This window comes from Balaenoptera borealis, assembly GCF_965194805.1.
Source record: "Balaenoptera borealis genome assembly, chromosome: 15".
NCBI lineage: Eukaryota > Metazoa > Chordata > Mammalia > Artiodactyla > Balaenopteridae > Balaenoptera > Balaenoptera borealis.
In genome coordinates, this window is record NC_138871.1 from 84,476,759 (window position 1) to 84,615,891 (window position 139,133).

Here is a 139,133-nt window from a genome sequence, read left to right on the forward strand (position 1 = left end):
TAAAAAAATGATATTTTAATTAGCCTTGAGAGATTGTGACTTAAGGAAACCAGAGTGTCTGAAGGAAACTGCCAAGAACAGGCATCTAGTATAGCATGGCATCCATGTTCATTGTCTGTAGGAGGTGTTAAATTACTGTGCATTTTAATAATAAAAATCTGCAAAAAAAAAGTTATTTATTCAGTACAGTGAAAGCATGGGAGAATGAGAAAAATATTCAAAAGGTGAGTTTTGAGGAGATGGTGGCCTCTGGATATAAGGACAAGGGGAGGGCTTCAAATGAGCATCAGCCAAGATTCAAAAGCAGAGTAATGAAATGGATATCCATGAGGCAGATGGCAAATCTAGGGGTCAGTCAGCGGGAAATCGGATTGAATAAGGTAAAGTGAAATGGCCTAGGACTCTTTATTATCAAAGTGAGGAGTAGGCTATATCTATATATCTTATACCTAACACGTCACTTAATAAGTGACAGACATGCTTGTGGTTTACACTCAATGGGTCTTTACAATACATTCTTGAAAATAATAAAGGTAGGGACTTCCCTGGTGGTGCAGTGGTTAAGAATCCACCTGCCAGTGCAGGGGACACGGGTTCGAGCCCTGGTCCGGGAAGATCCCACATGTTGCGGAGCAACTAAGCCCCTGCACCACAACTACTGAGCCTGTGCTCTAGAGCCTGCGAGCCACAACTACTGAGCCCGAATGCCACAACTACTGAAGTCTGCACGCCTAGAGCCCGTGCTCCGCAACAAGAGAAGCCACCCAATGAGAAGCCCGGGAACCGCAACGAAGAGTAGCCCCCGCTCACCGCAACTAGAGAAAAGCCCGCGCGCAGCAACAAAGACCCAAGGCAGACAAAAATAAAAATAAATAAATAAAAATTTATTAAAAACAAATGATAAAGGTAGTATTTTTGTGTGTGTGAAAGTATTCAAAGTGTCTTGGAAATCATCCTGCATATTTTGGAAAATAAGAAGTTTCCATTTTTTTTTTAAAATTGAGGTATAGCTGAGTACAATATTAGTTTCAGGTGTACAACATAGTGATTCGATATTTTTATAATTATACTCCATTTAAAGTTATTATAAAATATTGGCTATATTCACTGTGCTGTACAATATATCCTTGTAGCTTGTTCATTTTATACACAGTAGTTTGTACCTCTGAATCCCCTACCCCTATCGTGTCCCTTCCCCCTTCCCTCTCTCCACCGGTAACCACTAGTTTGTTCTCTAGATCTGTCAGTCTGTTTCTGTTAACGTTTTCTATTTTTACAACTTGCTTAAAAGGCCTATTTTATTACCACTCTGAAGCCCATGATCTTTCTCTCCCTTGGGACACCACCTCCCCAAGGAGGATGGCAGTCCTGCATATTTTCTCAAAAAAAGTCTCAGGCGGAAGGCAGAATTTGGACTGGAACTTTAAGGCAGAATAAGGACAGTTACAATAGGAACAAAATTGTTAAGCTCAGAAGTCCTTACTCTGCCATGAACAATATAGCTTGTGCTCAAAGTGACCCACCTCAGTTACATGAAAGTGAAGTGAGTACTACTCTCCAGTTTCAAAAGGACCCTTTTGCACAGTTAACCGACACTTTCTGCTGAAGTTTCATCTAACCACTCCAAGAATTCTTAAGTCCTCAGATCTAGGCAACAGTCTCTAAGTAACTGGATGATCAACAGAGAAAGTTTGTGAACTTTCTGAAAACAATACTTAAGTGAGGGTCTGTTTGTCAATACTGTCACACACCCATCTCAAAAAACATCAGGTTCAAATCCATTTCTTCCCTGATCACCTCTTCTTTTACCTTTTTTCCCCTCTTCTTACTACGTTTTTTCTTTTCTTTCCTTATGTAGTGAGATTGCCAGGAAGGAAGAAAATTTTCTCTACCTTTCTAGGTTCTTTTGGCTGGTCTAAGAATTAAATTGACATCAGATTAATATGTGAAAATCAAACAAAAGTGTTATAACATGTATACATGGGAGAGACCCAGGAAAACTGAGTAAGGCACCAAAATGCTGGAAACCCTCATCTTAAATACCATCTTCAGCTAAAGACAAAAAAGATTGTTTGGGGCACTGGTTTGAGACTTCAAAGGCGAGGAAGGCAACTGACAAGGAGATTAAAAAGCAAATGTTTGGTAAACAAATGCTTGCTGGGTATCACAGAGACAATGGGACACAGAGAGGAATTTTAACAGACTTTGCTAGGTTCCTCCTTGTCTACCACACCCAGTTCACACTCTAGTTATCCATGGCGACAGTGCCCTTCCTAGAACAGGTCCTCTATCTACATTCTTCTAGACAGTGAAGGGGAAGGTCAAAGTTTCTTCCTGTGTCTTTTGGGCCTTGATTGGTTTCAGCTTGAAATAATACGCATGCCAAAGAGACACTTTGGGGTGGAAAATTTTGCTCCCCTGCAGGATAACTGTCAATTTCAGATGAAAATATTTTTTTAGTATCATTTTTAAAAAGCTTTTATTTCTAATGTAATATTGCAGAAACACTGGTGAGAAAAGAACTCACTTCCACTCTGAATTCGCTCCCAGGTCGCATTCTCTCCCTGGATTCCCTGACCGGACCCCCAAAGCCTCAGTCAGCCCAGACAGCCTCGCCCTCCCGGGTACCTCGACCCTTCGGCCTGAGCAGCGACCCTAAGAGCTTCCTGCTCCTCCCTGCTGAGAAAAGGGAAAGCAGTTCTTCGCCCTCCCCATATTAAGGTCGCTCCCAGCCCCGCCGCCTCCCAGACCTCACTAGTTACTCTTCCCTAACTCCGCCACTTTTCCACTTCCGGGACCGGCGCTTTTTTCCGGCGCCCGGAAGTGCGTCATCACCCAGCGCCGGCGCCCCGGCCCCACGCCGCCCAGGCGCCCCAGGAGGCCCTGAGATTCGGGTTCTTGCGCGTACTGCAGCCTCCTGGACTGGAACGGGGGTCGCTGCTCCTCGGCGCCGCGATGCAGGTCTCCAGCCTCAACGAAGTGAAGATTTACAGTCTCAGCTGCGGCAAGTCCCTTCCCGAGGTGAGTCACGTCGGGTCCTCCTCTTCGCGGGGCAGCCGCCCCTCTCCTCCTCCCTGTCCCTGGTAGTTTCCGCTGGGCCCGGGCCGGCCCCAGACGAGGGGAGGCCCAGAGCCCAGGGACGGTGCCTGGGGGAGCTGGTCGGTGCTGGGAGACGAGGACAGTGCTGTTACCGCGCCAGAACCTGGGCCGAGGGGTGATCGGGATTGATGGGTTGGCTTGAAGTTTTTTGGGGTAAAGTTCTCTAGAACAGAGGAACTGTCCCTTTGGGCTTGTATAATGTTCACAGCCGCTGCCACACCGAGGAGGAAAACGTGGACAAATTGGTTGACAGGTATTTCTCCCCCATTTTAATGCCCGCTCATCAGCTTTTCGTTGAATTCCTGTTATATGCCAAGTTCTAGAAATGCAGCGGTGAAGAGAAATGCAGACTTTGCGTCAGCAGCATTTATGATGTGGACGGCAGTATTTTTGAACCTTGCTGAACTTAACTTGATTTCGTTGAGTCTTAGGACATCAGAATTGGAAAGCGTTTGGAAAGTCAGCCATTCTCTTCCAATCTTTTCATGTTGAAAATATGCAAAAGATCCAGCGAGGGGAAGGGTGACTTGTCCAGAGCCATCCGCCTAGGCTCTGTAGCTTGGATGTTATTTCTCATAAGTGCTGGTCAGGCTGCTGTCGAAGCACTGCCAGTGAGAAGAAACTTTTGGCAGAAGCTCTTCCATTTTGAGACTGCTTGTTAGACAGTTGTTTTAAAACACGCCCCCTTTCTACATGGCTCTGTTGCTCCGAGCCCTGCCCTTGGAAATCAGAATAAGTGTAACTCTTCCTTGTGTCTGACCCTAAAAGGTTTGGAGCCAGTGATTAGATTCTTCTCAGAATTCAGGTTAAATAACTCCTCGTTCTCCAGCTGTTTGTCACATAGCATGATCCTTCTCATTTTGTTCTTTGGTTCTGCACATTTGCTGAGACGTGAGTACCTGCAGGCAGCCCTGTTCTAAGTGTTGGGATACGTGATGAACCGGTCAGATAAGGTTCCCTGTTGGGGAAAAGGATAATAAGTAAGCAAATAGGACAACTTCAGATACTGAAAAGTGCTTTGAGTGCTGAGTGTCTATAAGAGAGCACTTGTGGATGAATTGTTTAGAGAAAGTGGTTTGGACTCAAGCCCTCAGGGAAGGCCCCTCTACAAGGGGGTAACATTTGAACAGGAACTTGGATGATGAAAAGGATCGAGTCTTGTGAAGATGGGGGAAAGGAAGAGTTTTCCGTACTGAGGGAACAGAAAGTGTCAGTGACCCATAATGGAAGGCACTTGGCACGTTGGAGAAACAGGAGAAGCACAGGTTGTGGCTGTGGAATGCTGAGTGGGGCAAGAGGGTGGGGACAGCTGAGGCTGGAGAGGTGGGCCTTGTAGGCCAAGGCAGGAAGTTAGGGTTTTATTCTTAGTGCTGTTGGAAGCTGTTGCTGGGTTTCAGACTGGCTGCTCTCTGGTAAATTACTGCAGCTGGGGAGGGTGTGAGTGGGGATGAGTTAGGTGGTCCACCTGAGAGATGGGTGGCTCGGGCTAGGATGGTAGCAGAGGAGATGCTAAGACTGGGTGGGGTAAAGGAGGTGTTTTGGAGGTAGGCTAATGGGTTGGATAGTCGTAGGGAGTTGAGGCGAAGGAAAGAATCAAGAGAGAACTCTTAGGGTTTGGATCTGAATAACGGGGTACACGGTGTTGCTGATAACTGAAATGGAGAATTGAGCACATTGGGGGTCGGGGGACGGTAGTGAGCAAAAGGTATTAAAAGTTTTATTTTTGGCACTGAAGGTTGGATGTTCTAATAAACATCAGGTGGAAATGCTGAGTAAACAGGTGTGTGCATCCTGTTAGGGAATCTCTCTGAATCTTCTTTTAAAGTAATTCTGACTTATCAACAAATTGCCTATTTTGCTTTACCTACTTCAAATGTAAGATCAAGCAGGGTTTTTTTTTTTTTTCTTTTCTTTTCTTTTGTTTTTTTTCAACAATGGCGGCGTGCCTGTCCAGTGAGAGAATTAGGTCATCAGCATTCCCAGAGCTCTTTTGCTGGGTTTCTGGTTAAATTATTTGGCATTGGTAAAGTGACATTCTCTATCAGCTGTGATTTTATGGAGCACAAAGAGGATGCCTGATATCAGTGACAACTTTCAGTTCTTTGGTGAACTTCTAAAACTTAGACTGATTCATTCCTTCCCCGCGCTGACTCTGTCTTGTGTGCTCTCCTGTAGTGCTGTCAGTTTGTACAGAAACTCCAGAGTGAACTGTTTTTCAACTGTTTTCCATCATCACTGTTGTAAGGAATTTCTGGCTCTTTTAGGTCCCAGGCTCCCATTTAGGAGGCAATCTCAGTCCCCTCCTCTTTGCCCCAAGCTCATGATGTGTGAGACCAGCTATTGAATGAACTTCCCCTTTTTTTAGCATAACTCCCTGAGAAGAGGAAATCGAATCGCCTATTAAAGGAGAAGCCCTTTGTTTTGCTTCTATTAGGTTGATGTAGAAGAATGTATCGAGTGCCCAGAAATATAGTTTAACATCACCTTTTTTTTTTTTTAAAAGAAATTCACGTTCTTTTATTTATTTATTTATGGCTGTGTTGGGTCTTCGTTTCTGTGCGAGGGCTTTCTCTAGTTGGGGCAAGTGGGGGCCACTCTTCATCGCGGTGCGCGGGCCTCTCACCATCGCGGCCTCTCTTGTTGCGGAGCACAGGCTCCAGACGCGCAGGCTCAGTAATTGTGGCACATGGGCTTAGTTGCTCCGCGGCATGTGGGATCTTCCCAGACCAGGGCTCGAACCCGTGTCCCCTGCATTGGCAGGCAGATTCTCAACCACTGCGCCACCAGGGAAGCCCTAACATCACCTTTAATTGAAACATTTCTGCCTAAAATGAAATCAGAGCAGTGTAATCACGAAGTCTAGCACAGACCTGTAAATCAATGCCCTAAAGACAAAGGCAGGAGGAGAGCTCTGGCTCAGACTCAGGCCCTTCAAAGAGCGACACCTGTTCCAGTGTCGACACTGCCTCAGGCGTCACACTTAAGGTCTTCAGGAGTGGGACTACATGACCAGAGAGTCCTAAAGATTATAATGTCCTGTGTCTGACATGGGCTGTACGTTGGGTTTGTGCTTTTAGAAGTGACATCTGTTAATTTTTCTCTTGCTTTTCTTTGATTTCCTGAGGGTATGGCTTCTCAGCCTCGTCACTATTGACGTGTTGGGCTGGACAGCGCTTGCTGTACAGGCTGCCCTGTGCCTTGCGGGAGCTTTGGCAGCGTCGCTGACCTCTGCCCACTAGCTGCCAGGGGCGCCCACCCCTTCCCGTTGTGGCAGCCAGGTGCGCTTTAAGAATTGCCAGATGCCCTTTGGAGGCAAAATTGGCCCTGGTTGTGAACCACTGCTTTAAGGTAATCGTAGTGATTAGTGCTTCATCATTGGCACCTGTTCATGCAATGGACCTATGCTGCAAGCTAAAATAAGGTACAGGAATTACAGAACAAAATCTGGTGTCAGCGAATGGGACTTTTAAAAGTATCATTTCTTTATTATCAAGTGTCAGCTGTTTGGTCAGTTATTTATCTAGGTTGATGTTTTGTAAAAAATATATTTCTTTAAGAAACTTTCTCCATTTAATGTTTGCTTTGTACAATTTCACCTAAATGAAGTTCCATATGTTAGTTACAACCCATAACATTTGAGGCTCACTCCTTTCCCTTAGGCTGATTAGATGAGCTAGTTTTCTCTTGTGTAAAATATGGAAGTTCTAAAAATTTACTGTCTAGTTTATGTAAATATATAACAAAAAAATCCATGTAACAGGATGTTAACAGTAGGGTTACAGAGTATTTTCATTTTCATTTTCTATGTGACATATTCCTGTAAAGTTTCAATTTTTTAATATGAGCATGTATTATTTTTGTAAGCAGAGAAACAATTCAAGTAAATATGTTTTAAAATAAAGTCTCTTTTTTTCTTTAAGTGGCTTTCTGACAGGAAAAAGAGAGCACTTCAGAAGAAAGATGTCGGTGAGTATTATTTTTTTCATTTCAGTTACATTTGTGATCCACATTATAATGCTTTTCTCATTTATTGTTACCATATTTAAGTGAAGGTTTACAAAAACACAGTGGAATTCATGCAGTGGAAAATAAACTTCCTGCCCTTTTCCTTTTTTTTTTTTTTTTAATTTTTATTTATTTATTTATTTATTTATGGCTCTGTTGGGTTTTTTTGTTGCTGCGTGCGGGTTTTCTCTAGTTGCGGCGAGCGGGGGCTACTCTTCCTTGCGGTGCGCGGGCTTCTCATTGCGGTGGCTTCTCTTGTTGCAGAGCATGGGCTCTAGGCGTGCGGGCTTCAGCAGTTGTGGCACGCGGGCTCAGTAGTTGTGGCGCACGGGGTTAGTTGCTCCGCGGCAGGTGGGATCTTCCCGGACCAGGGCTTGAACCCGTGTCCCCTGCACTGGCAGGTGGATTCTTAACCACTGCGCCACCAGGGAAGCCCCCTTTTCCTTCTTAAGGAAACCTTTGTTGTGCTTGATACAGTCCCGTGGGTATGGGGTTTGATTTTACCTACTTAAGCACTAGTAAGTTAGCTTGTTACTGTTTCCTGGATGATAGCAGAAGACGTAAGACTCCTGGGTCAGAGACAAGGGCTCCATTACTCAGGCGGCACAGCAGATAGCATGAGCGCCAGCGTGCTTCTGTCACCCCCCTGCCCAAGTTCACAGGGGCAGGCGGCACAGCAGATAGCATGAGCACCAGCGTGCTTCTGTCACCCCCCTGCCCAAGTTCACAGGGGCAGGCGGCACAGCAGATAGCATGAGCGCCAGCGTGCTTCTGTCACCCCCCTGCCCAAGTTCACAGGGGCAGGCGGCACAGCAGATAGCATGAGCGCCAGCGTGCTTCTGTCACCCCCCTGCCCAAGTTCACAGGGGCAGGCGGCACAGCAGATAGCATGAGCGCCAGCGTGCTTCTGTCACCCCCCTGCCCAAGTTCACAGGGGCAGGCGGCACAGCAGATAGCATGAGCGCCAGCGTGCTTCTGTCACCCCCCTGCCCAAGTTCACAGGGGCAGGCGGCACAGCAGATAGCATGAGCGCCAGCGTGCTTCTGTCACCCCCCTGCCCAAGTTCACAGGGGCAGGCGGCACAGCAGATAGCATGAGCGCCAGCGTGCTTCTGTCACCCCCCTGCCCAAGTTCACAGGGGCAGGCGGCACAGCAGATAGCATGAGCGCCAGCGTGCTTCTGTCACCCCCCTGCCCAAGTTCACAGGGGCAGGCGGCACAGCAGATAGCATGAGCGCCAGCGTGCTTCTGTCACCCCCCTGCCCAAGTTCACAGGGGCAGGCGGCACAGCAGATAGCATGAGCGCCAGCGTGCTTCTGTCACCCCCCTGCCCAAGTTCACAGGGGCAGGCGGCACAGCAGATAGCATGAGCGCCAGCGTGCTTCTGTCACCCCCCTGCCCAAGTTCACAGGGGCAGGCGGCACAGCAGATAGCATGAGCGCCAGCGTGCTTCTGTCACCCCCCTGCCCAAGTTCACAGGGGCAGGCGGCACAGCAGATAGCATGAGCGCCAGCGTGCTTCTGTCACCCCCCTGCCCAAGTTCACAGGGGCAGGCGGCACAGCAGATAGCATGAGCACCAGCGTGCTTCTGTCACCCCCCTGCCAAGTTCACAGGGGCAGGCGGCACAGCAGATAGCATGAGCGCCAGCGTGCTTCTGTCACCCCCCTGCCAAGTTCACAGGGGCACTCACTGTGGCCCAGATGGGTGCACTGCATGCGGTGGCTTTGTGCCGCAGCTGAGGAGCACTGACCGTGAGAAGCCCACCGCCTTCACGGCAAGCAGTGAACAAGCCTGCCCTTTGTCTAGAGGACACTCACCTGTGGAGGTTCCCAGCTGCATAACCAATGCTGAGAAATGGCTCAGGTAAAGGAGTGGCCAGGGCCTCACAGTCTTGCCATACCCAGCAAGACCGATAGGATGCAAGCAGTGCTAGAAGGACTAGCTCTCCTAACACTTCCATGATCACTTTGTTTTCCTGTGTATTGTATCTTTTTCCATTTGTTAAATCCATTTGTCAGTTTTTGAGATACAGAGACAATGAACATTTTCTTTCTGAACAAAGTAATTTTACATACAGGACGTATGAACATGAACGTATGATCATTGTAGAAGATTTTGATTCTTTAAGTTATGACAGCAGGGAAGATAGGTTTGTAAGATCAGTTTTTAACTTAAATCATTTTGGACAAATTTTCATTAAATTTTTTCTGTTACAACTTGTCATAGTTGAAAGATGATTAACTTCCCACATATTTTGTTCAAGTTATTTTCTGAAAATCAAAGACCTAAGATATTGAAAAGGTTTCTGGATGTGAGATAAATACGTCAAAGCAAGCATCTTGGAAAAGTAGGCTTTATATAAAATTAGAAAATTACAACTTTAAATCAAAGGAAAAGAATAATTGCTGCTTTCGCAATGCTTACTGATGTTGATTTCTTCTGATTCTCTCATTACACTCCAGTGTTCTAGCGTGTAAGAAAACAGATTCAGATTACTTAGAGGAAAAAATTGTTCATTGACTCCTTTCCAGCCCATCTCAAAACTGTCATGTGTCTTCCAAATTGAGTGGGCCACTCCTGCTCAGTTGGTTGGTTTAGTGAACAAGGCAGTAATGTGCCAGAGAGTCATACACGGTCCTTACGGTGAGCACATTGTTACAATAGCAGCCAGCAAGAACCCACACTTTCTTGTTGCAGGAAACCAGTTTCTGTGAGAGTACGTTTAAGTGTTTTGACCCAGAAAGATTGCTCTAAGGCTTCCTCTAGCCTGGATCTTCTTGGCCGCAGATCAGTGCTGCCACAAAGAGGCAGAAGTCAGCTTGGTAGCAGCTTCTTATATAAACTTAAGATTTTAAAGGTTTAGACTTGTTATTATTTAGGAGAAAAAATGGTAAAGATTTTTGTCTTAGCCATGATCCATGATTGAATTACAATAGTGGTTTAATGTTTATTCTGTTCCCCCTTTATCCCGGGCTTGAAACTGGATGTTTGATGCACTATTATGGACATTTTTTTTCCAATTAACGATGACACTTTTTCCTTTTTGAAACATAAAAATAAAATACTTAGTTTAGAAAAATAAGGTATGAGCTAAGGGAAAAGCTTGCTGTGTCATGGGCGGGGCTGTGTCCGTGTGCCTTCCCGAGGCTGGGAAGCACTGGGGCGTTGCCGTTGGTAGTGACCACTCTGAATACTGTCTTCCTGGACACAGAGTAAGCACGTGGCGGTTAAACCAGTTATTTATCTTCTTTCTTTGTAGATGTCCGTAGGAGAATTGAACTTATTCAGGATTTTGAAATGCCTACTGTTTGTACCACTATTAAGGTATCAAAAGATGGACAGTATATTTTAGCAACCGGTAAGTATCTTTTTGGTTATGATTTACATATACTTCGTAGCAGGAAATGCTGTGGTGGGAAAGGTCACTTTTTAAAAATTACCCTGACATTTTATTATTAAAAAATTTCAAACATATAGAAATATTGAAAAAACTGTATAGTGAACAGCCTGTCACCTAGTTTCTTCAATAGTTTGCTGTATTTGCTTCATCACATATCTGTCTATCCATCTTTCTGCCATCCATCAATCCATCCTGTTTTTTGATGCATTTCAGAGTAAGTTGCAGGTATTAGTATACTTCACCCCTAAATACCTCAGTGTGTACATCATTAACTAGAGTTCAGTATTCGTTTATGGCTTTTTTTTTAAAGATAAATTTGTATAAGTACATTGATGAGTTTGGACAAATGCATACGCCTGTGTAGCCCAAACCCCTACCAAGATACAAAACATTCTTTCATCCAGAGCATTCCGTTATGCCCCTCACAGTCAATCCCTGCTCCCACCCATGTGTAGCCAGCTTCTGCTGTGATTTATTTTTTCACCATAGACAAGTGTAGCCTGTTTCAAATGGACTTCATGTAAGTGCAGTCATACACTATGTACTTTTTTTGTGTAAGACTTATTTCATCTAGGACTTCATATTTCAGATTCATTCATGTCATTATATGTGTCAGTAATGTGTTCTTTTTTTATTAGCACATGGTATTTCCTTATAGGAATATGCCACACTTTGTTAATTTATTCTTCCTTTGGTGGACACCTGGGCTATTTTCATTCTTCGACTGTTACTGGTAAAGCATTATGAACCATCTTGTACAAGTCTGTTCTGAGGACATTGCTGGGTCATAGGGTAGCTATATATTTAGTTTGATAAGAAACTGCCAGATGGTTTTCCAAAGTAGTCAGATCATTTTGTACTCCCACCAACAATGAATGATAGGAAAGGTCATTTTTATCATAATGATTTTCTCTATCATATACTAGTATTTTTTATGTCACTAAGATTTTATGTTAGCAGTATTCATCAGTATCAAAAAGTCATCAAATATAGGGAACTTTTAATGTATTATAAGTTAGAACAGCATTACCCAACCTGTTTTTGGTTGTGATTTTGCTGCATATATCCTGGGTATTGTCCACTTACATTTTTTTTGTTGGCTTAACAGTATCCATCTGTATCTCTTTTCCAACCACTTTCTTATTTGACAACTTTTATACATCCACGTGCTAGTCTCTTTTTTTCTGTGTCAATGGTTGTCTCATTACTAACACTATCCACATTTTTTAGCGTCCAGTTTTATGTTCAGAATCTAGATTATAATTATAGATTATATATAACATATATATTGTATATAGAGTATGTGTGTGTATATATACTATACTATATACTATTTTTAAATGAGATCTTGGGCTTTGATCCATGCCAGAAAACATAGGACTACTTCATTCCTTTCTTTTAAAAATATCCTTAGTGGTTTTAAAAGTCAGTCTTTTTCTTTTCATGATGAACTTATAAAAAATGCAAACATTATAGAAATACATAAGATAAAATGTGAAAGGCCCTAAGATGACACTAAAATATACAAAATATCACTGTGCTTATTCCTCCATCTTCTTTCTGTACAGAGTACTAACATTGTCATTGTTGAGTCTTACAAAAGCCAGATCACTGTATAAGCACCACTCTGCAGCCCTCACTGCACCTGCTCTACTCACTCTCCCTTTCACTTTGTAATATGTTTTGGCAGCTTTCCACGTCAGGAGTTACAGGTCTGCGTCATCCTCTTTATAACCTCTATAATGATTTACCATCATTTATTTAATCGTTTCCCTATCAGTGGACATTTAATTTGCTTTCAAGTTTTGGCCATCAGTAAATAATGCTGCAGTGAACATTCTTCATGTCTTTGGTACACTTATGGGTGTGTTTCTGTAGAATAAATTTGTATAAGTTGAAATACAGATATAAGGTGTATGAGCATCACATATTTTACAGATATTGCCAGATTGTCCTCCAGAGAATTTGTAACAATTTATGCTTATCACCAAAGTATGAGAGAACTTTTTTTGAACAGCAACCTCAATGCAGATACTAACCATTTTTTCATCTTTGCCACTTGATAGACAAAAACTAATTTTTTTTGAATTTGTTTTTTGAATTTTTGAATTTTATTTTATTTTTTTATACAGCAGGTTCTTATCATTTATCTATTTTATAAATATTGACAAAAACTAATTTTTTAAAAATCTACTTTGTTAGATTATTTGTGAAGTTGATTAGCTATTTGTATTTCATACACAGGTTTATACATTTTCTGTGTCTTGCTTGTTTATATCCTTTGTTCATTTTTCCCTTGGGATGTTGGAGAGGGCTGCTTTTTTTTTTTAATACCTTAATTGGCGTATAATTGCTTTACAGTGTTGTGTTAGTTTCTGCTGTACAACAAAGTGAATCAGCCATATGCATACATATGTCTCCATATCCCCTCCCTTTTGAGCCTCCCTCCCACCCTCCTTATCCCACGCCTCTAGATTGTCACAAAGCATCAAGCTGATCTCCCTGTGCTATGCACCAGCTTCCCACTAGCCATCCATTTTAGGAGAGGGCTGCTTTTAAGTTCTTTTTGTTTGATGTGCTTATAATGAATCTTACTTACCTCTAAACAAAAAGTGTACTCAACATATCTGCAGGATATTGATAATGAAAAGTATGTCCTTTAGGTTTTACATCACATTAAATTTTTTTATAGGAACATATAAACCTCGAGTTCGATGTTATGACACCTATCAATTATCCTTGAAGTTTGAAAGGTGTTTAGATTCAGAAGGTAAGAGGTTATATTTGAAATCACAAAAATAGTTTTTATATTTGGCTGCTTTTCTGCTTTTTAAAATGGGCATGGGTTGTGTATCAGTTTTCTGTGCTGTGTAACAAATTGCAATAAACGTGGCAGCTTAAAAAAGATTCATTTATTAGCTCATAGCTCTGTAGGTAAAGTCCATCCAGGCTTTCCTGTGTTCTGTGCTCAGGGCTGACCTCAAGGTGTCAGCCAGGTGGGACTCTTCCAGGGGCCCTGGGCAAGACCCCTTTTCAAACATACAGGATGTTGGCAGAATGCAGTTTGTTTTGGTTGTAGGGCTAGGGACCCCTTTGCTGCTGGCTGTCAGCCTGGGGCCGTGCTCAGCTTCTAGAGACCCCTGCATTCCTCCTCACCTGGTCCCCTCCTCCTTCAAGCCAGCAGCAGCTCATTGGATCCTTCTTGTGCTCTGAATCTCTCTGACCGTCCCTTCTGCCGCCAGCTGGAGAAAACTCTGCTTTGAAAGGGCTCGTGTGATTATAAATCTCTCCTTTGCCATAGAACGTGATGTAATCACAAGAGCGGTGTCTTCTTACGTTGACAGCGTCCACCCGCACTCTCCGGAGGAGGGGACTGTCCTAGGGGGCAGGTCAGTGGGGTCATTCTTAGAATTCTGCCTGGCACAGGGCGCAGGTTGAAATGGGAGAGTTCAGGTATTTTTGTCAGGTGGCCCCATGTTTGAGATTGAGGGAAAAGAAGTTAATGGGATATGTATTCTCTTAACTCGTTTCACTGTCTTCTTTTTAAAAAACAGGACAAACTCCATGTGCCGCTAATAATAACTGTTTTCATTCTTTATTTTCATTTAGCAGGTATACTGTGAATGAGTAAAAAGTTACTGTTACCTTTTTTAAAGCAAAAAGTTTTGAGTTTTTAATGTTTGTTGTTTTACTTTGAACATCTCAGAAAAACTGTGACAAAATTTAGAAGTCATTATGTTTTGTAAATTTATTATTTAATTTGCTTCAGTTCTGTAGAAAATCTAGCTGATCTGTATAAAGAAACTATAACGCTTTTAATTTTCCATTTGGTGTTTTGGGGGGCAATATAACATGGAAACTTTGTTCTTGTGTTAATGTAGGTGCAAAAAAAGGAAGAAAAACCCAGCATTTGTATATAGTATTTGTGTTGCATTAGAATCTTTGCATCAAGTTTGTATTTTTATTAAAAAAGTGGACTGATAATTGTATTTTTCCTACTATTTCTTATTTTTCAGTTGTCACCTTTGAAACTTTGTCTGATGACTATTCAAAGGTATGCTTTATAGCATTGGTTTTTACTGCCTGTCCTCAAGAAGTGAATGAGTGGGATTTGTTTTTACGATAAGTGTTTTTATGATGTTTCCATTTTTAAATTTAAAATGGCTGTATAGTAAAATAAAACCTATTGTTTTCTATTAATATATATTTAGTTTGTCACATGTATGTGACAACCAAGATAGAGATAGCCTTTGGCCAGTCTAATATCGAAATAAGTTTTCCATAGCATGTATGAATGAAACCTTTTCTGTATTTTTAAGAATTGATAGCAGTCATCTTTTTAGACCATCTTATGTTCTAGATGTGTGATTTTCATTATTGCATTTATTATTTTCATTTTCTTATTCATATGTGAAAAGTACAGTAGCAGTGTTGTACGTTTAATTCTCTTAACCCTGCAAATAAGTGGTTGTGCATATACTGAAACAGTTCAAGACACAGCTAATATATTTATGTTTCCTTTTCTTTCTTTTTTGGTGCCATTAGTGCATCTTTCAACTCTTGTAGTAATTTTCGACAGTTACAAGATTGTCAGTAAAAGTGCCTTATTCAGTTTAAAATGAAAAACTTTTACAGATGTCATCATGAAGGAAAATTGAATTTTCAGAGCTGACATGCTTTCTATGTTGTCTTCAGTTCTGGAAACCATGGAGTACAGTTTATCCTTTTGCCTGTGGTAGCCGTTTATCATGTTTTGGGACTTGTAATTTTATAGTATATTTTCTCTAGATATTGATAAATTTGCTTTTAAATACCATCTGCAGATTTTTAAGATACCTTTGTAATACGTTAAATTTATACAAGGAGTCTGTCAAACTCTGTGTGATAATAGTGAGATTATTAAAATGTGTTCTTAAGTAAAATAGGAAATGACTCACTGAGGTTACTGAGCAGTGCTCTTCATTACAAAGTGCTGGTGCCAGATAAATGAAGGGCATTTGTATTAAGTCTTTCAGTTAGAAGGTAAAGTTTGCCAAAAAACCTATCTAAGATGCAGGAAGGCATTAAGTAACTAATGGAGAGGTTTGATTCTTAAACACATTTCTTAACCATGATGGCGAGTTGTGTTTATACACATGGGTTTACAGAGAGCAAGAAGGAGGATGAGAGAGATCAGAGATTTTCTTGCTTTGCCGGTTTCAGTGATGATGATGAAATAAATACTTTAACCTAAGCAAACTAATTTTCTTGTTTCATTTTCAGATTGTTTTCTTGCATAATGATAGATACATCGAATTTCATTCACAATCAGGTTTCTACTACAAAACCAGAATACCAAAGTTTGGGAGAGATTTTTCTTACCATTATCCATCCTGTGACTTGTACTTTGTTGGCGCAAGGTATTGGGATCTAATCACCCTTTGTTTTCTCCTTTCCACCTCCCCAGGCAACTTCTGTTCTTAAAATTGAGGAGAGGGATTAAAAGAAGAATAAGACATTATCCCTGCCTTATAGTTGCTCAAAGAGTGTAGTTCCAAAGTGACTGGCTCATTTAGGAATTACATCCTTGACTTCTATTAGCATGGTGCTCTAAATCTAGAGAGACATGGGTGACCCAGTAGTGTAGCAGTGGTGTGAAGTCAGTATCTTAGCCCCATTGCATGCATTTTAAAACTTTTATTCTTAAATGCTGCCTTCTTTATGATTATAAAAATAATACATATCCATTTTAGAAAATTGGGAATATATAAAAAAGAATAAAGAAGAAAAAAAAATCACCCATAATTATGCCACTCAGAGGAAACCCTTATTAGTATTTTATTGTTATTTCATTGTAGTCTTATATACATACACTTATAGATACATTTTGGATCTTGTATTCTCTGTGTTATTTGTAAATAATATTCTACTTAATGACTTCATAATATTTCCTTGGCACTTGGGTAGTTTAAATCACTTTTATGCGTGAACAAACTTACAAGTAAGGTGGTTATCTTTTAGGTTTAGAATACATTTTTGTATCAGTTTTACAAAGGGAAGTGATGCTTTATGACAGATACATGTTTCTAAAAATTATATTTACTTGAAGAAACGTTCATTGTAGTTTACTGGATTTTTTACTTTATTCATTGTTTGGCAGCTCTGAAGTTTATAGATTAAACTTGGAACAAGGACGGTTCCTGAATCCTCTACAGACTGATGCTGCGTGAGTGTTTTGTTATAAGAATCCTGCTGTATTTATTTTGGCCTGGAGATGAAGCCAGACGCCCAATTTGTTGTCACATGACATGTTGTTGCATTTAAGCAGAGCTCTGGGCAACTTAGGTAAAAGAGTAACACTAAATTTTTTCTCACACAAAAAATTCACTAAAAGACCTAGTGATGTCGTAAAATTTAAAAAAAAATTTTTTTAATATATGTGAAGAGTTTTTAACTCACTCCAGAAATTCAGTTACTGTTTTTTGCTATGTTCTTTAAATTTTCATTCATGATTTAGTTTTGTGATATTTTCTTTTATAGAGAAATTTTGAAATAACTTGGAGTACTATTTTTTAATTTTATTTTTTTATGCTTTTGCTGGCAGACATTTAAGATTTTTTCACATTTTCTTTTCATCGTATGTTCTGGTCTGTACTTTTGTTTTATTCATAGAGAAATCCTTTAGGAATGAATCTGTCATAATAGGATTAATACTGAGTAATAGCAACAACAGCAGTAGTGAAAGCACTTACTATGTGCCAAGCATTATTCAGGATTTTATATATATTCACTCATTTGAAACTTATAACAAATTTTTACAGTATAGGTACTATGTTATCTCCATTTTACAGATAGGGCAGCTGAGACTCAGAGAGGGTAAGTAGCTTGTTTAAGTTCACACAGCTAGTATAGAGTGGAAGCTGGATTACTTCTCACCTATGTATATAATGAGCTTGTTGGATTTTCCTTATTGCTTTGAAAGGGATTTTTAAAGGTTGGAAGAACAGGTAGTGGTAAAAACCAGGTAAACTCTGGGTTTCTTTTTTTTTTTTTCCACCTTGATTTGAAATACTCTTTTTTTTTTTTTTTTTTTTTTATGGCTGTGTTGGGTCTTCATTTCTGTGCGAGGGCTTTCTCTAGTTGCGGCAAGTGGGGGCCACTCTTCATCGCGGTGCACGGGCCTCTCACTATCGCGGCTTCTCTTGTTGCGGAGCACAGGCTCCAGATGCGCAGGCTCAGCAATTGTGGCTCACGGGCCTAGTCACTCCGCGGCATGTGCGATCTTCCCAGACTAGGGCTCAAACCCGTGTCCCCTGCCTTGGCAGGCAGATTCTCAACCACTGCGCCACCAGGGAAGCCCCCTCTTATTTTCTTTAAAAAGAAACTATAGTAATGTCATGATGCATCCTTGAATAATAAAAAGTTATCTGCTCTTTAATAGCAGAATTTCCTGTTTATAATAACAAGTTTTATTTATTGAGTGTCTCGTAAACTCTAGATGCTGTGCTGAACATGTAGTTTTTTCATTTAATCCTCACAACAACCATATGAGGTTGGTGAATACCATTTTGCAGAAAAAGAAAATGAGCCTAGATCAGTGTACTCAACAAGCTGGTCAAGTCTCAGGATTGGTGTAGTAGTGATAGCCTGTGTTCTTTTTGCTTTGGGAGAAAATATATTGGGAAATGTGTTCTCGCGAAGGTGGAATAGTGTTTTTGAAGAATGCCCTTCCTTGTCTCGTCCCCTGGCAGATAGAGTGTCACCCTGGGGTCTGAAACTGCGGGGACTGTGTACAATGCACTGGCCTCTTTGATGCCTCGGTGCTTCGCATATGCAGATGAGCGAGAGAATCTGCTGCCACCTTCTGCACAGCATTGGGTTTACTGTTTGTTTACAAAGTTTACTGAGTGTCTGTCGTCCCCGCCCTCCGCAAAAGTAGATGCTAAAACTCTCTCCCTTATCGCTTTACTATTTTAGGGAGAATAATGTTTGTGACGTAAATTCAGTGCATGGCTTATTTGCCACAGGAACAATAGAGGTAAGCGTACGTTGACTTTATTTTTTAGAACATTTGCTCTGTATTTGATAACGAATGGAGTTTTATTTAAAGACAGCGTTGCTTGGTCCCTAAGAGCAGGGTGCTAATGAAGCCACAAGCCACTGGTTTGCTCATCGTATGGACCGTGGGTCACGTTCCACAGAGATACAGCTGTGCCGTTGCTGCAGACTGTGCCCCTTGTGCGTTGATTTGGTCTGCGAGGGCCGTCATCGTCGGGGGTGAGACTTGAAGTTGCTGCTGAATTGCCAGCTCCAGTGTGATTGCCACTCTTGTTCTTAACAGGAGGCAGTCCCAGCTCTCTGTTGCTTGTCAGTTTTATGACTGACTTGCCCTGAGGCTTGTTTTTCTCGTCAGTGAAATGGAGATGATAATACTTACTTTGGCAACTCTATAGAGGTGCTGTGCTGGTGAGAATCACATGAAAGAACCTATTTGAAAACATAAACTGGAAAGGTATATAGGGTTGTGATTTGGACATCCTCTATAGTAGCATTCAATAAATGCATAACATTTTCATTTTAAACTACAGCACCTTTGAATCAGTGTCCTTCATGATTACCAGAAGTTTTTCTAGACTTGCATTTTTAATTACAATATTGTTAAATACTCATAATTAAAAAAAAGGTAAAAATGTCAAAAACGTATTATTAAAAAAGTACCCTTCTGTGCCTTCCAGTTACCAAATCCTCGTACACCCGAGGTAATTCTTTAATGGCTTGCAGTATTCTCCTTTTTTTTTTTTGTTTTTCTATGTATGTGCGGGTATGCATATGTGTTAGTAACATGGTTTTAAAACTTTTTCACAAAATTGAAATTATACCATGGTTCTTCATTTGCTTTTTTTTTTTTTTAATGTAATGGTATATAATGTACGTCTTTATACTTTGGTACTTGTAATTACTTATAAAGCTAAAGTAATTTTTAAAAAATTAATTAATTTATTTTTGGCTGCGTTGGGTCTTTGTTGCTGCACGTGGGCTTTCTCTAGTTGCGGCGAGCAGGGGCTACTCTTCGTTGCGGTGCGTGGGCTTCTCATTGCAGTGGCTTCTCTTGTTATGAAACACGGGCTCTAGGCACATGGGCTTCAGTAGCTGTGGCTTGCAGGCTCTAGTGCGCAGGCTCAATAGTTGTGGTGCACGGGCTTAGTTGCTCCGCGGCATGTGGGATCTTCCCGGACCAGGGCTCGAACCTGAGTCTCCTGCATTGGCAGGTGGATTCTTAACCACTGCGCCACTAGGGAAGCCCCTAAAGTAATTTTTTTAAACTGATGGATAGGATTCCATTGTTTGAATGTACTGTAGTTTATTAAACCAATCCGTCTGGATGAAATTTAGGTTTCTTTACTCAAATTATTTTTATGTTAAAAGATTAAGATTCAAAATGGAACACATGAGGTTGATTTAATGGAAACATATAAAACTATGTTGACAGTGTTATAATACTATTAAGCCTAAGTCAGGCCAATGAAGCATTATCTTGCTAATTACTTTTCTTGAGATTACCAAGGGGAAGTTTTAAAATAATTTTCTTGAAAAAATTGTTTATTTGAATAGAGTCCTTACAGAGCAAGCTAGGCTAGAAATCAGGAAGCGTGCTCTATAAGAGAAGTTATGTATTAGAGCAGGCTGCTCTTTCACCAGCTGTCTTAAGACCAGCCCTGAGACTTGTTGAAGGGAGAGCAGAACCCCCCAGGCCAAGGGCTGGGTTCCTGAAATTCCTTGGGTACCTTGATTACTGGGGGCTTGAAATTTGATATGCATAGTCAGACCAGACTTTAAAATTCATTTTACATTAATTTTTTTAAAAAATAAATTTCTTTCTTTCTTTATTTTTGGCTGCTTTGGGTCTTTGTTGCTACACGCGGGCTTTCTCTAGCTGCAACGAGCGGGGGCTACTCTTCATTGCGGCGAGCAGGCTTCTCATTGCAGTGGCTTCTCTTTGTTGTGGAGCACAGGCTCTAGGCGCTTGGGCTTCAGTAGTTGTGGCATGTGGGTTCAGTAGTTGTGGCTCGCGGGCTCTAGAGCGCAGGCTCAGGAGTTGTGGCGCACGGGCTTAGTTGCTCCGTGGCATGTGGGATCTTCCCGGACCAGGGCTCGAACCCGTGTCCCCTGCGTTGGCAGGCGGATTCTTAATCACTGCGCCACCAGGGAAGTCCTGATTTTTATATTATATGTTGGATTTTGATTTCTTCTGTGATAGTTATTGTAGTACATATATTAAACATTTATCATTGATACAATAATATTTACAAATTTATATTTTCCCAGTTATACCAAAATGTCTTGCATAACTCCTCTCCCCTCAACCACACCAACCAAATCAAGGTCCATTCAAGGATCATGCATCACATTTTGCACTTGTTTTTCTTAACCATCCTTCTTTTCTTCTTTTAAATTATAAAATAAATGCAGCTAATGATAAAACATTTAACAGTACTAAAAAGGGTATAAGTAAAAAGTTTGAAAAAGTTAAATTCTTATTCCCCACGAGATAATCAGTGTTAATGAGGCTTTTTTTTTGGTATTTGTCTAAAAATTTTCTAGTATTTAAAATGACTGTGTTTTGTTTGTTTAGGGCCGAGTGGAGTGTTGGGACCCGAGGACGCGTGGCAGGGTTGGCCTGTTAGATTGCGCCTTAAGTAGCGTCACAGCTGATTCAGAGTAAGTGGGAGTGAAGTCGCAGTTTAAATACTCATCAGCTTCTGATTTAAACAAACGTATCAACACTAAATTAAAATCAGTTGCTAAAGGATGACACTCTTAAAACATGTTTATCTGAGGTTGTGGTTTTGTGATTGTTTTATGTAAAAATCCTTTCCTGTGAAAGCTCACTAAGTGGGGAAGCCAGATGGAATTCCTTGTTTATTTAGTTGCCGTGGAATTTTGTTAAAACAAATACACTGCAGGAATTTCTATTTCCCATTCTGTAGGATATGGTGGTGGAACCAGGAGTCCACCACTCCATTTAACAAACAAAAATATGTGCTTTGAATTCTAAGGTAGAGGGAAGCAATGTTTTTGATATTTTCTTGTTCCTGTTTGGCCATTCCTACACTTAAAATAATTGGAAAAGTAAATCACAGTTGGGGGATGAAAACCTCTAAAGCTTGAATTAAGTAATACCTATAAGCCCCCTGTCCTTTTCCCACTCACAAGAGTACTTACTGTTACACTGCTTGGTACATATGTTTTCAGACATTTTTTTCTTTTTTTGGCCTTGACTCATGGCTTGCGGGATCTTACTGCACCAATCAGGGATTGAACCCGGGCCCCCTGGCAGTGAAAGTTCCGAGTCCTAACCACTGGACCGCCAGGGAATTCCCTTCAGACATTTTTCTGTGCTCATATTAACACATGCAGATTATCACTGTCAGATCCTTGACATGGGATTAGTTGCTGTAATCAACTCGGGAACGCCCTTTCTCTGGGGTCTTGTTATTCATGGAAATGTCATTTTACCTTGTCTTTTCAGTTGGTCAGCCATTTATCTACAGTCATGTCACATGGGAGGTGGAGTGTTAGATGGGTGGGCTAAGAGAGACTAACTCTATAAATTTATTGTAGAATTTTGTGTGATTTGCATTTTTCTGGAGGAGAGAAGAAGAAATATAGTTCTTTCTTTTGAAAAAATCAGCTTTGTAAAGCATTCTTGACCTAGGAAAAAAAGCTAAGAATCACTGAATGGAAAGATGTCTGTTTCTAATGTATACATTTTTTCCTCTGTCATAAGTAAAGAAAAAATTTTTTCCATCTTTTAATTATGACATTGAAAGTGAGTATAGGAAATTTTTTTCCTGAGTATTGTTACTGAGTTTTATTAAAGTAATACTAATGAATAACTTCATTAGTCATGGTATGGAATATAGTATATTAAACAATCTAAAAATGGAAAACTCATTCTACATTTGATTTTTCATTTTGTTTTGGAATTACTTAGACATTTTTATTGTGAAATGTACACATACAGAAAAACTCATAAAACATTAATGTGAAGATTACTGAATTATGAGTCTCTACATTTGTTAATAGAGTAAAGCAACGGAAAATGCTTATTAGTATTCATCAAATAGGTATGAAAGAAAATGAATCAGAAACTTGTTTATTTTTAGAAAGTAGAAAATCAGGTTTAAGTGAAAGATATTTACTCACTCTCTAGGAAGCAAAGAGGTTAATTTTCTCTTACCCTTAAGCATTAACTTGTGTTTGAATTAGAATAAAGAGACTTGTGTACAAACTCTGTCATTAATTGTTTCATCTTGAAAAGTCATTTAAGAAAACAGGCCAGTAGGAGTTATTTGCAGTATGTCTTAAGGTTATTTCTACTTTAATGACTACAATAGAAGTACCATTATACAAAATTTAAGGAAGGGATGTTAAAAAATAATCTTAACTGTGGTCCCTAGAAACATGGGAGTATTTTTTCTTTTTTTAATAGAATATTGATTCACAAACATTTTTGGTGGCCTCTTTTGTCCTTAGGGGTGAGGCATTTTTTAGCTATCATGATGGAGGTTATTTTATTGATTAAAAATTTTTTTTTTATTTTGTAAAGATGATTTGTACTTAGTGTAAAAAGATACTAAGCAGTTTCAAAAATGCACAAAAGAAAGTAAAAATGACTTCTGCATATATACAGCCAGGTCTAATTTAAGTAACAGACCACTCTTCGTGCATGAAGGATGCTTATAGTTTTTCACTAGTACACATCTATTTACAGTTTTATGATTATTTCCTGAGGGAGAATATCAAGAGCTTGAACAGCATACATGTTCTTAAGGCTTTTGGTACCCATTGCTAAATTGCCTGACAGAAAAGGTAACATCAGTTTAAAGGTCTACCTACGTGTACAGAGTGCACATTCTCCCACCTTCCATAGCCCAAGGTGTTAATCCCGTTATAATAATACTAAGATGTCAGAAAGAGCCCGGGATATCGAATCAAAATACAGCTTGGTAGAAATAAGCGCTAACAGTACTTTCTATTTGCCAGGTAGTGTTCTAAGTTCTCTATGTATATTAACTTATTTAATAAAACAACAACAGTCTTTGATGCAGGTACTGTTTTGTATTTGTTTTACAGATGAGGAAGTGATAGCCTTTAAGAATTATGTGGCAGAAGCATATTTATTTCTAGGGAAAGATGTTCTAAATATGCTGTTAAGTGGAAAAGCAAATCATACAGTTCCCTACAGAGTTTTATCACATTTTCATAAGAAAAACAATGAACTTATGTGTACAGTCACAGGGACGAAATCTGGATATGTTACAAAGTGTTAAAAGTAGCTCTGCCTGCTGATTCAGCTTCAGGTGATTTTATTTATTAATTTTTTTATGCTTAGCTTTATTTTTTTCCTACACAAACATTATAAGCCGTCACTCTCTGTTATTTGACATAGGTAGAGTTCTGGAAGGTGGAGCCAACACAGTCAGAGAAAGAAATACGTGTTAAATTTTGGCTAGCGGAGGACAGGCTTTTGTTCTTTGCAGATGATGTGATTGTCTGCCTAAGAAACCCAGTAGAACTAACTGAAAAACTATAAGCACTAATATGAGAGTTAAGTAAATTGGTTACAAAATAAATGTACAAAATCAGTGGCTTTGATGTTTATCAGCAATATCCAGTTAGAAAGATACAGTGAAAAGCAGTTCTCATTTATAACAAAATAATTTATAACAAAAATTGTAAAATACTGAGGGATAAGCTTAATAAGTGACTATCTAAAGAAAGGGACAAAATTTTATTAAGAAACAAAAAAGTTTGAATAGGGCTTCCCTGGTGGCACAGTGGTTAAGAATCCGCCTGCCAATGCAGGGGACACGAGTTCGAGCCCTGGTCCAGGAAGATCCCACATGCCGCGGAGCAACTCAGCCCATGCACCACAACTACTGAGCCTGGGCTCTAGAGCCTGCGAGCCACAACTACTGAGCCCGTGAGCCACAACTACTGAAGCCCGCGCGCCTAGAGCCCGTGCTCCACAACAGGAGAAGCCACCGCAGTGAGAAGCCTGCGCACTGCAAAGAAGAGTAGCCCCAGCTCGCTGCAACTAGAGAAAGCCCGCGTGCAGCAACAAAGACCCAACACAGCCAAAAATAAATAAATAAAATAAATTAAAAAAAAAAAAAAAGAAATACAAAAAAAAAGAAGTTTGAATAAATGAGGAAAAATAATGTCACTGCACTGAGAAATGATTCCAGAGTTCATTTTTAAGAGTAAATGACTGAAAGTGATGCAGACGAGAGGCCTCCAGGTTTCCCTGGATGCTTCAGTGTAGTTGCAGGCTGAGGCTTTAGGTGGCATAAGAGACCTGAGGATGCCAAGAGTCAGCAGTCTGGACTGAAGGTCCTGGGCCAAGGTCATGGAGACAATAGGTATTGAAATCAGGACTGTGGCCCGCTTCTGACTCATCTTCTAGGACCCTTTCCCCCTCAGAGCATTATTCTTGGTTACTGAGTGATAAGCATACTCTAGATTCAGAGCCATAAACATCCATCATTTTGTTACGTTTACAGGTTCTGGGTCCCTGTTTGGGGACTAGTCTTTATTTTAGCTTGACATCACTAACTTTAAAAATGAAAATGGGTATACCCATGCCCGAATATAAAACTGTTTTCTCTTAAGCAAAAAAAAGGGCATGTTACTGTAAATATCCTGGCTTAATCAAAATGAAAGATATTGTCATACTGATCTTTTTCAATTGGTTTTATATTTTCAGAAACTTTTTTTGCTTGTAGCTACTTTGAAAATATTTCTTGCAGTTCTTAAAGAACATAATCTATAGATTTTTAAAGGTAGATTACATTTATAAGTAAAGGTTATTTTTCATTTTGATTAAGAAAGTTCGGATACAATTACCTTTTAAACAGAAGACTAAGAAATGTGATTGTCCCCATTAGAATTGAAGTGAAGATTAATAATGAATTTGTTATTTGGAAGGAGATTTGGCCATATATGCACGAAACACAAATGTTTTGCCTTTCAGGATAAACAGTTTACCAACGATCTCTGCTTTGAAATTTAATGGTGCCTTGACCATGGCAGTTGGAACATCCACAGGGCAGGTAAATATGTTTAAGTTGGAAACTTCACACTTAAGTTACTACTTCAGGGGCGTGTATGTATCATGGGAAACATCCACATGTCTGTTCACTGTGGGAACAGAAAATGAAGCATTATTGTTTTGGCCAGAGTGGAGAGGGTACTCAGAATGCTGTGTTCCTTCAGTACCTTGAGAAATTCTGGTTCTGGCCTGAATGGTTGGTGTGAGAGGCTCTCGAGCTGAAGCTGCAGTGGGGTATGCCTCAGCTGTCCTCCTGACTGTGGTTTAGAACAGCATTTTCTAGAGTGTGTGGAGTAGAGTTCTGTGGTCATACAAGTTTGGAATTCTCCAGATTTCTACTCTTTGAGGTTTATAGTGCATTTAAATATGTATTGAAGGCTCAGAGAATTCCTGTAGACAAAAAATGTGTTGAGTAAGTATTTCCAAAATGTATTTGCCCAAGGAACCTTTTTTTTCACCCAGCACTATCACCCATATCCCGTGCAGTGAGTGGTCAGTGGGACATACCTCAGCAAACGCTAGTCTGAGGAGTACAAATGAAATAGCTTCAGAGATTTAATTTCATCTTTTCTCTCTTTCCTTCAAGGCAGAGCCCCCACACTTGTAAGTCTGTTCTCACCTCAGCACAGGTGTGAGCCCTACTTCCTGTAGAGTTACTGCCTCTGTCATCTGTCACCTGGGGCTAAGATCCAGCTTCACCAGGTCCCTTGCCTATCAAGACAGGGCTCAGAAGAGACCCCCCCCTCCCCCCGAAAGTCATAACCCTGCCACCGCCATCTGTCTTGAATCTACCAGGACTGTCTTCATTATGCTTCTTGTTCTTGTTTCTGTCAGCTGCTGTGACAGTGCCTGGTACACAGTAGGCCCTCAGTGTATATATTTGTTGAATTCATAAATGACACAAATTCTTGTGGACTTTCCTTCTGGTTCCTTCCTTAATATAGCTAAGTAGTTCTCAATCTCAGTGTGCTTAAAAACTACTCTCAGGCTTGAATTCATAAAACCATATACTGGAAGGGTAATTTAAGAGATTTTTCTGGAGTACTTTTGCTGGCTGACTTTAGAATCTTTGTACCCTGAGTGAGGGGTGTTCATTGTGTTGATAAAAAAGGTAATGAAGTAAATGGCAGCCGTTATTCTAAGTTTTAAAAGTTTCAAGATAAAATATTTAGTTTGTTTAAACGGAAATAACTTTTTTTTTTTTTTTAGGTTTTATTGTATGATCTTCGGTCTGATAAGCCATTGCTAGTTAAGGATCACCAATATGGGCTGCCCATTAAATCAGTTCATTTCCAGGATTCATTAGATTTGATTTTGTCTGCTGACTCTCGAATTATCAAAATGTGGAATAAGAACTCAGTACGTATTTTTTGTTGTTAACATTACTTACTTATTTGCCTATTTTCCATTTAATGTTTCTTTTCTTTCTGTTGCCTTTTTTGAGCAGTGTCGGTTCTTGAGAAAGAAATATCAATACTAAGCATCCGTTTGGGCACTTCATTGGAAGTCAGTTACTTCGGGACAGATAATATTCATATTCAAAGTAGTCAAGATTGTTTTCTTCCTGTTAAGAAGTTTTCCTCATTTGCTGGAACGGGCATGCAATTTTACATGTTCAGTTAGGTAGAGAGTAAATCATTGTTTAAAAAAAAGATTGATCCATGAGAAACCCCCTAGATTCTGAGGCTGTCTTACAACCTTAGGAAGGTTTTTATGAGCTACTGCTAATCTTTCCGTATCAGTATTATTATACGTCTCAATTTCATACCCTTTCCCCATGTCAAACAATTGGATTTTAGATATGATACCTTTACAATAATTTCTTAGTGTTTTTCTTAAAAACAATATTTTCTTCAGAATATTTGATGTTCTCTGTCCTTCTGAGTGTCATTTAAAAGGTAACAAAACCCTGTGTTGCTGGTTTTATTCTGCTTTCTGCTTTTGCTTCTTCATTTTAAAACCTGAGTATTTTGAGAGAGTAGTAAAAGGTTAGCTCATCAACTGGGAAAAAATTCATTCAGTGTAGCAATTGCTTTTAAGAGTCTTTGCGTTTATTGATTTCAAACTTAGCATCTTTAGTCAAAAAGTGTTACTTTAAAAAAAAAAAATTTCATTTTTGAGATGAAGCGGGTGGAGGACCCAGCAGCCTCAGCATGAGTTGCCGGAGGGCAAGCGTCAGTCTTTCCTGTGAGGGCTGCGCGAGCTCAGGGCACAGGTGCTGCCAGCAGCTCCGTCACGGTTCAGCTACTTACTGGTCGGATTCCCTGCCTGCTCGGACCATTGCTTTTGTTTTCCATTTTCATTTTGTCAACTTTCAAAGTATTGACCTTACTTAGCTCCCTTTCTTTTTTTCTCTGGATCACCTGTGGAGGTTCGGAGTTATCCTTGGGGTGTGTCCTGTCTCTCAAGTCCTGTTACCTTTGCAGCTCCTGAGACTCTGTTAGGGAGAAGAGGAAGGGCTTCCGGCTTTTCTCAATTCCTGGAAGAATTACCCTGACGATTGCCCGGGAGCCGACTATGCTGCTTTGAGTTGGAGGGTTTTGAGGGCTTTCTTAGGAAGTTTCGTGGTGTCTTAGGCCGGAATTTTCTCTGCTCTTTTCTGATAATCCAAACTAGTTTACTTTGACACAGTATTTCTTTTTAATACTACAAATGCAGACATTTTATTTTTGAAAGGTCATAACATACTGGTACAGTAGACGTTTTCCTTGACCTGGCTTCCATCCTACCTCATGGTAAACTTACCAATTTGGATGTATCCTCCCAGGCCCTCTAACTGCTGCATAGTTTTCCCCAACATGGATTTCTATGAACTGTGGCCCCTTTTCTTTTTTGTTCCATGCTATTATTATTCCCATTTCACCTTCCTTTTTCCTTCCCTCTTTCCATTTTTTGTTTCAGTGGGCACTTGAGATGAAAGGGAGGTAGCTGTGTGAGTTCCATTGTCTGTCTTGAATTAGAACCTGGCTGCTGTCTTTCACTGAGTGCAAAATTAGTTTTTTAACTACTGCCCCCACTTTGCCGTGGAGCCTCTAATGATGGGTTAATAAATGCAAGAGCTGGCAGACATTTTCAACAGCAGTTCTTGAAATCACGTTGTAGTTGCTACAGTAAGTTTTATTTTGGCGTTGTTGCCAATGACTAAATACGCCCTCTTGACCAACACCCAAATTACTTGGTTCTGCTTGACTTGCTTTCCTTGTTTATCTTTCTCATCACCTTTTTCCACTCCTATATACTTACTTTCTGTCTCTTTTCTTTTACTTAACTTCTTTTAATTTTTAAAACTATAGTATATTTCCCCCCACATTAAAAAAAAATTTTTACCCTTTTCTATGTAATAACTAACACTTTATGTATTTATAGGATTTTGTTTTGTAAGTTATTTTATATTCATCATCTTACTTGATCCCCCTCAAGTCCTCGTGACGCAGCTATGGCAGATACCATCCTCTTTCTGCCATGTTGACCGTCTCTTCATCTTTGGTTTCTTTGAGGACAAGTTTACCTAGGGTGTGTTTTCCAGGTTATGAGAATTTTTTAAAGTTGATGTACAACTTTATTTTAGACTTTACCCTTTCCTGTTTAGCATTATCTTTAAAAGTTTGTGTTTATTTTCCCAAGAAAGTCACCTCTCCCCCCGAGCCTCAGTTTCTTCCTCTCTAAAATGAGAGGATTTGATAGATTGATAAAACAAATTCTCTAAGATTTTTTTGAACTTAAATTCTGTGATTTCAGTTAGGTGATTTTATTTTTTCACATCAGCAGAGTGTAGTGGAGTTATGTCTCCAGGTTATTTTCTATATATCACATTGCCAAAAGTTATCTTCCTTTAACTATCTTAATAATTCCTTTTTGCTTACTCTTTCAGGGAAAAATATTTACTTCCTTGGAGCCAGAACATGACATTAATGATGTTTGCCTCTATCCCAACTCAGGTATGCAGTATGTAGCAACGGGCCATTCTGCGAGATGAATCTAGGTTATGCTTTATAGGGTTTTAAACTCATTTTATTTCTTAAGACAGGGTTTGGCTTGGTTGGGACAATTCTTGGATATTGTATTTACTTGAAAAATTACGAGCAGGAAGTGGCGTGGATGATTGAGAAAATGACCCTCTCAGTGACTCAGTCCTCAGCCAGCCTAGCTATCAGTAGAAACTGGTAGCAGTCTGTAGGTCGGTGGCAGGTGAGGTGCTATTTTAGTGTGCACTTTAGCTGTTTTATGTGATTAGTAATCGTGTGTAGAAATTGAGGTTAGGGATTTGGAGGAGGCTGGAGCTCCCTGATGATGATACACAGTCTCATAAAGCCATGGGTTTGGTATATTCTGTGTTGCAGGCTGTTCAGTAAATAACCTGGCAGATTTCAAGATTTAACAACCCCTTCAAGGCAAATCTGTGAAGAATTCTGGAAAATGAGAACACTTCCCACTCTCAAGCAGGGTTGTATTCTGAGGACGGACGTACACAGATAATTTTGACGGGGGGATACAAGGCAAAGCAGGAAGAGTTCTGTTATGTATGTACAAATGGCAGGAGAGAGAGAGAGAGAGAGAGAGCACGCGCAGCTGAAGCAATGAGAGGAGAACGTAGAGGAGATCTTTGTTTGCATTGAGCCTGGGGTGCTGGGTGGAGTTGGGAGGTGAGGTGATCCCCATGAGGGGACAGTGTAAGAAGGGCAGGAAGGACGGGCGGGGGCACAGCACGGTGCACGGAGGGGCTCTGGGAGGAAGGGGGTGGGAAGCAGGTGGTGCCCAGGTGGTGTGGGCCCAGGAGTGACCTGCTGAGTGGCTGGGCGCTGTCCGTGGTCAGGACCTACGCAGGCCCTGCTTCCCGAGGTGGTTCTGTCCACCAGGTGAAAGGTAGATCAGTTTTGAACTAAGATGAGTAGGAAGTGATACTTGGAGCCGAGATTGGGAGCACAGGAGAGAGAGCAAATTTGGAGAGAAAGACTATGTTTTCTTCTTTGAGCCTTTGAATATGAGGAGGCAGGGGGACAGTGGCAGTGTCTGGCAGGGGGTCTCCAGCCTGGCCGCCCCCAGGATCGCCTGGGAGCATCTTAAAAGTACGGCCTGCTTGGCCCTACAAACATCAGGGGTACTGACTCGGCGTCTGGGGGAGAGCTCTGAAATGAGTTACTTTTCACATGCTTCCCAAGTGGTTGTGAAGCCCCACCCTGATCCGCAGCCTCACCCTGGGAGCCGCGTCCCACGCACAGTGAATAGTGTGGTCTCGAGGAAAGCAGGTCTGCAGACGCAAAATTCTTTATTTTTTTAATTGATTAATTAATTAATTTATTTTTGGCTGCGTTGGGTCTTCGTTGCTGCGTGTGGGCTTTCTCTAGTTACGGCGAGCTGGGGCTGCTCTTGGTTGCGGTGCGTGGGCTTCTCATTGCAGTGGCTTCTCTTGTTGCGGAGCACGGGCTCTAGGCACACAGGCTTCAGTAGTTGCAGCCCGTGGGCTCAGTAGTTGGGGCACGGGGGCACTAGAGCGCGCAGGCTTCAGTAGTTGCGGCGCATGGGCTCAGTAGTTGCAACATGCAAACTCTAGGGTGCGTGGGCTTAGTTGCTCTGCGGCATGTGGGATCTTCCCGGACCAGGGCTCGAACCCGTGTCCCCTGCATTGGCAGGCAGATTCTTAGCCACTGCGCCACCAGGGAAGTCCCAGGCTGTTAGATTCTGTATGGGTCTTTTCTAGTGTAGCTACACATAGCGTTCCCTGTAAGCATTTTGTTTTCTGTTAAGGTGTAAAGTTTAATTCAAACATTAGGAGTTACTTTGCTGTGCCATTTGATGGGAAATACTTTACCTTGGTTCTTTGATTCCTGATTAACAGAGAGAAACCTTTCTTCTTGACTTCCTTATTATTATTATAATAAATAGTGCATCAAAACTACGTTTTATCTATGTGTCTGAAGCTTAAAACTTTCCCCCTTAAAAATGATGGCAAACTTTGTATAGACCTGAGCACTTCATGGTGGGAACTGCTCAGTCACTTAGCTAGTACAGCCTGAGTGTTTTGCAGATGGGGAAGCTGGTCTTTCTGATACTTAAGGTGCCCCGTCTGGGATGGTCAGGGACCACAGGCCACAAGCTGACTCCGAGGGTGCCTGGCTGCCGGTCTGGCTCTTCTGCCATTCGCAGTGTTCTGAGCACCTCACGCATTTCACAACGGTAAACAAGTAGAAAAGGGAGCTTTTCTTTTCCCCATGTGTTTACATTTTTCATTGTGTTTATTTTTAGGAATGCTTCTTACTGCCAATGAAACCCCCAAGATGGGCATCTATTACATTCCGGTAAGTGATACAGAAAGGAGTTATGATAAAAATAGGACAAGAAAAGATGCTGTATTTTTAAGCTGGCTGTGTCGAGGGACTTGGGTCTGCATGTGGCTGTGTAAATTAGACACAGTGGCTCACTTGTCAATTCCCTGTGCTTCCTGGAACCGGTAAAATAATGCTTAACCACTGTTTATGGGAAACTACTTATAATATCCCATTAAAATAGTAGAAATTCGTCTTTATTCTTCAGATCTACATTTGTTTTTTGTTTAAAAGCGTTCCAGAATCTTAAACTTTCAGCTATTAGTGATCAGGAGATCTAATCCTCTAAAATAAAAGTCTAGTTCTCTTCCAGTCATCTCTTTGTAGTTTGTGTCTTTTAAAAATGAGTTTATATAAAAGAAACTATCTTAGATTGCCATGATCAGTGATGACATGCAGTTTGCAATCTTGTGCCATTTTTTCTTCCTTAAAGAATTCTTCTGTTACGTTTGCCAGAAGCTTCCCTCCCTTTACCTAAACAGAAAAGCATATAGTACAAAGTTGGCATTAGATTGTGGTTAGCAAACATCTCCTTTTCTGAGATTTGGGGAGGAGCATGAGGGGTGTTGAAGATCAGATCTTTAGGGCAGTGAGCTCTCTATAATCACTGTCAGCCTCCAGTTATGAAAGTTCTTTATACTGATGGTGGTTTTTTGAAATAGCTCAACCATGCGTGTATTTAAAAAAAAAAAAAAGTATTCTGTTGATGTTGACTTTCTGTGGTTTCAGGAACCTGATATGTTGTTGAAAGCACTTTGAGATGTTTCTTTTGATTGATAGTGAAATGAAGACTATTCAAACAGCAGCTTTTCCGTTTTCCTAAATTGTCATTTGTTCCTTTTCTCCCCGGAGTCTCACAGATACTGCTTCCATATTCCTGTTAGTTCATATATCTTTGTCTTCATCTGATCAATAAGTGATTGTATCAACTGTGTGGCAGGCACAGTGCTATAGGTTGGCAGTGTAACAGTGTATAGGGTACTGCCCCTTTCTTCAAGGAGTTCATTATTAGGGAATAAAACAAGAAAGTAGACAATTTCCAGTCAGTGTGATGAATGCTATAACAGAAGTAAGGAACCCAGCATGGGGCTGGAAACTGGTGGGAAGTGTGGAGGATACTCGGAGAAACCTTCCCAGAGGAATTGATATCCAGGGAGAGACCAGAAGGCTGGTTCTGTCTCCTGGATGAAGAGGGTGGGGTTCAGAATGGGGGAAGGATCTTGGAAGTGAAGGGAACATTGTGTGCTAAGATCAGGGAGAAGATAACACACGTGGCCAAGCATTAGCGCTTGAGACTTGGCGGTAGCTCAGGCCGAAAAGGTGCTCCGCAGGCAGGCTGTGATGGTCTTGTAGGCCAGGCGTGACGGTGCAGGGCAGGCACTCCTGGAAAAGTTGTAAGCGGGAGAGTGCTATGGTCAGATTTGCATTTTTGAAGGATTATTTTGGCTGCCATCAGGAGAATGGATTAGGTAGGATCCAGTCCGGAAGCAGCAAGAACAGGCTATAGGAATCTACAGGAGAGGTGATGGTCCCTGTGTTACCTTGGCCAGGCCTCGCTTTTTAGTAGTTGGCGCTTTGGGGGTCCTGGGGTAATTTGAAAGAAGTCTGATCTGGTGGGCAGTGATTTCAGAGGTTTGTTATCCACGAATAGCCAGGTGGTGTGTCCGGAGGTGTCCACTGATGAAGACTTGTGTCGATCACGAGAAGAGCCTTCCCTTGGTCCAGTGTTAATAGTCTTCTCACAGCGTCAGCCCCTCTGGGGACGTCAGGAGAGGCAGAATAAATCAGCTTGCCCCTCCCTTTACTTCTCCTCCTGGCCGAGGTCTCTTTCCGTCTTCCTCTCAGGAGCGCTTACTGTGTTTTGATCGTCAGCAGCTGCCTATAAGGCGTAGATGTCTTGAATGGACGAGCCCTTCCTCCCGTCAGAAGTGTATAGAATCCACCAGAATCTGAGATAGAGCGTGGAGGCCGCACTGGGGGGTCTGCTCAACTGGTGAGCAGCTGTGGGCTGAGAGGGGAGGGCAGTTCTGGGTACTTTTGTGGGAAGGCTGTCTTACCAGCTTGTGCTAAGATGGTGGCAGTGGGGACAGAATTGGAAAGATTGTCAAGGTTGTAAGACAGGCTTGGTCATTGATTGGATGTGAGGAGGAAAGGAGAGGAAAGAACCAAAGATGACAGCTGCTTTCTGCTTGGTAAACATGCAGACGAGGACGTCCCTCCCTGAATCCAGGAGGAGAAAGGGGATGATAGACTCTTAGAACGGGAGGAGACCCTTATTCCCTTCTGCTTCTCTGGGTCTGTTTCTCAGAGTGGGCTTTTTTGTTCCAAGTTCTGGGAACTTTAATTTGCACGTGTGAGAGGGGCTAGATGCTGGCCAGGTGGTGAGAAACGGCCTTCTTGACAAATGTTAGCTTATCTTATAAGGTCTTTTTAGTTTCACCTCTGTAGCTCAGATTTAACTTGAGCGCTGTGAGAAAGAATCCAGAGGCTGCTCCCAGGTGACTGTGCATGTGCGGACAGTGAGAGCAGAGTTGTTCTTGCCCAGCTAAGCATTGTGCTGCAGCTGGTACCTCAGTGTTCCTTCCTGACCTGCCTTTCTGCCCTGCTGCCTTGCACGGAGTGAGGTTTTAGAGTGCCGCTTGTCTTTACTTGGAACCTCTTCTTTGTGACACTCCTTCAAAGCAGAGAGAGCCCAGGGGTCTGAAAGCCTGCCATCTTTCATAAGATTTTATCAAACTCACCAAGCTGATATTTGGCACAAAGGTTTATTTGAGGCCTATAGAAACAGAGAAGTGTGTGTTTAATATATAATTCATGCCAAATATGGGAGGTTTGGACTGTGATTTGTATCAACATCTTATAAACCAGGTATGAAAACTCTTTTTCCCTGCTTTGGGGCTGTGCTAAAAATGAAGACAGCTTAATGTTCTTTTAGCTTATTAATTTTTGCCTTTCTACCTGATACCATCTTTCTTGAATACTTGAAGTCTTTTTAGATTAAATGCAATTACTGATTTATATACTCTCTGCTACTTACATATCCCAGCAGCCAACTAGTCTTTTATGACCAAATGGATTTTCTCCAGCCCTTTCCCTGTTTTCTCAGTACTCTTTTTTTCCCCTCTCAGAGACCAGGATCTGTTATTTTGTTTGTTTGTTTTTTAAATTCCAGGGCCTAATTCAACTGCAGCTTTCAGGACTAATGCCAGAAATAGTTTTTCAAGTTTGGTTTCCTCTGAAATGTAATTTAATCGTAGGTTAGTTCTTCATAATTAACACCTTTGGCAACTGTATAGACTCCAGAGGGAATCCACGTCTGTGGCACCCAGCCCAAAACCTGCCAGTGTGCTGAGTACTGTTTCTGTTGGAAATGCTCCTTGGGCTCCAAGCCCCCCGTGGGTCAGTGAGCTCCAGAGACCACTCATGACGGGATAGTTGATAGCTTGCATGTTTGATAATGTGTATGGATGCGTAAACTTGGGAAAAAGAGAATTATTATTTGTTTAGGAAGCTATTTGAATTAGAAGAATAAAAGTCAGTTGATTAAGGATGTATGGTTTGGTTTTTTTTTTTTTTTTCCTGAACATGTAAATTTAAGCCACTATAATGATTATATGCAATGTCACTGAACCCATCTTTCAGTATTGGCAGTTAGGTGTTTTATTTTAAAACATTTTCTTAGGGAAAAAAAATACTTGTTTTTATTGAGATGTTTTTATTCTTTATAATGAATCAAAAAACTGTATTAAATATTTTAACATTTACTATTTAATTTAAAATTATATTTTAAATTTGGAAAGTACTTTTGGAGCCAGAGTACCTGCAAATAGGGCAGAGTTAAAAACATAAAGGGTTATATTTAACTTGCACCAGTGCTTCTGTTTCTTTTAAGAAAATAGCACTTGAACTTATCCAGCATAATGCATGAAACCTCCGGAACTCTATCTTTGCAAAGAGAGATGACTACGTATTAAGAAGCATAAAATCTCAAGAACGCTTGCTTCACTTAGTTGTAACACACACGCACATATCCTCCCAAAGGCATGTAAAGCCAAAGGAAGTGCAAAAAAATTAGTGAAGTTTAGCCAAATTTTGTGAAATGTAATAAAAGATTCAGTCTAGTGAATGTCTTTATTAAGTCTCTTCACTTAAGTGAGTTATCACTCACCAACCCAAAAGGTCTTCAAAAGAGCCATGGCCTCCAGATACCATCGCTGGGTTCACTTGCTCCTGTTCAGAGGGGTTTAGTCTGATTTAGATCAAACACCTGTGCTTCAGCCCTCCAGGAGACAAGAGGTCAGTGAGTGCGGCCTGGTTTGGGGGTGGTCGGAGAGGTGCTTTTGAAATACATTTGTAGTGTTTGGAAGTCAGTTTTAGAGAAGTGGCATGAAAAATTTTGTAGTAGGTATATGGATATTTGCATTTGGGCAGATTTTGTTTTTGTTGCTCAGTAAAGAGTTAAAAATGGGTATCATAATCGTTTCACTGGTGTTTTTTTCTCTATGGGCTTTCGTGACTAAAACAAAAAAATTTAGATATGAACAATTTTGACTGTTCTGTCTGTGGTGAACTGAACTTGTTAGTCTACTTCTAAACTCAGCCACTATATTAGATTGTCCATTATCGAGGTATTTCTGTGGCCTCCCTCAGAGATGGCCTCTTTTTTCAAGGCCAGTATTTCAAATATTACTGCTTGGGTATGTTTTGGCATAATTTTCCAGAAGGCTTAAGAACATAGTTATATAGTGCTTTGTAACAATTATTCCTCACCTTCACCATAGATAACACATTTTTATCAGCTGTCCAAATTGTAAATATGTTATTTTAGCTTAACATTAGATTTGACAGTGTCTTACAGATATTTTATGTCTCCTTTTTATATAGCTATTATCTTCTCCATTTTAATTTTAAAGTTTAGGGTTAGAGACTTGGTCTTCTTTTTTTTTTAATGTTTATTTATTTAATTTATTTATTTTGGTTGCACAGGGTCTTAGTTGCAGCACACGAGATCGTTAGTTGTGGCATGTTGCCTTCTTAGTTGCAGCATGCGAACTCTTGGTTGTGGCACGCGTGCGGGATCTAGTTCCCCGACCAGGGATTGAACCCCGACCCCCTGCATTGGGAGTGTGGCGCCTTACCCACCGGACCACCAGGGAAGTCCCTTGGTCTTCTTTTTGTCTGGTGATCACATCACACACCTGGGGGCAAAATGGTGACTGGCAACGTTTGTCCCACAATCTCTAGAAACAATGCAAACAGCAGAGAGAATTTTGGCCAACGGAGAAGGTTCTGCTTTCCCTGGAGAGTTGGATGCGCTTTCTCCTTTGAAGTACATCTCGTATGCAGATCACTTAACTTTATCTCTAGCTAACGTTGGACACAGTTGACCAGGCTGTGCCTAGCTTCTAGAACACCACATTCTCTTGGTTCTCCTCCCGTCGCCCACTTGGCCCTTCCAGTTGACCTTCTTTGGTGGCTTGTCCTGCTGGCATGGCCCAGTGCTTGGGCCTCGCCTCTCTCCCCTTGACCCAGATGTTAGTGAGCCCTGGGGCTTAGTCCTTGCCTCTTTGTTTATTCTCCCCCAGGGAGCTCATCTGTCCCCAGGCTCTGTAAGGCACCTGCGTGCTGCTGACTTCCAGACTTCTGTCTCCAGCCTTTCCTTCCTCTCGGAGCTGCAGAGTTACATATCCACTGGGCTACTGGGCTTCTCCGCCTGGACGTCTACTTGGTGCACTGTATTAAGGTGCCCGCAGCAGAAGTCTTGATCCCAGCTCTCCACCCACCCCACCCGTGCCTGTCTCCCGTTGCAGCAGAGGCACCATTGTCTCCTCAGTTTCTAGGCCCAGAGCGCAGGCGCCACCGTGTTTCCTCCCCCTCTCTTCACGCCTCCTCGTCCAGTCCATCCGAATGTCACATCAACTCTTTTTCCAACATTGGTTCAAATCCAGCCATTTTTCAGTACTTCCGCTCCTACCACTCATCTGGGTTACCTTAGTGGCCTCTTAACTGATCTTTCTTCTTTCACTTTTGTCTCTCTTGCATTCTGTTTTCCATACAACAGCCAGGTTGATTTAAAATATAAAAATAAAAACAAAAATCAGAGTCTATCATTCTTCCTAAACCTTCCAAAGGCTTATCATTTTGCATAGCGTAGCATCTTAACTCCTATCGTAACTTAAAATGTCCCACCAACAGGAAAAGGCTAAAACACCAGAGTCTCCATTTTCTCTCACCCATTAGAGACTAGATCTCTGTAAACCATTTATCCATTTACAGAGATCACCAGATGGTTAGAGCATAAGACCAAATCCCCAGTCACTGCTGCCAGCAAGGGGGAATAACTTATAGGCCATAAATTAACCAAAACCCAAACACAAAATTAGTAGAGAGGAAAATTAAAGTTAGAAAAACAGAGTCACCGGAGTTCTGCTGCCCCTTTGGATTCATATGGAGCCAAGAAGAAAAGCTGTGCTTGGCTGTGCTTCTCTGGTGATGAAGTTTCCCTGACACTGTCAGGTGAATCCATTGTGCATCTTGGTGAGACCTCTAAAACCGTTAAAGGATAATTTTCAGAAAAATGTGAAGTCATGACTTTCACATAGATACCAAATGAATACGTGTTGAAAATTTCATTTAACTTACTAATTAAATAAGGGAATCAGGCACATGTCATCAAAGGTGAAGTCTAAAATAGCACAGATTTACGTGGAATAAAGTGATATTGAATTGGGAATGTGCAAATAAATGGATAGGCCTTTCTGAAGTTATGGAGGGTTATCTGTCCAGGACAGAATGCATTTGCATGACTGTAGACAATTATCTTGCATTGCTGTCAGTTACTTGCAATTTACAGAGTTGTAAAAATATACCCCATGGAATCAGAATCAGATAATCTCTAGACCAGGAGTTTGGCAAACTAAACACCTAAGCACCAGCTGCCTGTTTTTGTCAATAAAGTTTTGCTGGAACACAGTGCACGCATTCATTTATTACGTGTCGTCTATGGCAGCTTTCTGACTAAAAAGGCATAGTTGTGTAGTTACGACAGAAAGACCCTGTGGTCTGCAAGCCCTAAAATCTCTACCTGGTCGTTTAAGGAAAAGTTTGTGGCCCCCACTCTAGAGTATGCGTAGCTTTCCATTGAACACAAAATCTTCCTGTATTTATTTACTTATTTGTAAATTTATATAAATAATAAATATATGAATAAATTTATAAATAATAAATGTATATCTTTCCTCATTATAATGTAAAACATGGACACAGGGATATTGTTTTGCTCTTTTCTCTGTTATATTCCCAGCACCTAAAGCAGTGTCTACTACACTGTAGACATTCAATTAATATGTGCTGAAAATTAATAAAACAAATACATATGAGAGTAATCTGATGACCGTAATTTGAAGAATCTTGGATAATGTTTTGACAATGGCTGGTTTGCAATGATTTTTAGCTGTTATGATACCAAATTCGAATTTAACATCTGCCCTTTTCTCCTACCATTAGTGAAATTAAAAAGTGGAGAACATGACTCATAAGTGTTAGACATAATTTTTTTTTTTAAAGATGATTTCCTTAGAGAGTTTTGACTTTTTAAAAAAAATTAATTAATTAATTTATTATTATTATTTTTTTTATATTTATTTTTGGCTGTGTTGGGTCTTCGTTTCTGTGCGAGGGCTTTCTCTAGTTGCGGCAAGTGGGGTCCACTCTTCATCGCGGTGCGCGGGCCTCTCACTGTCGCGGCCTCTCTTGTTGCCGAGCACAGGCTCCAGACGTGCAGGCTCAGTAGTTGTGGCTCACGGGCCTAGTTGTTCCGCGGCATGTGGGATCCTCCCAGACCAGGGCTCAAACCCGTGTCCCCTGCGTTGGCAGGCAGATTCTCAACCACTGCGCCACCAGGGAAGCCCCTGGACATAATTTTTATACAGTAGGGTAAGGATCAGTTCCTTTGCTCTGACAGTATGTTCTAATCAGCAGAATCAGAGAATCTTGGGGCGATGCAGTCATTGTGTTTGGGAATGCTGACAGATTTCTAAAAGAAATGCCTTGTCCAAAAGATTTAATAGTGGTGCTGTTAAGATGAACTCTTTCCTAGAAAAACACAAAAGGAGAATGTGAAAGTAAGGGCATTTAGCTTTTGTTGTACCTTTTTTGAAATTTGTGGAAGAGTTGGCTTTGCATCTAGGATAGGGTGGACTTGCGTGTTTTACAGATCGGCAGCAATGCCGTTGTTTTCCTTCCTGTGCGTCAGCTGGAGCTGGTGGAGGCGCTGCGCGTGCTCCTCCCTAAGATGTGGCTTTGAATCTGGACCATTGATGCGTTTCGGTTGGAAGCCGAGGCCCAAGGCATTTATGTTTACTGATTTGATACCCCAGATGAGATTCCCCAGATGAGCTCTCTTCAGCCCACTAGTGTATGTTGAACTAGCCCTGAATATATTAGTGTCCATGTAGAGTCCTAAAAGTGATGGGTCACGTTTTCCTCTAAGATGCTTGTTTAAGCAGAGAGCTGTTAGATGTAGTGACAGAAGTAATTTTGTTAGAAATTCCTTTTTTGTTGTTGTTTTGGTTTTTTTAGTTTTTTTTAGATTTAGAAATTCCTATTTTCTAGTGCCAGTTGCAACATATTCTCTTGGTTTAGGGAGGCAGTACCAGATGCAAAGAAAACTGTCCTCGGGGGAGTTTGCCAACATACAAGGGATGTACAAAACAGAACATAAACTGGACAAATAATTGCTGAAATGGCTTTCCACACTAAAGGGTTTTCCAACGTGCTGCAAAGGAACAGGGGAAGCTTTTGAAGTACAGAACATTTGAGCAGGAAGGGAACTTTGAGGTCATCTAGTCTAGCCCCTTAATTTATAGGCGGAATCAAGTCATTTATTCAAGGTCAAATGACAAGTTGGTCACAGAGCTGAATCTAGAAGGCATTTCCTTTTTTTTTTTTTTTTTAAACATCTTTATTGGAGTATAGTTGCTTTACAATGGTGTGTTAGTTTCTGCTTTATAACAAAGTGAATCATAGAAGGCATTTCTTCATTCCATATTACTTATGGAACGAATTTCAAAATTAGTCTGACCTGAGTTTGAATACCAGCTTTGCTACTTGTAAATATGGTGACTTTGAATAAGTTACTTATCTTGTCTCAGCCTTGGTTTCTTGAGCTACAGAGGAAGAATGATGTTGTAAGGCAGCTATGTACAGTAGATACTTAGTCATTTATCATGGTGCTTGGTGCCTGATAGATGTTCAGCTGATTGTTACTGTTATACTTTTCTTGCAGTGAGTAAAATTTGATGGGTCCAGTGTGAAAGAGTATTTACATTTAGCATTATATGGACACGGGCTTTTATGTAGCTTTTAGGAGGAATGTGATACTGAGGAAAATAAAGATACACTGAAAAGGTCGTGACAGAATCATAGGTGTGAGTGAGGAAAATGACTTCAGAAATATGACTTGAGATTGTTCGGGCTGTTACAGATCATATAAAATAGAGGTTGAGAAAGAACTATTGAATGCCATTGGTTTTGCCGTTAGTTATTGAAACAGAAAGCAGTGATGAAATCTGGTTGCTCAAACTAAAAATCTGATTTTTAAAAGTGAAGTCCATTTCCCCACATTATATAAACAGAGCACACTCTTTATAGAAAACATCAAATAAAGACGAGTAGAAACGTCACTCTTCCATCATCCAAAGGCAAACACATTTTAACATTTGGCTCTATTTTTTCCATTGTTTTAAACTGAAACGTTGATATGGTTTAATATCTTGCCTTTTCCCACTTAATTAATGTTTCCCCAAATTATCATAAACTCTTGGAGATCATTAAAAAGTGGGTTTTGTGTGTGAATATAAAAATAATATATAGTTTTAAAAAAATGTTTAAATAGATGAAAAAACCAACTATAGTCTCACCGAGTCAGAGGCATTTTGCTGATACTTCTGTTACATTTTCTTTGCATTTGGGAACACCTTGGTGGCTACTGATTACATTTTCACCTAAACCCTATAATGACGCTCACTTAGCTTACGTAAATTTAAATAGAAGTCTTTCAAGGTGTGGGTGCTGGGGAGTGATGTGGCCCCGTCCAGCTCACGCTGCAGGCCTGTGTCTAGGACTGAATTTAAGGTGGAAGATCGTCTATCAGCTAACAGAAATCAGCCCTAATTCTCTAAAGCATCCACTGAATGTAGTCGGTCACCTTCTCATCTATGCATGTAGGTAGGTGCTAGTTACGTATCATTCTTGGGAGACTTGAGAAAACAGTCGTTTTCTGCGTTATGTGGTTGAGATGAGGACCGCCATTCAAAAAGGGCTGCTTGAATGTTTTCTTCAAAAGATTTTTGTTCCCAGTACCTCTCATAGCATTGCCACACTGAGTGTGATTCTGGTAATTTAAGGTAAGGGGTTTTTGGTTTGACAAGGCTCCTGGCTGTAGGTCGCTGTATCTGGTCCTGGTCCAACACCTGAGGCATAGGTGCTCTTTTAGACATACTGAAGGACATCCCAAAGGGATTTTTCAAGTTTGATTACACTTTATTTAGTCTTAGCTGCTTGACTTTAGAACCTGGTCTCTATGTAAGAGGTTAAACCAATGAAATTCAGAAATTTTAAATGCAATGGACAGAGTAGGAGAAAGGGAAAGATTTTAAAAATATAGTTAGCAAGTTCAGAATGAGTGAGATAGGGCTTAGCAGCAGCCATTTGTGAAAAAGGGATCCAGGGGTTTTGTTCACCTCTAAATTAAAGGAATAAGTTAAGCAGAATGTTGGCAGTGATTCCACATGTGAATGGGGGTGGGGAAGGATGAGGGGGTACAATGAAAGGGCCATCTTGGGGCTGTTAACGTGAATGTTCATTGAGAAATATTTCACAGATTGAGGATTAGAGAAAGCTCAGAAAAGAATTCAGGAATTGTGTTATCAGGCACCATCTAGAGAAGGCATGTTTTTAGGATTTAGGAAAAGAATAAGTTCATAAAAGAAAGTCACCCTTTGTGAGGTAAAAAAAAAAAAATGATGGGGCATTAGACTAAGGAAGAAAATTTTCATTATTGAGAGTGTGGGAAGAGCAATCAGGATACAGGAGGGACTGAAGGACTGACCTTTCAGAGCTTCTAAAAGGAAGAAAAAGACAAATTTGAATGAAAAACATCCATTTTAATTTGAGTTCAAAGATGTGTGTTTTTTAGATGTCTTGATTAATAATAATGCAGATGGGACATATGCTTTATTTTGTTCTCTAAAAAAAGCATTTAAAAGATAAAGCCAAGCCCATAAGAAAGATCTGGAGGGATAAGACATATCTTATGGAAGGTGATAGACCTACTTTTATGGAGAAAAAAATGTGAGGCACTTAAAGTCAGAACAGCAAGTTAGTGGAAAAGTTAAGATTCCAAACTCCATGTATTTTCATTACCTTCTTCTAATTAACAAAAAAAGGAGAGGGATGAAAAGCAGATGCATTTCTTTTTAGTGAGCTTCCTTTCTAACCCAGGCTCACAGCAGATCTACTGTAACTGAATTTTATCTCATGCATGAAATCGCTTTATAAGGTGTTGTGTTCTGTTTGTAATTTTTCAGTTATATATTCATAATTGTGAAATGGGAAGTAGGGCATAAATGTCAGGTGGCTAATAAAGTATTCTGATCTAATACAAACAAGTTGTTTGTGTCTTTACAAAGGGGAAATGTGGACTTCCTATTTTAATCTAAACACTTTCAGGCAGTAACATAGTATCTGTGGCATTTTTCTCAACAAAGGAAATCCTCTCCATTTCCCATCACATTTTATTGGGTCACAAGAATAGCAGACATACAGAAAGCGTTAATGTGTGACACTCAGGAAGTAATTTTCTGAGCATCCTGTCACATTTTCAAAAGTTAATTTCAGTTCCGGCAAGGTAAAAATGAATGTAATTTCCATATGGAAATATTTGACGCACGTATGCCATTTATCTTATTATGTTAATATGTTAGATGATATTTATTTTTGCTTAAATGGTTACACATCTGGCATGCCCGTTTTCTTGAAAGTAAATAACAACTTCCTATTCAGATGCTAGGTTTTCAGTTCTGAATCAAATATTGACCAAAGATCTTATCTCCCAGCCCTGGTGATTACATGCTTACCAGGTTGATCTCTTTACCATTCTTGTTTTGGACAAGATAGAGTTGGAAGTAAATCTAGTATTCTTTTGTCCTGTTGGCGTGGTCACCTCGGTGGTGGTGGTAGAATGTAGTGCTCACAACCAGGGATTGATTTTAGTTTCTGAGTTTGCCTGACTGCTTGAATCCTTTGGCACTTTCTTTGATTAATATGCCCATTACCTACTATGGTTTTTTTTTGTTGTGTTTTGGGTTTTTTTCCTTAAAAATAGAAGGCAAGTTATACAAATAGGCAAGAAGTTTGGGCTACGTTTTTTAAAAAGGCCCAGCTAATACAGAAAATAAGAAGAAAGTTCTAAGACTTAGACTTTCTTTACTTTGATTTAGTGTTCTCTCAAATCCCAGGCAAGTTTGTCTTCTAAATGCACATGTGCTCAGATGTAAGCACCCTGAGGGCAGGACTTTTGTGTGTTTTACTTTTTGCTGTGTCCCTGGTGCCCAGAACAGTGTCTGGTACTTTGTGGGCTCTTGCTGACTATGTGCCAATTTGAAGGAATGAATATTACTGACACTTCATTTAAAAAAGTTTATTCTGGAAATATTTCAAATATACGTAAAAGTAAAGAGAAATATAAAGAACCCCCATCTATGCATCTCCTTGCTTCAGTATCATGTTCTTTCCCCCCATGCTTTTTTGGGGGGGCGGTGGTGGGATTGACTCGTATTATTAGCAGTTTAAATTGCTGTAGAAAGAAGTTGTTGAAAATTGTTAAATGGAAATGAATAATTGATCTGCACATTGGCACAAATCTTTAGTTAGGTTGTGTATTTACCTTCTTGAGGAACAGAACATTATTCTTGGTTGGAAACAATGTGTAAATGATAATAGTGAGACATATTGAAAGGAAGTTTAGGTCTGTTTATGTTTCTTTCATATTTGCACATGGTTGTATCATTCATTCAGTCATTTATTTGTATGACTTTATTTTTTTTAAGAGCAGTTTTCAAAATGTTCACAGCAAAATCGTGTGGAAAGTACAGAGTTTCCACATACCCCCCCCCCCCCCCCCCCACACACACACACACACAGTGTACACCGCCTTCTCCACTATCAGTGTCCTGCACCAGAGGGTACATTTGTTGTAGTCGATGAACTGACATTGACACATCATTATCACCCAAAGTCATTAGGGCTCACCCTTGGTGTTGTCCATTCTGTGGGTTTTGACAAATGTATAATGACATGTATCCACCATTATATATCATACAGAATGGTTTCACTGCCCGAAAAATCCTCTGTGCTCCACCTATTAATCCCTCCCTCTTCCCCCAAGCCCCTGCCAACCACTGATCTTTTTACTATCTATGTGGTTTTGCCTTTTCCAGATGTCACATAGTTGGAATCATACGGTATTTAGCCTTTTTAGATTGGCTTCTTTCACTTAGTAATATGCCTTTAAGATCCCTCCATGTCTTTTTGTGGCCTGATAGGTCATTTCTTTTCATTGCTGAATACTCTTCCATTGTATGGATGTACCACAGTCTGTTTATTCATTTACCTGTTGAACTTGTTGCTTCAAGTTTTGGCAGTTATAAATAAAGCTGCCTTAAGCATTCATGTGCATGTTTTTGTGTGGACATAAGTTTTCAACTCTGTTGGGTAAATAGCAAGGAGTGTGATTGCTGCATTGTCTGATAAAAGTATGTTTAGTTTTGTAAGAAACTGCCAGACTGTTCCAAAGTGTCTGCACCACTCTGCATTCCCACCAGCACTGAATGAGCATTGCTGTTGCTCCAGATCCTTGTCAGCGTTTGGTGCTGTCGGTGTTTTGGATTTTAGCTATTCTAATGGTGTGTAGTGGTATCTCATTGTTTTAATTTGTAAGTACATTTATTTTTATATTGGTCACTGAAGGAAATCCAACCCTTTGTTTTTTGTCTTTGTGGGCTTGACTAGATAGTCTGTGTTGACTAGTTTCTAGTTTGAGTTTTTGGGGGAGTAAAGGTCATTGGACAAATCCTTAGTAGGCACGTTTCATGCACCTGCACTAAGGCCTGGGATATCAAAGACATTTTATTTGTTGCCTTGGAGCTTATAGTTTTGTAAAGGAACAAACATTACAGTTGTAGGAGCACACTAGGAAGCCATCTTCCCGTAGGTGGGAGAGTCAGAGGGAGTACAGACATTTGAATTGAATCTTGAAGGACATGTAGGAATTAACCAACAAAGAGGTAGAAAGAAAGGTGGTGGAATCAGGGAGATCTTTCTACACACGGGGAGTTGAAACTAGATGCTAGAGCCTCAGATCTGTTCTGTGTGCCTGGGAGGAGCTTAGGTTTTCCAGGGGCAGGGAGGGGCAAGAAATAAATAAAACTGGAGAGATGTAAGGGCCTTAAATCTAAACCTTTTGTACTATGTTAGAGTTTTTGCTTTTGATTTGAAGTGGAGCGGCATGCCTTTGAAGGGTTTTATTCAGGGGAGTGCGATGAGATGTGGGTGTAAGATTATTTGCCTATAGGGAGTGGGTGGCTTTGGAAGCAGGGGCTAGGACAGATTATAATTAACCGGGAAGAGTCCTGAGAGCGCCCTCTGAGGCAGTGGCAGTGGCTGGTGAAGGAAGAGACAGATAGAAGAGGCAGTAAGGAGGTAATACCTCCTTAGGGCTTGGTGATCATTGGGAGTGGAGACTAAGAGGGAGATGGGGAACTGAATGAATGATGGTACCATTCACAAAGATAAAAGCTACAGATGATGGAGTAGATGCTAAATTGAGTTTTGGAAGTGTTGAGATGACTTGACATTTTCTCTCCCAGGTGTATGATTTAAAACTCCGGAAGCTTCAGATAATGGCAAACTACTTCCTGGGAGCGAGTTTTGATCTTTTGGTTTTTTGGTTTATCTCTATGGAAAGGATCAAAAGTTGTGAGTGAGTTAAGTTCTTGAATTTTCTGGAGAGAAAAAGGATCTTTTGTCTTTCTTAAAGGTCTCTTCTCAGTCAATATCACAAATACCAATCCAGATGTTCACTGAGGGTCTCAATCCTGAATTATAGGCTCTGAAACAATTGATGTTACAGTTTGATGTTGTAGGGGGCTTGTTAATCATTCGGTAACTCTTGTCTGTGTCTGTGCATCTGTCCCTTTGGAGATGTTGTTTATTACTTTAGGAAAAATGCTCTATTTTTTTTAAAAAAAATCAAACATTGTAAAAATATGTAACCAAGGAAGAAAAAGTCCTTCATAACCGCCCCTCCCACTACCAGTCTTAACAAGACGGTGCATACTCTTTGCAGAGTCAAGTCCGTTCTCTCTCCCTCCATGCCCCCCCCAAACTCTCTCCCTCCATGCCTCCCCCCAAACCCCCCAAACACTAGCATGTGCATTTTAGCAGAATTGGGATCTCATGATGCATACAGTTTCGAAAGGGCTTTTTGTCACTTAACGATATGTTATTCTGATCGGATCAGATAAATATAAAGCAAACCCATTCTTTTTAATAGTTGTACAGTGTTTCATTATATAGATATGTCATAATTTATTTGTCTAGTTTCCTATTAATGGATATTCACCACTCATTTCTTTCCGTTCTCTAAACCAGTGCTGTTTAGTAGAACTTCTCTGATGGAAATGCTCTAAGATCTGCTCTGTCCAACATGGCAGCCACTAGCCATGTGTGATTATTAAGCACTTGAAATGTGCTTGGTGTGCCTAAGGAACTGCATTTTAAATTTTATTCCATCTTAGTTAATTTAGGTAGCCACATGTGGCTAGTGGCTACTGTGTTGGACAGCGCAGCTCTAAACTATGTTAGAGTCAAGTTAGGCCATCAAGGTGCTTGCTTGGATCACATTACTTGGGCCTTCATAAATTGCAGTTTAATGGTGTTTGTTTGATGTTTAACAGTCATATAAAGTTTCTCTTGTAAACCTCTTTTAAAGAAGTATTGTTCAGTGTTAGAGTTCCTTAGAGGGAGATCTATGAAATGCTTCTCGAGTTTAGTTCCAAAAGAGAGTTTCTCTTTCCAGACATATCAGTAGGCTTCCTTTATCAAGTAAGTGATCTCTTTCTACCTCATTTTGCATCTCTTTTGCCTTGGTAGCCATGGAGTCCAAAGTTCAATTTTTGGTTCTGCTACAGCAGGTAATCTTTTCCCTTTCATCACTCCCCCCACCAAACTATATAGCTTTCCTTTCATTCTGAGTTTAAAGATTTCATTATGTGTATGGTTTTCCTTGTAAAGCACTTCTCTTTTTGAAAATGATTAGATTTACATGAAGTTTTTGGAATCTATCCTAAGACTTCACTAAAAAAAGATAAATACAATATATACACTACTTCCCTTCCACAACCCTGCACACACATACATCATATATCTTAATAGGGCCATTAATATCGTCATGTGTATGAATCCTGTTTATCATCACAGTGGGAAATATATGTATTTAAAATCTGAAATAGACATTCTACTGGGGTTGTAGAAAATTACGTGCTTTATGGTTGGTTACATTTTATACAATTATGAGTCCAGATTGGGTTCTTTTACCTTCTTGTTTTGCCAGTATAATGCTCTACTTTGGCTTTCTTTGGGAATATATGGAAATCTTCTTTTGCTTGAATTTAAAGTGTATTCTTCAGGATTTCCTAGTTCCATGTGTGGCACCCTGTAGATAAACATTAACTGCTAAATGGTGGCAAAATATTTTTTGACCCTTCTAGAGTAGCACTGTTGAAGTGTATAACCTTCATTTAAAAACATTTTACTCTTCCTTTGTTTCTGCCAAGTTTCCATCCCTAGATATTTTTAAATATTAGGATACCCTTAGTTTTTACATAGACTTAAGAATTGGAAAGCGTAAGAATATGCCGAAAAATTATTAATAAATTCCTTTGCCTGTGAGGAAGTAGGATAGAACCAGGAAACTGCTGATGTGGTAACCAGGATAACACACTGAAACCATCTGTGTAACTCTTGGCAGGAATAAAATGACAAAACAAGATCTTGGAGAGTGCACATTACCAGGTGTGTGATCAAAAAGATAAATACATTCTCAAATGATAAAATTGGCCTAGTGCCTTTAGCACCCATGGGACTGTTGTGTGTACGCATATGTGTAGACATAGCTGTCAAGGTTGAGCATTTTTAGTGTAGTTAGGAAACTGGGACAGGAAAAGGCTGGAAGTAGAGGACTTTGACACTGCTTGGAGTCATTGGAATGGTAAACTCTGGATGTGAACTTGGGGAAACTGCATGGGATTTCAAGTGTGACATGATGATAAACATCCAGTGGTGATTTGCAGCAGAGATGCAGAGCCAGGTTCTTCAGGAAAGAATAAAGGGGAGACCTTAAAAGAAATATGTTTGTCCTATTTAACTAACAGTGGACTTTGAAAAAGATAAGGACCATATTAAGATATTTTTTTTCTTTTTTCTTGAGAATTGAAGGAAGATGGAAGCTGAGGACTTTTTCATGCTATTTAATGCACTGTTTGTAATTTTCAGGAAAAGCAGACGAATGTAAAGCTTTTCATCCTAACTCAAATTAGACTTACTTAGGTTAAGTATAATACAGCTTTGAATACTTACAAGAGAACTTTAAGAGATTTGGTTTATGAAGGAATTTCATGGTTTTGAACAAGATTTTTGCTCTGTTAAGTTGCAGTGGTTTGAGAGTATTTCTCTTTCCCCTTTTCCTCAATTTAGCAGGACTATTTGATGTACGCTTGCATGTTCTGAATGTTGCCAAGCTCACAGTCAGTAGATCTCCAGTGGATATATGTGTTTAGTTTTCAGTACATTGTTACTGTGGTTTCCCAGAAGCTTTCTTGGCATTACAATACCTCAAATTTAAAAGTTTAAAGAAGGAAAGGAGTGGTATGAATATCTGTTTTCAGATACATTTGTCTTTTCACAGTTTGACAATGATGTGTCTAGGTGTGGATCTCTTTGAATTTGTCCTACTTGGAGTTGAGCTTCTTGGATGTGCCGTTTAATAGTTTTTACCAAATTTGAGAAGTTTTTGGCCATTATTTCTTCAGATACTCTTTCTGCCCCTTTGTCTCTTTTCTTCTGGGACTCCCATTATGTGTATGTTGGTCTGTTTGACGTCCCACAGGTGTCTGAGGCTCTGTTCAGTTTTCTTTCTGCTTCTCAAACTGGATAATCTCAATTTACCTGTCTTCAAATTGGCTGATTCTTTCTTCTGCTGATTTATATCTGTTGAGCCCCTCTAGTGAATTTATTTCAATCATTGTATTATTCAACTCCAAGACTTTTATTTAGTTCTTTTCTATAATTTCCCTCTCCTTATTGATATTCTCTATTTCATGAGACATGTGTTCTCATACATTTCATTAGTTCTTTAGACACGGGTCTGTTTCTTTAGTTCTTTGTGCATATCTATAATAGCTGATTCAAAGTCTTTGTCTGGTAAGTCTAAAGTATGAGCTTCCTCAAAAGATAGGTTCTGTTGACTGCTTTTTATCCCCTGTGTATAGGCCGTGCTTTCTTTGCACGTCTTGTAATTTTTTGTTGAAAACTAGGTGTTTTAGATAATATAATTTGGGAGTTATGGAACTCAGATGACCCCCACCCTGAGTTCATTGTTGTTGCCGTTTTGTTTGTTTAGTGACTGCTGGATTAAGTCTGTAAAATCTGATAGCTTTGCTCTGTGTGGCCACCAAAGTCTCTGCTTAGTTGACTTAATTCAGCTAATGACAGAGCTTTCCTGGAACCAGTTAAGTCTCCCATCCTTTTTAAAGGGATCCTTGTAAACATAAGTCAGATCATGTCACACGTCTGCTCAGAACCCTCCAGTGACTTCCATCTCACTCAAGGAAAAGGTAAAGTCCTGCAGTGGCCTGCAAGACCCTACCTGATCTAGCCCTCTCCTGTCTCCCTCTGTTCAAACCATACTGGGTTGGTCTCTTTGCTGATCCCCAAACATGCCAAGCAGTTCTGATCTCAGGACCTTTGCATATGCCAGATATTCTCATGGTTTACTCTCTCCTCTCCTCTAGGTCTGTATTCAGTTGTCACTTCAACATGGGCTTCCCTGTCCACCCCTGCTCTCCCTCCCCTGTGTTCTCCATCACCCTTCACTGCTTGATTTTCTCCATAGCTCTTATCACTGTCTGTCATACTCTATACTGTCTTTCCTTTGTTTGTTTATTGTTTCCCTTTCCAGAATGAAAGCTCTTTAAAGGTAGAGATTCTTGATTGTTTTGTTCACTGCTGTATCTACAGTGAAGAGAAAAATGCTTGACAATAACTTTGTTGAATAAATGAATCTATTCTTATTTAAGAATGAGACACTAGGGACTTCCCTGTTGGCGCAGTGGTTAAGAATCTGCCTGCCAGTGCGGGGGACTCGGGTTTGATCCCTGGTCTGGGAAGATCCCTCATGCCGCAGAGCAGCTAAGCCTGTGTGCCACAACTACTGAGCCTGCGCTGTAGAGCCCGTGAGCCACAACTACTGAAGCCCACATGCCCTAGAGCCCGTGTGCAGCAACTACTGAAGCCTGTGTGCTCTAGGGCGCCCGCATGCCGCAACTCCTGAGCCCATGTGCCACAGCTACTGAAGCCCGTGCACCTAGAGCCCGTGCTCCACAACAAGAGAAGCCACTGCAATGAGAAGCCCGTGCACCGCAACGAAGAGTAGCCCCCGCTCACCACAACTAGAGAAAGCCCGTGTGCAGCAACAAAGACCCCACACAGCCAAAAAAAAGAAAAGAATGAAATACTAAATGCTGATTGGAAGCTTTTTGTATGCCGTGGTCTTGTCTTCTGGTAATTTTCATGCTAACTCTTCAGCTAATGACCAAAAGCATACCTTGGAGAAATTACAGGTTTGGCTCCAGACCACTACAATAAAGCAAATGTCACAATAAAGTTAGTCACATATTTTTTGGTTTCCCAGTGCATATAAAAGTTATGTTTTGGGCTTCCCTGGTGGCACAGTGGTTGAGAATCCGCCTGCCAATGCAGGGGACACGGGTTCGAGCCCTGGTCTGGGAAGATCCCACATGCCGCGGAGCAACTGGGCCCGTGAGCCACAATTACTGAGCCTGCGCGTCTGGAGCCTGTGCTCCTCAACAAGAGAGGCCGCGACAGTGAGAGGCCCGCGCACCGCGATGAAGAGTGGCCCCCACTCGCCGCAACTGGAGAAAGCCCTCACACAGAAACGAAGACCCAACACAGCAAAAAAAATAATAATAATAATAATAAAAAATAAATAATAAATAAAAAAATTTAAAAAAAAAGTTATGTTTACACTATACTGTAGTCTATTAAGTGTGCAATCGCATTATGTCTAAAAAACTATGTACATATCTTAATTTAAAAATACTTTATTGCTAAAAAATGCTAACCGTCATCCATCTGACCACACAGGGTTGCCACACACCTTCAATTTGTAAGGAACACAATATCTGCGAAGTGCAATAAAATGAGGTCTGTGCCTGTATTGGAGGATTCCCAGATATCAACATCTGGAAGTCTGTCTTTGGGGATATTACGTTTTCTATAGAGAATCCCCCAGTTTCTCACCAGGAGTGTTAGGGGTTTAGGCTGGCAGGAATGGAAGCACAGCAACATGTGTTTGGCTTCTGGCATTCTGGGAGCTGCGAAAGGAGCTGAGGGTCGCACACTGATACGGAGGCTGCCAGTTAGTTTGCTAATTTCAGCTCCCACAGCTCAAGTCACCTGTGCCAGGTATCTACTCACGTGGAGCAGCTTTCCTTCACTTTCTCCAAAAAATCATCCTCTGGTTTCCTAAGGGGTGGTGGGACTTTAGATATTCATCAACTCCATCATCTCCCCTCTGTTTGGGCCCATCTTCCCGGATACATGGAGCCTGGAAGTGCTGGGCCTCAAGGACTCTAAGGAAAGAATCTAGTCTCCTCTTCGATACTTACCTCTGGAAGCACCCAACATTTTTTTTTTTTTTTTTTTGGTTGCATTGGGTCTTCATTGCTGTGCACGGGCTTTCTCTAGTTGTGGCGAGCTGGGGCTACTCTTCATTGTGGTGCGTGGGCTTCTCATTGCGGTGGCTTCTCTTGTTGCAGAGCCACGGGCTCTAGGCACGCGGGCTTCAGTAGTTGTGGCACATGGGCTCAGTAGCTGTGGCTCACGGGCTTTAGCGTGCAGTCTCAGTAGTTGTGGCGCACGGGCTTAGTCGCTCTGCAGTATATGGGATCTTCCCGGACCAGGGCTCGAACCCGTGTCCCCTGCATTGGCAGGCGGATTCTTAACCACCGCACCACCACGGAAGCCCGTACCCAACATTTATACTGTGTTAAATCCTTTAACCACTATATTTTCTTCTTCTGTTCTTTTTGTCCTTGAAGGTAATACCTTTTATACTGGTTTACTATCATTTTAAGTAGGCTTGGGAGGGAAAGGAGATAAAAATATACAGTTAGTGCGCCATTTAATTGTTTGCTTGGGGTGTCCTATCTCCCCTAACCCTTGAGTATAGGTGCTCCATCTCATGCTTATTTGTACTCATAGGGCATTGCATAGATTAACTATTGGTTTGTCGGCTGATACAGATAGAATGGCATAGGTGATCTTTTTCTTTTTCACCTGGCCTTATTTTATTATCATTTTATTTCAGTGCCTACACTGCTTTTCAAAAAGTGAATTGAAAAAAAATTGAAATCATGGCAGATAATAATTTTTCTCCTTTTTAAAATAAATATTTTAAAATGTTGAAATTAAATTGCTCTTTTGCTGATCTGATTTTTAGGAATGAGAGAACAAAGCACTACAAGTAGAGTACCTTTAAATGACTCATAATTACTCACGCAAATACATGTAAACTTGGATACGCAATTAGGCAGCTCATTATGTTGCAAATGCAGTTACATGCTTAAATTCATGGCCACTCCCTTGGCTCACCCAGCTGTCTCTCCTCTCTTAGGCTTATTTATGACTGGTTATTAATAAGCCCCAGCTGTCAGAATTTGAAAATACATGCTGGTACTAGTGGTGCTGTTCAACTAATAACAGAGGGAAAGTTTGAAAAGGAAGTTTGCCTTTGAGTTTATGTATTGCAGAGTTGGTCATCTTAGTTGGCAAAATCCCGTTCTCCTTCTGGAGATGCAGGCTATACATGTAGAAAAATTATGATTAATCATAATAGTGGTTAATGATAGTCACATTATAGTATACCCCCATCATCTCTGATCTGCAATTCTGAAATCCAAAAAGCCCTGAATTTTTTTTTTTTATAACTGATCAGTGGCAAAACCTGAGTCGCTTCATTAGGACTCAAATCTGACATGCAATGATGAGGCTCTCTCTAGTCTGTTTATCCAGATCGCCGGTATGAAGATGTATAGATTTTGCCGCAGAGAACTATTAATGTGTTTGATTATGGATCACTGACCCAGACCCCACTGAAGATTTTACATAAAAGCAGTATACATATACTGTGTTACCTTTTGAAAATGCAGAAGATTCTAAGGTTTCAAATGCTTTTTGGCCCCAGTAGTTTCTTCTTCTTCTTTTTTTTTTTTTAATATTTATTTATTTATTTGGCTGCGTTGGGTCTTAGTTGCGGCACCATGGGCTCTTCATTGTGGCGTGCGGGATCTTTCGTTGCAGCGCATGGGCTTCTCTCTAGTTGTGGAGTGCCGGGTTGCAGCACGTGCGGGCTCAGTAGTTGCGGTGCTTAGGCTTAGTTGCCCCGCGGCATGTGGGATCTTAGTTCCCCGACCAGGGATCAAACCGCATCCCCTGCACTGGAAGGTGGATTCTTAACCACTGGACAACCGGGGAAGTCCCTGGCCCCGTTAATTTCTGATAAAGAGTTGTGGCCTTATAGTGAGAGTAACAGATTTCAGATTAGATGTGGGTTAAAATTCTAATGGGGAAACTTTAACTGATACATGTTAGAACACTTGGATATATTACATACAGTTAAAGTTTCCCATTTTTGTTCAAAGTTATTGTGAAAAAAGAAAAAAGTTATTTATTGTATGTTGATACAGTACTACCAAATGGAGTAATTAAGAATTTTCTTAGTTACTAAAGTTTTTAAAATTGTTTTTAAATCATTAGTTTAAAAGTGAAGGAACTTCCCTGGTGGCACGGTGGTTGAGAATCCGCTTGCCAATGCAGGGGACATGGGTTCGAGCCCTGGTCCGGGAAGATCCCTCAGGGCAACTAAGCCCGTGTGCCGCAACTACTGAGCCTGCACTGTAGTGCCCACGAGCCACAAGTACTGAGCCCATGTGCCACAACTACTGAAGCCCGTGCACCTAGAGCCCGTGCTCCGCAACAAGAGAAGCCACCGCTGAGAAGCCTGCGCACCACAACGAAGAGCAGCCCCCGCTCATCGCAACTAGAGAAAACCTGTGAGCAGCAACAAAGACCCAATGCAGCCAAAAATAAATAAATAAAAAATAAATAAATTTATTTTAAAAAGTCAAGATAACAATTTCATATTTAATTGCTGTGCTATATTATCAGTGATTTTCATATAAATAGGAAATACTAAGTAGCATTATAAGTAAATGGGAAAAATTATGGCATCTATATTGAATTAGTACAGTTTGGTTCTTTGTCTCTAATGATATTAATAATACTTTGTTGTTATTTTAATCACCCTTGATCTGTTAAAACCATCCATCCAGTAATCCTCAATCCTTATTTCTGCCTTAACCCAGCTTTAGGATGTGGCACAGTGGTTTTTCAAAAGAATGGGGGAAGGGGTACCCTTTTCTGTCAACTCCCTAAGAATCTTAATATTCATTGTCTTTCCTCCCCACTCTTAGTCATTTTTGTCCATTACCAGAATACATGAGAATTTTGAGGTTTTAAATTAAGCATATGTAATTAACATCTTAAAAGTAGATTGTAATCATACAGGCGGATGAGCTTGGGCACGTGGCATGTATTTTCATGTACCTTAAAATTGGTTCTTTTGCCCAAACGGATTAGAGCAAGTAGATACTCGGCTGCATTTCAGTCAAGGCCTTCCCAAAGCACACTGATAAAGATTCTTTCCTATTTTGGAGGACCAAGTATTTCTGTTTGAATTGATTGATGTGATTGTCATTAAAGTTGCTGAGGGACCCACGGAACCCTTTATAGCGGTTTGATGAGTCCGTTTCCAGTTCTCTACTTTTACTGACCTGTGACTTTAGGAAATTCTTATAAATAAACAGTGGAAAGTCATTAACAGATAAACTGAAGTTTAAAATAGAACAGTCTTCACCAAGTTTCTGAAACAAAACTCTTCTGGTGCATAAAAATGTAGATAATCAAGCAATAATCAGTTTTGACTGCAGTATAGAATATAGCAATATAATGACACTACGGAAAACCTAGAAACTTTTGACGTAGTAGTAATAGTACACCAGTTGTTAAAAAAGATGTTTTCTTCAAGTTGTAAAGCCTGAAATTTAAGAATAAATTAATATAGTTTTACGTATTAGTTGAAGGATTAACATATTTTATGAATAAAGACAGCGAGAATTTTTACACTTGAATTAATATTGTGGTCGTTATAGGTACATCAGAGCCGTGCACGTGCTTAAGCCCTCCTTATTAGTTAAGCCAACCACTGTTTTTGCAACTTAGTGGTAGACCTTTGAGGAAAGCTCTAATGTGGATAAAACCTTCAGTGAATACCAGTTAAATCAGTAATTTGAACTTTGTTATGGTTATTCTGATTTTTTTTCTGTGAGTAGGAAGTAGGGAAACGTGATTAATAATCAACCCATTAGACTTCGTTTTGTTTTTGATGGAAATATTTCCTCCTGTAAAATTTAATGGCCATGAATTTGATTGCAGAGATTATTTTCCATAACCAGAGCTGTCCCTGGAGAGGCAATTTGAAACAGTTTCATTAGAATCCAGATAACTATCAAAAAGAGTGTTCTGGAACATTATAAAAAAGGACCATGTGAAAGTAAGTTCAGATCTGGTCTGATATTTTAATATTCCTACCCCTCATCCCCCAAGAAAAGTCAGTAAACACAGTGTAATCTTTTCATTGTCTTTGAAGCCCATGTTTATGACTGAAACTACTTTATTATGAGGTCCTTTGGTACCAGTGCCCCCTCGCATAGGAGGCAAAATAAATCTGACTTTCACTAAAAAGTGTTCTTATATCCAGTAGTTTTATGGTGAGGTATTTGAATGTTTTTATCTGAGTAAGGACAACTAGACAATTTAAAAAATACTTTTGCCAAACTAGACCCTTTAAGTCTTCATGCCTTGTGGAGTGGAATTCATGAATGCATTCATACATGTTTTATGTGTGACTAGATTTATTTATGAAACACTTAACTGAACACCTACTACTTGGCAGGCAATGTTCTAGATACTGGAAATTAAGCACTTAAAACAGATGAAGTTTAAACCCTCCCATGAGAACAATTTCTTGAGGATCTTATATTCTAGAAAAGTGCTAAGAGTTAGTGTACTTTCTTCCTCTCTAAAAGAGGAGACGATTGCTGTCCTAGGTTGTACACCAGTACATGGTCGAGCTTTGCTTTTGCATATTTGTGACTGATGGGAAGCAGATACCCTGTAGTTGCAGGTGCCTAAACTCTCACTCTCAGAAGGTGCCCCGTGGTTTTCCTAGCTTGCTCACGTGTTCATTCTAACCGGAAGTCCTTTCAAATATACTTACTGAGTGTCCCAACCCGGCCTGTTTCATCTAGCCCTTGCCCGTCTTCCACGTGGATTCAGCACAATCTCAGTTCATTGCTTTAAACGGCTGAGTGTGTGCTCATGTGCACGTGTGTGCGTGCACAAACCATCTGCTGCAGTTAGGTTTCTAACTCCTTGGGGAATAAGAGCATAGTCGGGGACTTTGGTTTAGCACAGTGCTTTATATATAGTAGCAATTAATATCAATATTTGTTAACTTCAAGCTACTGTCCTAAAATTGCTTAAAACCACAGCAGTTTCTTTAAAATGGTCTACATTGAATTTTTTTTAAAAATACCTTTCATTTCTTGAAGGTTTGTCTTTTATGGTTAGTCAAACCACTTAGCGTATCAAGACCTTTACCTCTGTTTTTAAAAATTGTACAGATTATGCAAGTAAGAAAATACTCCATGGGACTTTTTAATGCTCATTAAGAGTTGTTTTTCATGTTCATGAGCCCCATAGCCTTTGGCAGGAGTGGTGGGATCACCCTCTCTAATCAGGCAAAATAATAGAATTAATTAGTATGGCTATATCTTACATTTACTTTTTTTTTTTTTTTAATGGTTGAAGAGGGTATTGGGGGCTGTCTTCCTTTGTTATAACTCTCTTCCTCCTACCTTCCCTTCTCCAAAAAGTTTAAGCTAGATTTAATAATTTCCATTATGAGTTTTGTTTTTTTTCCTCTGTATGATTGGTTACTGTCAAAATACACAGGCAAGAAGTCATTGGAAGTTTCATTTTGTAAGAGCCCAGAGTTCTCTCTTCTGAAAGCCTCCACCATGAGGGAGGGTTTCGGTAGCTTGGCTCTCCCGCTGAGTGTTATTTCCTTTGGGATAAGCGTTGATCTCAGTGCGTGAGACGTCTGCTGGGAAAGATTTGTACCAGGGGCAAAAGAGTAAGAAGCAATCACGGTATTTTATGGAAGTAATTGGGTTACAAATTGAAGTATTCATATTTTATTACTTGGTTATAAATTCTGTTCAATCCTTTGTTCCTCAGCCTTTTATTGGGACTGATTGTGGATCCTGGCAGCCCATTTTAGGTTAAATCTAAAGAATTCTGTATACAGAATTTTAATTTTTAATCAATTAAATGAAGTGGACCATACAAGATAGAATGTAATTATCAAGTAATTCGTTGAAAACCTTTAAAAAGGATAATTCACATTTTGGACTTTTGTCATGAGTGGCAAACAAAAAGTCTGGTATGCCAAGTATGCTTTTGTAGATTCTAGTACTGTTTTGAATGAAAGAGATAATAGAATTATAGATGGATGTTATTATTACTACCTGAATTATTATTTCTATTTTCATAGTTCTCACGTAAGGATATTCATTAATATTGTTGTGTCCCAGACTGAGATTTTTCCCTTACAGGTCTAAGTTCTCCCTACTTTGTTTTTTTCTCTTCCGTTATAGACTTGATTATGCATATTGCAGTTGTTTCTCAGTACTTATGATAGAATCAAGGATTTTTAAATTATATAAATATAATATGAAGTCTGGTTGTAAAACAACTCTTAGTTGACATGATTAGAATGCACATTTGCTAACCTTCTAATCAACGCCGGCAGGTTTTGGGTCCTGCTCCCAGGTGGTGTTCCTTCTTAGACAACTTGACAGAAGAATTGGAAGAGAATCCAGAAAGCACAGTTTATGATGATTACAAATTTGTCACCAAGAAAGACCTTGAAAATTTAGGTAAAAAAAATTATGATGAAATGTTTATAAGATTATTTCTACTTGTTTTTGTTTTGAGTTTTGAACATTAGAAGTGATGGAGTCACATTTATCTGATTTTCCAAATCTCGTTCTGACAAATCAGACATTAAACTTAGTATATATAATCTCTGCTTAGAAAAAGATTCAGATAAATTCAACCTACTGGAGCTTTTTTGTATCTTAAATGAGGAATAATTTTTTTAACCTACCACCTATGTATAGGAAAAATATCAGTCAAGGGAGCAGTGACTTTCAAGTACTATTTGAATATAATAAGATTTTGAGAAATCTCAGAGACTGCACGGAAACGATTTTTGTCCCCCTGTAGGTTTGCTTATTAAAAGACCTAATCCAAAACTTAGAACCCATAGATTGAATCCTCAAATATGTAGAACCTTAACAGTTACTTAGGTTTAAAGAATACAAACCAAGAAATGCTTCTTCATAATGGCCAACATTTAAAATAGGGCTTAGATGTGCCAGGCGGTATTCTGAATGTTTTATATACAACTCATTTAATCCTCACAGCTATGGAGTGGATACTATTATGATTTCATTTTATAGGTAAAGAAACTGAGGCACAGAAAGATTTTTTTTTTTTCCCAGAAAGATTAAAGCAACTTGCCAAAGGCTTCAGTGGTTGGTAAATGTGAGGGTTAGAGTTTAAACTTAAGAGTCCATGCTCTTAACCTCAGCCATACTGACCCCTCTGAAGAACATGTTTATCTTAGTTGACTAGTGCTGGTTTGTAGGATAACAAGAGTAGGTTTTGCTAATCTTGTTCTATTGTTGGGAAAAGGCTACATAACAAATTACTGAGAATGGGAAAACCTAGAGGGTCCATTCTCCACAAGCCTAGGCAGCTTAGTTGTCTAGAACAAATAGATGTACTATAGCAGTTAAATGCTAAAAGAAGATAGAATCGTATAACAAATAGATGAGAAGAGAGATTCTTAAACTCTATTTTGAAACTATATCTTTTAGCACAGTTAATCCAGGCAGAATTATTTTCTACTAGCTACCACCAAAATAATTCTTTAAATTTTAATGTGTTTAAAAAGAAAAGAGTTGTATTTAGCCTTTTAAAAATATGACTTATGGATGAAATAGGGTGAACTAAGTCTTCCTACTGAAGTGCCTCCTTAAATATCTCCAATGTAATTTTTACAGTATGCTTGTGTCATACTCACCTACCTTCTTAAATTGGAGACTAAAAAGTCATTGCTGTTTTGTGGATTTTAAAAAACTACTGTGTTTAGTATATTTTGGGTGTTTTTTCAGTCTCTTCACTGTGTTTATTTTGGGTGAGGAAGGCCGTGATAAAGGTTTAGATACGTTTTGTTAAAATGCATTCATACTGCCTATTTTTAAAACTATGGAAATAGATATAATATTCAACAAAATAAGTTATACTAGAAATCATCTTCATGTAAATTAGTAATATCTTTTAATATTAAATGAGCCATTGGTTATAATTTTTCAACAGATTTTACCATCATATATAAAACCTTTAAAATAATTTATGTTAAAGTAAAAATAAGGCCATGTCACTAACTTCCCTTATTTCTTAAGATTATAGCATTGAATACTTGCAAGTTCTGACATTTCCCAGTTATAGCCTTTAGCAGGTCCTATACCATGGTGTTTCCCAAAACGTGTTTCATGGGCCACTGTGTATGCAGTGCTGGATTTTGGCTGATATCATGGGCAATTAGAGATGGGCTGACATGGGCTCACATCCCACCGCTACCACGTAACAGCTCTATGACTTGGCCAATTTACTTAACCTCATTGTGCCTTGGTTTCCTCATCTATAAAATGGCAGTAGTAATGGTGCCTACCCGTAGGGTTGCTTGGAGAATGAATCAGATAATGCTTGAAAAGTACTCACCACAGTTTTGAAACATGATACATAAATGTTACCTATCATTTTAAGAGATTTGTGGCAAATAAGTTTGAGAAATGTTAGGTTAAGCCAAGATAAATCAGTTTCTCTACTTATGGACTTCTTTGAGCCTTTAATGCCATCATACACTGTAAATATCCAGGAGGGGGAGGAAAATATGAAACAGTTCCCAGACTTAACTTGATCGTAGAACCTCTTCTTCCTCAAAGATCTCTTGGGACTAGTGTTCTGTGGAGCTAACGATGGGAAAAGCTGCTGCTCCTGCCAGAGTCTCTGTGTAGAATTGTTTTAACATGAAAAGCTTTCTCCTGGAATGGGAATAATGCTGGGCCGTAAATGTAAATTTTATATACCTAATAGAGGAAACAAAAAATTACGAACCCACATGTGCAGGTACCTAAATGCAGATTGTTATGCACTGGACATTTCATTAAGGTTCAGCCCTCCCTCCCCCCGAACACCCCTACCACCTTTTAAGTTTCTACTGTGCAAATCCAAACCCTGTGGTTTTATTAACCTAATGAATTCTAGGAAAGTATTTTTCTGACCAAGTCTTATTACTTTATGAGATTATCCTAAATTTAATTTTGCCTTTTGATGTTGTTCTGTAATGTATACTGTTTTGTACATCTATGTGATTTTGCCTAGTAAGTGATTTTTAGGTCTGGAGGGATGTTAATTTCTAAAATTTGGAAATCAGGGTAATGTTTTCCTTGGAAACATAGTCACTTAGTATTATACCAACTAAAGCTGCCATTTATGTGAGTATATCATAGGTGGTCTTATTCTGAAGATAAATATTCTCATAACCTTTCTCTGTGTAAATATTTGCAATTAATAAATAATTTCTGTGACATAGGCAGAGCATCCTCTTCTGACCACCAGCACCACTGATTGTAAATGAAATCTAAATCTAGGAAACCCTGTGAAAGATACTGTTCAAAGCTTCCAAACACTGATTGGCATTGAACTTTTAATTCATCCATGATGAAGTATGTCTGTATATAATATATATGTTGGTATAAATTTGCCAAAAGCTGTTCTTTTGGGGGAAAAACATGCCCTTTCTACATTATTGTTGTGACAGTGTCCTTTGTTTTTGGAAATTATGGGCCATAACAGTGGTCTCCCCCCAACCCTGGCACTGTTCCTACTTGGCAGTTTGAAAGTTGACAACCTAGTGTTGATCTCAGCATTTTTTGTTTGTTTGGGCTTTTTTTTTGGCCGCGCTGCACGGCATGCGGGATCTTAGTTCCCCGATCAGGGATCGAACCTGTGCCCCCTGCGGTGGAAGCGTGGGGTCTTAAACAGTGGACCGCCAGGGAAGTGCCCTCAGTATTATTTTTAAAGTTAAACTAGCTCATGGAATCCAAAAATCTGAGAACCACTTGTATAGGGAACCCTTCTTTACTTACCTGTCATAGTTCATAAAGACCTTGCCATCATTTTTATGCTTAGTATTGCATTAAAAATAAGTAAGGATGATATTGCTGAAGCAGAGTAAAATTTTCTTTGCAATTATTGAAGAAGATCAGTAATTCTGATCCTTAAATTTTTACTCAAAAGTGAACTTATAATCAAATTGTCATGAAAAATCGTTGAATTTTAATCAAGATTTCATAAAAATCTGCCTTCTTCTGATTAACTTTCCCCAGGGCTCACCCATCTTATTGGATCACCTTTTCTCCGGGCATATATGCATGGATTTTTCATGGATATAAGACTCTACCACAAGGTAACTACAAAACTACAGTTATTTTAGGTGACTGATGAGCGCTCTGTAGCCATTTCTTCTCTACTTACTTGCATTTTTATAAAACATACTTAAGATTTGTAAGCAATCTGTCTGTTCTTTGGCATGATAGTCATGCTGTATATGAGACATGCTGCTAAATACAATTCTCTTATTTTTAATTTTTTTCCACTTTGAAAAGGTGAAATTGATGGTAAATCCATTTGCTTTTGAAGAATATAGGAAAGATAAGATCCGACAGAAGATAGAAGAAACACGAGCACAGAGAGTCCAATTAAAGGTAAATATTGTAGTCATCATTGAATGTACTAGAGAAGGGTACTTCACTTTTATTTATTACTCAAAGAAACCTGCCATCCATTTCTTAGTTTTTCCATCCTTAGTTTACATCTTTTACTGGTATTTTTGGTATATTTTATTTGTTGTGAGGGTGGACACTCTTTAGAGTTTTATCATTATAGACTCCATGGTAATGGTAGTGTGGAAGATCATGCCAGGCGAGCTGATAGTGTCCGTCCTACCAGGAAGATATGATGCTGTTTTCAAACAGGGATTTAGATTTTGGAGCGATGGCGCTTTGCTAATCCCCATTTCTTCCTGACATTTGGGAGTGTCTTAGGCTAGCTGCTTGGATCATGGGAAATGGTCATTAGACTATGCCAGGGCCCAGACAGGAATCAGGCCACACTAGTTCTATTAACAGAGGGAATTTAATGTAAAGAATTGTTACCCAGGTATTAGAGAACTGAAAAGGCAGAAATACTGAGGTATTGACAAGAGAGGCCGTGGCTTCAGGGAGCAGCTGACACTCCAGGGCTGGGCGGCAGGAGAGAGGCAGGCCTGAGAGCCGGGACTCAGACCTCCGTGGAGGGCTGACAGCTGGCCGTGGGGTCCTCGAGGTAGGGTGAGGCTGTTCCCGGGAGCGGGGGAGAACCACAGAGTGGCCTCCCCGCTCTGCTGGAGCCACCTGTTGTTGCCAGGACAAAGAAGCATTGGCGGGTGATGTCACGCCAGCGGCAAGCAGAGGGGAAGCGCAAACCCCATCTCCTTCTGCCTTCCCGTCCCGACTGAGATCAGCCACCAAGTGATGCAGTCACTTCCAACTGGACATTGTTTAAAGCACATGCACACACTTCCAGCGCAAAAGACTAGTGACAGGTCTTTCCTTTTTCCAGATTATTTGTTAAGTTTTTAAAAGCAGTGAGTGTGTGTGTATATTGGCCAGGTCAGGCTAGGACACGGAGTCCTCTGTCCCTGCTCTTCGCTTTAACCTTTAAAGCTAAATTGTAGGTATTTCAGTACAGCTTTTTTTTTTTCACCTCTACTAGAAATTGCCAAAAGTTAACAAAGAGCTGGCACTTAAATTAATTGAGGAAGAGGAGGAAAAGCAAAAATCTACATGGAAAAAGAAGGTTAAGGTAAGATTTTATAAGGCAGAGAAAATATTGATAAATTGTCTCTCCATTTTCTTGACAGTAACTTGTATCTTTTTTCTTTTTACTTTAAAAACGCATTTAGTTTTCTGTTTTCCCTGCTTTTAAGATAGTATGTGCTCAATATGGGAAGTTTGTAAAATAGAATATAAAGAAGAAAGTCACCCATATAATTCTATCCAGACAAAGGCATCATTAATATTTTAGTGAATTTCCTTCCTGTCTTATTTCTCTTAAAATTATAAACTATAATAGCAGGATACTATTGTATATATAAAATATTTATCCTGGTTCTATAAAATAACACACATAGCTTCCCATTTTTATTAAAAATTCTTTCATAAATATTTTTGAGAGCTGCATATTTTATCTTGTGATGTATTTTAAATAATCCTTTTATTGTTAAATATTGAGTTTGCTTATTGTTTTTCTCTGGACTAACTAGGTTTGTTTATAACTTCACAAGTAACCAGTTTTCATTTAGACTTGGCATCATTGGGACTGTGCACTCCTATGAATACTGCTCTCCACATTCCGTTCCTAATGTAAAAGAGAGAAAGATCGGTCATAAACTAAGTAAGGGTCAATGCTTCATTTAGCTGATGTTGTCAAGACAGGAGGAGGTTTTTCTAATTTTCCCGGATATGCGAAGCCTTCCTCGTTCCTCCCCAGTGCTGTTTTCTCACCTGTTTAGATCAGGCAGGCAGATGACCAAGCTGGGCTGTCCTCTGGAATGAGGTGTAAACATCTGATCTCTCCTGCAAGCCTGCAGGACCTGCCTGAGTAGATAGATGGCTGAACCTCGTATCTGGGCCGGCTGTGTTGAGCTCTCAGGAGGGGATTGTTTGCTTGTTTATTCTTTCTCGGTTCTCTCTCTAGTTTTTAGCCAGGTGAGTGAACGGGAGATAAGTGAGCTCTTCATGTGTTTATTTTTGTACCACTCTCTTCAGTGACGTCAGGGGACTGCAACTAAAGGGTCTTGTGTCTGGCCCCCTTGCTAACTAGTTGTGTCATCATGGGTGACCCTCAGCTTCACTGGGTCATAGCTTGTTCTTCTATAAGATGCAAGAGTAGGACCAGCGAGGGGCGTTCTTGGCGCTATGATTTCTAAATGGGTTCATTCTCACTGTTCCCTCTGTCGTCCTTGGCCTCCTCATCCTTTCTGCATCCTCTTATCCTGGTCTGTTAGCTTCTTTTAATATGCTGTTTTTTCCCTTTTTTTTCCAGTTCTTTTTAATTTATTTTTTATTGGGGTATAGTTGTTTTACAGTGTCGTGTTAGTTTCTGCTGTACATCGAAGTGGAGTTCCCTGTGTTATACAGCAGGTTCTCATTAGTTATCTATTTTATACATATTAGTGTATATGCATTGATCCCAATCTCCCAGTTCATCCCACCCCCCCACACACAAGTAAATACATAGATGGCTTTTACGTTTCTATTTTCATTACATGAATAGTATACCAATGTTGAAGCAATGACTTAAACTTGTTATTATATGAATTTATACATCTATATGCTATGGCTGTGCACCTTCCTAATTTACATCAGTGTACTAAGTATATATGTATATCTTAAAATGTTTAAAATGTAAGTGCTTCCTGCTACCTTGACTTTCTCCTCAGAGTATTCACATTGATTTATTTTCTTTCTTCCTTTCTTTCTTTAATAAATTTATTTATTTATATTTTTGGCTGTGTTGGATCTTTGTTGCTGTGTGCGGGCTTTCTCTAGTTGCGGCGAGCGGGGGCTACTCTTTGTTGCAGCGTGTGGGCTTCTCATTGTGGTGGCTTCTCTTGTTGCAGAGCACGGGCTCTAGGCGCGTGGGCTTCAGTAGTTGCGGCACACAAGCTCAGTAGTTGTGGCTTGTGGGCTCTAGAGCGCAGGCTCAGTAGTTGTGCTGCGTGGGCTTAGTTGCTCCGTGGTATGTGGGATCTTCCCGGACCAGGGATTGAACCCATGTCCTCTGTATTGGCAGGCAGATTCTTAACCACTGCGCCACCAGGGAAGTCCCCACATTGATTGTCTTGTTAGCCCAACCTGAGGATGGTTAGGGAGGTAACCTTTCAGCTTTATATGTCATTCTGCAAGCTTAATGGAAGTGATCTTTGGATTTACATGCCCTGAAGTTTCAGTAAGGAGGGAATGGAGCTAATTTAATTTTGATACTTTGTGCAGCACGGTATACACAGTTCCGGAGCCTTTTTAAAGGCCTTATGATTGTGGAGATGTGGGGGAAGCGTCCTTTTCTCACCATCCTCCCTCTGCTTCACAGACTTTTGTTGAGGTAGGGACGGCTGGAAGAGATGTAGAACACAGGCGGCCCTTGCTGTGCACGTTAGTGCAGGCTGGTAACAACGAGCCTGGGAGCTGAAAACATGCAAAGTGATCTGTAGAGTCAATGGGAAAATCATGGTTGTCTGTGCCTTTAAAACAGTTTTAGTCAAAACATTTATAGGGTTATCCTGTAAAGAGTCATCAGACTGTGTGCTATTTCTACTGCAGGTGCAAAGAGGAAGAACCTTGGAAATTCTTATCTTCTTCCATCAAACAGTTCCCCTTCAGCTGTTGGAAGCTGGAAGCACGGTGTTTGTAGCTGTGTGAACTATAGAATCCCGCTAGAAGGTGGTGTTTGTAAAACGTGCTCCTCATCTGCTCTTAGTGGCTTGCTGACCCAAGTCAGGCTCCGTTATCAGAGCTCAGTTTCTTTCCAGAAATACTTAAATATAGTCATCTAAAAATCTGAGACTGTCATTAGACAGTTTGTATGATTCGTTGTTTAACAGTTTTATCTAATTAAATGACCTGGGGAATTCTCTGGCGGTCCAGTGGTTAGGACTTGGCGCTTTCACTGCTAGGGCCTGGGTTCAACCCCCTGGTCGGGGAACTAAGATCCCACAGGCCGCGTGGTGTGATTCCCCCACCCCCGCCCCACAAAAAAAGACCTTAAAAACCGTTCCTGAATTAAGGAAAGACTCCTTCATTATAATTGTAAAGAATACTTGAAAGAATTGTGAAATCCATCAGCAGTTCATTAGTCTTGTCTGGTCTTTGAATTCAGCTCTTTAAGCCCTCAGGAGCTTTAATAGCTCTGGTAACTTCTGACGTGAAAGTCAGTGTGGTGCGGTTATGTTCTGCTTTGGCTCCAGCTGAAATTTCATGGAGGCTGACAGTGAAATACGTTCCCAGATATTGCTACCACTGATAACATAATTAAAGTCTAATAAGATGTTTACCTTTCAGTTGATGTTGCATCTGCAATGGCAAGTGACCCACCGCATAATGTCAAGAAACATTATCTGGACCTTATCCAAACTTAGAAATTTGGTTGTATTAATTGGTGGTATTTGGTATTAGAAATTTGGTATTAATTAATTTGGTGGTATTAATTCTAATTAAGAATTAATTCATTTGTTCTTTCAGCTTTATTCTTTCAATCCAGGAACTTAGGTTCTTCAGCACTTGGAAATTTTCTTAAAAAAAATTTTTAAGTAGTCTTTCCCTGCTGTGATTCATGGTCACTTGTTCAAATTTAAGAGTGAAAGATTTGAAAAGCTGAGGGGAGGCTCTGAGGTGGAGACAGGGCTCCTCAGTCCTGTGTGCTGACCTGGCCAAGCGGTTTATTTGGGGAGGCGCCAAATGGCAGGGTCTTCAGCCTTTCCCTCGGCTGCTCCGAGCCTCCTGACTGGAGGGCGGTGGCCTGGCTGCCAGCATTCTGAGGACTGAGAACTCCCATCAGGGGGGCTTGGGGCGGCCGGGTGGGGGGCATCTCAGCCCCTCGCCCGCACCCCCTGGTGCCAGGTGCTCCCCTGGCCTCCCCGCGCTGTGGGCCCGGCTGGCCACGCCCTCCCCTGCAGAGAAGCCTTCCTTCAGCTGGAGACCGCGGGGGCTAGACCTTCCTTTCTTGCTCCTGCAGCCTCGTTGCTCCTGTTTCCTTTCCTGTCCTTCTCAGCGTTAAGGGTCTGTGTCTTTTTAAAGCCCCTTTTCTGTTGTTTTAGTGGGGTTTTAGCAGAGATTAGAAGATGCTCATGTTCGAACCACCATCTTTACTCAGAAGTCTGCATCACCTTAATTTCATAGATACCATAGCATTGAAAGAATTAATCTGTTTTAAATGTTAAGTATTTCTCATATATGTCACTGTGTTGGGACAAAATATTGATAATAAGCATCCTACTCAGATCTACACATAATACACTTCTTTGAGGCAGGGCTGTGGTATAAACAATACTTTAAGATGTTTCCTAAATTCCAGTGGCAAGTGTTTGGCATATGCACATGTGTATTTGTAGGGCAGCTCGCTAGCCAGACGCTCGTGAACTACTACAGCACATCACTAACTACATCTCAAACTACTTTTTTTTTTTTTTTTAAGACAGCTGTGAAAACAAACAATTAGACTAGGAAACTCTCTGATGGAAATATTTTTACAGCTGGGTTAGGAGAGTTTTTATTTTATATTTGTTCTAAGGCATACTTGTCTTTAGGCAATGCAACTTATTTGTTTTAAATTAAGGGAAAAAAAGAATACTAGCCAACATATCCTTTTTTAACATGTTTCTCAGTTATTTGTTAAATGTGATTATTTAATAATACAGTAAGATGAAAAAGAAAAGATTTCCCTTGGGGTTTATATGTATATACATGAAACCTGAAAATGTATAACAGGCCAATAGCTATTCATGTGGTCTTTGGCAGTATTACGTATCCTGTGTTTACAGGTAACTCCAAAATTTATCTGGTTTATCCCCCTCTTCTCTCCTGAGTCCTGGTGCCTTGATTTTAGGCACCTAATGGTGTCCATCAGAATCCAGATGATGTTCTCCTTGAGCCATAGACTGAGTTAACCAGTCTTAAATGGAACATAATTTCTTTGTTTAACTTTTCTCATGCACTGGATTTTTTTTTAAGACAATTTTTACTTTAGAACAGTTTTACGTTCACAGCAAAATCAAGAGGAGGGTACAGAGATTTCCCATATACCCCTGCCCCGACACATGCGTAATCCCCCCTCCCCCCATTAATATCTCCCACCAGAGGGAACATTTGTTACAATCGATGGACCTACATTGATACATCATAATCACCCAGAAGCCCACAGTTTACATTAGGGTTTACCCTTGGTGGTGTTCATTCCACGGTTTTGGACAAATGTATAATGACATGTATCCACTATTAGAACATCAGAATATTTTCACATCCCCTCAAATCCTCTATGCTCTCTACCTATTCATCCCTTCCTACTGAGCCCTAGCAACCACTGATCTTTTTACTGTCTCCATTGTTTTACCTTTTCTACAGTGTCATATAGTTGGGATCGTAGCCTTTTCATATTGGCTTCTTTCTCCTTAATAATATGCATTTAGGGTCCCTCCATGTCTTTTTGTGGCTGAAAACCTTCTTTCTTTTTTTTTTTTTTTTTTTAGCATATAGTTGAGTTTTTTCCTTTTTTTTTTTTTTTAATTTATTTATTTATTTTTGGCTGTGTTGGGTCTTTGTTTCTGTGCGAGGGCTTTCTCTAGTTGCGGCAAGCGGGGGCCACTCTTCATCACGGTGCGCGGGCCTCTCACTGTCGCGGCTTCTCTTGTTGAGGAGCACAGGCTCCAGACGCGCAGGCTCAGTAGTTGTGGCTCACGGGCTTAGTTGCTCCGCGGCATGTGGGATCCTCCCAGACCAGGGCTCGAACCTGTGTCCCCTGCATTGGCAGGCAGAGTCTTAACCACTGCGCCACCAGGGAAGCCCCCTTCTTTCTTTTTAACGCTAAATGATACTCAGTTGTTTGAATGTAGCACGGTGTACTTACTATTTAGCTACTGGGGGATGTCGTGGTTTCCTGGTACATGATTTCTTGCCCTTTCCTCCATCCTCTGCCTCGCTTTCTGATCGTCTCCAGTGACGGATCCTGACTTGCTGTATCGCCAGCTTTCTAGTCGCTTAAGCTAGACACTTGAAATTTTTAACCCTCTTTTTCAGTCTTCCTCTTCCCATCTCATCTGTAGCTGTATCTATCAGTTCGAACTTGGAAGTGTATCTCACTATCATCCTTTCCTAAAACACCCTTAGATTCCAGTTGCCCTAACTCAGGCCCTGTCTCTTTTCCCAGTTTCCTCAAGAGGCCTCTTCGTCTTCCCCATGACTCTGGTTTCTCCCTCAACAGCCCATCATGTAGCACGCTGCTGCAGAATCGCAAAGCAGGCTTCTTTTTGTCATCTGAGTTTCTTTTTTTTTTTTTTAATTTATTTATTTAATTTATTTATTATTTTTGGCTGCGTTGGGTCTTCGTTGCTGCGCGCGGGCTTTCTCTAGTTGCGGCGAGCGGGGACTACTCTTTGTTGCGGTGCGTGGGCTTCTCATTGCGGTGGCTTCTCTTGTTGTGGAGCACGGGCTCTAGGCACCTGGGCTTCAGTTGTTGTGGCTCATGGGCTCTAGAGCACAGGCTCAGTAGTTGTGGCGCACGGGCTTAGTTGCTCTGCGGCATTTGGGACCTTCCCAGACCAGGGCTTGAACCCGCGTCCCCTGCATTGGCAGGCGGATTCTTAACCATTGCGCCACCAGGGAAGCCCTGTCATCTGAGATTCTTGACGCACTCTTCTGTCTGTATCTTTCTCCTCCTTATCCTCTTGTTCCCTAATAGTTTCCCCTTACCTGCAGAATAAGGTCACGGTATTTAAAATTCTTTACAATCTGGCCTGATCAAGAATTGCTTTTTCAAATTTTGCCATTATCCTTGCATTATCTATTGCATTAGACTGTTCACCACTCCTCGGTGGTCTGGAAATGTTCTTCCCAAATTTCTATCTGTTGAAAACTACCCATCTTTTAAGCTTCCTCCCCGATGCATATCCCCTGTGAACCCTTCTGAGGTGTACCTTGTTGGAATTACTTTTTACCTCTCTGCTCCTAGAGCACTTTCAACTCTGTTTAGCATCCTTTTTAAGGTGCCTTGTAGCATAGAGGTTTGTTTGCTTTTTGCTCATTAGGTTGTGAATGCCTTGGGATCAGGAGCTAGAACTTACCTATCTTTGTTTCTTCCTTGAATCTAAATCTGTCTTGGAAATGATACTTAGTCAGGGAAGACTTCGATATATCTCAAATATATATTCAGTATATCATAGAATTTTAGTAAGGGTTTGTCAGATTTTAGGTACATACAGGTAATAAACAACCCAAGTTCCTTAATGTCTCATGGTTTACCAATTTTTTGTGTAGCTCAGTTATACAACATTCTGAGCTCAACTACTTACAACCTTATTTACTCCCAGTAGTGGAGAAGCAGCCAGTAAAATAGTCTGTTAAGTAGAGCCATAGTTTACCACAAACAGGTTCATTTTTTCCAGCCTGTGCTTAGGCTGTTTACTTTACAAACCATGTTAAGTAGGTTAATGTATCTGGTTTCCAAGCCTATTGCAGATAAGGAACAATAGGAGAGCCCTGAGTGTATAAGATTATCATCTGTTTAAGTGAACAGATAAGTTTACAGTACATTCTAGAAAATGTTTCTGTTCAGAGTGGTATAAATAAAAGGGAATGCAGTGTCAGTCCTGAGCTATCCAAAATGGGTCTCAATAGTAAAGTTTTATTATGTCAAAATCGCAGTGTCACATTATATCCTTTGAGAACAATTAAATGGCCTAGGAGAAAAAGATCGACGAGGCTGTCCTGTGAGGGAAGGAAATATCCCTTAGGTTTCCGAATAACTCAGAGTCAGTAAACTTACACCACCAGCTCCCCACCTTGTTAATTCTTGACTTATTATTGATGCATACCTCCTCTCCCAGTTTTAGAATATGAAGTTGAAAGTCTCACTAATTTTCATTCAGTATAGTAGCTATGCTTAAAAAGCCATGTTTCAAAAACATGTATTTTCTTGAAAAATGTTTTTGCATCCAAAAATGTTAATTGAAGAAAATTCTTTCTAATGTATTAAGCATAAGGTTAGGCCAAAAGACTCAGTCTTAGCTCATTGTGTGCAACGGCCAACTAATACATATTTTCTGTGAAATAGGTGAATAGAATTTGATTGTGGGTAAGAGATAAGCAATTAGAAAGTTCTGGAAACTGATTCTTTTAGCAATTTCATAATAATTTAATAAGTTGTGCTTTATGTAGCTTATTAATTTATTATTGAGTAAAATGTTTTTAAGCCATCTTTCTGGTCAGATTTTATTCCAATATTAACTTAAAATTTTGACATTCTTTTTCTTATAGAGCCTTCCTAATATTCTCACCGATGATCGATTTAAAGTTATGTTTGAGAACCCTGACTTCCAAGTAGACGAAGAGAGTGAAGAATTTAGGCTTTTGAATCCACTTGTTTCCAAACTTTGTGAAAAAAGGAAGAAGAAACTAAGACTCTTCGAGCAACAGGAACTTCATGAAAAAGTAATGTACTCTTTATCATTTAGAATTTGCTCCTGTTTGTTTAAAATAAAGTTTTCTGTGTAAGTTGAAAGAGTCTTTGAACAAACTTGAGCTGTAATTTGTTTGACCTTCAGCTTAGGAATGTATCTTATTTAATTAAAGATGTTTTTTCCGATGCATGCGATGTCACGTACTCTGATGGGCTAATGCTGTTTAAGAGAAAATAGTGGGTCAGTGTTTTTGGTTGGGGGAGAGGAGCTGCTTCTTACTATTTTTATTTTCAGGAAGAGGAGGAAGAACCGGAAGGAAAACCAAGTGATGCAGAAAGTTCTGAGAGTTCGGATGATGAAAAAGCCTGGGTTGCAGAGGTCAGGAAACAGCGCCGACTTCTCCAACAGGAGGAAAAAGTGAAGCGGCAGGAACGGCTCAGGGAGGACCGGCAGACGGTCCTCAAGCCCCAGTTTTATGAGATCAAAGCAGGCGAAGAATTCAGAAGCTTCAGAGATTCTGCCACAAAGCAGAAGCTGATGAAGTGAGTAGCACAGCCTTCAGTGATGGTTCCTCGAGTTGTCCCAGCCTTGCTTTTCTCCTTGCCCTAAAGGCGGCATTTGGATCTTTGGAGTTAATGTGAGGGAAGCACCACAAGGCCTGAGGGGAAATACACTGGTCTTTACTGTGATTATTTTTAACAACTTTTTGAGGTATAGTTTACATACAATAAGGTGCAGGGTGTGGCCCCATGAGTATTGGTAAATATATACATTGGATCACTTTTATACTGCAGAAGCCACTCTCTTAAATTATGGTGGTAATTAAGAGGTAACAACTTCTTTAACAGAAAGTTATTTTTAAAAGTTAGAATTTCAGTTATGTTTACCATCATCGTAGTTTACCTGATTATTAAAAAGGTCACTTGGAAAATTTGCCAGGAATTTTAAGTCTCTTGTAGGCAAACTGAGAGATCAGAAAGAGTGGTATTCTAGAATAGTCGAACACATAGAGACAGAAAGTAGAATGGTGGTTGCCAGCGGTTGAGGGGTGGGGAGACATTGCTTAATGAGATACAGAGTTTCAATTTGGAATGATAAGAAAGTTCTAGAAATGGGCAGTGGTAATGGTTGCAGAATAGTGTGAATATCCACTGAACTGTTCACTGAAAAATGGTTAACATGGTGAGTTTTATGTTATATATATTTTATCACAATAAAAAAATCCACCTTAAAAGAAGTGGTATTATTTGAACAGTTTCAGTTGTCAGGTGTCTAAGTAAGGAACTAGCTGGGTACGTAAGCCCAAAGCGTGTATAAGCTCTAAGTCACCCAGGTCTCTGCTTTGAGAATTTCTAGGCTGAGTATTGATATACAGGATTTGGATGTGATAGCCAGTCAGAGTAGAGTACCTTGTAAGAAGAGCCTAAAGGTCTGGGGAGCCAAGGCAAGGGGAGGAGGAGGAGGACCCGAGCAAGACCGGCGAGGCATTAGGTCAGGGGCAATACCAGCGCTGTGCCCCGTGCTTTTCTAGCTCCCACCTTCCCGTTTTGAAAAATGTGGTTTTTCAGACAGAAGAAGGGGGAAAAGGTGGGGAGGATATTGATAGACAGGCTGACTTGTTTCTGGAATGGAGATATGCCTATTCATCTTTATTTCAGCAGTTTCTGGCAAATATCTGGGAAACCAAATGTTGAGCAAACCCTTCAGCTTAGATCCAGGAGCACCTAGAAATTCTGGTTCTGACTAACAAAAGAGACGTTGGTAGACAAAGAATCTAGTGATAGGCTTAATATCTTTTGAAGAAATTTTCTTTACCTGCCAACCTCACTTTTTTTTTTCATAACAACTTTCTTGAAATATAGTTTATATAACATAGAGGTCACGTACTTAAAGTGTGTAAGTCGATGGTTTTTAGCCTATTCACAGGGTTCTGCAACCACCACCGCAGTCAGTTTTAAAACATTTTCATCGCCCCCAAACAAAATTCCTTACCCCGTTGGTATTCACCCCCATTTACCCCACCCCATCCCCGGCATCCACTAATCTGTTCTCTACCTCTATAGATTTGCCTATTCTGACATTTCTTTTTTTCCTTAATGTTTATTTATTTATTATTTGGCTGTGTCTGGTCTTAGTTGGGGCACGCGGGCTTCTCTCCAGTTGAGGCGCATGGGCTCCAGAGCACGGGGGCTCAGTAGTTGCGGCGCACGGGCTTAGTTGCCCTGCGGCATGTGGGATCTTAGTTCCCCGACCAAGGATCGAACCCACGTCCCCTGCATTGGAAGGCAGATTCTTAACCACTGGACCACCAGGGAAGTCCCTGACATTTCATACAAATGGAATCATACAGTACATGGCGTTTTGTCCAACTGCTTCTACTTGGCATAATGTTTTACATGTTCATCCATGTTGTAGTATGTGTCAGTACTTCATTAGTTTTTATTGCCGAGTAATATTCCAGGGTAGGGATATACCACATTTTATTTATCCATTTATCAGTTGAAGGATATTTGTGTTGTTTCCAGTTTTTGCCTATCACAAATAATGCTACTATGAACATTTGTGTGTGTGTTTGCATAGGCATGTGTTTTCATTTCTCCTGGCTGCGTACCTAGGAGTGGGATTGTTGGTCCCATGGTAACGTTATGTCTAACCTTCTGAGAAACTGCCACACTGTTTTCCAAAGAGGCTTCTTCATTTTACGTTCCATCAGCAATATGTGCAACCTCGCTTTTTATGTAGCTGTCATTCTTAGATTTTTATTCGGAGTCCTACTCAGAAGCAGAGGGAAGACTGCTTGTTTTCAGTATTCTGATTCCGTGGAGTGAATTTCTTTGTTAGATTATCTGCTGTTTTTGTCTTGCATTATTTACCCCTAGCTCCTGGATCAGTACCTAGACCCGAGTAGGCACTTGATAAATCCTTGTGAGAGTGTGAATCTTCTATGCCTTGCCTACATGTCAGGCAACTCTGGAAGTTACCCTTTCAAGATCTGCTGAAAAAGAACTCATTTACCTGAAACCCAGGAAAATCTGGGAGCAGTTGTTTTCAGGGTAACCATGGTAACAGGAAGCCACGATTTCGGGGTGGGAGACATGACTAAACTCACTGACATTCTTGTTTTGCCTGTGGGTTGTAGTAGGATATTAATGTAAAAAACAAAAGGGATGAAAATTTAGTATTTAATGATAAATAATAGCTAAGTTAATGCACTGCAGTTACACGTTCTTACTAAGTTAAACGTCAATAAGTTAAACAATTTTTTTGAGAAGAGGAGCTATATGAGTGATAATACTTACACAAGCTTAAAAGCCAAATCCAGTTGCTTAAAGTAATAACCCTTTGGTATGAATAGCCTGCAGTTTGCTGGCATTTTGGCACATACTGCTTATTGAATTCTGGTCTTGACTGGATTATTCTGGCAAATTCTGAACTTGTAATATTTTAATGTTATTTAATGAAGCATTGAACCATTTATCCTTCAGAGAGCTATAGTGATTCCTTATGTTTATTCTGTGAGTTACCACAAGGCAATCAACAAAACACAACATCAGAAGCAAGTGTATTATGTTTAAAAGTTCACTTGGACTTGCCCAACCTTAAAAGCATTTCTATAAAGGGAAAAGTGAAGAGTGAATCCCGACTGGGTACTTGAGTGAGTCCTTTGCTTGACGTAGTAACAGGGCTTTAGATAAATGCATATGTCTGTCAGCACCTTTTCATATGCCTTCCAGTGTGCTGCGCTTTGTTTGTGTGTCTGTTCATCCACCTGTCAGCCTCTCCACCCACCCATTCATCAGTCAAGCATTCATCGGGTGCCTCATGTGAGCAAAGTGCTGTTCTAGGCCCGGGGGATGGAAAGGAAAAGCACAGCTCACATGCCCGTAGCATTCCCATTCTCGCTGACGCCGTGAGCTGTCCAGAGGCCTGGGGAACGTATACAAGGAAGAAAGAGGGTCAGTTTTTAGAGATTTGAGGACGTCTTTATTAGAGGTCCTATTAAAACTGGTCTCTTGACAGAAAAAGATGAGCACAGAAAGCAGGGTGGGAAAGCTGGCATTCTCGCCGAGGGCACGGCGTGGAGAGAGGACTGCTGCGTGGGAGTGAGGGAAGCGCGGAAGCGCCCTCGTTGTGCAGCGGGAGCGCAGAGCGAGTGGCAGGGGCCCAGCTGACGAGCCGGCCGGAGAGGCGTGTTGGGCCCCGACCCAGGTCCTGGCGGGCCAGGGAGGGGTTTGGGCTCAGAATAACGTGATCAGATCTGCTCAGCCCCTCCTCCCAACGATGGAAATACTTACACAGGAAAAGCAGTACATGTTTGTTGTAGAAAATAAACATAAAAACATAAGCGAAAAAGTCCCTATTTCCCAGAGACTGTTATGAAATACCGCAGTTTTAGAGAGAAAATGCAGGGAGAAACGGCCTGTGAGGTCAGCTCACAAACTGTACAGTAGTCTCAGTGGGAAGTGACGAAAGCCTGAAGTGTGGGGTGGAGAGGAGCATGAGTATTTGTAAGCATGTCTAAGAATAAGACACACGCTACAACATTGTTTGGTTACTAATTTAATATCAGAGGAGTCAGGGGTGATGTTGAAATGTCTAGCAATGTTGCCACCGAGATAAGGGATACAGAATGAAAAACAAATTTAAGGCTAAAGTATTGAGCTGGGTGTTCAGCACATTAAGTCCGCAAGACCCAAATGTCCTCTTGGTAACATCCAGCTGACAAATGGAAATGTAGGAGGTGGGCCAGAGACATTGGTATAAGAGATACCAGCTTCATTGTGGGACTGAAACTGTGGTATAAAAAAGACTTCCCACAATTATGTAGAGGGAGATGAGGGCTAAGAGTGGAGCCCTTGGGAACAGCAAGTATTTTTCTTGCGTCTGTGATGAAAACCGTACACCTCTCTGACAACATACAAGTGCAGGCAAAGTAACACATATGATTTTAGAGGTGTCGGGAATATATCGCTAGGCTGGGGCTGAGAATTCTGATTTAGAGGGCTGGTAAAGGAGAATATGGGCAGTAAACATTACTAAGGAGCTGCCCAAGAGGCGGGAGGAAAACGAAAGAGCCAAGCATGGGGAGAATTTCACCGAGAGGGGCGTGGCACAAATGTCAGGGGGAGCAGGGGAGTCCCCGGAATGGAGGTTGGAGAAAGGCCGTAGGAAGAGTGTCTTATTGCGATGAATTTCTCAGGATTGATGAATGAATGGGAGATAAAAGAATATTGTGAACAATTAGCATAGATGGTTCTTTCAAGACATTGGCAGTGAAAGGAAGGAATTCAGAGCCAGTAACTTGGTAAGAAAGGGTTTTTAGGCTTGAGAGATGTGACTTATCAGTACACAGAGGGGAAGGGGAGAGTGAAGAAATGAGAGACTGGACTGAACTGGCAGAGCCGAATTAGGTGAGCAGTCAGGAGTGAATGGGGCCAGGAGCACCAGTACATCTTCAGAGACAAGGGAGAGAAGTCAGGACGAGTGGAGATGATTGTGTTTCTAGGTAGAAAGATTGGGAGTTCACGCCGGCTGGCCTCCGTCAGGAATCTGGGCACATCAGCCTCTTCAGTTACCTGGGGCAGCCTTGGTCTGCGGCGCATGATGTAAATATTGGAAGTGTCTGTTGGTAAACCCCAGAGAAAGAGTCCTTGGGATAACTTTCTAAATTTCAGTAGTTGAGGATAGCCCCTCTTCTTGGGTAATAAGTACTACATGCTAGGTGGCCCTTTCAGCCCAATTCATGAGAGCATTCTTTGAAGCACCTACCCTGTGGTAGGTCCTGGAAATTCAAAGATTTTTAAGACATTTTTTGCCTTTGACGACCTCATCTTCTTCACCAGCTACTTCAGTAGCTCTTGGTGAGCTGCCTATCATGTCTGCAACCTTATCCACTTTAAATTAAATAACTATGGCCAGTTTTTACTCTTCAGCTAATTTTCTTCACTGATTGTGGATAAGAACTAAAAGAATGCAGTCTCATTTTTAATATAAACATTTTTGAAATCTAATTTTGAAAGCAGTTTAATTCCAAACTTTCACTTTAAAAAAAAGAGAATCTTTTATTATTCCAGTAATATGTGCTCCAGTAATACACGAGCATATTATCATTGTAATACTTAGGAGCACAGGATGAAAGGTGAAAGTCCCTTCTTCCCCACACTCCCTTCCTGAGGTCCTGCTCTGGGCGCCTTCTTAGATTTCAGTCACTCCCGTGTATGCACACACTCACGTGTACAGTTGTAGCTTTTCTGCCTTTGACATGAAAGGATCACACTAACCTTGTTGCTGTTTCACGTGCTCTTTTCATTGAACAATAAGTTTTGAAATTTTTTCATTGTAAATACATGGAGGTCTGCCTTATGGCTGCATAAATATTTCGTAAGATGGATGGGCCATGCTATCTAATTTTGGATGTTGAGGTTGTTTCTTGTTTTTCTCTTCCTTTTTCACAGTTATAAATATGTACACATGTGCAAGAATTTCTTTAGACTGCCTTACCTAGTGATGGAGTTTGCTGGACCAAAAGAGGTGTGCGATCAATTTGGCCAGATCGGCCTCCAGAAGGGCTTTGGGCCCTTTGCCCTCTTGCCAGGATGCCTGTTTCCCCACACTTGCAACAATAGTGGATATTAGGGATCTTCTAAAATTTTAACTGAGCTGCGAGTTGAGATAACCGATTTCATGGTTGCTTGAACTTACATCTGCTGAGATAGAGGCTTTGAAGCCACCGTATGCAAACTGAAAGCACTGAAATAGTTTCCAGTAACCTTTACAGTGTATGTAAATATTTGTCAAAGTTATATATTTAAAACGAAGTACTTAAATTTTAAATACTTCTGTTTCTCCATTCTCTTCTTACTCCCTTTGATGTAGACTGTGTGGGGTGATTCCTTTCTCTTAAGCTCATTTCACTCTTCTCAATGCTGTACTAAAGCAGGTGCCTTTAGGTACGTCTTCCACTCCCCTACCTCCCTTTCCTCACAGAGTGATTTAAAAACTCTGTGAAGGAGCATTATTTTTAATTAGTTTCAATTAAGGAAATAGATACTGGTGTGTGTGTGTTTTTAAAGCCTCAAAGAAGTAAATCATTTAGCTGTCCTGGGGCATCTAATAAATATATAATTTGATTTTTTTCCCCTCGTAGTTTATGCCCATTTTTCTTCATTCTTTTAACGCAGCCGTACTGATCATTTAGGTTCTTCCCCCCCCATACCCTCTCCATCCCATACTGAGTCATTCCTGTGCCTTTCCACCTTCTGCAGCCCATGGCTGTCTTCTTAGCAGTCCCCGCAGATGTGGGGGAGTTTTGATCATCTTGTGACCGGCAGGGGGGTACTTTTTCCCTAAACCTCTTAACTTTACCGTCAGTTACAAAGCAGCCGGAGGCCTGCGACCCAAAGCCTAGACAGGAAGAGGAGCAGGACGGGGAGGGCCGGCCAGTGCTGGGCGAACGTGAGGAGGACGGGCAGGGGGGTTTCTGCGTTTTCTTCTTCGGTTACAGTAGACAGTTTTCAGGGGCCTGACTGCGTCTTCAGTCACCTCTGAGCGAATTCACACTTCGGGAATTCAGGCTTCGGGACTGGTGGTTCACGGCCGCTTTCCGCGAGCCGACTTTAAAGGGGGGGAAGTGGGACCTGCTTTACTGCAGGAGCCTCTGCCCTCGGCCCCTGCGTCTGATCCTCTGCCACGGCTCCTCCTAAAGCTCAGGTCTCTCCAAGGAGCCGAGGCAGAACAAGTTGCTGCAGGTGCCCGGCCAGGTACACGGAGAGGAGACCAGAGCTTCTCTGCCCTATCTGCAGGAAATAGGTCATCCTGCAAAGAGTAGTAATTTCCCACAATTTACTTGAAAAGTCTTTTTCTTCCCAAATTAGTGTTCTCTGTGTACCACCTTGTCTCAGTGGCTCCATACTTATTCAGAATTCCTGTTACCTTTAAAATCTCAGCACTTGTAGCTCTGAAAGGAAAGAACAAAAGTGCAATGAAGGACTGGAGGAATTTGCAGAGCTGACATGAGTCACAGGCGCGCTGGAGTCAGTTTACACGTCACCTTTGAGTTCTGCTTAAGTGAAAAAAAGGCGAAACCAAACCTTAATTTCTCATTCAGTTTGTCATGTGGAAGCTTGTCATTTAGAATACTTAGTGGACACATTTCCTGAACAAACCTTTATAAATCAGGCATGGTCTGACACACGCCTGGAAACCAGAAATTCTTCAGGTGGAATCCTGGTTTTAGGCTTGAATCCGTCTGTGGCCTGGGGCAAGTCATAGAACATCTTGCCTCCCTTTGTGCCATCTATAGAGGATAAGCGCTTCTGTCTCAGGGATGTTGAAAGGATTAATTAGTTAGTCTGTTAAGAACTTTGAAGATGAAAAGTACTTTAAAAGTGCTTCTTAATAACATTATTGCTTAGAAAACAGTGCCACTTTTATGCTAACCACGTTTATGTCTCAAATCATGTAAAGAAGGTATATTTAGTACTAACTAGTAGTCATAAACTAGAGGTAGGGCTTTCAAAGATGTAAACATCAAACATTGGCTTCAGAATTTCAAAGGAGCATCACTTTGTCTAATGGATCATTTAGGAGTTGTGTTCTCCTCAGTAATTAGTTACGAAGATCATATTTCAGGAAAAAGAAGACCCTTTCATACAGTGCACACCCCCCCTTTTAAATTCAACCAAGTTTTTTCATATTAACTTTTAAAAAGGGTGCATTCAGTTTTAAGTTGGTGCAAGGAGGATTGGAAAGGGAAGTATATTTACTTTTTTTTTGAGGAAGGAACCGAATAGAAGAGAAAACCGTATTCTTGTTTTTTGTTCCCTCTCTTCTCCCCTCCTAGTTTCATCCCAGGGATATGAGGGTGTTGCTTTTTAGCCTTTTCTAGAAGGGCTAGAGCTAACTTTAAAACTTACTCAAAATGTCTATCTTTAGGCTTAATTCTGTTTTTTCCCCTCTAAACCAACTTAACAATGATCTGATTTTATAATAATACATTATTTTAAGAACATTCAATGAAGTGTTATATAACTGGTACAAAATTCAAATTTAACGTCTTGATTGTTGTAGATGGCAGTGAGTTGCCGGGCACAGCAAACCATAGCAGGGACAAAGATGATAAAAAGAGACCTTAGAAACATGATCAAGAGATGAAATGAAATTGAAATTTGGGCAAATTGTGTCAGAAAGGGTAATTCAGGTAAGAAATTGAAAGGAAAACACCTGGAGAAGTAGCAGTGAATAGGGCTGGATCAGATAGAATTTACCCTCAGTGTAACTGCTTTTGTTTTCTCTGTGTAATCAAACGAGTATTCATGTTTGAAGTTGCTCATACTGTGGGTGATGAGTGTGGTCCGTGAGCTAAGACCAAGTGAAGGAAAAATCAGAATTCTCATATCACGTCTCTGTGGCTTGACCTGGAGAGCTTCCTTTGCAGAAGGTGAATGAGTTGCTGAGATGCTCACATACCTAACTCATGCGTGGATTACATATAAAATGCTTTAGCAGCGTAAGTGCCGCTGACCATTACAGTAAATTACAGGCTTCAGAAATATTGCTCCTTTGCATTTTGGCTTCAGAAATGTGATTTAGTAAGATAAGTAGCAAGCATTGAAATATGTGGAACCACCACTTAAAATACTAAATTAGTGGGTGTTTGGGGCAGCCATTGTTTCTACTAGGGATCTGCTGAGTCTGGATAATGACGGTTTGAGTGCCTGCAATTCTCTCCATTGATAGTATTAAACGAATGCCATTTTCTGTCTTTACCAAATTTGTAAAAGATCATTCTTCGTGTGATCAATTACAATTAAAACTTGTTTCAAATGGTAAATCAAAACAAAATGCTAATTAATATGTCATTCTCTTAAATTTCCTGCAGTAAAACCCTTGAAGACCGGTTGAAACTCGAAGCGAAAAATGGGACATTGAGTGTATCGGACACCACGGTTGGCAGCAAACAATTGACATTTACGTTAAAGAAGGTAAGTTACTTTTTAATGTTCTTTTTTAATTTACAGAAGAAAAATAGGCCTCCAGTAGTGTTGTGCGTGTGTGACCTCAGAGCTGCCTTCCCAAGTTTTTCCCCTGTTGAGGAGCCGTGTTGTCTTCAGGCATTTTTCCTGCCGCCAGGACGCGTCCTGGGCTGCAAGCGCACTGCTTGGCCTCGGCACAGCTGGCGTTGTTTCTGGTGTCCTGAGGGAGACAGGGCCTCAGTGACCCCAGGCTTGGTGCTGTTGGTGAGGAGCTGCCGTGTGGTTTCTGGGTGGCTGGACCACGTGAGTGGGGCCTTCTAAAGCAGAAGTCGTGACCTCCTGCGGTATAGTGGACTGGTTCAGACTCACGTGGACTTAAAGGAGATCAAGAACTGGTGAGTTCCGATATGTTCGTGGCAGTAGGATCAGCTTGTCCAGCGTAGATAGTTTCTGTCAGTAGTAGGTTATTCTAAACTGACTTATAACAGTCAGTTCTTTAGCCGGCTTTGATGATGCCTGGCGCCCACTGAAGGAGGAATAAGCTGCTCTGAACACTTGCTGGTAACTCGTGAATGAGGCTGTTGCCGAGTCTTGGCTCCCCGCGCACCGATGCCGAGTACAAGTACAGAGACAGAGGTTCGGGAGATAAGAAGTAGCGAGGCTTTTTATTTTCTTTGCCAGGCAAAGGGAAGACACAATAGGCCAGCGCCTCAAGAACTGTGCCCCCGCTTCCTGGGGAGTTACAGGCATCCTTATAGGGGAGTTCGCAGTCCGAAGTGAGTGATAAGGATCAAAATGGTGAAGGTCTTACATTCTTCTTCTTCTTGCATTATTTCAAAACAGTCCCCACTGGAGTCAGGCAACCAGGTAATTGGGTCCGGCAGCCCGGTAATTGGGTCCGTTAGTCTCTGGGATATGGGTCTGTGACCTCCTTTCTGAAGTGCAAACAGCTACAAGGGGTGATTTGCTACAAGAGATTACAGGGGGAGCAAATACCAGGTGCAGAATGTAAATTACACAGGATTAGGGGTGACAGGTTAGCTTTGTGAAGGACAAATCTAACTACAGACACTACAGATTAGTAACAGTTAAAATGAAACTAGGATTGATTAACTCTTGCAGGCCAGGTTATGTTTCTTCTCTAGCCTGTTCACTGTTCCCTTTATTTTTCTTTGTTCTCAGGAGAGGGAAAACTTCTTTTCTATTTTTGCTACATGGTTTTGTTTTTCAAATTTTTTTTCTCATTTAGTCCATCTTCCTTAATATACATTGTCACCAAGAGGGAAAGAGTAAGAAAGACTCCGCCTCTGATTCTTTTTTAAAATTGAGTTATAATTCACATATCATAAAATTCATCCTTTTGAAGTGTACAGTTCAGAGGTTTTAGTATATTCACCAAGTTGGGTGTTCATTACCACTGTCTAAATCTGGACCATCCTCATCGCCCCAAAAGGAAACCCCTTGTACAGTCACCCCATACTCACATCTCCCCTGCCTATGGATTTGCCTGTTCTAGACACTGTATATAAATATAATCATACAGCATGTCTTCTTTTGCGACCAGCTTCTTTCACCTTAGCATGTTTTAAAGATTAATCCATGTTGTAGCATGTGTAAGAACTTTATTCCTTTTTATGACTGATATTTCATTGTGTGGATATACGACATTTTGCTTATCCTTTAATCTGTTGATGGACATTTGGGTTGGGTTTTTTGTTGTTGTTATTATGAATAATGCTGTTGTGAAAATTCAGGCATGTGTTTTTGCGTGGACTCGTGTTTTTGTTTCTCTTGGGTATCTACCTAGGAATGGAGTTGCTGAGCCACATGATAACTGTTTAACTTTTTGAGGAACGGCTAGACTGTTTTCCAAAGCGATGGCACCATTCTGCATTCCCACCAGCAGTGTATGAGGGTTCCATTTTGTCCCCATCCTTGCCAACGCTTGTTATTCTTCGTCTTTTTTATTGTAGTCATCCTAGTGGGTGTGAAGTGGTATCTCACTGTGGTTTTGATTTACATTTTCCTGGTGACTAATGAGGGTAGAGCATCTTTTCATGTGCTTATTGGCCATTTGTATATTTTCTTTGGAGAAATGTCTGTTCACACCCTCTCCCATTCATCTCTTATTCTTTGACAGTTCTCTTGGTGTCATCAGGAGGCTTGCCAAATGATAAGGACATTTTTTTTCTTAGTTACCATCCATTATCTCATATAGATACAATAAAAAGAAAAAGCAAAAAAGGAAGAAAAATTGTTTTTTCCTTGTGATGAGAACTCAGGATTTACTGTTTTAACAGCGTTCACGCATATAATACAGCAGTGTTAGCAGTAGTCATCACACTGTACGTTACATCCCTAGGACTCAGTTATCTTGTAACTGGAAGTTTGTATCTTTTGACCACCTTTCTCCAAGTCCCCCCTTCTCCCACCGCCCCTCAGAACATCTTTATTCTAAGTGTAAGAAGCTTTTCAGTTAAATCTGTCTCCATTTAGAGCAAATTTGCACTCTTACACTTCTCATTTAAATAAGCCAAAACTGGCTGTGTGTTCAGACGAGCTCATTGTGCCTATACCTGGTTTCTTAGAAATTCTCTGTGTACCATCAGACATTTCCCGATTCCCTCTGAAGTCCAGGAGGCCGAGGGGGCGTCAGGCGCATGGCAGCTGTGGGAGGACCTCAGGCTCGCGGCCGCCCCGGCCCTGCGCTCCCTCTGTGGCTCGGAGTGAGCTTCAGGGAGGAGGCGTGCACGCTCCTTTCCCGCTTTTTCCCCTTAATTGGAAGGTACTGAGTTGAATATCAGTTTGTAATTCATGGTAAAGTGAAAATAAGATGGCTCTGATTTTCTTGGGGTTTTTTTTTTCCCTGAAACCAAAAGAAGCACTAAGTAAAAAATACTTAAAACAGCCTCGTGGTTGAGTCTAGCAGAGGCTTGGAAACTATTTTTGGGAATGCGTCAATTGGTGTTTGGCTTATGCCTGTTTTATCATTCGACTAACAAAATTTGAACTATTAAGTCTTAGTTTGATTTAAGACTATTTAGGGAATTGTTTGTATATTTGTTTATACGTATCTTTTTATACTACGGGTACGATACAGTCAGGTAAGATCTCGAGTTTTCCCAGTTTTTTCATATGTGAATCAAATAGAGGAAGAAAACCTATGCTTTGATATTATTTAAAATTGTGAGGTGGCAAAACTGGGATTAGGTCCCAAATCGTGTTTCAGATGTCCTGCAGCTCAGTTCCTCAGGGGCCCTGGGCCGCTGCTAGTGCGAGGGTGTGGGTTTGTGCTCACCCTCCCCTGTCCCTGTGACCGGACTGCTGTGGATGTGGGGAAGGAGTCGGGACAGGAACAAGGAGGGGAGTGAGCTAGTTGGCTCTTCGGTCATAGCGCATCGGTCACATGATGGCGACGTCTTCCAAGTACAGCCGCCTTTCAGAAAGGGGCTGATGAGAGGTTTTTCTGGACAGGGGTTTGTCTGCAGGACGATCGCTCTTGCTTATGAGCTCCTGTGTAGGCTCCTGCCTTGTGGGGACCAGTGGGCAGGGCCTCGTGGAAAGGGGCTTTGCCACCAGACACATAAGGGAAATCTACGACTGATGTCTGTATTAGAGACGCATAACAGCACCTGACTTAAAAGCCCCACCCAGAACACCCTGTTCATCTTTATTTTATTTTCCCAAAGTTATTTGGACAAGAAGCACTTTTTTTAGGGATACTTTTTTTAAAAAATTAATTAATTTATTTATTTTTGGCTGCGTTGGGTCTTTGTTGCTGCGCGCGGGCTTTCCCTAGTTGCAGCGAGCAGGGGCTACTCTTTGTTGCAGTGCGTGGGCTTCTCATCGCGGTGGCTTCTCTTGTTGCAGAGCATGGGCTCTAGGCGCACAGGCTTCAGTAGTTGCGGCACGCAGGGTCACTAGTTGTGACTCGCGGGCTCTAGAGCTCAGGCTCAGTAGTCGTGGGGCACAGGCTTAGTTGCTCCGCGGCATGTGGGATCTTCCCGGACCAGGGCTCGAACCCGTGTCCCCTGCACTGGCAGGTGGATTCTTAACCACTGTGCCATCAGGGAAGCCCTAGGGATACTTTTTAACATGAAAAAACAAATTGACTGACTTTACAGGGGTCTTGATGACACCGTTATTTGGTCTGCTAGGGAGTATGCGGTTTCCCTCGGGGTTTCTGACTTTTCCGTTAATAAATGTGTATCAAATACCTGCTCTGTGCCACATGCTGGGGATACACAGAACAGGACAGACTTGGTCTTTGCCACCGCAGTCCTCAGGCTGTAGAGGGGGCTACACATACAGTCACGTCACTGTAACGTGGGACGTGCTCCCAGGGAGGCCCGGGGCTGTGAGTGTCAGGGGCCCGGCCTGGACCGTGGAGTGCGGGGCGGGTGAGTGAGGGACAGGCTGGGTCCTAGAGTCAGGTCAGAGCCTGGGTGGGGCAGGCAGGCTGCTCGGGGATCTGAAGGCGCCTACGCGTGTGAAACAGCCATCTTGGGGAGGGGAACTGTGGCTTCGGGTGTAACTGGAAAGACGTGTAGGGCTGTCCTGTGGGGCCTCGTGAGTAGGTCATGTTCAATTTTAACCTCAATCCTAAGAGCCGTGGAAAGTTATTGAAAAGTTCTAGTTAGCAGAAGACTACATACTGTTTTTATTTTTAAAAAGTCCTGTGGCTGGAGGCTCCTCCCCTGCAGTGAGGGGCCCGTGGGGTGCGGACAGCACCCCGGGCTGGGACGGGGCCAAGGTAGAGCCAAGGGGAGGAGTACACAGGGCAGGCTTTATTTTGAAAAGGCTTTGCAAAAATGGTAATAATCAGAAAAAGAACTTAAATAATTATTCGGAATCTCTAAGAGTCTCCTAGAATAGGGGCGATTCCTCTCTTTTTGGTCTTATAAGTTGCTTTCCTTTCTCACGATTCCCTCACCTTCCAACTCTTTAAAGTATTGAATGATACCAGCTGGAAGTGAACACAGAGACTTTCTCTTCAAGACTAAAATACAAATGAGTATTTTCAGGTGCATGGAAAATACAGGTCACAGGCAGGCAGGCTGCGTACGTAGGTGTCTATAAGGCAGTGTTTTTCAACCTTTAAAAATTTGTCCCTGCCACTGCTTTCACAGTTACCTTCTGTCAGTTCCACCGGCTAAGAATTTTTTTTTGAGCTTCACGGTTAGGAGTTTGTATTATCCAAACCACCAAAAGTGTTTTTAAAACTATGTAGCTCTTACCTTCATCGCGGATTCTGCGTTGAAACTCCTCTCTTTTAAGAATTTCTGCTAAACGTAGTGAAACTGTTAGGAGGAGGTCTGGCTCTCGCCTGAGTGTTGAGAACAGTGCCTTTCAGGCAGCCCGCCTAGAACCCACGCACCCACTCCAGCCATGAACTTGTGACTGACGTGTCTGCTGAGCTTTTATCAGCATTTAATGGTAGATCTCTGCCTTTCAAGGGGAGTGTGACTTTTTGGAAATAGCCAAAAACTCTTTGGAACCAGCTCTGGAGACTGAATGCTTAATCATGGGTGGGTTATTATACGCTTTCAGGACACAGAAGTACTTTTGTGTCTTTAAGACAGTGTGAGTAAACTAATGAATGGCTCTGGCTTGTAAACGAAAGACAGTTCTACACGAGAAGTCGTGGACATCTTGAAAGCAATGGCGTCTCTTAAAGTTGGGCTCTCCTGGGAGGGGCCGTGTTGTGTGGGGAGTTGGAAAGCCAGCCTCAGACTGTGTGGTTTAGACCCGTGTGTCAAGGCCGTTCTCTTACCCAGGGGTTTAGGATTTCAGGTTTCGCAGTGATGGTAAATGTTGGCTCTCGTCCTGCTGTGCCTGCCGGAGCATGGCAGTGACTGGTGGTTGTGCTGTTGGCGTTCTGAGGGTCACAAAAAAGGGGTGTTGGCCTTTCCTTTCTCTTTCTCTCTCCTCATTTAATTTTCTCTTTTAGTCGGAACAGCAGAAGCAGCAGCAGGAGGCTGAGAAACTGCACCGACAAGAGAGGAAGACCCTCCGCCGTTCGGCCGGTCACCTGAGGTCCAGGCCCCGGAGAGGACGGCCGTTCCACTGAGTCTGGAACTGATCCCACGTGTGAGTCGGAGGAGCTCGCCTCCCCTACTTGACCGTCGTTAGAGGGTGTTGTCTGCGCCGGGGACGCGCGCTCCCGAAGCCCCGCGGAAACCCTCGCTGCGTCTGCGGGGGTCAGCATCTGGCAGCGGGTCCCAGGCCTCTGGTCAGACCGCGGGGCTGGGCCCGCTGGCCGTGCGGTGCCCCCAGGGCGCTTCTGTGCCTTGTGGCTCCCCGAGAACATTGTCCCTTTCCCCTGGTTTTAATCAAGTAAACGAGGTGGTGGTTTTTGAATGTTGTGAAACGTGCACCGTGACATGAGAGGTTCTCTTGTGCTGAAAACCGGGACTGACGGTCTTCCAGAAACGTTCTTGCACTGCCTGCCGCCATCCATGAATCAGCCACCCCGAGATGCCATTCCTGTCTTGCCTGACTTGCGAGCGTCGGTCATGTTTATGTTTATAAGGATATGCTGGTAGCTGTGTTGCTTGTTTATGTGTTAGTTTGGGATTTTTTAAAACATATTTTTATACCAAGAGAATATAAAGTAATGGTAATAACAGTCTAAAACAAGAAGTGGAAGCTACTGGATATTCTTTTAACTTGGCACAAGATTAAATACAGATTTTTTTTTTTTATTCTGTTTCTTAAGTGTAATTAGAGACGTACTGGCTGGAGAAAATGTTTATAAAAATAAATGCTTTCATTTGAACAGCTTCTTGGAGAGAGACCCATTCCTTGAGTTAATTTGAAAAATAACTTTGGTTTCCTTAGTTTTTTTGTGTATGAATGTGATTTTGGAGGTGCGTTTCTTTATGTACAACTGGGAGAGTGACTCTTTGGATTGTAGATGATAGACTCGAACTTGAAATGCTGTGAGCAAAAAGGCAAAGGCGTTAATTAACACAGCCAGGCTGTAGAGCCTTACTGCCTCGGGACACCTGGATCCAGGCCTTCCAAACTCAGGCCGGTCGGCCCTCCTTTCTTGTCTCCCTCCTGTTTCAGCATTACTCCTGTCTCCTCAGGTCTCCCGTCTTCTCTTCCTACACCCCCTCCCCGCTGTAGCTCCGCTCCTGTGCAGACTGGCCTGCTCCCCCAGGCAGGGGACAGCGTGGGGCACACTGTTAGCTCTGTGGTCTGAGAGAGAGGGTACGTTTCCAGAAAAAAGGCGTGTGTGTGTGTGTGTGTGTGTGTGTGTGTGTGTGTGTGGACAGACACGGTCACCAGAAAGAGACTCTGGTTACGCGGGCAGCCAACCCAACTTGTGTTGTGATACCAGAGGGTCCCCCACCTGTTTGGTACTTTCCTTTCTCAGCTGGTCCCCTAAGCTATTCACGGGGCTTCAGCTTTCTGTGGCTTGCTTTTCTGTTTCCCACGCTGCTGTCTTCAGGAGCTGGGAGTTTGAGAAGAAGTTAGAGAAGGACACTGCCAGCTGGAGTTTTTCTCCAGGGGTTGAGGGTTGTTCTCCAGACCTGTTTCCTGGGGTCAGGCGCTTCCGTACATACGCCTGGCCTTCCCGGGCCCCCCTTTTCCTTCTTTCTTCGGGGTCCTCCGTGTGATGCGGGGAGCCGGTACACCTTGTGCCAGATTCCAGAAGCAGTGCTGCAGCTGGCAGAGGGGCCTCATTCGCCCTGTGAAGCTAGGGCTCGTCTGAGTCCGGAGCATTGCCAGGGCCAGGAGGATGGTGTGGGCCCATTCTGGACGCTTGGGACGCTGGCAACGGGGCCGGCCTGACCCAGGGTGGAGTCCCAGGCCTGTTGCTACCAGTTCTGTGCCCACTGACCGTAACTTCTCTGAGTCTCGTTTCCTCCTGTAAGTGGGCCTGATGCTTCATTTTGGTGCGGAGCGAACGCGGCCCGTACGTGCACGAGCACCTCGCACGGGTTCAGGAGCGCTCGACGAAGTGCTCGCTCAGCAGCCCCCCCCCCCCCCAGCACACGCGCCCCTCTGAACTCAACATACTCTTTTTTTTTTTTTAATATTTTATTTATTTATTTTTGGCTGTGTCGGGTCTTAGTTGTGGCATGCGGGCTTAGTTGCTCCGTGGCATGTGGGATCTTAGTTCCCTGGCCAGGGATTGAACCCGCATCCCCTGCATTGGAAGGTGGATTCTTAACCACTGGACCACCAGGGAAGTCCCTCAACATATTCTTTAATATCAAGATTTTCCTAGAGCGAGGTGCCCCTCAGCTTTTGTTCTGGGGGATTCCTGAAAGGGCAGATGGAGGGCCTGAGCTGAAGCTGTGAGGGACATTCGAGAAAAACTTGCTGGATAGATAGAAAGCTGCAGAGCACATCCTCCAGGCCCCGCTGTTCCCCTAGCGACCCCTTAAACAGCCCCGCCTCTTCAGGGTGGCGATTCCTGAAGCACCTGCTGCAATGCCCCCATTTCTTTGAAGTCTTCTGTTTTAAAAATGTTAAACATGAGTTTCGTGCTCCATAATTTCCCTGTGTTTCTGATAGCTTCCTCAGCAGCCCGATACTGTGGCGTGCTTCTCTAGGGCAGGGCGTTCCTGAGCCAGTAGGAGACGCCCAGCCTAAAGCTGGGGGCGTGGGTTTTACCTCAGGACCACCCTGCGGTTACTGAGTCATGACTTCTCTAAGCCTGCCTGTGCCAGATCCCCTTCGTTCTCTGATACCCTCAACCTGATGCCTAATATGGTTTTTTTTTGGCTCCGACTATTAACAGAAAGTTGTTTGCAGCAGCTGGGGCAGTGGTTACTTCTGGAGAGAGGGGAAAGTGGTTGAAGGGGGACGTGATGGGGCAGCTGGCACCTGGCTGGTCCTAGTCCTTCACCTGGGTGCTCAGCTACCCTCATGACTTGTACACTTTCCTGTGTCATGTGATACTTCAGTTAAAGTCATAAGAGACAGAATTATTTCATCAAAGTCACATGTACCCAGGATAACAAATTCCCCACTAATCCGTAACTACTAACAGTAGAAGGTATATCTTTCCAAATATTTTTCTGTTGTATGAACAACTGTATACTATTACCGTACCTACCACGATGCCAACGTGTCGTGCCATTTGTGATGTTCCTCACACTGTAACGTGCTGTTCAAGTACCATTCATGGACGTCTTACTACGCCTGCAACTGAAATGATTAAAGTTCCTAAGACAATTGTACGGGTTTCCACCTCATGAAAGACCTGCCTCACTTATCCTCCAGCTGCCGTGAGAAGAATGGGCAGAAGTGCCGAGGCCCTTGGGTGAGCCGGGGTGGGGGGGGGCCTGGACGGGGCGGAGGCGGTGGTGGGACCTGATTTGTTTTGAAGGTGCGTTGGCAGGATTTGGGCTGGGCTGGCGGCGCAGCTTGAGGGGCAGAGGAGGCTGCGGCCCCAGTGCTGGGCACCCCCCCGGCCCCGGCAAGGATGGAGCTGTCACTGACTCGCCCGGAGGACAGAGCCGGTGTGGGGCTGCGGGGGTGAGGACGGATTCCACTCGGACCACATCCGATCAGGTCCCTTCTCCTCTGAGAACCCTGCAGGGGCTACCCTCAGAGCAGACACCCAGATCCTCAGAGCCTCCACGGCATGGTGTGGTCAGGCCCTTCTGCGCCCCCTTCAGTTACTCCTCGTCGCCATGTGATGCTGTTTCTGGAACACGCAGAGTGTCTCTTAAGCCGGGGCCTCCACAGCTGCCATTTCCTCTGCCTGGAGCGCTCTCTCGTCGGCCCACGGCATGTCTGTCTCACCTTTCAGGTCACGACCACCCTGTGTAGAATTGTCCCACCCCTGCTCCCAGCACCGATACCCACCTCAATGTGCTTTAAGAGAAGAAAAACAGACAAACTTATTACTATGGAAAATTTCAAACACAAACCAAAGTCGAGAACAGTTTAATGAGCTTCCGTGTACGCATTCATCATCCAGCTTCAGTAATTAACCACAGAAGCTCATCCTGTTTCCTCTTTACTCCTGGCCACTGGCCCTTTGTTTTGAAGTGTTTTGATCCCAGACATCGTATCATTTTACAAGAAATATTCGTAGCACTTTACTTGTTTATTGTTTATCCCATCCTCCACCCCACACCAGAATGTGACTTCCATAAGGATAGGGAGATAGTTTTTTCTTTTCTCTTCTGGTCTGTTTTGTTTACTGCTGTATATCTAGCACCTAGTACAATGCCTCGTTACATAGTAGCTACTTAATAAGTATTTATCAAATGAATAGTTGAGTCAAGTTAGATGAGGACGAAATAAGTATTTATCAAATGAATAGTTGTGTCAAGTTAGATGAGGACGGCAGATTTTGGATTGAATAGCAGAGGGGTGATTCTCACTTGACAAAAGCTTTTACAGAGCTGAAGGGCCTAATTGAATAGTTCAGGAAAGAAGAGGAAAAAAGGAATCAGAAGAAGTGACTATAGACAGCAGTTGGCAGGAGTTTGGGAATACAGGAGAACAGAAAATGTGAGATCAAGAGAGAGTTTTCTTTAAAACGGGAGAAATCCAGCATGACTGCACACCACTGGAAATAAGCCAGGAAAAGGAAACAGTGACGTCAGAGAGACAGGGGACAGTTATTGGAGTGATATCCATTAGCAGGTATAGCAGTTGCTATTGCCGTGTAATTGCCCCAAAACATAGTGGCTTAAAGTAACGGTTATCCAACAGCCTCAGTGGACCAGGAATTCAGGAGCAGCTTTGCTGGGTGGTTCTGACTCCTGGTCTCTCGTGAAGATACAATCAAGACGTCAGCCAAGGCCACAGTCGTCTAAAGTCTTGACTGGGCCCAGAGGATCCCTCTTCCAAGCTCAGACACATGGCTGTCGGCAGGAGGCCTCAGTTCCGTGCCCCATGGGCCTCTCCATAGGGCTGCTCGAGTGTCCTCCCTCCCCAAGAGCAAGGGATCCCAGACAGCAAGAGAGACCAAGACAGAAGCCACTGTGCTTTTTATGACCTGGTGTCAGGGGTGGCACGTCATCACTTACCCTTTCTTTGATTTGTTACAAGTGAGTCACTAAGTACAGCCCACTCACAGTGGGAGAGGAATTGGGTACCATCTTTTGAGTGGAGGGAGTATCCTGTAGGGTTGCCAGATAAAATACAGGGCACCCAATTACATTTAAATTTCAGATAAACATAACTTATTAGTACAGCTATGTCCCAAATATTGCATGGGGCATACTTATATTAAAAAAAATCATACATCTGAAAATCAAATGTGATGGATGATCTGTATTTTTATTTGCTAGATTTGGCAACCCTAGAAAGAATCTGTAGACAAATTTTAGCACCCACACACTAGCCTGAGAGGGAATGGGATAGAGTGCACAGAGACACCGACCTCACACAGACACACAGGCAGAGGCCACTGGGGTTCAGATAGGCAACAGAGAGGCAGGTGGACGTTCTCTTCTAATAGCTTCTGTTTTCTCATTGGGCCAAGGTGAGCTTCTTCCCCCGCTCACCGTGTCTTGAACTTCTGTGCTTACACACCAAGCTCACCCTTGATTCAGAACCCTTTGTTCTGGCTGAATCTCTTAATCCCCAGGAACTGTCCATCCCGTTCCTTTCTCTCCTTCCTGCCCCTCCACCCACCGTGAGCATCTTTGTAGAACACCAATTGCTTCCTCAGAGTAATAAAACACAGGACATAAGAGTTGAGAAGTCTGGGTTCTGCTTTTGCTTTTCCTCGGATTTTATTGCCTCTCTGAGTTTCCAGAATCTTACCTCAGTGTTTTTCAAATTTTTTTTTTTTTTACCGTGTCCCACAGTAAGAAATACATTTGACACTGTGACCCAGAACACGTGTATCAAAAGTGTTACAAACTGTACCTCCCAGTATATAAAGCAGGCTGGCATTTTTCTGTTCTGTCCTATTACATTTCCTTTACCCCACCATCCTCCCCCAAATAAGTTCACACCTATTAAATTGATTACATGACCCAGTAATGATGGCTCCAGCCCCGAGTTGGAAATTGCCACCTACCCTGACAGATGGATTTGTCTTCATGCTCCAGGAGCATGTTGGCAAAACCCCCTAAAATTTGTCCCGCAAACCTGTAATTGTTGCTATAACTTCTAATAGTGATAAATTGTGTAGTGAGACATTTTTTTTTTTTAAGATTTATTTTTATTGATTGATTGCTATGTTGGGTCTTCGTTTCTGCGCTAGGGCTTTCTCTAGTTGCGGCAAGTGGGGGCCACTCTTCATCGCGGTGCGCGGGCCTCTCACTACCGCGGCCTCTCCCGTTGCGGAGCACAGGCTCCAGACGCGCAGGCTCAGTAGTTGTGGCTCACAGGCCTAGTTGCTCCGCGGCATGTGGGATCTTCCCAGACCAGGGCGCGAACTCGTGTCCCCTGCATTAGCAGGCAGATTCTCAACCACTGCCCCACCAGGGAAGCCCTGTAGTGAGACATTTTGCTGGAGCTTCCATGAGAATTTTTTTTTTGACTGAATGCACAAGATGAGTATTTCAGTGACTTTTCTTTTTTTCAAAGCTCTATCTTCAGCACAAATTAAATGCAAAATAGATTTTATAGAAGAACAGTTTGGGTGGTTTTATAAGAAAATTTAAAAGATTTTATGGTTGTTAAGTAAACTTTCGATGCATTAAAAATCTGATTGTTTTTTGATTGATTTTGGTTTTGAAATGATTTTTAAACCTCACATTACCTATGTAGCCATGAAGTTGAAACAAAATCCTGGAGTTTATGCCGTCATTGTTTTTAAGCAAATGTAGATGATGGTAGTTACATAACCATTTTACTCTTTGTAAAAGACCTGCCTCCATATTTCTTACCTGATAGAAAACTCATCTCTCATTTGCACTGAGAATACTAAAAGTAATGTATTTTAATCCAAGAAAAGTCCAAAGTAAATTAACATGTTGGGTCTTGAAGTGACTGAATTCTACTCAAAACTTTGAAAGAGGACAGCAAAGTATTAGAAAAAGTATATGTATAAATAAATACTATAAGTAGATACTTGATTATTTCCTCGACATCCCTGTGCAAGTTGGCATAAATTATTTTCTTCTCTTTGGGAAAATATGGAGTTGCCTTATATTTGGAGTGTCCTTATATTTAGGCCTATATAAGTGGCTTGATTTAGGATACCACACACCTTTTTGAAGTAGGGGAAATTCCAGTCCTAATAATTTTTATTCCTGAAATTCATGTTTTATCCACATGTAAATTTTCCAAAATTAGTGCAATAAAAAGTCTGTGACATTTGAATGAATTCTCTTGGGAATTAGGGTGCCACCTCCTACTCAAGGCATGTAACCTTGATCATGAACACATCCTGGGTGAATGGAAATGTATTAGAAGATGCTCTGTCCTTGCCCTTAAAGATAGGATGGGCCTGGAGCCAGGTTTCAGGAAGGACACAGCTCAGGGTGTTTGTGGGGCGTCCTGCTGCCCAGCTGTCCTGCAGGGGCTGGAAATCACCCATACACTCCCAGTCTTCCTGTCTACGCACGCGCGCACACACACACACACACACACATCTTAATTGAGGAGGAAGTTGTTATTCTCTGACGGTGCTGGGTTCCAGACTCTGAGACTATTTTGTAAACCCAGATGGAACTTCAAAGTTATAGGGCCACAAGCTTTCCTGTTGGGTGGGAGGGAGGCCAACTGTATTTTTCTAGTAGCCTTGGGTTTCTTTCAGACTCAGGACAGTCATGAATCCTAGACTCTCGGGATTTGACGGGACCGACCTTCCAGTTCAGCTGGCCACACACCTGCCCGATTGGATTTCCCCTGTCCTGTCCCTTTGAACTCACCATCCAGTCTCTGCTGACATACCCAGCTGACAAATGGCCTTCTTCCTGGTTCAGATGCTCCAACTGTGAGTTAAAACTGGGGGAGTTGAAACCTCCCTCCCCCCACCCTTCCTCCCGTCCCTGCTGGGTCTGCCTCCTAGGTCTCTGCAGGGCAAGTTGAATGTCTCCGGGCGGCCCCGCCCAGCCCTCCTGCCCTCCCCCCATTCCTGTACTGAAGCCCTGCAGATGGGGAGGCTCATCTCCTGCGTTTGCCAGATCTGAGACCCGCTTCTCCCGCCCTGCTTGGCTCCTTTGCGCGTTGGGCGCTGTCTGGTCCGTGGCTGATCCTCGTGCACTGCACAGGTGCGGACGTGCCCCGGGATTTCCTCCTCCTCTCACAAGACCACCCCTTGCACCTTTCATCTGTGTGCCCTCTGATGCCTCGGGTCACCTCGCCCGAAACACCCAGCATCGACCCCTTGCCCCCACCAACCCTCAGCCCAAGTACTTCTTCCTCTGCCTCGTTGCTCATCCAGTCACCTGAGTCAAAAATCATGGTTCGTATCAGTATCGATGGATTACACCGTGCAAGTGACCAAGCAAAGGGCCGTGTTCTCGTGGGGCTTCCATTTTCACGGGGGGACAGCCACTGTCTCACAAACGTCGTGAGGGTGAAGAGGGCCACGAGGGCTGGGTCAGCGGCAGGTGGGACAGGGGACAGAGCCCGACTCTGAGCCAACTAGGCTGGGTCAGGATAGGCCTTGTTGAGAAGGTGAGATCTGAGAAAAGGCTTGAAGGAGGGGAGGAAGGGTGGCCAAGCTGCTGGGGGAGGAACATTTTAGGCAGAGATACTGAAAAGCCCCCAGAAATCTTGAGAAACAGAGTTTCTGATTCAGCGGGTCTGAGACGGGGCCAGAAACTTCGGGTTTCTAACACAGCAGCTGCCGCTGCTGCTGAGCTGGGTCCCCTTTGAGAGCCACCGAGCAGAGGCCCCAGGGCAGGCTTCTGCCTGGAGGTTGAAGGAAGAGCCTGTTGGCCAGTGTAGTGTCAGACTCTTGGCATGGAGGCAGGAGCGGCTTGGTGTCAGCTGTGTGCCCCTGCCGCCCCACCAGCCCTGGGAACATCTGGCCAAGTGTGCGGGATGATGCGGGCTCTGCAGGCTGTGAGCCCAGGCGGCGCGATGCTGGAGGAACAGCACCTCTGGACCCCAGACCCCTGACGGGCCGGCCTCCTCTCTCCCCTCCCCGCACCCCTAAGTCCCCTGGCTGGGCAGCCTTTTCTGCACAAGGATGGCAGCAGAATCTGGGGTCCCCCAGCCACACTGTGGGAAACTCTGAGCCTTTCATGATGAAGGGCTTCAAAACCCAGAATGGAGCCTGATGAGTAGAGAAAACAGACGGAAACAAGAGGAGACCTGGGTCTGGCCCAGACTTGCTCGTGGTTAAGCGGCGAAGTCACTTAACCCGTCCGTGCCTTGGTGTCTGCTTCTATAAAATGGGTTTAATAGTATCTGTCCCCTAAAGACTTCAGAGGGTGGAGCTTAATGAATGAGGTCCATTAAACTCCTCAGAAGAAAGGTGTAACTAAATATAAAGCACTATTGTAATTAGCTCTGGTTCTTTAACTAGGTCACATCTTGTTTTAAGAGGGTTACCATGACAACAGATTTGTTTGAAAAACACACATAAAAAAGGCGTGGCTGTAAATCTCACAATAATAAGTGAACTTTATTTTGCTGGTTTCTACTGCAGTTAAGAACTATATAGCTCCCTACCTATGGTCTTCCGTGGACGGTCAGCCATCGCGGCGACTGCTGGCTCCTGTGTCTGTGGCCAGGACTGCGTGACTATTTCTCCTGTGCACACAGCAGGCGCTTAATAAATGATTCTGAGCTGATGAAGTCCACAGGCTCTGACTGCTTGTTGGCTGCATAAAATGGAGATATCGTCACGCTATAACAACACTGACTGTATTAGTCAGGGTTCCCCAGAGAAGAGAACAAATAGGAGTAAAGATATAAAGAGATATAAATCTCTTTTTTAAAATTTATTTAATTTATTTATTTTTGGCTGCGCTGGGTCTTTGTTGCTGTGTGCGGGCTTTTCTCTAGTTGCGGCGAGCGGGGGCTGCTCTTCGTTGCAGTGCGTGGGCCTCTCATTGCGATGGCTTCTCTTGTCGTGGAGCATGGGCTCTAGGCATGCGGGCTTCAGTAGTTGTGGCTCACGGGCTCACTAGTTGTGGCTCGCGGGCTCTAGAGCACAGGTTCAGTAGTTGTGGTGCACGGGCTTAGTTGCTCAGCGGCATGTGGGATCTTCCCAGACCAGGGCTCGAACCCGTGTCCCCTGTATTGGCAGGAGGATTCTCAACCACTGCACCACCAGGGAATCTCTCTATAAAGAGATTTACTCTAAGCAATTGGCCCACGTGATTATGGAGGCTGACATGTCCCAAGATGTGCAGCCAGCAAGCTGGAGACCCAAGAGGAGCTAATTTTTTTAGTCTGAGTCCAAAGGCCAGGAAAGACCGATGTCCTCACTCGGTCAGGCAGGAGGGGTTCCCTCTAGCTTTGACTTCCTGTTCTATTGAGGCCTTCAGCTGCCCGGATGAGGCCCACGCACCCTGGGGAGGGCCACCTTCTTCGCTCGGCCTACACATTCGAGCGCTCATCTCACCGAGACACCCTCACAGGCACACCCAGGGTAACGTTTGACTGAATGTCAGCGCACCGCGGCCCAGCCAAGTTGGCACATGAAATTAACCATCCCACTGATATTTGCCACCCGCTTACTATGTGCCAGCCTTGGAACCCCACACACACCGAGTTGTTGGCCCAGACTTGTTGAATGAATCAAGAATCAGTGAACAGAAAGGACGCGGGAAGCTCGCTGGATTCAACTGAATTCGGCACAGATACTGGGTATCATTTCAGGGCAACAGCAAATGTTGAGGACCAGCCAGGAGGCTTGGAGCAGACATTAATAACATACTAACAATTCAGATTGGAAGATGAGGCTGAAAAGGTCAAGGAGGATGGCAGAAATCACGCCTCAATTCATGAACAATGAGGAACGTGTTGAGGTTTGGGTCTGAGGTGAGCAGAGGGCCAGGGCACGTCCCAGCTCTAAGAATCGGGTTCAGTGCCGGCTGGGTTTTCCTTCTCTCCTTGAACAAGAAATGTGCCGTCTGTCCATGAACTTCAAGTGAGAAAGCAGATAATCCCCTCCAAGCCCAGAAGGCCTCCTTGCAACTCAGCAGGTCCCCGAGCTTCTGGAACTGCGATCCCAGGACTGTTCAGTGGGCCTGACCCATGTTCGCTGCTCCTGCACCCGGCCCTCTGAGGCGAGGGGCTGCGGGCCCCGCCGCAGGGCCATCAGGAGCTCGGGCGGGGCGGGGGGCTTGGAGCCTGGTGTGCGTGGCCACTTAACCTCCCCACCCCCTGCCCCATCCATCCCGCCGGAAGAGGGGATCCGGAATCCCTGGCAGAACTTGGAGTTACAGACCCATGATGAGGGCAAAGACTTTACACCCACACTTCAGGTAAACTGCCTGGAAAAATGCAAGCTCGTAGGGACACACCACGAATGGTCAGAAAGGAATGGACTGGGGAGAATCAGGCTTTGAAAGAGAAAATAATGAAGCTGACAGAGGAACACGGAGGAAAGACAGGAGGGGATAACACAGGTGGGGGACTCAGGTGGGCTGGGTGCTGAGCTCGAATCCGGCTGTGCTGGGAAGTTGCCTTACGGAGCCCTGACACCAAGCAGCCTGTGAGGGCGGCTGTAGTAGGAAAACTGAGGGTCCAGCGGGGACAGAACACTGGCTGGTAAGTGGCAGAGCCAGGGCTGGAAGGACCTGAGGCTAACGGCCCAGCCCTTGCCGAGGTTGGACTGAAGACTTGGCCCCGGAGCTGGGACAGGCGGGCTGGACTGAACAGGAGGGGGAAGGCGGACAGAACTGACTGTAGCCAGCGGAAACCCAGGAGGGCTTCCCAGCAGAGGCTCCGTGCCGATAAGATGCAGCAACAAGATGCTATGAGAGGGCTCAATTGACAAATGGAGGAGGGTGTGAATGGGAGGCGGACAAGCGGAAGGAGTTCCCCTCCCTAATTAGAGTTCCTGGTTGGCGGGGCCGGGTGGACAGGGCAGCTCTCGGTAATGGTAGGTGGCTCCAGACCTGTGGACCTCTCTTCAGCCACTGGGGGCTTTCCTCCTGCCAGAGGGGGGATGGAGCATGGATCTTTGAAGAGTCATTTAAGGAACGTCTGCTGGAAAAGAATTACTTTCCCTCGGGTTTTGGCCCAGCAAGCGTGGGCCATCGCCTTTCATGTAGTTGAGTGCAGCCACACGTGACGGAACACCAGCGTGTTGTTCATCGCGGAGAGCTGAGTGGCAGGCACGACGTGAAAAGCTCAGGACTGGGGGCTAAGGCCCGCCAGCTCACCCTTAGCCTGGGGAGCCCCAAGGGGCCGCACCGTCTAAGGGTGCTATCCACGTCTCCTCACTCTCTGTTCGTCCTCATCTCTTATTACTACTTTCTAAAGGTTCGCTATTCTGTTCACAGGGCCATCCATCGTCTCTACCCTTAACCCTCCAATTAACTCTCCCAGCCCTGACAGGCCCCAGGAGATGGGCTGTGTCAGCCCCATGCAGCCCCGTCTCAGCCGATGCTGGTAAAGGGTGAGGGGCTGGGACAGAATACACTGCACGTCTCTACCCTGTTCTGGCTCCCGTCGTACCCTCTGGTGACAGAGGTGACGTCGGGCAAGGCCGGGGACGTGGGGCTGAGCGTGCCCGTACAAAATAGGCCATCAGACTGGGCTGCACCTCTGTGAACTTTGTGGGTTGAGAGTTCCTCCCTGCTACTCATAACCATAGCAACAACTTCTTCGACAGGGACCACACCCACCGTTGGCCTCCCACCTGCAGATCTCCGGGTACCAAAGGCTCAGAGGAAACAGCCGGGTTCGCCGGTTACCACATCTAGAAACTTGGAAACATTAAAAGCCCCTGGATTTCTTTCTCTGTCAAGTGGGCATAATTACTTCTACCTCACAAGGCTGCAGGGCCATTTAATGAGATAAAGTGTGTAAAGAACCAGACATTGCTTACAAAATGGTAGGTTCCTTGTGGATGTTCAACATCTGACCCCCCTCCCCTGCCCAGTCTTGTCAACACGTTTGGTCCAGTGTGGACCCAGCTTGGCACGTAGGTGTGGCACTGCGGGAACACCCTTCTGGTGGGTTCTGCCCACAGGACAGTCATCTGACTGTGTGACAAGGTGGCACCACGGTGGAGACTCAGCCCCAAATGAGGTCCCAGGCCCCATGTCAGAGAAGTGGGCTCCACACTTGGGTCACAGGCTCCGTTACCATGGAAACAGTTGATGGAGTCCTACTCTCCGCTCCCCACTGCCTGACCCCATTTGCGCCACAAGTTTCATCAATAGAAGCCAAATCTCCACCAGATGGTCACTCCCCCTTCCCGATACAACCTGCCAGACAGCTTCTGTCTTTGAAGGGCCATCTCAGAGGATGCTGGGGACAAAGACCAGAGGACTCACGTCCTGCTTCTCCCCCCTCCTCCATCCCGCTGCCTGGTGGTCACCATGGCCTCTCCTGCCTTGCTTGGGATATTGCCAAGACCCCTAATGGAAAAATCCCTGCTGCTCCTTTCCCTGCAGTCTTCTGGATGAGAATAAACCCTGAGCTTTGGGTGAATTTTGAACATTCCCCTGCACCCATTCACCCCTGTCCTTTCTGCCTTTGATTCAGAATCCTAATTTCTTGGGTACCAAATATTTGACTTTTTCCCAAAACAAATCTGCAGTTTAAGTAACAACACACAATGTATAAATCTGACTTATAGCTCAGCAGTTTTAGAAAATATTTCCATCATTTCTAGGCTGCAGAATGTCTGGTGGAAAAACCTCACTGTTTGCCCATTTCTCCCCGAGGGCCCTTGCTGGACAGATGGTCACCAGGTCAGGGCAAACGCGGGAAGGCGGCCAAGCGGGCAAGGCTGTGACGGGTTGGAGGCACCGGAGCTGGGGGCAGTCAGGCCTTGGAGACCTGACTTGGCTCGTCTGCCTGAATTCCCAGCTTCCCTTATTAGGATATGGTCTCTAAACAGGGCTTGAGGCTTCAGGGTTTATTTCAATTATACTTGAAAATACTTGTTCAATCAATTTGCTCCTCAAACCCTTTAGCAAGATGTGTTCTGAGCCCCCAGTGTGTGCCTGGTATTGTCCCAGACAGTGGATGGGAGGCGGGGACATATAAGAGACAGATAAGACCGGGTCCCTCCTTGCATGGGGACACAATTCAGCCAAGAAAAGCATGACGGGGCAAGGCAATGCAGGGTGGGAGTAGGGGATGGGGAGTGCAGGGGGAACGTGCGAGCTGGGGGAGTGGAGTCTGAACCTCCAGGCACAGGGCTGGCCCAGGGAATGAGTGACGGCCCGCAGATGTGCCAGGAGTGAAAGGGCTTGGGGGGGGCGGGGCACGGGAGCCAGAGGGGCGGGGCCTCGATTCGGGGGCAAGGGTAGCCCGGCAGCTTCTTGCGCCCAAGGGTGACTTGGCCACTTTGAGCCCCTGTTTCCTCCGTCACCACATCGCCTTGCTCATTCCAACAATGGTTCTTTTCAGAAGTGGGACCTGGGTGTCCAAAATGCCTTAAGAGGAGACTGGGGGTCGCGGGCACGTGTTGGATTTCATTTATACCAAATGGCTCTGAAGCCCTTGTCTTTTCCGGCACCTTGGGTCGGGGGTTGAGGGCTGGAAGGGGCCAGTACACCATGCTCTGGGCACATCTTGTACCCGATGGTCACCCCAGGTGGCCACCCCATATCTCAGGGCACCGGCCTCTTCGTGTGTTGAGGGGGTGACGTCTGGACACATCCAGTGCTGAGCGAACCCGCCCAGGCTGTGTTCTTAAACCGTCAGGCCCCGACTCGCAACTCGATTTTCCCTTATTCTTTCTAATTAGAAGAGAAATACATGCTGATTATTTAAAATGATTTAAACATTATAGAAATGTAACAAGGAAAGCGAATTTCCCCCAGAACCCCGTCTCTACAGGGACAACCACTATTTTTTCTTGCTTGATCTTACTGGTGTTTGGATATTTGCTGGGAGAAAACAGCTGCAAGCCGATTCTTCCTCATCTATGGGGCACTCGATGGGCAAAGCACGTTCAGGGCACAGTGAGGGGTTGGGAGTGCTTTTTGTCCTTAAGGAGCTTCCAGTCTAAGGAGGGAGACAAAAATCCATAAGAAACTTAGGCCAAGAGGAACCTAAAGAGACATGATACTACATGTAACACGGTGTCCTGGCTGGGGTCCTGGGACAGAGAAAGGACGTTAGGTTAAAACCAAGGAAATCTGAGTAAACTCTGGACTTAAGTTAATGATAATGTATCCGCATTGATTCATGAGCTGTAACAAATGTGCCACACGAATCTGAGATGCTCGCAAGGGTAGAAACTGGTGTGGGTACCTGGGAACAACCTGTACCATATTCTCAATTTTTCTGTAAACCTAAAGCTGTTCAAAAACATTAAGTGTATTTAAAAAAAAAAAGACAAACCAGAAACATAGATCAGGCAAAATGGTAAGCGGTGTGTTGAGGTAGAAGAAGCTCAAGGCTTTTGGCTCCGGGGGTGGAAGCACGAGGAGCTCTCACCCGGGGACCACCTCCCAGCCACATGGGGGGTGAAGGAAGCAAGACGGATGTTCCAGGAGACAGCCATCCGAGGCCCCATCCAGAAACCGGTCCTCATCCTCCCTCTGAGAGCCCTGGAAAAGCCACAAGAGAAAGGGGACTATTAACCGATATCAGGAGGGCAGAGGCCGGCGTTACTGCACCGGCTCAGGCCTCCTCTGCCAGCCAGGCGGAGGGCTCTGTAGGTGCCAGTAAATAGATGCTCAGTAAGTCTTCTGACTCCCGTTCCTGTTTACAGTTGTTTCATGGCTGGAGGTCAAATCCAGAAAGCTTCTCTGAGAGTCTTCCTGCCCCTCAGTTGGCTCCGCCACCGTGTTCCTGTTCAAACCCTTGAGGTGCGCTGTGGCCGAGGGATTGACCAGCAGCCCCAGAGAAGCCCGGTTCCTTCTGGTTCCTTCCCCTGGATGTGTGTTTATGAAGGCCTCTGCAAACACGACTGTATGGAAAAGTCTTGAAATAGGAAACAGAGTCCCAGCTGAATGTCTAGGTTATATGAGAGTTCAAAAAAAATGAAAATCATTTCCTCCACGGCCGCCAAGTTTGGAGACCCTCCCCGGATCTACACATCCTGCAGGTGACTCAACTCGACTCGCCCCGTCCGTCCCCCATGCTTGCCTGGCCTGTGGAGCCAGCACCTGAAGGAGCGAGCAGCACAGTGGGAGCCCCGGGCCGGGCTCCTGCTCTGTCATAACACCAGCCCTTCCCCAGGCCAGGCTCAGGCCCCAGTGCCCAGCGAGCCCCACTCTGCTACCTGGGGCATCTGCTCACTGAAAATGCCATTCTTAGTACAAGTAACAGTGGCCTGTGCCATTCATGGGGGAGAATCATTCTGCTATTTTAACCATTTGTAAGAGAACACTTCAGTGGCATTAAGCACATCCACATTGTTGTGCAACCATCACCACCATCCATCTCCAGAATCTTTCATCATCCCAAAGAGAAACGCTGTACCCATTGACCTGGTAACCTCTACTCTACCTTCCATCTCTATGAATTTACAATTCTAGGTGCCTCATATAACTGAAATCATACAATACCTGTCCTTTCGCATCTGGCTTATTTCACTAACCATGTGTTTTCAAGATTCATCTTTGTGGCAGTAGCATGTATCCAAATTTTATTCTTTTCTATGGCTGCATAATATTCCGTTGTATGTATATACCACATTTGGCTTATCCATTTATCTGTTGAATGAAACACTGGGTTGCTTCCACCTTTTGGCTGCTGTGAATAGTGCTGCTGTGAACCTTGGTGCACAAGTATCTTTTTTGAGTCCCTGCTTTCAATTCCCTTGGGTATAGGCCTTGGAGTGTAATTACTGAGTCATATGGTAAGTCTATGTTTAACTTTTTGAGGAACTGCCAAACTATTTTCCACAGTGGCTGTACCATTTTACATTCTTATCAGCAATGCACCAGGGTTCCAGTTTCTCCATATCCTTGCCAATACTTGTTATTTTCTGTTTTTATTCCTTACTTTAAAAAAATGTATTTATTTTTTACAATAGCCATCCTAGTGGATGTGAAGTGGTATCTCACTGTGGCTTCGATTTGCATTTCCCAGCTGACTACTAATGTTGACCATCTCTTCGTGTGCCTGTTGGCCATTTGTATATCTTCTTTGGAGAAATATCTATTTAAATCCTTTGCCCTTTTTTTTTTTTTAATTTAATTTTTATTTTTATTTATGGCTGTGTTGGGTCTTCATTTCTGTGCAAGGGCTTTCTCTAGTTGTGGCAAGCGGGGGCCACTCTTCATCTCAGTGCGCGGGCCTCTCACTGTCGCGGCCTCTCCCGTTGCGGAGCACAGGATCCAGACGCGCAGGCTCAGTAGTTGTGGCTCACGGGCCCAGTTGCTCCGCGGCATGTGGGATCCTCCCAGACCAGGGCTCGAACCCGTGTCCCCTGCATTGGCAGGCAGATTCTCAACCACTGTGCCACCAGGGAAGCCCCTTTGCCCATTTTTAAAATTGGGTTGTTTGGGTTTTTTTTGTTGTTGTTAAGTTGTAGGAGTTCTTTATATATACTGGATATAAACCCCTTATTCTATTTGATTTGTATCTGTCTGTGCACACATACCTGGGAGCAGAAATTCAAGGTGCGCACATACCTGGGTGGTCTAGGAAGGGTTATTCTTAGGCATTTCATGCTCCAGGAAAGGATGTCTGGGTTAACCAGGTGTCTCAAGGTGCCAGACTGGGAATGGACGGAAAAGAGAGAAAATCAGAGACAAGAGGTGGGGAGGTCTCCATCCAGGCTGGCTTACAGCTCTGGCCTCCAACTGCTGATCTCTGCAAAGCAGTATCTGGAGGACTCTTCAGACACAGATGAGTCTACAGGGCCTCACCTGGAGCGACCCCGGTCAGCACAGTGACCAGCCCCCGAGTCCTGCTGAAGGTAACTGCATGTCCAGTAAAGCCAGTACACCCTTGGGCTGTCTGGTCCATACATCCTTCACTCCAGCCAAGGGAACTCTGCTCACAGGGCTTTTCTTGTTACCCCAGTTATTTCAGAAGAATTGATGGTGAAAAGGAGAGGCACCCCCAGTAAATATGAAGCCCGCCTCTCCCACTGTGGCCTCTGGCTGGTTCCAGACAGATCACCCGCCTTCTATTCCACACCCACATGCATTGGCCGAGGCTACGGCAGCTTTTCATACCGCAGGACCACGGCTACTAAGTTGGGCAGTGGTCCCCAATCTTTGTGACACCAGGGACCAGTTTCGTGGAAGACAATTTTTCCACAGACCAGGGGGCGGGGGGATGGTTCAGGCAGTAATGCGAGCGATGGGGAGCGATGGGGAGCGATGGGGAGCCATGGGGAGCGATGGGGAGCGATGGGGAGCGAAGGGGAGGGATGGGGAGCGATGGGGAGCCATGGGGAGCCATGGGGAGCGATGGGGAGCCATGGGGAGCCATGGGGAGCCATGGGGAGCGATGGGGAGCCATGGGGAGCGATGGGGAGCCATGGGGAGCGATGGGGAGCGATGGGGAGCGATGGGGAGCCATGGGGAGCCATGGGGAGCGATGGGGAGACATGGGGAGCCATGGGGAGCCATGGGGAGCCATGGGGGAGCGATGGGGAGCCATGGGGAGCCATGGGGAGCGATGGGGAGCCATGGGGAGCCATGGGGAGCCATGGGGAGCCATGGGGAGCTAAGGGGAGCCATGGGGAGCCATGGGGAGAGATGGGGAGCGATGGGGAGCCATGGGGAGCCATGGGGAGCCATGCGGAGCGATGGGGAGCCATGGGGAGCCATGGGGAGCCATGGGGAGCGATGGGGAGAGATGGGGAGCGATGGGGAGCGATGGGGAGCCATGGGGAGAGATGCGGAGCGATGGGGAGCCATGGGGAGCCATGGGGAGAGATGGGGAGCGATGGGGAGCCATGGGGAGCCATGGGGAGCGATGGGGAGCCATGGGGAGCGATGGGGAGCCATGGGGAGCGATGGGGAGCCGTGGGGAGCCGTGGGGAGCTGTGGGGAGCCATGGGGAGCGATGGGGAGAGATGGGGAGCGATGGGGAGGGGCAGATGAAGCTTCGCTCGCTCACCCGCCGTTCACCTCCTGCTGTGCGGCCAGGTTCCTAACAGGGACCCCTGGTCTAGAGGACCCACAATTCTCAGGGTGGAGAGAGTCCCCTCGGGTGGGAAGCGTTGTCTGGATCTGGGTTTGGAAGGAGAAGGCAGCCATGGTGGAGAAAGGGCCCTGGACTTGGAGTCAAATGTCAGCTTTGTGACCCAGGGCAGGTCACACAAGCTCGGGAGCCCGTTTCCTCCCTCCCAAAAGAGGATAACACGGGGTGAATGATAATGTGTATAAAGGAGCTGTAACCACGTGAGCACAGATCTGTCTGATTGCTGCCCTGGGGTTGTCTTTCTAGCTCTGGTCCAGGCTTGCAGATGACCCTCAGATTCTGAGCACCTAGGTTTTCAGGCATTAATATGCATGTAATAGACCTTTTTAAAAATATTTATTTACTTATTATTTATTTGGCTGCGTCGGGTCTTAGTTGCGGCACACAGGATCCTTGTTGCCGCGTGCGGGATCTTTATTTGTGGCATGCGGACTCTTAGTTGCGGCACGCAGGATCTAGTTCCCTGACCAGGGATAGAATCCGGGACCCCAGCATTGGGAGCGCGGAGCCTTAGCCACTGGACCACCAGGGAAGTCCCCGCACATAATAAATCTTAATTCAGTGTAACTGACCAGACCATTTGGGAGGTTGTGAGCATAAATAACAGGCTTGATAACGAGGCCTGTCACTGGCGGGGCACCTAGAATATTCCACACACTGTGCCAGTGCTTTTCCACTTGTGGAAACCCCAGGGGCAGATTCCACCCCGTTTTGCAGAAGTGAAAGCCCAGAGGCTGCTTGTCCGGGTGTCAGTTAGGGCCAGAGCTGGGACAGTGACCCAGGCTGCGGTGGGTCCCAGCCCTGTCCAGCCCCGCGCGTCACTGCCGGCTGTGCAGGTGACTGCTAACTGTCCCCCTCACTCCTTTAGTCACGGGACACTCCCGGATTTAGTTGGGCGCACAATCTAGCCCGAGGCTGCATCCTCGAGCCCCCGGGAGTGGATGTGAGCAGAAGTCACACGTGTTACTTCCACGTCACCAGGTCGAAGGGAAACGTCTTCTCCTGCACCTCCTCTCTTTCTCTTCCTGAGAGCTGGGGATGTGTCAGATAAGCTGCTGGCCAGCTCTGACCACGCACATGGGGCGGTGGCAGAGCCACAGGAGGGAGGGAACCTGGGCCCCTCAGTGATTTCTTGCAGCTGGGCTGCCCCATCGGCTCAGACGACTTCCTTACAGACCATGACATGAGAGAAATACAAGGCTCTTTCCTAAGGCCTCTGTCATCTCCAGTCTTCTGGCCATTGTGGTTTTGCCCAAAGCCTCACTAATGGGTGTAAATGCTAAGGTGACATTCTTGCAGCATTGCCAGTAAGGACCAGCCAGGCCCACGTCACGCCAGCTCCAGGCTCCATCTCGATGTGTGAGAGCAAGTGTCCGGGGTAACAGAATCTCATGGCTGGGCAGTTAAATCCATTCTCTAGCCAGCTAAGGGGAAAGTTACCCCTTCTAGCAAAATCTTCTAAAAAGTTGTGATTTCCTTTGCTGCCGTGGTAAGTCCTGTCTTGGAATCGAAATGGACTGGATGTGGCTGGTCTCTCGTTCTGAAACTCAGGTACCACTGGACAGGACTCCAGGGGGATACAGAGGACAGCGGCCCCCTCAGTGCCCAGAACCGCCCTCCCGTGTTCACTGAGGGCTGCACTGGGGGGTTATATTTCCCCACAGGCGCGAACTGAGTCCTCAAGGCCAGGACCGGATCTTACTCAGCCGTGAACCCCTGGTGGGTCCCCAGGCCCAGGGCCTGGCAGTAAGAGGCACTGACTTGAGGGCAGGTAGGAAGAATTAGGGGCTAGGGCACCTCCTGCAAAGACGCGGCTTTGACTGCAGCAGGTTGCCCTTTGAACACAAGCTCTCCTAGTTGTCCTGGGCCATTTTCTCCTAAGACCTGAGTGCAGAAGCCAAATTCCTATTATCTGGAAGTTCTGAGTACTTGGGGCCAATGTCTTCAGTCCTAAAGTTGACTTGAAGTTGACAAGTTGACCTTACTTTGTTGGAATAACACGAGCCTTTCTTTGCAGCACCACATAAGTAGCTTGAAAACAAAACATAACAAAACCAGACTCTGAAGAGTCCCTTCCATTCCCAAGGAACATTCCAGAAGACTCCCGTCTGTCTCCATTTCTGTCTTAGTTCACTCCTTATCAAATGTTCGCTGGCCACAGCCTTAGTGTTCTCTTCCAAGCACACTGTTTTATTTTTCACAACATGGGTAGGCTGAGAATTTTCCAAATCTTTAGGTTCTGGTTCCTTTTTGCTTAACAGTTCTGCGTTCAAATCATTCCTTTCTTCTTGCATTTTAGCAGAAGCCGTCGGGAGGAGCCAGGCAGCTCCTTCAACACTTTGCCTAGAGATCTCCTAAACATCCAATTCCCTCACTCACAAGTCCTACCCTCCACAGAACACTAGAACGTGAACACAGTTCCGTCAAGTTCTTTGCCGCTTCATGGCAAGGATCACCTTCTCTCTAGGTTCCAATAACATGTTCCTTGCTTCCATCTGCGGCCTCATCAGAATGGCCTTTACCGTCCACATTTCTTGTTTTTTTTGTGTGTGTTTGTTTGTTGTTTATTTTTATTGGAGTATAGTTGATTTACGATGTTGTGTTAGTTTCAGGTGTACAGCAAAGTGTATCAGTTGTACTTGTACATATAGCCGCTCTTTTTAAGATTCTTTTCCTGTATGCGTCCTTACAGAGTGTTGAGTAGAGTTCCCTGGGCCACACAGTGGGTCCTTATGACACCGCCCGCATGTCTCCTCACGTTCTGTTCATGGCCGCTTCGATGTTCCCTAAGAAGACTGGGCCTTCCTCCCAGCTCTCCTCTCTACCTTCTGCGTCCTCAGGAATCACCCTTCGCTTCCGTACTCCCAGCCCGCCCCTCAGAACTCCTGCAGCCTCTACCCATCACCCAGTTCCAAGGTCACGTCCACATTTTTTAGGTATTTGTTACAGCAACACCCCACTTCTTGGTACCGGCGTGGCTGCCGAGGTGGCGTGAGGGAGGACAGCCACGGCCCCTCCCGCTGCCCACCGGGCGCGTCAGGCTCCCCCCTCGTGACCCCCAGCCACCACCTGCAGACGCACAGCGCTTCCTGCCCCTCCTGTACCTCGTGCGTCTCCCTGCGCCCATCAGCACCCATCCCCTCTGGGGGAGGAATTTTGTCTGCAATGCTTGACGGCTCTCTGTGGATGCAGTTTCATCATTCAGGGAAACGATGAGTGTGGATATTAAATAATAGTTATGGAAAAAGAGAACAAAACCCACGCCAGTATTATTACACAAGGTATGATGCATTCGAAGGAGGTGGTAGGCTTACCCATCTGAGTCATACCCAATCTATTTGTCAGATTCCTCAAATTGTGCAAACAGACCAATTCCTCCTCTCATGGGTGTTTGCCACCCACAGTCAGGCTCCAAGGATCAGGCCCTCCTTGTCACCACTTGGATTTGAGCTTTTCCAGGAGTGAACACCTGAGACTCCACAGGACCTGGGAAGAGGTAGTGAGCAGCACGTCTGAGGGAAGATGCAAGCCAAACGTGCCGGATCCAGGCCCCAGACTGGAATGGGGCGCTCAGCGCGGCTCGAGGGGATGATGGGGCCTCCGTGGCTGCCAGGAGCGAACGCCGGCTCTGTCCCTCGGCTCAGCTCTGCCGTGCCAGCCGGATGGGGCTGAGGCAGCCCTGAGCCACTAGGCAGAGGTGCCAGGACCCTGTTCTTCTGAAGCTTCTGCTTGGCACTGCTAACTGCCCCCTGTCTAGTTGCTGGTGAGTCACGCTGCCCAGTGCCCCTTAGATGGACGCTGTGATTTACCGTCATCTCGGCTACGGTGGAGCTCAGCAACTCGGCACGAAAGAACTCCAGGTGAATTCTAACCACATCTGATCCCACCTGTCTGAATAATTTTCCTGCCGTTATCTCTGGGGAGCTGCTCACCACAATGGAAAACCTGAATTTCTAGAACCCTGGAGAGAGGGATGTGCCTCAGCTCCCCTCAGACCTTCTCTCAGTGGAGAAAGCTCCCAACACCGGCAGCCCACGGCCAGACCGGCCGCATCTTCTCGACTGAGCCGCTGACTGTGTGGGGAGGGCCTGGCGGCCCGGGGGATGCAGGCCAAGGGCGTTTCCCTTGAAGGGAGCCTCCAGCCTGCCAGCCTCCCATGGGTGGGCTCAGGCTCTCAGCCTCTCGCCTTAAGGACAGAGGCGTTCACGTCCCCGAGGGGACCCAGATCCCTGCACGTGGGGACTTCAGCACCTGCCCCTGCCCTGAGCAGCCCTTACCTCACTTACCTGCCTCTCATGTCCCTTGGTCTCCTCGTTGTCACCTGGCCTTGGAGTTTGGCATGTTTGTTCCCCCTCGTGCTCTACCTGGAGAACTGTCTAAAGCCCAGGACTGAAGGTGCGGCCCTGCGCCCTGGGGGGCCTGTGCGGGGAGCTGCCACAGGGGTTGTGAAGACGGGGAGAAAGAGACCGGTGTGTGGGCAAGGAGACCGAGGCTCAGAGGGTGGACGACTGGGCCGAGACGGTCCTGGGCCCCGGGCCCAGTGGAGGGTCACCCACCTGGCTCATCCCTGACACCCTCACACATCTGGGAGCCCAAATGCAGAAGGGCTCCATCGTGTACATCTCCCCAGGCTGACCCTCCCTACCCCAGCCCTAGATGTAGGACAGACAGGGGGGTTCTGCCTTAGCCTGCGCAGACGTTGGTCTTTACTCCGATTGCCTTAATGCCTCCAGAGGAATTTGCTATTTAAAGGCATCCTATGATTAATCTTTTCATAAAACAACGAATCATCCCATTTTTCTGTTGAGAATATCCGAGTTTTCATAGGTGGGGTTTACTCATCGTAGCGTTGCCGGTGGAAAGGAAAAAAGAGAAAGTCCAGGATGCCTAGTTAAGTCTGAATTTCAGATAAACGACAAATACTTTTTTAGTATAAGTGCGTCCCACCTCCTGCATGGACACGCTGATATTCACATACGACCAGGGGTCCTGTAGTTTATCTGCTATTATGGATTGAATTGTGTCCCCCGCAAATCTACATGTTGAAGTCCTAAACTCCAGTACCCGTGAGTGTGACCTTATTTGGAAATAGGGTCATTCAGATGATCAAGTTTAAGTGAGGTCATTAGGGTGGGCCCTAACCCAAGGTGACTGTGTTCTTATAAAGAGGGAAATTTGGACACATCCCCAAACACAAGGAGAAGGCCCTGTGAAGATGAAGGCAGAATCCCAGTGATGCGTCTACCAGCCAAGGAATGCCAGAAATTGCCAGCAAACCACCAGCAGCTGGGGGGAGGGCCTGGCACAGATTCTCCCTCACGGCCTCAGAAGGAACCAACCCTGCTAACACCTTGATCTTGGACTCCCAGACCTAGAACCATGAGCTGATGAATTTCTGTTGTTGAAGGCATTCAGTTTGTGGTGCTTTGTTACGGCAGCCCTAGTGAACCAAACAGCTGACACAGAGTCACTTGGTTTGAAAAAGCAGGGCTTGGGGGCCGAGAGGGTGGTGCTGGACCCATCTCCCCCTCCCACCTGGGCCCGGGTCCTCGACAGGGATGGACTGCATGTTCAGGTTGTATTTTCGATCTTTCCCGTGGGCCTCAGGGATAGCGGACAGAAAGATCACGAGTGGCTGATTGAGGCTTGCCTTGTAATTCATGTCAGAAGGTAGGGTCCCTGGGCTAGAGGGACCCCAAACCTCTCAAAGTGGGGCTCGAGCCAGGCTGCGTGTGTGTATGAGGGGAGCCTTGCGTGGCCCGGCGTGCAGACCTCCGTGGCATCTTGTTTGCTGGCGGAGCACGGTGGCAGCCCCGGGGACCACTGCAAACCCGACATTGGGGGAAGGTGAGTGCAAGGCCTCTTTCGCGGCCTGGAGGACGCAGTGGCCGAGAGACCAGCGATGCTACAGTATTGCTTCCCGCGGGCCGGGCTTCCTTCCTGTGAGCAGCGGCTCCCTCCCTGGAAAAAGGCTGCAGACACGTGTATCCTGGACAGCTGGGGCTGAGAGTGTTTCCTCTCAATTGTTTGGAGGAACTCTCAGGGGTAAATATGGAAAAAGCCAGCCTGGGCAGGCAACCCGCCTGACCCTTGAGGTGTGGTCGGCCCCCCTGGGAACGTGGCCATGATACTGGGGGTGTCTCACTCCTCCGGGCCTTTTTGTCAGGATGACCTGTAGGGCTGTTGGGCCTGACAGGACAAGGGCAGCATCATTTCAGGGGAGCTTGGGGGCTCCCCACTGCCTGCAGCAATATGGGGGCCTGGGAAGCCCAGCAGGGGGTGCCCTGCCCGTCTAGCCCCCCTCAGTGGAGCTGCCCTTGGGGTTTGCACACAGGTTTACGCAGGGGCTGGGGAAAGGATGCTATTGCTAAAGGTGCTCGCAGACCAGCGGCGCCGGGTTCAAGCCCAGCCCTGAGCCTGTCTCTGGCCCCTCATCTGGGGCAGCCCCCTCCTTGCCTGCTCTCACTTCTGGGTAGGAGGTCCCTTCCTGCTCACCCACAGGGCACACACTCGTGCCCTGAGTGCCCTGAGCTCTGTGTGCACATAGGGGGTTCCCCTCCCAGTGGCTTTCGCGTCCCCTGGCCTGGCATGGAGCCCACACCTCATTCGGGTTTTAATTTAATCTAATTATTCCTGGGTAGAAATCGTGAGCTGGTTTAAGTTCAAGCTACAGAGGGACCGTCTAAGTCGAAGAAATGAGAACTGCCTTGGAAGGAAATGACTGCATGTCGACGGGTCTGTTCAAACAGAAGAGGGGCAGCCCGTGAGGGGCCTCCGAAGTCAGCATGGGGTTTGAAGCGGGAACAAGTGTCCTCCAGGACTTTCAACCTGAGTGTCTCAGAATGTATATAACTAACCGGAGCAAACAGGCCCAGTGGTCTGCATACTCTAGGCGTGGTGTCGAGAGGCCTGTCCGCCCAGCTTCTCCCCGAGGCCACAGCCCTCCAAAACCCAGCACTTCCTTTGTTTACTGCATAGTAGTAACAACATCCCCAATACCGTCTTCTCTCCCCATCTTCCAATAGAAATCCCAAATGTTAGCACATGCTTTTCTGGAATAAAGACTGCACTTCCCAGCCTCCCTGGAGCTAGGTGTGACCATGTCACCAAGTTCTAGACAAGGGAAAATGGCAGTGGTAAGTGCCACTCTGGGAGCCAGTGTTTCTTATGGAGGGAACATCCTTTCCAATCTCCAGCCTTCTCCTCAATGGCTGGAATTTCAGCACAATGGCCAAGTTCCAGCAGCCGTCTTGGGCCATGAGGACAAGGCACGCAGCCCAGGACGAGGCACTGAGAGTTGGGAAGAGCCCAGATCCCGGTGATTTTGCGGAGCTCCTGTACCAGCACCAGCAAGGCTATGGGCTGAACTTCTGGAAGATGAAAGGATGAAGCTTTGGATCTTTGCCTCACAATGCAAAATCAAATGACTAATATATCCAAATGACAGCAATATCCATGACTTTAAATCTCCCTGAAGGGAGAGACCAGGGTTTATGTGTCTTTATTCTTTTCACCATCTAGCACGTAATAAGTGTTTTAATTTGATTTCATCCAACCTTTTAAAATCCTGTTACTTAAGGAGTAACAAAATCTATACAGTGACTTCCTGCTGTGCCAATAATACTTCTTTTTTTTCATTCTAAAGGCTACCTATTTTAAGTTCCAGACAGGCCCTTTTTGAGGGATGCCAAGCTCACTTTTGACCTAATTTATGTGGATGACAGGTCTGGATGACATCACTTCTTAGCACCAATCTCTCCAGATAGGAAGTTCCCTCCAGAGGCTGCTGAATGAAGCCTTTGGCCCAGGCCATGTGCGGGTCAGCGTCCCAGAGAGGAAGGGCTTCCAGGAAGGAAGTACTGGGGTCAGCTGTCCGAGGCTGGGCAGCTCCTGGCGGGTGGAGCAGGCCTTCTGGTGCGGGGCCTGCGGCGCCCTGGGGATGGGAGCCATCCCAGCAGAAGTGAGCACACGCTGCAAACGCAGGAGAATAGCTGGAGCTGGGGAGCTGGGCCAGCCCGACGCCAGCCTTGTTGAGGAAACGTCTGTGGAGGCTTGAAAGAGGACAGAGCGTCGGGGCCACGAGGCCAGCTTCCTTTGGGTGGAAAAGCAGAGGCTCTTTTTCTAACACTGACAGTTTCCTCCCAGCTTGGGGTGGGGAGAGGGGAGGATCTTTTATATTTTCCTCTGTTCACATCTGTATTATTTCTAGTTCTTCAAAGCCTATTTGCCTACTTCTGTCATTGAAAGAGAAACATTTTAAACATTCTTAAAAAAGAAACTGTTATATTCAATATCCTGAAATAAACCATAATGGAAAAGAATATAAAAAAGAATGTATATACGTGTATAACTGAGTCACTTTGCTGTACAGCAGAAGTTAGCACAATATTATACATCAACTGTACTTCAATAGAAAGAAAGAAAGAAAGAAAGAAAGAAAGAAAGAAAGAAAGAAAGAAAAAGAAAAAGAAACCTATTATATTTAGAATGGATAAACAACAAGGTCCTACTGTAGAGCACAGGGGAACTATATTCAATATCCTGGGATAAATCATAATGGAAAAGAATATTAAAAAGAATGTATATATGTGTATAACTGAGTCACTTTGCTCTACAGCAGAAATTGACAACATTGTAAATCAAATATACTTCAATATAAACAAACAAACAAATAAATAAATATGAACTCGTTAACAATTAAAGATAAAATCCCAGGAATGTCTTTCGCAGCCTTCTCTGACAATGGGACTTGTTTCCAACTCTGGGGTCAACCAGACAAGGGGTCACTGGTGAGAAAAGCTTTGGGAATTCCAGTTGCTATGAGAACTTGGCTTTGGGGGGAAATGTCAGAATGGAAGCCAGTAGCCGCAGGCTCAGACTGCAGGGACATCGGCGTCCCTGTCCTCTGGGCACCAGGAGGGTCCCGGGTCCCAGCACCTCCCTGTCGTCCCTTGACCCAGAGCCCAGCCTCACACACAGTTTTGTTTCCAGTTCTTTTCTTCCTGTGAAATAAAGAGCCAGATGGCAGTGGTGGGCATATGGCTTGGGTTGGGGTGAAGCCAGGGGGTCATGACCGTCACACGGCCGTCCACAGTGAAAGGACCCCACGGAATCTCTTTCTTTCCACCCTCAGTTTATTCCTGTAGTCACTAAGTGGGGTTCCCGTCAGAAAAGGCCAACGACGGCAGAGCTTTGGGGTGAGCGTCGTGTTCCCGACCCACCCAGGTTAAGGGGGTTAGGGAAGGCATGCCCTCACCATGGATGGTGTCCAGGTCCCTGAGCCACTGTGGACCTCGCACCTTTAAGAGCTGGACACCGTGGGCGATACGCTTCGCACGTGGGATCCAACTGTTGTGCACACTGACCGCAGAAAGCCCACAGTGTCTGCCCATTTTGTAGATGAAGAAATCGAAGCTGACCAACCAAGGTCCCCCAGCCACTGAGGGGCCCAGCTGGAGTGTGAGCTGGGGCCTCTCGGTCTTCAAAGCTGACCCACGCCTGCTCCAGGCCGGGGTGGTCCTGACCGCCGACTGGGCTGGCAGACACAGAAAGTGGCTCCTGAATTGACCTACAGGTGCAGAGGGTACTTAGGACAATGTATCGCGGTCCATGCGTTTTTGCACTTACTTATCAGGCACCTGCTGTGCAAGTGGCCTGGTGTGGAGCTCGTAGGGGTACCAGGGACACACAAGGCCAAGTCTTCCTTCAAGAACCGGCCGTGAGGCTGGGAAGCAGGGTGCACACAGAGGGGACAGCCCAGCGTGCTGGGTGCAGTTGTAAGTGCTGAGGGACCCCAGGAGAAAGCCTCCTCTGAGGATAAAGGGGTCATTCAGAATGCTTTATAAAGACAGTTAGGTTGGAGCTGAGCTCCAAGCACGAGCAGGGCTTGAGATGGTGAGAACAAAGGAAGAACGTTCCAGAAGGGAGAAATAGGATGAGCTATGGGTCAGAGACAGACATGTGGAAGGTGTATTGGGGAACAATAGATCAGCCTGGCTGGAACAGCAGAGGTCGTGGCAGGGTCTAGAGGGAGGTAAGTTTGGAAGGTACAGTTCTGACACATGGTACAACGTGGATGAACCTGGAAGGTATTATGCTAAGTGAAATAAATAAATAATAATAAAGGACAAACAAACAAATAAGGGCCTTGTCATCTGTCTACTCTGACTAAATCATGCTTCTCTTCTAAATCCACCAGTTACAGGGAGTTCCCTGGTGGTCTAGTGGTTAGGACTTTGCGCGTTCACTGCCGAGGGCACAGGTTCAATCCCTGGTCAGGGAACTAAGGTCCCACGAGCCATGCAGCCAAAATAAATAAATAAATAAATGAATAAATAAATAAGTCCACCAATTACACAAAGATCTTCTTTCTGTCATTAAAATCTGGCTAATAACTTTCCATCTTCCCTGTTGTCTACCTGTTGTTTTTGCAAACTAATCAGAGGCTTTTATTATATTTTTAATAAAGGTATTCAGAACCCACCAAGACTTTTTATTGGGATGAATTGGAAACAGAGAATTATGTTCCCTAGTGTCTTTGCTGTTGTTCCCAAGTTTTTGGTGTGTGCAGATATGGAAGTTTTTTATTGACACCTTTATTACCAGTGGTCCACGTCAAAAAATCACACGACAATGGGAACATTTTCAAATATATTTTTCAAATGCTCAGTTGCACAAACTAAAGCAAGTACTGTCTTAGAATTATCAGAATGTCATTTTTTTTCTGAAGGGACAGATCGTGTGCGGGCGGGTGTCTATGTTTAAAGTACCTGCTAGGTGATGGTCACGTGATCAGAGAAAGGCTCCCTGCGTTTGGAACACTTGTTTTTTGTTTGTTCTCAGCTCAGTGGGTCTTTTAAGTGTTCTGTCACAAGGTCACCTTTGGACCTCTGTGGAATGAGAGATTTTCTCCGCTCCTATCTCATTGCAAAGTATTGAAAAGATCCTACTATGTTTAAAAGTGTTGTTTTTATAAAATTAACCACTTCTGGTCTCATTGCTCTTTGGCGTCACATTCTTTGCCTTCCTCAGCGATGGAGACAATGAGTTCCTGCTTTGTAACCTGATTCTGAATTCCCTTTTTTTTTTTTTAATTCCAAGGAAAATGAAGCTCCAGTTGCTCACAGAGGTTTTCAGTAACACATTGTTTTGAAGAGGTCACTTAGAGTTGAGAAAATACCTTCTTTTGGTGGCTCATGAAAAAAATAGTAGTTCTTTGTGCACTTCGATCGTGAAACATAATCTTTTCCAGATACAGTAACAATATCCGTAGTTTTAGCCAACTGTATGTAGCAAACTGCCCACTGAATAATTTATTCTAATGATTGTCTGTTCAGATTTTCACTTGTGTTTTCTAGGCATTTTCCAGCAGTATTTGTTGACAAAGGAATGTGTTTTGGTTTGTTACCCTCTTCTGTATCACTATTTCATCCATTTAAGTGTTTGCACACTGGTAATGCCTCTTAGGCTTTTTCTATTAAAATAAAACTCAAAAGAAGCTTCTAGACACTTTTCAATACAAGAGTGAAAAGAGTTCATTTGCAAGAGTTTGTGAAGAACTGGATTGACTAAAGTTTGTAGAGAAAAGTATTGAGGTGTGTCTTGGGCTCTGGGGGCTTAGTTTTCAAATGTGCTGCTGAGGGACTTCCCTGGTGGCGCAGTGGTTAAGAACCCGCCTGCCAATGCAGGGGACACGGGTTTGAACCCTGGTCTGGGAAGATCTCACATGCTGCGGAACAACTAAGCCTGTGCACCACAACTACTGAGCCTGCGCTCTAGAGCCCGCGAGCCACAACTACTGACAACAAGAGAAGCCACCACAATGAGAAGCCCGTGCACCGCAACGAAGAGCAGCCCCCTCTCGCCGCAACTAGAGAAAGCCCGCGCGCAGCAACGAAGACCCAACGCGGCCATAAATAAATAATAAATAAATAAGTGTGCTGCTGACTGAAGCGGCGTGGCACAATGCGATGCATGAACACGAACTTGGAGGGACGCTTCCTGTCAGTAAGAGCGATCAGTATAAATCCACATTTCGCATGGTCTTGGTAGCTTTTAAAGAATGGCTGACTTCTTGTCACAGACCACTAGATCCGCACTGTTTTTACTAGACGCTTGTGAGCTCGGTACCTATCGTGCAGTGTTTTCTGCCATCACTGGTGGCACCAAATGCGTGTTGTTTTTCCACACCAATAACTAATTCTCCAATTCTCTGATGCCAACTCTGGGGGACCAAGAATTCAACCCAATTCTGACACGACCTACCTGGAGTTAATGTCAGACCCCGCAAGTTAAAGGCTCAGTCCTATATGATGGCTCCCATTTAATTTTTTTTTTTTTTTTTTTTTGGCCACGTGGCGCAGCCTGGAGGACCTTAGTTCCCCGACCAGGGATTGAACCCACGTCCTTGGCAGTGAAAAACCCAGAGTCCTAACCACTGGGCCGCCAGGGAATTCCCAGATGGCCCCCATCTCAGATGCCAGCCACACTTGGGGTCCCCAGGTGGCCCGTGATTTGACCCCACTGCCTACAAATTCAGGCGTTCCCACAACTCTGCCCCCGGCCCCCATCCCCACGCTCACCCCCACCCCCAGTCCTGGTTTGATAATTCACTAGAATGACTCAGAACTCAGGAAATGCTTTACTGACTGTCACAGTTTATTATAAAAGGTACAAGTGAACAGCAGGCATAGGACCAGGTCTGCAATGGCCTGAAGCATAGGAGCCTCATCCCCACGGAATTGGGGTGCATCAGCCTCTGGCACATGGATGTGTTCACCAAGCCCAGTGGTTAGGGGTTTTTAATGGGGTCCCATTACATAGGCACGGTTGATTAAATCATTGGCCATTGGTGATTGAACTCAATCTCCAGCCCTCTCCCCTCCCTGGAGATCAGGGGTTGGCGCTGAAAGTTCCAACGCCCTAATCATGGCTTGGTCTCTCTGCTGACCAACCCCCATCCTGAAATTATGTAGTTGGCCCCCCAAGAGTCATCCCATCAGCATACAAAAGACACTCATCACACAGGAAGCTGCAAGGATTTTAGGAGCTCTATGCTAGGAACTAGGATAGAGACCAAATCTTTATTTTTTTATACCGTATCTATTATTCAGTTGGGCCTGCATATTAGGATTATTTCCACTCTTAGGTTTTTCGAGGTTGTTTTTTTTTTTTTTTTTGGTTTTTTGCTGAATATTTCAAAATCACTTCTCCATTTTAACACAGTTACTTTAGCTAATATCATATGATGTAATCCAAATATCCATAGGAATCCCCTGGGTACAAGTGATCTGCAAATGTCACACAAATCTAAAAAGGGACAAAATATGGGACAAAATGTGGTTGAGAGCTCTCTGTATATTGCGTGCAGGACAAGCTTCTGACATACAGACCACGTGGGACCAGTGTCAAATGGAATAATAAATATTTGTAAATCTTGCTTTCTTCAGATGACAGAGTCAGTGAAGATTCTCAAGTTTGAGTGATTCATTCACCCATTCATCCCACAAACATGTGCTAGGAGCCTCCTGGGTTTCAGATGCCGTGAGGGGGCTGAAGCCACGAAGTTGAATGTCACGGTCCTTGCTTTTGAGAAGTGCACAGTGTAGCCATCAATCCAGAAAGACAGACAGTTCCTCTGCCGGGTGTAAGTACCGTGGGGTGATGGTGAGTGCTGGGACCAGTACGGGGGCACCTACATCAGTCATGAGTCATAGGAAAAGAGTTGAAGATAAACTTCCAGGAGGAGGTGGCGTTCTGGCTGAGTTTAGACGATTAAAGCAGAGTTATGACCTATGTCAGACAAGAAGATTCAGGAAATTACAAGGAAGGCAGTGAAGCCAGCGGGAAATTTCCTGAGGTTGAGTTGGGCAGAAAAGAGGTCAGCAAGAGCCCTGGGCCAAGGAGTTTAGATCTTACCCAGAAGGTAACGGGGGCCCGTGAAGAGCAGAAGAAAGGAGGGATCAAGGTAAGATCCGAGTTTTAGGAAGGTCTTTCTGGCAGCAAGTTGAAGGATGATGCAGAGAGAAGAGACAGGAGTCAGGGACCCAGTGAGAGGGATGTTGTCATTGGGGGGTGGTGTGGAGAGGATGAGGCCGCAGGAAGGGGAGCTCCCGGGGGTCAGCCAAACTCAAGGTTAGGGGCCCCATCCTCCCCGAGACAGACCTCATTTTAGACCAACTGCACGCTCAGACCAGCTGGCTACCAATCCAGGGGTTCCCATAGACTCCCTCAGGTCTGATAATTCCCTAGAGTGACTGCGAGAACTCAGGAAAGCGCTAGACTCAATGGTTACAGTTTTATTACAGCAAGATAATGAATTCGAACCGCCCAGAGGAAGAGGTGCATAGGGTGAGGTCAGGAGGGTTCTAGAGCTTCCATAATCTTCAGGGTCATGGCGTTCCTCCAGCAGCAAAGTGCGACAGCGGTCAAAGAGTGTTTGCCAAGCAAGGACGCTCACCGGAGCGCCAGCGTCAGCACTTTTGGGGGGGATCCCCATACGCAGGCTTGATGGATTGACTCACGGCCGGTGTGGATGACCTCAGTCTCTGCTCCTTCCCCGCCCCCCCAGGTCCGGTCTGATATCTTGTGGCTCAAGCCCCACCCCCTAGTCACACGGTTGATCTCCCTGGTGTGACCAGCCCCTATCCGGAGCCATCGGTTAGCATAAACCGTCAGGTGTGGTCCGAGGGGCCCACTGTGAATAACAAGACACCTCACCGTGTGGGAAATCCCACGGATTTAGATGCCCTTCCAAGGAGCGGACACAGGCCAGTCGGAGTGTGTATTGCACAGGACCCTGTGGGAACGGGAGGCATACAGGATATGCTGGAAAGGGAGGGCTTCGGAGCGATGCTGGTGGGATGGACTGCTGGAGGGGCATCAGTGGGGGGAGACAGGGAAGGGCTTGGGAAGCAGAGTCTGTTTTTCTTAGCCCATCACTGGCTGTGGGCTGGTGTCTCCGAGCCAGCACGACCTTGCAGAGCTGCGGGGAGGGGGTGGGGAGGGGGGAGAGTGGGAGAGAATCCTGAGCCATGTCCTCGAGGTAACCTCCCCCGTCCCCGCCACCTCCGCTGAGGGCCCCCAGCCCCTCCTTCCAGGCCAGAGGCCTGGGGTGGCTGTGAGACTTCCCGTGCTGGAAGAGTCCTGGGCAAACCAGGACAGCTTGGCCCCCGCCTCAGCACTAACTCACTCCCGAGAAATGAAGGAAGGAGGCCACTCCCATTCTGGAGATCACCATCCCCAACTCCAGTCTGCCCGCACAGCCTCTCTGCTCCAAACATGCTACTCGAGCTAGAATAACATTCACCAGGCCAAGAAAGAAAGTTTTTCCAGACACAAGATCAAAGCGAAAAGCCAAAGAATATTAGGTTCCAAGGCAAGGAATTTCCAAACAACTGGGCTCAATTGTTTTTGCTTCTCACAGGTCTTGGTAGGAAAAAGCCCTTTCTTTTCTTGCTGGACCACCAGTCATGACAGAGCTAAGCAAACAGCAGAAAGCAGCAGCTAGCAAGCGAGGCTTGGTAAAAGAACCACCGCTGGGGCTTGACTGGTGCAGCAAGGGGAAAGCCGGCTGCGTCTTTAATAGCTGAGGAGCAGTCAGACGGGAGGCACCTGTCAAGTCCCAGGGCCGAGAGATGCCAAATCTGAAACGGCAGCCCGAGAAGTTGATGACGGGACTGGAGGGTATGTTGGGAGGCCTGGCCGCTGCAGCTCAGCTGGGCTCCGCCAGCGCCTGGTCTGGGAGCTCGCCAGCTTCCCACATGGGGAAGGGCACCTGGGAAAGGCGAGGCCTCCTGTCTGTGAACCGGGCCGGGGCAGGTGGCTCTGTCTGTGCTCAGGAGACCCCATCATTATCCTACCTCCCTCTGGGTGCTGGATGGTGGTTTCTCCATCACCAGATAGCTCATGGCCTTCAGTCGAGGTTCAAGGTCCAGGAAGGCTGTTCCAGGTATCAGATCCAGGACCCAGGTCTCACTCACAACGTCCCCTGCATCTGTCTGCCAGGTGTCCCCACCTCTGGTGCGAAGCCGTTGCAGCTTTGAGCTCTGCAGCCCCTTCCTCCCCACCCCGGCTCTGGCCACCAGCCTCGGCTCCATCCTCCAGGGTTGCTCGGAGGAAGCCGGATCCTTCTTTTCTCTGCCAGGCGCTCCAGGTATATGAACACGACCTTCTTTTCCGTGAGTCTTCTCTGTTCTCCCAGTTGACAGGCCTGGCCCTGCGAGGGGTCCGCCTTTGACCAGGCCCCTCGCCACTGTGCTCAGGCCCAGCTGCAGAATCTGCAGAAAAATGTCACAATTTCATAATTTAGGAAAAACTCCTTCTCCCCGCTGGACACCAGTTGGGAGTCTAGGTTGTCACTTGTGCTTCTGACCGACTGGCTATAAAGGGGAGTTTCCCACGACCCTCTCCTCTGACTAATTTGTGAGAGCGGCTCACAGAACTCAGGAAAACAGTTTCCTTGATATTTACTGGTTTATGATAAAGGGATAGGATACAAGATACAGATGAGCGTCCAGACGGAAGACATGCGTAGGGCGAGGTGTGTGGGAAGGGACGTGGAGCTGCCCTGCCCCTCCCAGCACCCACACGTGTCCACCAGACTGGAAGCTCTCTGAACCCTGTACTTTTGAGATCTTTATGGAGATTTTATCATACAGACATGACTGATCGTTAACACCATCTTCCCTCTCCCCTCTCTGGGAAACGGTGGGTGAGCGGTGGAGGGAGGCGGGGATGAAAATTCCAAGCTTCTCATTGTGGTTTGGCCTTTCTGGTGACCAGCCGCCATCCAGGAGTCGTCCAGAGTCACCTCATTAGGACAAAACACACCTGCTATCACCCAGGAAATTCCAAGGGATTTAAGAACTCGTGTCAGGAACCGGGATCAAAGGCCAAATATTAGAACAACAGACTCTTCCAGAGCTCTTATCACAAAGGTCTCGGGAGCTGTGTGCCAGGAACCAGGGCATAGTACCAGACTATCTCACACCAGTGCAAAAAAGTTAAGAGGTAGGGCCCTTATTCAGAAATTATTACGAATTTCAGGAACAGAGCGTTAAACCAGAGCAGGGTCCGGTGTGACTACAGGGTCTCACGGCTCCCAACCTGGCCACTCCCTCGTGGATGCCCTCTGGCTTGTCCATGTCCTGTCTGGGGAGTGAGGTCAGGCTCATTTGGCTGGTCTGGGTGGGCACTGGACCTGGTCAGGCCTCACTCCCTTGCCCGGTGTTGCAGCCTGTAGTCAGAGAGCTGACCTCTGACCTCTGAGCCCCTGCAGGGCTGGTTGATTGTCCACTAAGCCTCCCATTCTGTTCCTGAGACCGCTCCTCAGCTCATTGCCCATCCTTGGTATGAACAGGTTCTTTCTGACCTTCTTGTGAGAGCAGAGCCTGAACTTTCATCCCCTGCCCGGGAGAGAAGCAGAGGTGGCCTGCAGGAACGCCACCCAGTTGCCCCAGACAGAAGTACACCTGGGGACTCGGGTCTGTTCAGAGCTCCTGCCACGTGCCCAGGAGACCAGACGTACCAGCAGGACCACCAGGGCCTGGGACATTTGCGAAGGAGGTGTGGATGTTGGAAGACACTTGCGTTGGCCTGGAGGGAGGGACGGACTACAGGGACGCTTGTTTGCAGTCATGAAGCCTTGCTCGGCCCCCAGAGGACCTGGACCGTGGCCTCTGAATATGTTGTCATCTGGCTTCCTGCCAGGTCCTTCTCTTTCCCCAATCTCCTATCCTGGTTTTACTTCTTAGTCCCCAAACATCCTTTTTTTAAAAAATTTATTTATTTTATTTATTTATTTTGGCTGCGTTGGGTCTTCGTTGCTGCTCATGGGCTTTCTCTAGCTACAGGGAGCAGGGGCTACTCTTCGTTGCGGTGCGTGGGCTTCTCATTGTGGTAGCTTCTCTTGTTGTGGAGCAGGGGCTCTAGGCGCATGGGCTTCAGTAGTTGTGGCACGCGGGCTCAGTAGTTGTGGCTTGTGGGCTCTAGAGCGCAGGCTCAGTAGCTGTGGCTCACAGGCTTAGTTGCTCTGCAGCCTGTAGGGTCTTCCCGGACCAGGGCTCGAACCCGTGTCCCCTGCATTGGCAGGCACCACCAGGGAAGCCCTATCCCCAAACATACTTTTCCCATCAGGTCTACACAACTCAGAGCATGAAATCTGCGTCCTGGGGACTCCTGATGTGCTCAGACCTCCTGGCCAGTCAGAGCCATGGCTCTCTGAGAGAGACCCCAGGGGCAACACTGAGGTGCCTGGAACAGCTGGGAGGTAAGGGACAGGACAAGAAGGATGGCTCCTACCCTCACTCCTGCTTTGCTCCGAAAGCCCCAGTTTTGACTCTCAGCCTGCCAGGAATGAGTGCACTGGAAGAAAGGTTTCCATGGCTACGTGTAAAAGGGTGAGGCCCCCTGAGGTGGTCCAGCCCTATTACTGCACAGGTGAAGAGATGGGGGCCCAGAAGGCAAGGGGTCTGCCCGTGGTTCAGCCCGGGGCTGACCAGGTCCCTGACCCCATGGTCAGGGCTCTCCCCTCTCCTGTGCTGTCTGACTCCTTCCGGTCCAGAAGCCTGGAAATGACCTCCCTCCTGAGACCACACTGCTGGGTTCCCTCCTTTACCTGGAGTCCCAGTGGGTGGACTTCCAGGGCCCCACTCATGTGCCTTGGTTTACTCTTTTCTCTAAGCAAAGACCCCTGGAAATAGCTCTGAAGCTCCTGCACCCCTGCACACGCAGTGGCTGAGAACACGGCCCTGGGATAGCCTCTTTTGAATCTTTTAGTAAAAGAGAGAATATCTTTTAAAATAAGCCAGCAGTCCCAGAGTTTTCATATCTGCTTCTCTGGATTCTCGTGTCACTAACTTAAAGAGCATTGTGTGGGCCATCGTAGAAATAAACCCCGGAGAGAATTTTGTCCATTGCAGATGGAAGTGTTTTCAATATTAAGAGAAACCTCATTTTAAACAATAAACAGTAAGTAAGCCACTTTTTTGGTTATTAGGCGTGACGCTGCTATGAAGATCCGTGTATGGATTTCTGTGCAGACGTGTGTTTTCATTTCTCTGGGGTCCAGACTCAGCGGTGGCGCTCTGGTGCCTTTCCAGGCCCTGGCCCCGCTCCTCCCGGGGGCAGATCGGTGTCCTTCTACTCATCAGGGCCTTTATGCACAATGAAAACTGACCACAAGTTTTTTTTGTTTGTTTTTTTTTAACATGTAAGGAGTCGGTTTACTAATGGGGTCTCCGTGGAGTTCTTCCCTGGGTCCTTCCCTTGCTCGCTCATTAGCAGGCAGCCTGGGGGGGCCCGGGAGCAGGAGAAGGGGGCCGGGGGCTGCCTGGAGAGGCCCTGGCTGTGCCACGTGGGCAAAGCTCTGTCTCCTGCACAGACACGCTACGCGGCCCCTGCGCACACACACCGATGCAAGCGCTGCTGGGAATCATTTTCTCATCGTGCCCCTTCCGGGGGCCGTTTATGGCCCCTTGAGAGGATCGTCCTCATACCGTCAGGCCCCCAGATTTGGATCCTTCCCAGCGCAACTGCCTGTGTACCTCGCCAGACTCGTTTCGGGGATTTGCACATTAGAGGCACCTTCTGCAAAGAGCGAAGATTCCTGGGGCGGCAGCTGTTCAGGAGAGCTGACTGATGGTGCCAAAGGCAGCTCTAACACAGCTCTACGCCGATCAGAGAAGGGCAGCAGGCTTGGAGCCAGCGCCACTCTGGGGCTGCTCTCCTGGGGATGCCATTTTCTGCGCCGAGTTTTTGCGAGGGGTTGTATACCCACCGTCTTGTCTGCTCCTTGCAGTAAAGCCTCTGAGCTAGAGATTATTGTCCCAGCTCCACTGACAAGGAGGTGAAGGCTCAGAGGGGATGGGGGACTTTCTAAAGTCACATAATGACTGAGCTTAAAGCCAGGGGTTGAACCGAGGTTGGTCTTGGACCAAAATCCAGAGTCAGAGCAGATAGAGGTGTCTCGTGTTTGCCCCCTGTGCTGGGTTGGGGCCAAGTTCTGGCCTTTGTCTGCCTCGTTGGGAAGGGTTTTGGAGAAAGGAAGCTGGTGGCCTCCTCATCGTCCCCATTGCCATTCCTTCCTGCAGAAGACGTTTTCACACCCACGATCTCATCATGCCCCCGATACCTAGGGCGTGTCGGTTCCATTTTTCGGGAGCAGAAAGTGAGACATCACATTGTGGCCGGAAAGAGATCAGGTGAGTTTATGGCACAATAGGTGGCAACGCCCAAAGCCCTAGGAGGGATGTCACAAGTGTCACCCTCCGAACGGTTGCAGACCAAACTTTTATGGATAGAAGTTCTTGCACTGTTGGTGGGAATGTAAATTGATACAGCCACTATGGAGAACAGTATGGAGGTTCCTTAAAAAACTAAAAACAGAACTACCTTACGACCCAGCAATCCCACTACTGGGTATATACCCTGAGAAAACCATAATTCAAAAAGAGTCATGTACCACAATGTTCACTGCAGCTCTATTTACAACAGCCAGGACACGGAAGCAACCCAAGTGTCCATCGACAGATGAATGGATAAAGAAGATGTGGCACATATATACAATGGAATATTCCTCAGTCATAAAAAGAAACGAAATTGAGTTATTTGTAGTGACGTGGATGGACCTAGAGTCTGTCCTACAGAGTGAAGTAAGTCAGAAAGAGAAAAACAAATACCGTATGCTAACACATATATATGGAATCTAAAAAAAAAAAAAAGGTTCTGAAGAACCTAGGGGCAGGACAAGAATAAAGATGCAGACGTAGAGAATGGACTTGAGGACATGGGGAGGGGGAAGGGTAAGCTGGGACGAAGTGAGAGAGTGGCATGGACATATATACACTACCAAATGTAAGATAGCTCGTGGGAAGCAGCCACATAGCACAGGGAGATCAGCTCGGTGCTTTGTGACCACCTAGAGGGGTGGGATAGGGAGGGTGGGAGGGAGATGGAAGAGGGAGGACATATGGGGATATATGTATATGTATAGCTGATTCACTTTGTTATACAGCAGCAACTAACACACCATTGTAAAGCAATTATACTCCAATAAAGATGTTAAAAAAAAAAGAAAAAGAAAAAAGCCCTGAGTACTTATGTGCCTTGTCTTGCTCGTTTCTGTCTGATTAGACAGAGCCCCGTGTCCCCAGGTCAACTCAGGGCTCCCCGGCCCCAATTTGTCCCCAGTCCTTCCAAAGGCATCCTCCACACACATAACATGTTCCTAAATCATCACGATTGTGGGTGACTCGAAATAAAACCTCACTTATCCCCTCTCCTCCCTGTGGGGACAGCAGAGCCCATGACTGTGGCCGCCCACACGGGAATCACCTCCTGGGAGCTTGAAGGATTAACACCAGTGTGTGGGCCCCGCCTAGGTCCTGATCTGCCTGCTGAGAGGTCCCAAAATGAGGCCCCAGGCAAGAACCTCGGTTCCAGGGAAACAGGCTCGCAGCACAAGAGGCCAGCTGACCGGTGATGGGCAGGACGGGCCCTTGGTTCTCACCAGTCGTGTGATTGGTGAAGGACCGGAGCTCTCTGGGCCTTGGGTTCCCCGGTGTGAGTCAGAGAGCAGCCCGCGTTCTGCGGCTCCCAGGACTGGGGAGAACGACCCGTGAATGAAAGGATGAGCCAACTGCAGGCCAGCAACCAAGAAATGGTCTGCGCCTCAAGGTGCAGGTGCCTGCGAGTGAGGGTGGGAGAGGGTGCAGGGTGTGAGCCTAAGTGACCTTGGGAACGAGCCCCGGCCCCCGTGGGCAGGAGATGCCAAGCGCAGTGGGAAGCCCCTGGCTCTGCCCTCGGGGTATCTTCATCCTGCTCAGCTGCTGTGCCGGGAGGAGGAGGGGGGTTCTCTCCAGGGCTTCCCCAGAGTGTGATGGGCCTGGTGGGACAGGAGCCGCGGAAGATTTGCAGATGTCAGTGGCACAGAGTCAGAGCTTCTCTAACTGCAGGTTTCTCCTGGACGTGGAAAGAAAAGAAGTTACAGTGCAGTAGTTTAAACGGAGGTCCTGGGGCCGCAAGACTCCTCTCTGGGGGCCGAGGTCTCTGGTCAGACCAGCAGCCCCTTGCCCTGCTCCCAGATGCCTGGGCCGCTCTTTTCCTCTGAGTCCAACAGCTCCCAGCATGGTAGGTGGGGAGGGGGACGGGGGTCTGGGGCCTAGAAGGAATTCACATACTGTGTGTCGCAGGGCCGGTAACACATCTGTGGAAGCCTGAACCCTCACCCGCGGTGTGGTTATCCATTAGGTTATCCACTATCCACGGAGACAGTGACCATGGGGGAGACGGTGACCAGGTGCTGTACCGTCACAGCGGAAGGACAGAGGCTCGTGCAGACAGAAGGGTGAGGAGGACCCTCGGGGGGCCCGGGGGGGGGGGGCCCGGCACCCAGGCGCGGGCTGCGCGGCGCTCAGGCTCAGCCCAGCCTCCTTCCCCGGGCCTCTGTCCGCAAGGCCTCTCTCCCCACCGACATCAGCTCCCAGCGCCCTTCTCCGTGACCCGCAGCCACGGAGGGTGCTGCCCTCGAAACTCACGCAGCGATCATGCCCGCCTGGAAGTACAGGCACCCCCTTCTGCGTCGGCCCTCGTGTGTCCGCGTCTTGCTGCCCCCGCCAACCCCCACCAGGCTGGAGAAGCAGAGCGACGAGCACGAGGGGCAGCCACGGGCCGGGCCTTGGCTCTTGGGGCTCAGGCGTTGGGCGCGTGGGTCTCGTGGGCAGGTGTTAGGCCCTGCGCCTGTATCCCAAATAGGGGCGCCCAGCAGGGCCGCAGAGGGGCGTCCCCTAGAAACCCTAAGCGTCTGTCCGGAGCGCGCTGCTCCTGGTTGGTGGCACCAAGCCTGGCTCTGGCTCCTCTCAGAAACTTCAAGCCTCGCATCCCTGGCTCTAGCGGGCTCCGTGGTCGGCAGTTAAGCATCCTGACCAATGTGGTACTCTTTGCGGCAGAAATAGCTACAGGCAATAGATGCTCAAGAAGACAGGGATCTACAGGGTTATCCTTTCTATTAGGGCTGCAGGCAGTGGAGGCCCGGTTGGCATTCGAGGGCCCACAGTGGAGAAACTGTAACTTAGGTTACTGTGCTCACCTGGGCCGCAAGCTGCCCTGTGGGTAAACCGTTTTGAAGGGTGAGAGCCCCGTGGAGCGGCTGCTCCTTGTTACGTGGAGTTTGAAGAAAGGAAGTAGGCTCAAGACATGTTAACGGAATCAGAGAGCTTATCTTTGTAGTCTCAGAGACTCAAAACCAGAGAAGAATCTGATTTTATCACGGGGTGAGTTCATAGCCCTCCAGGCTACACACTGATAGGAAAGCGCAGGAACCGTGGGAATTCACGGGCACTTTGGGAACGTTTGCCTTGCTGGTTCCCACTCCCACACCCACCCGGCACCCAGAGCCTCCAGGGCTCCCCTGGCCGAGGAAAGCAGCCCCTCCCTCCTCGCTGATAAAGCCCGAGATCCCGTGTCTTCCTCACCCACCACCCCTCGTTGCCTTTAGACCAATCGCCCAGCAAGAAGCAGGGAGAGGAGCACAAGCTTCTGGAAATAGGGCATCGTCTTCTCCTACCAAAAAAAAGACCCCTGACGATTTTGTCAGAAGCTTGGGGAATATGTATGAGAATGGACTTGAGAATATTAGACTAGGAAGAAAGAAAGACAATTTTAGACTGGGCTGATTTTTATTAATATAGCTGCACTTAGCAAAATCCTGGAGTCCCTGGGCTGGCCCGGGAGTTGGGAACAGTGCTGTTGGCTGGGCCGTTGACTGGAAACTTGACCCAGTGTTGGCCTGAGATAAGGGACTGATGTTTTCAGGGATTCCTTGCACTAATGTGGGAATAACTGGTGGGCGGATTTGCCTTGCGGGGCCCCTCCCCACCCCTCGCTATTCCGCCTGAGGACACAGAGGTTCCTCCCTTTACCTGTTGTCAGGGCAGTGCCAGCATCTTGAAGAGACATGTCATGGATATCCTCCCCAAGCTGCCTGGGCAGCCGTAGGATTTGCTGCCACAGAGATGGGCTCTCTGATTTCAAAGGGGATGACGGGCTCCTGAGTAGCAGCACCTGACTCCCGGCCATCACGGGATGCCTGGGACCTAAATAGATGAAAAGCCACGGAAGCCCTCCTTGGTCTGTGAGACTGAGGACACATCAATCCTGACAGGTGGAGGCCTGGGTTGAGTCATCAAGGTGCAGAGTCACAGCGCTTCACCTGCCCCCCAGACCTCAGAGCCCCTGGAATTACAGAGAGGAAGTTCCCTGAGATAACACTGCAGGTAATACTGTAAACCTGCCTAAACGTTTCCCAAGAGGCCATGGCCATTAACAGGGGACTGCGGAGTGAGCGAGAGGAACCAAGACTCGTGGGCTGGGGGGTCGTCCGACACTGGATCTGAGCTCTAAGGACTGAGGACCAGGTAGTAAGGGTCTGTTGACTGTGGCTCACTGGTCAGAACACTGACTTCTGGGGGTCAAGTGATAAAGCAGGTTTTTGACTGACTCCATCATGCATGGGTCTTGTGGATCCAGGACCTCACCCCATGGAGAGTTTCCTGGATGGAAACTGGAATCCCCACACTGGCTTCCTGACTCCCAGAATGAGGATCGTCACAGTAGGGACCAGCTAAGTGCATGTCTGTGAAGCTCCCTCTTCTTACAAACAGTATCAAAGCAAGACGGTATCCTCGGTGAAGTCAGAGAGGTCATTTTCACCATCAAAGACTCAAATGATGCAGACTAATTCTATTAATTTGGGCTCTGCAGAGGCCTCAGGGCCCTGGAGGATGACAGTGGATTGCTGAAGCCTAATCAGATGGTTCTGCAGCCACTGTTCTCACCGTGCTCTCTCTAACGGAGCAGACTTCTCCAGCTATGGCATCTGTGGGCAGTTATTGACCTGGGAAAGGCCCTTTCTCTGTCCACACAAGCAGAGGCCCCCAGAGGTGGTTTGTTACCTGGCAGGGTCTACAGTTTTCTCTCGCCACAGGGCTGCTCTCTGAGTCCTTGCCATGATTTGGTCCACAGGGACTGTTACCGAACCAAACTTGGGTCTGCTCGCCCGACACACAGCAGAGCCAATCTACCGACACCGGGTTGTCATGAAGGAAGGTACAGTGTCCATTGCTAGGCACCCAATGTGAGGCCAAGCAAGGAGAATGGGCAGCTCGTGCACAAAAGACCTGAACTCCCCGATGGATTTTGGGGAAGGGTTTGCAAAGGCAAGGTGAGAGAGAGTGTCTCAGGGTGCCTGATCAGCTCATGGGCATTCTTTGGTTGGGGGGTGAGATAACTGGGTGATGTTTAAGGAACCTCAATCATCAGCTTTCTGGTTCCAACCGGTCTGGGGTCTACTTGCTGGTGGTCAGCATGCCGTTACCTTCTCCACCTGGCTGGGGGTGTTACTGTCTGTAGAACAACTCAAGAATATGGCTCAGGACATTATTTACAGCCCTTGAGGAGGAGCTAAAGGTCCTTGACTTTTTTTGTTTTTTTAATGGTTAAACGGTTATTATTTTGTCTTGCTTGACTGTTTTCCTTTGTTTCTGCATTTTCTCACTTCTCTGATTAACTTTGCTCTTTGGAACTTGGGGAAGGCCTAGGAGGCTAAAGCTTTTCTATAAACAAGAGGTCAGAGATGAGTTGGGGGTGGGGTGTGGGTGTCTGTCTCTGGGAAGGCGCCGCCGGGTCCTGCTCGGTTTCAGGACTTGAATTGTTCAAGAAGATGTCAGGCTGGACCATTACATTGATGGGACCTGGTGAGCAGGAAGAATCAGGTATCATCCAGGTGCCTTAGGACGACACACGTGTGCCAGAGGATTTGATAAACCCCTCCCATCTGTGGGAAGTTTCCGGGACTGGTTAGCACATCCCCCCTGAAATGAACTTTCTTTTTTTTTTTTTTTTTTTTGGCCACACTGCACAGCATGTGGGATCTTAGTTCCCCGACCAGGGATCGAAGCTGTGCCCCCTGCATTGGAAGGCAGAGTCTTAACCACTGGACCACCGGAGAAGTCCTGAAATGAACTTTCCATCCCACACTTTGAGAAAGAGGCACAAAGCATGGTGAATCCCTATTGATTTTGGAGACAACACATGTTCCATTTCTGTGGGCTGCTCTGTCCTGCTTACTAAATAGCCATAACTGTCGTGTGGCCAGAGCAAGAGAAGTCTTTCTGGATGATTCAGGCCTCAGTGCAGGGAGCTCTGCTGTTTGGCCCTGATGGCCCAGGGGTGCCCAAGTGCCTGTGCCAGACCGGAAGGTGATGGAGGGCCCTAGGCCAGCCCCGATGGAGGAACCACAGCACAGATGACTGGCGCTCAGAGCAAAGCAATGCCCTCATCTCTCATCAGCAAGTAACCGTTCTCTGTTTGAGAAACAGCTCCTAGGCTGAACGTCAGCCACTGGAGATGCCAAGTAACCCTGAGCCAGCACCAGGCATCTTGAACTGAGTGTGATCTGAGCCATCGAGCTACAGGTTGGGTGTGTCCAGCAGCAACTAATCATCAAGGGAGGTGGTTGTACGCGACTGGGCTTGAGAAGGTCCTGGAGGCACAGGTACGTCGGATGGGCAGGTGGCTCCCTTCCCAGTGCACCGGCTCCTACGGCGTTACTGCCTCTCACCAGGCCCACCTGTGTCCTCCTGGGGAATCCCTGTGGCCAGCTGTGCTCCCTTCCTGGGGCTGCTATAACAAAGTGCCACAAACTGGGCGACTCAAAACAACAGATATTTATTATCCCACAGTTCTGGAGGCCAGAAGTCTGAAATCAAGGTGATGGCAGAGCCGAGCTCCCTCTGAAAACTGTGGAGGAGAATCCTTCCCTGCCTGTTCCAGCTTCTGGTGGTGGTCGGCAATCCTTGGCCTTCCGTGGCTTGGAGATGCCAACATCTGCCAGCATCACTCCAGCATCTGCCTCTGTCATCCCCTCGTGTGTCTGTGTCTCTCCTCTTCTTATAAGGACACCAGTCATACTGGAGTAGGGGTCACCCTACTCCAATATGACCTTGCCTTACTAACTACATTGGTAATGAATCTCAGCCCCACTCTTTTTCACCCAAGCCGTCTATTTGGAGACAGAGAGGGGGAGAGAGAAAACACAAACTTTAGGACCGGCCTGGTTCTCTGAATCTCTCCGAGCCTCAGTGTCTTAGCTAATGAGGGGCAATGAATTCCGGTTAAAATATTGGTCAACGGAACCACCTGCAGGCCATGCTCCTTGGTAGCTGCACACACAGGAGATGGGGAGGATCTGGGTTTCATGAGGCCGGTAACGTACTCAATCTGGGAAGCCCCACTTGAGAAAAAGAACACACAACGGTGAGTACAAAATTGCAGGCTTTGTTCTGGAAAGTGGAGGAAGCACCAGGGGAAACGCAGCTGGAGAGAGAAATGTGAGGAAAAGTCAGGTCCAACTAGCAGCCCTCTGGGCAGCTGAGACCAGCGATACCCGGAGGGGAGGGCATCTGGGGGCGCAGGACTGGGAGAGGGGCTGCAGAAGGGGCTGGGGCGTGTGTGTGTGTATGTGTGTGTGTGTGTGTGTGCATGTGTGTGTGTGTGTACCACCCGGAGGTGCTGGATCCTCTCGGGAACTCACGTTTCCCCCAGGGAGGGGAGGAGAGAGCCAGACAGGGCCGGATCTGGGGGCCCCCAGGTCTGAGGGAGACAGCCCACCGGTGTGATTGCAGGAGAAAATGATTCTGGCAGGAACATGGTGAGTAAATTGCAGGGAAAGCGATGCAGTGAGGCAGGGGGTCGGAGAGGGCTGCCTCCTGGCTGCACTGGGAGCGTGATGGGGAGACACACGGGCAGAGGCCATATAATGCGGGCCTTATATGCCCAGGAGGAGGAGGGAATTCGACGTGTGGGACCAGGGAATCATCAGGAGGAGACGATAGAGAGAGAGAGAGAGAGAGAGGGAGAGAGAGAGAGAGAGAGGGAGAGAGAGAGAGGGAGGGAGAGAGGGAGAGAGGGAGGGAATCTGTCTCCTGTTAGAGACACACGGGGTGAAGGGAAGGGATGAGAGACAGAGCGGGGAATCGGGGGACGGAGTGGGGAGGAGGCGATGGCACAAGCAGGCTAGGTGTCTGTCCTAAGCAGGCCCTCCCATACGTTTAGCCACGATCCCTAAGGATGTGACATCATCTCTACATGGCACTGCAGGTCAAAGGGGCTTAGGAACTAACTCAAGAACATAGACATATGTAATAAAGAGATACCATGTAACTTTCTACCTTAAAAAAACAACGTAGGGCCGTCATGTGGCCTCTCTCCCCACAAATGCTGTTTTCTGAGCCCACGGCGGGGCTCATGCCCTTGTGCTCATTTGTGTAAAGTGCCTTTTGCCCGTTTCATCCCCTTTTTATCTCTGCATCAGAGGCCATAGCATCATAGGAAGAGGGCTGCGAGGGGCCGCCCAGCTGTGCCCCTCAGAGAAGGACGTCTTTCTTCACTGGGTGCGAAGGTGTCCTCCACTCACTGAGCCGATCAGAGGTGGCCCCGCCCCAGGAGCGGCTTCTCCTCATTTCCAGACCGGGTGGCCGCCTGAGCCGCACTCGAGGTCCTCAGTGACCTGTTCCCTCCCCAGATCCACTCCAGCCAGACCACCGGACCCACCCTCTCCAGCTTCCCTGCCACAGGGGGCCCAGGGGAGAGCCTGGCCCACCCATACACCAGGGGCAGGGCGTGAGGAGACCCAGTGGGGGAGGGAGCTGGCTGGGAAACAGTTCTTCTGATTAGAGGGAGACCAGTGGTCACCCCAGAGCAAACCTGCCCAGTGGATCTGTTTCTGAGTCCAGAGATTCTGAATCTAGTGACGGGCCAGCCTGAGTCCGCACTGTCCCAGCAGGAAGAACCTGGGAGGCATAGCCCCGCGCTCCCATTGCGCAGGTGGGGACACTGAGGCCCGGAGCTGGGACCTGAACCCAGCCCACCTTCTCGGCCTCGCTCAACTTCCCGGGCAGTTCTACCTCCCACCCCCTGGGGTTTCAGTCTACGCAGCAGAGCCTGTATCCTTCCCTGCAGGTCTGCCCCCAGGCCCTGTGCAAAAAATAAATCAGAAGCCCCCCACCCAAGGGAGAGAGCAGAGCCCAGCTCTTGGCAGGGAGCTCTCGAAAAATGGAGAATTCACTCACAGCAACGTTGAACTCGCTAAACGTCTAATTGGAGACTTCAATTGGCTTACGGACAGCACAGACCCAAGTGCAGGGCTCTCTCATGAGAACCCGGCCGCAAGATGTTCTCCCTGCCATGGCCTCCCACGACCCAGAGCCGCTGTGTTCATCTTCCAACTGGCAGGAGGTGTAGTTGGGTCCCCAGGTGTTTGTCCCAAACCCCAAATTCAGTCCGCGGCAAAGAAGTGCCAGTCTTCCCCTCCTCTTCTTGCCCCTGCCTGCCCTGCCTGGCCATCTCCTGGATACCATTCCCGGAGCACCAATATAAGTTTATAATTCAATTGCTTTCTATGATTATGAGAGTAACCCGTGCTCATGAGAAACTTGGAAAATAGAGAAAGTGGATGAAGAAGACAAAAATCACTCATAATCCCACATCTGAGCAATCACAGTAGATGTTTGTGGTCTTTCTTCTAGGCCTTTTTCAGTGTATAAAGGTAACTTTAAAAAATAGTCATAACTGGAATCACACTGCCTGCTGTTTTGTATGCTGGGGGTGAGCTTTGTAACTGAATATAATATTCTGTGGATTTTCCCACATCAATAAACATTATCTAAAAGCAAAATTCACTGTTTTTAAGCCTAAACTTTTGGAGAGGTTATGATACCCGTGGTGCATGGCACATGGTAAATTCCCACTGCCAAATAAATATCTACATAAAAATGCCACTTTGTCCCTGCATTGCACAACTTCCACCTCTGAGCTGGCTGGTCTCAGGCTCTGACTCGAGCCAAGGAAGTCAGACACGAGAGATTTGGAGGCACCCGTGTAATGAGGGGAGCTGCAGGCACTGATGTTAGAAGTACACGTGCGTTATCCCATCAACTCACGTGGCCAACCTGTCAAACGGGGCAACGGGTCAGAGATGGCCTATTTTACCCCAGTGCTCCTTCCCCTTCTTCCTTAGCATAAGGATCCTAATTTTATCTGGACACGTGGCTGCTGCAATAAAGACTACATTCCTCAGAAATCCTTGTTGCCGAGTGGGGCATGTGACAAATTCTGTCCGAACGTATGTAAGCTACAGCGTTGTGTGTGGCTTCTTGAAAGTGTTCTTTAAAGAACGTCAGAGAACCCCACTGTGCTCCTTACTCCTTCCTGCTAACTGAAAACAGGGCATGATGGCTGGAGCTTGGCAGCCATATTGGGCCCCGAGGTAAAAGCTTCATTCTGCTGGTGGCAGAACAGTAAGAGAGAAGGGGCCTGGGTCCCAGAAGATTACTAAATCACCCTGCCAGCCTGGGTCTACTTACCTGTAGAATTTTAGATGAGAGAGAAATAAATTTCTATCTTGTTAAAAAAACAAAATAGTGTGGCCAGACTTTTGGAGCCCTGGGCTCTCTCCATAGATAGCTCCCTACTATTAGGGAATGTTGTTAACATTTATTGAGTGTACCACTTGCCAGGCATATTATATACCTTCTTCAATTAAATTTAATGTAATTTAGCTTAATTTAATTTTCCCAACAAACCTGCAGTGTTAGTATTATTATCACCATTCTATAGACAAAGAAATTAAGGCTCAGAGAAGCTGAGGAACTTGTCTAAATCACACAGACAATGATGGCGTCCGATTTCCCAATTTCTGTTCTTCTCACTTTCCGTTACTGCCTCCCAAATTCTTCTCGATTCATTTGATTTTGCTTCTGAAAAGAAGAGCTCCTACCTGAGAAAGTCAAATTCACTAAGGGTGGCTTTTTCTCCTTGTTTTCTTCCAACCTCACTTTTTTTTTTTTAACATCTTTATTGGAGTATAATTGCTTCACAATGTTGTGTTAGTTTCTGCTGCATAACAAAGTGAGTGTTTCTTTGTAACAACTGCTCTCTGTTTTTATCTGCAAATGGCTTGAGTGGGCTCTCATCCTTGAAGACTATTTTGGTCTGGTACAGGGTTCAAATGGGCATTAATTTCCTTTAAACACCATGCCTTCTATATTTTTTTTTTATAGATCTTTATTGGCGTATAATTGCTTCACAATACTGTGTTAGTTTCTGT

At 44.8% G+C, this 139,133-nt stretch overlaps 1 protein-coding gene and 1 long non-coding RNA gene across 3 annotated transcripts; one reads left to right on the forward strand and one right to left on the reverse strand.

The window, feature by feature from the left end:
* Nucleotides 1-2,820: 2,820 nt before the first annotated feature.
* NOL10 (nucleolar protein 10) lies at nucleotides 2,821-89,620 on the forward strand. Of its 2 annotated transcripts, XM_082357514.1 has the most exons (21): nucleotides 2,821-3,021; nucleotides 7,020-7,065; nucleotides 10,364-10,462; nucleotides 13,197-13,274; nucleotides 14,521-14,558; nucleotides 15,767-15,903; nucleotides 16,644-16,709; nucleotides 18,461-18,521; nucleotides 21,117-21,202; nucleotides 25,521-25,599; nucleotides 26,808-26,957; nucleotides 29,470-29,536; nucleotides 31,842-31,894; nucleotides 59,274-59,400; nucleotides 62,983-63,062; nucleotides 63,262-63,360; nucleotides 64,409-64,498; nucleotides 72,721-72,894; nucleotides 73,158-73,405; nucleotides 82,744-82,846; nucleotides 88,788-89,620. In XM_082357514.1, exons 1-21 carry the CDS (start codon nucleotides 2,956-2,958, stop codon nucleotides 88,905-88,907), a joined length of 2,067 nt encoding a protein of 688 aa, XP_082213640.1. In that variant the 5' UTR covers nucleotides 2,821-2,955; the 3' UTR covers nucleotides 88,908-89,620. The 2 variants fall into 2 exon arrangements, with proteins under 2 accessions (XP_082213640.1, XP_082213641.1); XM_082357515.1 differs by lacking the exons at nucleotides 18,461-18,521; nucleotides 21,117-21,202.
* Nucleotides 89,621-105,989: 16,369 nt separating this feature from the next.
* Nucleotides 105,990-106,974, reverse strand: LOC309612138. Its single transcript, XR_014235005.1, has 2 exons — nucleotides 106,447-106,974; nucleotides 105,990-106,415 (listed from the first exon to the last, which is right to left on the reverse strand). It is a non-coding gene; the product is annotated as an uncharacterized lncRNA (long non-coding RNA).
* Between the last annotated feature and the right edge of the window lie 32,159 nt (nucleotides 106,975-139,133).

Coding starts and splice junctions, on each gene's coding strand:
- NOL10 (XM_082357514.1), top strand. CDS start 2,956: ATGCAGGTCTCCAGCCTCAACGAAGTGAAGATTTACAGTCTCAGCTGC. Junction 13,275..14,520: donor AAGGTGTTTAGATTCAGAAG/GTAAGAGGTTAT, acceptor CTTATTTTTCAG/TTGTCACCTTTGAAACTTTG. Junction 15,904..16,643: donor TTGTACTTTGTTGGCGCAAG/GTATTGGGATCT, acceptor ATTGTTTGGCAG/CTCTGAAGTTTATAGATTAA.